Source organism: Coloeus monedula, assembly GCF_965178545.1.
Source record: "Coloeus monedula genome assembly, chromosome: Z".
NCBI lineage: Eukaryota > Metazoa > Chordata > Aves > Passeriformes > Corvidae > Coloeus > Coloeus monedula.
This window is the reverse complement of record NC_138822.1, coordinates 66,297,513-66,441,691: the sequence shown is the minus strand read 5'-3', so window position 1 is coordinate 66,441,691 and position 144,179 is coordinate 66,297,513. Positions and strand designations below refer to the sequence as shown.

Below are 144,179 nucleotides of genomic sequence, written 5' to 3'. Positions count from 1 at the left end.
AAACAAAACCAGGCAGTGCTCTGAAAAATTGTATTAAATGAGTTAGGTTTAAATTCTTTATGACCAAATGAATATAAGAATCTTTTTAGCCTATCTTTTAATTGTCTAAGCCTTTTGGTTTGCTAAAATGATAGATCCTGAAGAGTTCATTATTTTCTATTGTGAGCAAATTCCTTGTCTTAAATTAGAAATTCTTGATCAGTGTAAGTAAAAAAAAAAATAGGATTATCAATATGGATAGAGCTGAACATCTTTACCTTTCAAATTTTTTATGTTTCAGACCACTTCAACATTGTTAATGGATGGTCAAACTGCCTTACAGGGAGTTAAAATCTGCTGTTAATTAAGCTTTTTTAAAGAGACTCTCTTTTCCGAGAAGTAGATGAGATACACTTCAGGTTGAAAAACATGCACTAAGTGTTTTCCTGGTAAGTATATTTTGAGCTAGAATGTGATTTATGTCCTGTCACATAATGGTTGTATTGAACTATTTTGGCTGAGTGTTTCCGAGAAAATGGTGTGCATACTATTTTGCCTGTTCCCCTGTAATTGATTTCCTGGATTTTCTTGCTGTGTGATAAATGATTCAAAAGTTTTACTGTGTTATACACCTTTGGATACTGTGGCTAGTTCAGACACATGCCCGGAAGCCTGAGAGGCTTACAAAGGGCATGAAGGAGGGGCAGAATCAAAGACTCAGATCTGAAGCTCAACCAGGCGGGAATTGAAGTTGTGTCAGGGTCTGTGGTCAGAGGAAAGTCAAGGGAAGAAAGTAATTAGTATGGAGAGCAGAGAACTGTTTGTGTAGAAGGTCAAGTTGCAAGGGCAAGAATCAGTGTTTAAATTAAGAAAATAAATCAAGAGTTGATAAAGAATAAAGATAGCATGGACTAGGCGGGATTGGCATTTTTGAAGTTAATAAATTAATTGTGATGAGGGAATTAAGATGAAAAAAAAGTTTAATAAAAGGTGTACTTACCTTCCCTTAAGGCACAAAAGACACTAGGAAGATTAAGTTTGTCAAAGTGAACAGAACTAAAAAAAACCCTGGTATCAGTGTATGAAGAATGAAAACACTGGATGAATGTGGTCAACCCTGAGAAATGAAAGGATTGACATCAGTCAGTGCAATCTGGATTTAACTAGTGATTTGATTCAGTGCTTTACAAAAACTTAACAGAAAACTTAATTAAAAATTAATTAATTAAAAATACCTCATGAAAGAGCAGTGTTAAATGAAAAGAAATTGTCTTCATGTCTGTAAAGAAATGATGGTGACAGGAGGGGGAGCTGCCTGGATGAGAGCGCATGTCCATACATGGGTGTGTGAAAAATATTCTCTTCCAAAAGACTGTTATGCCAAGTCAAATTTTAGCTCTTTGTTAGTGACTGATCCAGAAGATGGAGTAATCTTTTAGCAAGTATTGTACCGGCAAAACTCCCTGTGCACATTTAACTTCCAGTAAGAAACTAATAAACCCAGAAAACATTTGCTAATACATTTGTGAAAAATCAATCTCCTAACTAAGATTCACTAGAACAGTAATTATTCACAAAGGAGAAATGAGACACCACATCACCTAGAAAAGGAGAAATAGCAGAAAGGTACTTAGGTATTAGGTTGTGTGGATACAAAAATGCTGCTAGCAAGGATTTTCTTGCTATTTTCTAAGCCCATGAGAGACTTTTCTCTCTCACAGAAGAGGTAGCAGAGTTATGTAAACAGCCAAACACACTGCAGCACCGAATGCGGCCACAGAGCAAGGGCCAGCGGCGGCACCAGGTGCTGGCACAGCGGAAGAGACGAGCACGGCGCCGGGCATGGCAGCAGCCCCGGAGACGGCTGCAGCAGCTCCAGTACCATTTCGGTCGGAACCGGCTGAGACAGCATCCCGAAAAGAGGCTGCTGTTCAAACTGCAGCGCAGCCAACTGCAGTCTGTGCTGTCTGTTCTGCCTCTAGCCAACACAGCCAAAGTGCCCCTCTCTGTCCACCTCTGTTCGCTCCCAGCACCTCAGAGTTGCCTTTGTCTGAAGATTCCTCGTCGCGAAGTGAGGCAGATGAGGTTCTGGTGTCGGGGTGTAAAGCTGCCATAGCTGGGTGGCGAAGGAAAGGCTGCTCCGATCCCGCCCCTGGACCTTTCAGGATGCACGGTAACAGTGCATCCGACCCACTACAGCCGCTTCTTAGAGTCAGTTAAAACGAGAGCGTTGGAGGAGGGAGATTGGAAATTATTGGAGACCCTGGGAATGCCAAATAGATTTGAGGATTCTGGGGGTAATCGGGGAACTGTTACACTCCATCCACAGGCTGTGCCAGAAGTTCAGGATGGTAGTGACTCCCCAAAAGGGGAGATCCAAGCTTTCCCAGTGTATAAGGCTCTCCCAAATTCAGGGGAGCATGACAAGCATGAGGTAATTGCTTGGAAGGTTGCCCAGGATTTGCACATGTGGCACAACATGGGCTAGGTTCTGCTGAGGTTATGCAGATTATAAGGGTGATAAATACAGATTTGCTTTCTCCATTTGATATCAGACACTTAGGTCAAATTCTATTTCAAACTATACAATTTACAGTTTTTGAGAAAACCTGGAGAAAGCTGGCCGACAAGACTGCATTAGGGAATATGCAGCGCCCTGTGCTGATCCTAGACAGACAGCGGGAATGGATGCTTTGATGGGGACTGGTCCCTTCTCTGATCCCAGTCTACAGGGTAACTTGCCCTCTAGCATCCTGAAGCAAGCACAACAGGTCGGCATGGCTGCCCTGTTGAAAACCATAGAGCTGTCAGCACCCAGAAAGCGATATACTGAAATAGTTCAAGGCAAATCAGAGTCATTCCTCTGTTTTGTAGAGAAAGGCGCTGCTTCTCTCGAGAAGCAGGTTAAAGATGACGGGTTAAGGCAGATGTTGTTAAGGAAGTTAGTGAGAGATAACGCAAACGACAACTGCAGAAAAATCATAGATGCCTTACCAGGGGATCCTGAGGTAACAGACATGGTCGAAGCCTGTGCTAAGGTGGGATCTGGGAACCAGAAGAGGTCTGCTTTGGCTGCGTTCCTGCAGCCTGTTCACGCATCTTCTGGTCATGAACCAAAGCAACCAAAACAGGCGAAAAAATGGAAGCGGCCAAAGCTGAGCCAAAAAGAGAACACAGCGATCCCCCAGTGCAAGAGGTGTGGCAGGCCAGGGCATTGCTCAGACTATTGTACATCTCTGACTCATGCTGATGGTCAGCCTTTGTCAGGAAACTTCCGCTGGGGTGCAAGGAGGGGGAATTGCTCTCCGATGCAGTCTCTCCCCCAGAGAGTGGCACAGGTACAGGCACAGGCCTACCCAGCCACCCTAGAGACGGCACCCAGGGATCAGACAGCACCCACGGATCAGACAGGTTTGACGTCCACACCGCAGCTGCAGTCGTCTTAGACTCTAGCGGTATTTATAAGGTTCCCTTGGACGCATATGGACCCCTAGCCCAGGGATCCAGTGCGATGCTGGTGGGAAAACCTGACGTTGCCCATCAAGGAATCTTAGTGCACTCAGGAGTTATTGATGCTGACTTTAAAGGTCAGATTTGTGCTATGGTCTCCACACAAAAACCCCCTGTAACTATTCCTGAAAAGACCTGCCTTGCTAAATTAGTGCCTTTTAAGTCTTGCGTCCCCAGGATAGAACAACAAACTCACGAAGATAACGGCAGTGGATCTACGGGACTTCCGCAGGCCTTCTGGACTGCAGACATCTCTGACCAAAGGCCACAGATGACATGTACCCTGATCCTGCCGAACGCCCGTCCACCCCGGACTCAGCTTCGAGGTTTGATTGATATGAGTGCTGATGTAACGATCATCTCCTTCTCTGCATGGCCTCCCTCATGGCCTTTAGCCCCTGTGGGATCAGCCATCGCAGGATTAGGAGGAACCACACAGAGCTATTTAAGCGAACGGCCTGTGGTGGTGAGGGACCCAGAGGGGCCCACAGCTACAATTAGGCCTTATGTTACTACCACTTCCCTTAACCTTTGGGGACGGGACATGTTGGCAGCTTGGGGGGTATGGATTGGGACAAATTTTTAGCAGGGGTCACTGTGCATAAGGGCGCACAGTATCCTACACTGCCTTTGCAGTGGTTCATTAACACACCAATCCGAGTCAGGCTCTGCTCAGTTGAATTAAGGGCTGTTACCATGGCTTTTCAACGATTCTCACAGGAACCTTTGAATTTGGTTATTGAAGCAGACTAGAAAAAGCTTTGTATACAATTAATCACCTTACAGTGCCACAAAATTAAAATAATCCTGTTATTCTGAATCATTTTCTCTCATTGCAGTCTGCAGGCGACAGACAGCTGCCCCAGGCAAAAGTCTGGGTGCGGAATTTACTCACTAACCAGTGGGAAGGCCCGCATGAGCTTATCCTTTGGGGTCATGGGTATGCTTGCGTTTCCACAGATACTGGGGTATGGTGGCTACCTTCAAAATGCGTTTGCCCTGACCTACAGCACCAGAGGCAGAACAGGCAACCTCCAAATGATGAACAGAACACCAACCATCCAAATGGCAACCAGAATGTAGATCATCAGCCTAATGACTCTTCTGATGATGACCAAGATGTCAACCATCAGGCAGATGGTCCTTCTACAAGCAGAGACTGGGACGGTCCTTCCACAAGCAGAGACTGAACTTTAAATTTCTTGTTATGGAGTCAGATAGTTAAAGCCTTAAGGACATATTTAGAATTAATAACTGATGTAAATTTCTATTTAGGATTAATAGTAGAGTTGTTATCTTATCAAACAAAAAGGGGAAATTGTGGATACAAAAATGCTGCTAGCAAGGATTTTCTTGCTATTTTCTAAGTCGGTGAGAGACTTTTCTCTCTCACAGAAGTGGTAGCAGAGTTATGTAAACAACCAAACACCTGCAGCCTTGAAAAGTCTTGTTTATGGTATAGTAGAAAAATATTTTGACAATGGATGTTTTAGGATTTTAGCCAATCACCCCCAAGGTGTAGGAACCCAGAGTGTCAAGAATATTTCTCTGCCTGTTTTTAAGGGTTCTTACCCCCCTGAACAACACTGTTTTAGCCTCAAACCCTGGAAAAAATTATCAACAGTCAGACAAGAACTAGAAAATACAGTCGTGTGAATTCAGTGATAGACTACTATGTAAGATTGTCACAGGGTGAAAAATTTAGAGGTTTGGGGCTTCTCTTTGTAGTAAATAGATGAAAGTAAAAAATATCAAAATGGAGGATTGTTGTTGTTCTCTAAACCTTCTTCTCCTTCTTCTACTACATATTCTGCAGTAAAAGTAGTTTGGAATGATTGGATAGAAAATTCCGCAGTTCCTGTCAGTGTTACTGAATAACTGGTAGGAAAGTGAAAATAATGTACATTTTTAGTAACTATTGGTTAAAATATCTTTAAAAGGCTGTGTAAATCTTGATAAAGAGTCAGAAGAAGCTCTCACTCCTGCTTTTCTGTGCTCTATGCTGTACCTGGGTCACGCAAGTGGCTCTGTTCCTCTGATAAGACTTAATAAACAACTATCTGGAAGCATTAAAACTCAAGGAAAAGTCTCCGTTTATCTTTGAAACTCCTTGTAAGGACTTTCAGCAAATTCTCTCCCATCCGGAGGGACTTGATTTATGGCACAGTACAGTGTCACAATGGGTGGCTGATCCTTTGTCCAATTAGACTATGAAGAAAAAAGTCTATAAAAGAGCTTGTAAAATAATTAAATAAATCAATCTTGCTGCACAATTCCTGCCTGCTGGATCTTCTCTCCTCCTCCCTATGGCTGTGGGACACAGTAATATACCTTAGGGCATTATTTTTTAATAAGGTTGCAGCTAAATTAGACAGTTAAAACATATGATGAAAAGTGGAAACCCAGCCAATTTAGCCTTAGCTGGTATGTTAATGTATTTTCCCAGTTTGGAGTTTAACGCTGTTGATTTTCCATGAATATCAAATCTTTGTGTTGAGATTCCTTTCTTGATCCCATTTTGCTACAGCAACACAGCTATTAGAAGGAGAGCTGAGAAACACTGCCAAATTGGTCACAGGGCATAGACATGCACACAAAGCCAAGAGCTCCTGACTCTTAAAACTCCATGGGATCTGAATTTAATGATCTGTTGAAAAAATATTATGATGTGGAACATCTATGAATAAGAACTTCAGGAGAAATGTTAACATGTCAAAGAGTTCAGAGATGCAAGTGGCACAGATGTCCACTCCCTCTGATTTGCATGGCGTGGGATGAAGAAAGAGTTTCTACTTAGGCCTTTTCATCACCAAACTTGGAAGGAACTGTAGTAGGAAAGTTAAAAAGCTGCCTCAGTGTGTATTTAAAATGTGATGTGGTGTCACAGTACTAATATTAATCTTTTCATAAATTGATAGCAAAGAACTCTGAATAAGAGTATCGGGAAAGGTTCTAAAGTAAATACTGGGGAATATTCTGAAGAAGAGAGTAATGTTAGTATTTGAAAATAACATATGGCAATAGAGGGTGCCAATAGTACTATTGATGATCTTAATTGCCATGAGACCTGAGTACTTTGAGGGTGTATTTTCAAAATAAAAACATTCGCTGTGTAGCTAAAACGCAGTGAACTCTAGGAGATACATTAGAATTGTGTTGGAGATTAGGCTTCGGTTTAGCAAGTGTTTAATTTGAAACAATGTAAACAAGTTAGACATTGAGATTGAGTCAAATATAATGGGAGGCTGTGGGAAGTGTTCATTTTCCTTTCGGTGCATTTGGGGATTTCTGTGCAGAAATTAACTCATATAAAGCCACAGAATGAGTTAGATATGAATCCCTTGTGAAACAGAACTTCGTGGTTTCAAAGGGCAAACAATATGAACAACACGAATTCTGTAAAATTATTCTTCAGTGCTGATTAGAAGTAAAAGAAGATAGGTCCTGAGTCCATTTCAAAAGACGTTGTTCAGCAGCAAAGACAGGCTGACCTCGTGGAAACTAGCAGAAAATTATTGACTTTTAAGGACCTGAAATTAATTCAGCCACCTATCTGAAATAATTATTGAACTAGTTCAAAAGCACAATACCATATGCTTTTTAACTCACCTTGTTAAGGGAATAATCTCTGCATAACAAGCAAACCAAGGGAACTGAGGCATATGAAAAGTCAAGGGACCAATTACATCAAAACATCTTCACAGCCATTGACACTGATGATTAAGACTCTGACAAATTTTGTCCAGAAAGTATTTCTAGGCTGGAAGAGTCTCTGAGCAAAGAAGGATTAAGTAGCAGTGTAAATTATTTTAAATGTCAAAGATAGCTTAGTCTAAAAAGTGGAAAGTCATGGCTTCATTTAAATACACGACACTTGCACAGGAGCTAGATGCACTTATTGACAGAGCTCTAAACTAGCTTGGGAGGGGGAAAGGAACAAAACCAGGCTCGCCAGTGATGAGCAATGGGATGGTGCGCCAAAGCTTGAGGAAATGAGCACTAATGGTAACCCTCAATTTGCTTCACCATGTTTTGGGTACAGAGTACCACATGTGGAAATGTTTCTACACCAATGCATGCAGGAGAGGAACAAAGAAGAGGAGCTTGAGGCTTTGGCCCAGCCCCAAGATTTGACATAAATGAAACCTAGTGGGATGAGTCCTGTGACTGCACTGCCCTGTTGGATGGTTACAGGCTCTTCAGTGTTGGGACCCTGGGTTCAGAGAATTTCAGTCTTTCAGTGCTGACAGACAGTGATCCTCAGAAGCACACTGCATTTGACCAGAGGCCTTGGAAAAGGCTTCCCAGATTATGTAATAGCACTGAGACTGTTGCTGTGTGATTAAAGTTTTATCACTGGGTGGAATATGTAGAGATGTAGAAAATTTAGGTTTACGGGATATAATAATATGCAAGTAACAAAATGGAGGATTTTGGGTGTAGGTTAGTTCTTCTTTCTTCCTACTTCACAAATCTGGGTGTTTTGGTATTGGTTCAAAAAACCCACAGTGCAGAACATGAATGTTTACTTACTGGATTATAAGTAAAAATAAATTAATTGGGATTCCATAATTGGATAGATTGGACTTTAAAAGACCTTGGAAGGTAGCACTCGGGGGCCATTTTCACCTTGTTAACTTAGAGGCACACTCTGTGCAGCTGTGCCATAGATAAGAAATAATAAACATTTGAGTTCAAAGAAAAGCCTGGCATCTCCTGCGTTTTAATCCAAACTCTGAGTAAAAGAACTCACGAAACAGAGACAAAGAAGAAAAGAAACGAAACTGAGAAAATTAATACTTCAGGAGAGATAGGCAGGGCAGAAGAGGCACAGGGGTGGCACTGTATGTGATAGAAGGCTGGAATGTATGGAACTCACAGGTAGCAATGGCACAGTTGAGAGCGTCCAGGTGGGAATCAAGGGGCAAACAAATAATGTGGAGGTTATCCTGGGAGTCTTCTATAGACCTCCTGGCCAGGACAATGGCACTGATGAATTATTCTTTGAGGAAATAAGAGATGCTTCCAACCTAAAGGCCCTTGTCCTTTTGGGGGAATTCAACTTACCAGAAATCAACTGGGAATATCATACAACTGGTACAACCTGAGCCAAAATGTTCCAAAAAAACTGGATGATGACTTCATTAATGGAATAGGTCCTAAGGGATCCAGCTCAGAAGGACACTGTCCTTGATCTGCTGCTTGTCAGCAGGGTGGATCTTGTGAAAAAAGTGGAGATAGGGGCCGTGTTGGCCACAGCAACCACAAAGAGATTGAGTTTAAAATCTCTGTTGACAGGAGGAAAAGTGACAGCAAAACCTCAGTTCTGGACATGAGGAGAGCAGACTTCAGGATGCTCAGGGAACTAATAAGTAAGGTCCTCCTGGGAAGAAGTTTCTCCAGGTGCTGGGGTCTGTCAGTGCTGATCACTTTTTAAATACCACCTCTTTAGGGCACAGGAGCAGGAAATTCCCAAATGCTGGAAGTCAAGCAGGCGAGGCAGAAGGCCAGCTTGGCTGAGCAGGGATCTGCTCTTGGAAATAAAAGCAATAAAGGAAGGTGTCTGCCCAGTGGAAGCAAGGTCAGGTGACATGGGAAGAATACAGAGATGCTGCTCACCACTGCAGGGAGAAAATTCATGCAGCCAAAGCTCAGCTGGAGTTGAATGGCAAAAGGCAGTGTAAAATACTTACAGGATGAGGATGGTCACCTCGCAAACAGGGGCATGAACAAGGCAGAGGTGTTTAACACATTCATTTCCTCTGTCTTCAATATGGATGAAGGAGCAAGGGGGTCTCAGTGCCCTGAACTGGAGGGCAATGACTGTAAGAATGATCAGCTTCCAGTCAACCCTGAAACTGTGCAAGATCTGCTGCTCTGTCTGTGTTGTGTCACTGACACCCTCATTCCATGTGGCTGGATCTTTACAAAGCTATGGGGCCTGATGGGATTCATCCACGAATCCTTGACGACCTAGCTTATGTCATCACTAAACCTCTCTTGATGACTTTTGAGAAGTCTTGGGAATCCTGAGAGTTCCCAACTGACTGGAAGCTGGCAAACACTGTCCTGATTTTCCAGAAGGGCAAGAAGGAGGACCCTGGAAAGTATAGTTCTGTCAGTCTCACTTCAGTGCCCTGTAAAATCATGGAAAAGATTATCCTGGGAGGTATTGAAAAACACTTGAAAGACAAAGCAATCATTGGTCACAGCCAGCACACCTTCATGAGAGTAAAGTCCTGCTTATCAAATCTGATTTCCTTTTCTGACAAGGTAATCCACCCAGGTGATCAAGGGAAGCCAGTTGATGTGACCTTTCTGCATTTCAGTAAAGCTTTCAATACTTTCTCTCACGGTGTCCTGTTCTGGTCTGCACTGGGGTGGCCTCATCTCAAGTGCTTGGGGCAGATTTGGGTGCCATGGTATAAGAAAGACATTAAACTGTTAGAGAACACCCAAAGGAGGCGCAGGCACTGATCTCTTATCTGTGGTGACCAGTGGCAGGACCCAAGGGAATGGCCCGAAGTTGCATCAGGCGAGGTTTGGGTTGGGTATTAGGAAAAGGTTCTTCACCCAGAGGGTGGTTGGTCACTGGAACAGGCTCCCCAGGGCAGTGGTCACAGCACCAAGCCTGACAGAGTTCAAGAAGTGTTTGGACAATGCCCTCAGGCACCTGGTGTGACTCCTGGGGTGTCCTGTGCAGGGCCAGGAGCTGGACTTAATGATCCTTGTGGGTCCCTTCCAAGACAGCTTATTCTGTGATTCTGTGACTCTGTGATTCTATGAGATATCCACCAGCTCTCTGGGCAACCTGTTCCACCATTTCATCGCTAGATAGCCAAGCCAATATAGTTTGGCCTGTCTAAGCTGAGTGTTCACTCAGCTTATACAGGCAAGATTCCTTGGGTGAAAATGTGCAAACAAAGCAAATTGTCAAATTGGGTTTTGAAAATCAGTATCATACAGCACTTGAGTACCGAGTTCAGGATCCTAGAAAGAAGAAACTGGAGAAGGACATCACTGAAGGATAATAAGATTAAAGTTCTCATGGATTTTTTCCTCCAGTTATCTCAGTTTCTGGAGGAGAAATCCTCAGCAGAGGACATTTTGTAGTGGCATAAATTGTATCTGTTAACACAAGCCAAAAGCTTACTTCAACTGCTTAACATTTTCTTGTTCACTGCTCCAACTAATTTCCCTTTGTCAGTTATGAGAGAGTCTGCTAAAGGAGATACAGCATTAGAGGTTGAGTTGAAGCTATCCAAGGCACAGAACAGATAAGTATATTTTCTGGACATAATTACGTATAAGAAGTCAATTCCGATTGCCTGGGGTGAATTATAGGTGGATGTATTAATGACCTTGCTTGCTAATTTGCTGAAAATTAAGGTAATGCATATACAGAAAAATATCTCAGTGTTCAAGAATACTAATATTAAGATGTGTTCTCATTTCCTGCTGGGTGAGAACATTTAAAGAAGCAGCACGCGTGATCCAGCACTGTTCAATTCCTTTTTTTTTTTTTGTACAGGAGATCTACGCTGTTGACACTGTAACCTCAGAGAAAGTCATTGAGAAGGGACTTGAGAGCTTTTCCAGCATCCACCTGAATGTAAACATGAATGTTTTCTGTTAGCAAATGCAGAAAGAGATGGTAGAGGAAAAGGAGTAAGAAGAGTCTGAGAGCAATCTGAAAGAGATGTATCATTATATTAGCCAGCTCAGATGTGACATCAGCCTTCACCAGACTTTTGGGGAAAAGGGGGCGGGAAGGGAATGTGGAAGATAAAGACTGTTTTAAACTATCCTAAAGGAACTAAATTTTCCTGCAGTTGATCCATGAGGCTTAAATAATCTCCAGTCTCTCTGTCTTCAAAACAACTAGGTTTTATGTGAAAAAAATATACTGATACCACTCACATGCTTGTCATAATGTAATGATTTGGCTCTAACCCAAAATTAGCACCCGTTTTCCTTAGTCATCTATTATTACAACCTTAGTCAAAGTAATTCTAAAAGAAAGGAAACATAGACTTTATTTGTGTACCCAGTTGTACTGTCTTTAAGTGAAGTCAGTTTAAATTATACATAGTTAATGGTATTATCTTCATTTCATCAAAAATTTAAAAAAAAAATTGTGTGACACATACATAAATACTTTGAAAGATATTACTGATATTATGCTAACAGTAATCAATATTTTACTAATCTACTGTAAGCATTAATTTATTACCTTAAACCAGACTTCTTTTATGGTTGTTTCTTGTGTGTGCGAGGGAAGATTTTTAATGTTCTCAAAAGTTTAATCTTCTTGTTTTCAAGCAGTTGAGATTGCAATAGATATATAGTATACCTATATTATTATCATATAGGAAAATGAACTAAACAGTTAAATGTTATGAATCACCTTTTCTACTTCTGATTTTAGTGCAGATACTACAACCTACTGCAGCATAAATACAGCACAGCTACTAGTATTGTATAAAATAGAGCTGCCAACTCTGACTTCTGTCAAACTGATAACTGCAATAGTCAGACACGAAATATGAATATAAATTAAAACCTCTACTGTGTCTGTTCAAAACAATGTATGTGTGGTCTATATGCAATTCTGGTTAGCATAGAGAAAAATCTCCCATACTGAATATGCCTTCAGAGCTTCATTCTAACTGTACTCATTGCTTTTACCAAGGAATGACTGAAGGTGATTATCAGGGAGAGATGACCTGGAAGATTCATGACAAAAGCTTAGAGACCATGGCTAGTTTAACACTGTCATAGGTTAGCAAGCATAGTCCCGGAAGGGACGTCCTTGCTAAGGGGTGCTTACAGTTTCCTCTGGGACCTGATAGAACCTATCAGCTGGCCTGTTTGAATATGGACAATTCTCTAAGCCACTTAAAGTTGTGAACACCTCTGTGATCCACATTTAAGAACAGACAAACTCCCCCCCCAAGCTCTCTCTCGTTTCCGGCGCTGGCACAGGTGGCTGCGGGCCCCGTGTGGGGGCCAGCGGGCCCGGCCAGGCCCTGCTTGGGCCAGGCTGGGCCGGGCCACGGCCATCCTGGAGCCATGGACCTGTTCCAGCCATGGAACCCCCCCACTGCCTTGCCGTGGGCAGCCGGAGCGGCTCGGCTCTCCCCCCTCTCCACTGCGATAAGAAAAATTCAACATTCCAGCTGCAAAGCTGCAAGGCCGAGGTGAGATTAACCCTTTTAGTGCTGTGAAGAGCTGAAAACCTGAGGGAAGAGAGAGAGGAGATGCTTAAAGCTGAAATTCTGTTGTGAAGCTATGATATATCAGAGTATCCTGTTGTAATTTCATGAAGATATGGGGGGTGGAGTGTTCAACTCGTAAGCAAAAGCACCTGCACTGAGATAGGCAGATGCTGATGCAGCTGTAATTTCATGAGAAGTTTGGACAGGGAGAGATGAACCAGATGAGGACTTTTGCTCCAAACGGGAAAGGAGAAAACCTCAGTCCCTAGAGATGCTTCCAGAGATAGTCTTAACGATGAAGATGATGAAGACCCTTTGCTCCCAGGGAAGGAGAAGGGCCTCTGTTTTTGTTTCTGAACAGCTCAACCTTAAAATTGTACCCCAAGAAACTTCAAGAGTGGACCCTCGAAAGCAGTTGCGGGAAAAGCTGCAAGTCGGGGGAAAGGACTCACACGCAGGCAGAGAGACTCCTCTTCCTAAATGGACTGAACAATATTTGGAAGTGGGCGGCTGTCTCGTTGTGATAATGTTTTCATAGCATGAGCAAGAAGAGACTTCTCTTTCTAAATGGACTGAACAAGGTTATTATGGCAGTGGTAAACAGACTGAACATCTCAAGGGTTGTTTTTCACATTGTCAGTGGGAGAAGGGAGGAAGGTGGGGGGGAAGGAGGAGAGTTCTGAAGGTGGTATAATTTTTTTCTTCCCTCTTTTAGAGTTGTTAATAAACTTCTTTATATTCTTTCAAGTTTGGTGCCTGCTTTGCATTTCTCCTAATTCTTATCTCACAGCAGATAAACAGTAATGAGTATTTTGGACCAAACCACTACAAACACCCTTGAGGTCAAAGCTGCTGAAGGACAGTAGTCACTCATTCTTCCCTTGCCAACTGTGCTCCAGTACTAAGAATCCTTTATTGCTGAACACACTCAGCCAGATTGCCTACACTGCCTAGGGCCTGAAATGTTCATATAGACTACACGTTAAAACCCTGGAGTGCAGATCCAGGGACTTCAGGAAAGCAGGGTACTTCAGGTAGCTGAAGTAGTCTAAAGTAGCTTTGCAGGAGCAAAGAAAAGCATATGCTGGGTGACTAGATTTGTTCTCTTATAGGAAGGTGTTACGAAGCATAGGACACTAGTGTAAGTATTTGGATTTGAACCTGACATGGTTTTGCTTTTGATGTGTGGCACTTACAAACTATGTTGGTTCCCAGCATCAACTGGTATTTTTTTTTTCCAGAAAGCATTAAAGGTTCTTTTAAGGGGTCATGAAAAGCTTTTAAGAGCTCTTCTCTGTCCTGGCAATATGTGTAAAGTGCTCACCAGTCTCTGGGCAGGAACGTTTCTTTCCTTTTTTGCATTATTCCCCCACCCCTTACCTGCATACACAGAGGCAAACACAATCAACTTCTGCCTAAAGTCATTGCAGAAAAGCAGGTTCCCCTGACTGTCCACTTTTACAAGAATTTCCAGTGCCTCGGTTGCTCATATTGTTGAAGTCTGTGTTTCTCATTCTTGTTGTTATTCAGAGCCTGAGTACTGTACCAGTGTACTTTCCTGAGCTGTGGAGACAGCTCAGGTAGCTTTCTTGAAATTCTTCCCTATGACTGCCCTCTCTTTGGTAAATATTTTTGCTGCAAATCAAATAGACTGTATAGCCACTTTCTACTGAAGAATAGCAGCAGGTGCCAGCTCTGTGATAAATCTTGACTCTAAAGTCAGAAAAGCCAGCTTCTTGAATGCTGTTAGACATGGCTGACTCAAGGGCTACTACATACATGCAGTGTATTGATTGATACACCTGTTTTTCCTCTGTATAATTGAAGCTCCTGTTTGCGCTAATCTTCACTTCCTGATGCATTGCTTTTAGAAAGCAACATCATGTTTGTTCCCTGTGTAAAACCTACTGTTCATGCAGTGAAACTATTCCCATTTGAGAAGCACAAGCTGCAAAACTCATTAAGTACCTGTGATAGAATATACATGGATGTAGGTCTCAGGCAGAATAATAGCCTTCTCATTATTTCCAGTAGAAATGAAATCAAATGTTTAAAAATACATGGAAAGTAAGTTTTTTGCTTAGTTACACTCCAAGCTTTTTGATACTAGACTTTTAAAACAAAATATAAAATAGATGGCTTTTTTGTCATACTTCTTTAGGTAAAAAATAAAGGCCATCTGGGTCTAACAGATGACTTCTTTCTCCAGTTCTGTTCAAAAGACGTCTTTGCACTGTCTGCTTTCAAGCTATTAGAGCTCAGGGGAATGGTGCCAGAAGACCAGTGCAGGAAAGAATGTGTTTGTCCATGAATGCATTTTTCCTGCCTCTTTACCAATGTCTAATACTGCAGCTCTGACCACCCTAAAAATACAGATTTGAACAGTAGAGCTCTTGATATAATGCTTTTATATGTGTCCATAACCAGAGTGTTTGTTGCTATTGTAGGTTGACTGAACTTGTCATATATCTAAGTAGTTGTTGTAGGGCTGGAATGATCTGGTACACTGGATGAATACAAAAAAGTTGACATTACCGCATTCCTTATGTTTTTGCTTTATGAGGTTGACGGGTGAGTAATTATGAAGGTAATCCTAGAGGCAAATTAGATTATCAGGCGCAAATCTGCATTTCATATTCCTGAAACTAGAGCCATATGACCTTGTTTTGTATTTCTAACCAGATGAGAATAATAATGTACTAAAATCTGAGGAAGCAGGTACTGCCTAAAGTAAATCCTTCCTTCTGAGTGTACCTACACAAAGAACATAAAAAGTGGTTCATAAGTTAGAAGAAATTTTAAACAGAAACCATCAGGCCCTGCTGAAAACCTAACCAGAATATCTCAGTAGATAATTTTTGAACTGTGTATGCCATATTTGTTTCTTGTTTTCCTTCTGCTATGCAAAGCAACTAGCAAGACTTGGATAAATATTAAAAAATATAATATTCTCACGAATCTTGAATTTTCTTGAAGTAATATTTTTACTTGTTAACTACAAAATGCAGTTATTTGAACAAGCAAAATGCTGTATGAAAAGCTATACCAGTAAATGCTAGCAAATCCAAAGCAAGATTAAAATTTATTGCCAGCACAGCATTAATTCTCATTCCTCTGCATTTTGTTACAGTTACCAGAAATATAGGAAGAAGATTCTCATGGAATAGAGTTCCAACTGAATAATTAATTTTTCTTCTTCAGCAAATATATAGACATATGCTTCTTTAAGAATAATTGTCTGCTTATTGTTTCTGTACTTATTTGTAAGTATCTCACTTTTGATGGACCATATTATGCACAATTTTCAAAGAACATAATCTAATTAATTTCCTCATTTCTTTTCTTCCAACCTTTGTGTTTTTTTGTTCCTAACACTCCAATCACAGCAGCAACTAGAATGAGATAACAATATTATCTTATTTTACAGAAAAAGAAACAGAGACAAAGGGACTTTCTTAAGCCAACAATGAGTCAGTGGGAAAGGCAGAATCCAAATCTACTTTCAAGCTAATTTCTGACCACACTCAGACTTCCATAACAAGCAGCTTGGCATTTTCATTGCATTTGTGAGAATGTGTGCAGATTAGACTCCAATTAGGCATGTTGAAAATGAGAAACATGGAACCTGGCTGTACTGAGAGTTTCTCTGAATCATGGCAGGTAAGGGATCCTTCCCTGATGACTGTATGTTACTCCTCCTTGCTAGAAAATGCTACTGCAGAGGAACAGCTAATGAAATTACTTGTGACCTATCATTGACTCTGGTCAGAAACTGGCCTGCTCCATGAAATGTCTTAAAATGACACAATGGTTTCTGCAGAGAATATCTAATTGTGCTCTCTATGGCCAGCTGCCAGAATTTTTCTCAGTACCTTATGCAGAAGTCATGATGACAGAACTGGGTTCATTTGCAAAACATCAATCCAACACATCCCGTCTTTAGCTTCCTGCTTTTATGCTCTCATTTGCTGCACAATTTGCAAGTTCCAGAGCACTTGGGACAGACTATGTAAACAGACTGATTAATTCCCTTCCTGATTAATTCCTCTTCACCCTCAGCCCTGCATGCCAAATGAGCATGCCCATAGGATTGCCAGGCACAGTGCGCTAAATCGAGATACTACGGCTGAACTTGCCCTGAGGTTCAGATGTTCACATTCAGTTGTTATTTTGGTGAGGTGTGTAGAATTTTGCTATAAGTAAAAGCAAGAGAAGGAAACAGACATCCGAAATATGAACACACCAAATGGATTAAGAGGCAGTTGCAGATATTAGAGACAGGATATGGTGATTTCTCTGAAACAATGGAAATGCTCCCCTTTAATGGAAATAATGGTGACCTAATGCTAAAGGCTACTGCCAGCTCCCTAGCATGATAATGTACTGCATGTATAACAAGGAAGACAGGGAACTGTGGAAGCATTTAACTTGGAAATAAGGAGCAAAATGCAGATAGACAATATGTCATTAATCATGTATGGAGTCTGCCAACCACTCAACATCTCTACTCGGGTGAAAAAATTATTAGCTGCTTTTAAAGACTCCGAATGATTATGAAGTTGATCTGACATTTAAGGCTGAATTGGAGCTCCTTCCTCGGTTTTGATTTTCAGCCCAAGTTTTCAGATCTGAGAGAAGGTGGATGCCTCTAACTGAAAGCTAATGAGATCTACAGGGGATCAGCACCTCACAGAATTACATCCTCACATTTGACCTCCCGAGGCTTATTCTTCATATCCCTGATGAAATAGGACTGATGTCTGAGTAGGTCTGATGATTGGTGTTTTAAGTACCTATGCAGAATAGAAAATCAAGCAATGATTCTTTTTCTTCCTGAGTCATGCGTAGCTAAGGGACCCAAAAATAGCTATTGGGTTGTTTCCTTCCTCAACAGCCTCTTCTAACACAGCTGCAGAGTATTCATGGAAGTACTTGATAAAATCACCATGATATCATTAGCAGCAACTGTGTTTCTGTCTTGAAATGCTTATCAGAGGAGAAAAAGCAAGAAAGATTAAATTATATTAGAGCTAGATGTGAATATATTTGTTTCCTCATTCATTTTAATATTTCTGGCTGAAAAATACACAAACTGACTACATGCAGTTCTTTCAATTCTGTCTTCTTTTCACCTTTTTTTTTTACTAAAGTCTATAGTTACTATAGCAGAAACTTTCAAAATAAAATCTAGTGAACTGCAGAAGAATTAATGAACTATAGCAGTATCTATAATTTCCACTAATTACTGGAAGCTCTATGCTAACGTCATACAGAGGGAAGACAGACCTAAGTCAAATGCAAAATGAATCAACACAGCATCCACACATCTCACTGATATGTGGGCATATCTGAAAAAACTGGTCAGATTCTTTCTGTAACCAACCAACCTCTCACCAAGAGTAGAAAAAGAATCAAACTGCTTGGTTTGAGAGCCTAAACCCCATTGTTTATGGCTGCTGATTCCCTTGGCCATTCTGCAGAACCTTAAGCATATTAATTAATTACACAGCATTTGCTGCTATGTTGTTTTAACAACCTTTTTGGCAGTGCAGAAATTATTTGACAGGACAAACTGTGAAAATTCCTACCAGAGCAGAACCCCTCCCTCTAGGTCAATCTGATTGATCTGAGTTGTCAGCATTGAGTCATCAGTGTCATCCAGTGACCATCTAGATTTGTGATGTGGTATATCACAGACATGACAGAACAATTTTGTTGGCCATGCTTAAATATTTATCTGTTTTATAGAAATTAATGTATACCCTTTTCTGCCATCAGAGCTTCCTCTTGTCTAGGCCAGATCTTGTGAATAATGGTACAGGAATGCACGCACAATAGCAGAACCATTCTTCTGACATACAGAAAGTTTATGGTAATGACATTTCACCATGAATAGAAGTCCTGTTGCAAAAGCATTACAAAAGTAATACATTTGATATGTAATTTAAATGCATTTTTAAATTTGACTATGCATGCACTGCTAGTAAATATCTCTGCAGGTACATGCACAATTCCAAGCATGGGTTTTAGTTCCATAATCTCTATAATCTTTGATCACCATCTGCCCATCATGATGAATATACATCACTTTGAACTCCTCTTGAATGGTTTGCAGACTCTAAGTGTAAGGCCCTTTTTCAGGAAACAGCTGAGCAGACGTTTTTAAAATTTTTGAAGTTACAGTTGGTACCAAAATCTGTGCCAGGTGACATGTTACTGCCACCTTCAGCTCCAGGTGGCATTTTTGCCCATGCCTGGACAGGTCACTGGACATGCAGATGAATAGGTGGTGATGAGTTAAGAGTTAGACGTTTTTGTTCTTCAGCCCTAGGACACACAGCATAGGGAGATGCCTTCAAAGAGAGGAGTGTGAAATGCCTGTTTGATCTCTACAGACCTGCGTGACCCTTACTGCAGACAAGACCATGGTGCTATGCAATAGAAAGTGAAAATCACAAGTTCTCCCCTTTCTATACACCAATGAAACCATTGCATGTAGACTATGAAGGTGCACGAAATGTGATGGTGTATGTGGTGCTGTGACCCAGTAGCCATGGCAACAACAGTGCAAAGGCAGATTACCCCAGTGTTCATTTACATCAACAGCAAAACTGTAGTGATTTATGCTGGCCCCTTATCCACAAGATGAAAAGCTGCATTTCAGTTCTATGTTACAGTTCTAGTGGTTGCAAAGTTTAACAGTGAATAGACCAACAGTATCTTCTGTTCTGAGAATCAGAAGAAGGAAAAAAAATCCCTGACAGAACTGTTTGCTTGTCTTTCATTGTAATGCAGACCTGTCAAGTCTCATGTGATGAGCATCAGACTTGTTCTTTTACCAACTGCTTTCTCATTCACTACTGTGGCATCTGCAGTTCATGCATCAGCAGCGTGCTGTCATACAGCCTGACGTGTGAGTCTGGTCTGTTGGGATTTTACGGATTTGCAGAATCTGCCAAGGTCACAAACCCAAGCATCTATACAGCAGTGAAGAATCTTCATTTGTTGCAAATACAACATGGTTTACCCCATGACAAGATTCTATGTACTTTATCTGTCTTCTAACCTGACAAGAACTCTCCACAGATTTTTTTTCAATGGGTGTGTATTGGAGATCTGTGCTTGAGACAGATCTTGTCTCAGTGTCACATCCACTATCAATTTGTAGCTTAATTTCAGAACTGTATTTTGTTAATTTATGCCTGCCTTCTTGATGAAATGTTTAAAACTGGAAAGAAACATTCCTGAGATCTCTAATCATAATTTTCTTGCTCTCTGCATTTCCTGTTTACCTAGTCAAAAGATCTCATACTTATTTTTTTTTAAAGAAATATTTAAAGAAGGCACACTTCAACATTTACATTTTACAATCATAAGCCAGATTTGAAAACATGACAGACTGAACCAGGAGGAACAACCTTTATTGCTTAGTGAAAGACTCATGACTCCCTTTTTTTTCTGTTCTCTGCATCCAAAGTCCAGTCCCAGGATAAGTCAAATGGCACACTGGAGTAAAAGCAATACTGTTTTCTGAAAGGTCAGGGGAAAAAAAGAAAGCTATTTGACCTTATGGAAGAGAACATGACAGGAATCATTGTCAAGAGGTACAGATCTTTCAAAATGGCTAGAATTTTGTAGCTAGCAAGAACTTCTATTTTCTTAAATCAAAAATTGAGAGGATTTGTATGTTGATCTAAGGATTACAAGAAAGGAACTATGATCATTATTTAACTGTATTTGCCTTATTATTCTCCATATTAACTCAGATGTCATCTACTTCTGAATCTTACCTATTTGCTAATTTTAACAGCATGGCCTCCACTTTGAAAGTTTTGAAAGCACAGAGAATATTTGCTCCAAATATATGCACTGAACTAGTGAAATTACATTGCATCTGTGTTATCTTTACTTATGTAGACCTCTAGTGCAAAACTGAGAAACAGCTTTCTTAATGTCTCCATCATTCCAGAGTGCATGCATCCAAAATAACTCACTTGGTTACAAACCAGCTGCCTCCCGGTGCCTTTATTATTACAAGTTTTCTTACATTTCATACGCATCTTTGAAAGTTATTGTTTGTCTTCTATGTGCTGTTGAATAGTGTTTTGGGCAAAAACTAAAATGTGTTACAAAGATTAAAAAGTGCCCCAAAGTCACACTGTTCTACATCTACATAAGTCAGTTTGACTGCATGAACTATCTTATAGGCAACATGTTCATTCTAGGCTAGCTTTTGTGATGACTTATGTTATTTGAATACGTTTTTGCCATAACCTAAGGAAAATTAATACTTCTCTTACTTTCTTTAGTTTCAATTAGCAAGTCATGACCAACTTGTTCTGTGAATCCCATAATCTGGCATTTTGTACGGGAAAAGAAAATCATTCCTGTGCGTGTAGGAAAAGCAAATGAAAAGGAGTTAGTATAATCAACACAGCTGAAAATCAGAATTGATAATCATGACTAGTCCTCTGGTGTTTCTACTATGCCTGATTAAAAGAATAAGACATTTTACTTACCTGGGTCCCCTAAATGTTAACACCTGGTAAAAATACTTAATTCATAGAAATTATGTTTAAAAGGGAGCTTCAAGTACACTGTGCTTCAAAAATGTTAATGTACTGTGACCCAGTAATTAGTAATCAACAGAAACTGCTGCCTCATGAACACAGTGCTCCGTGGACAAGAGTATTCAGGAGTATCATCACAGTAGACCACTGGACTACCATGCTTGAGCTACAAAAACTTGTTTGTGTCCAGCACTATACTATTTATTCCATTCTGGTCCATTTCTTTCTGATACCATCTTCAAAAGCCTCTGAAGAAGACAGAAAGAAAAAGATTAAGTTTCTGCCAGACAATAAATAAGAGGCAAAAATGGGGTAACAAATGTATCATCTCTTCAACCAACACACAATGAAAAATAACAAGACCAGGCTGGATGGAGCTCTGAGCAACCTGCTCTAGTGGCTGGAGTCCCTGCTTACAGCAGGGGAGCTGGAACCAGATGAACCCTTCCAACACAAACCACTCTATGATTCTACAAAATCAGTGTTAATTGTGCAATTTTTAGCATTTGAAAATAAAAGAAAGAAACAGAAAAATATTGTTTATGCAGATACGCTGTTTACTTTAACATTTGCATTACAAGAAAATAAATCCCATGCTTTACAGAAGGACATATGACAGTGTAAAAGTCACACAGATTTATGTTCTATTGATAGTTGCCTGTGAAGATTTTAGGTGAGAGACTGCTTCAAGACTTTAATGCTAAGATAAATACAAATATAATTAAAAGATGTGGAGGATCTTTGGCTTGGGATAAATTTGGGAACCTGACATCATTTAAGTCTTGTAATTTCTAATGTATCTGCAGTAAATCTACTTTAAAAGTTTAATATAATAATAAATCCATAGTATCTATTTTCTAAATTCCATAATCAAAAACTTCTCTGAATACTTGAATCTACAGCTTCAAATATCTATTCAGCTAAGATTTAAAGTGACATTTCAGAATGAGAAATGTTTTATGGAAAACCATAGTTTAATACATTCAGGATAATGTGATGTATTTATAATACTTTCTAAAACCAAAACCCCATGAAAAAAAGCTTTCATAGGAGAAAAAAGCTCTCTGTTTGTTTCCTAACTGAAATTGATAACATATAATGTGCCCTGTATTCAGAAGGAAATGGGTTGCTACTCAGGATTTTTGGTAGATAGTCACCTAAAATCAATAGTAAGACTAAATTGCACGCATTAAGAAAACCCAAAAGCGACTCTTAGCTGCTCATGTGTGTATACACTCATACAGATGGGTCTAAAATGCTGAGCAAATTCAAGATATCTACATGCCCACAATGGCAGAAAGAGCAACATGCTGTGTTTCATGCAGGAAAAAAAGGTACGCTCCAAAAAATGTCTTTGAAAAAGATACTTCCTATCTTCTTACTATACTGGGGTAGGTATAAACAGCTGCAAAGTACATTAAAAACTTGCAAAGCTGGAATGAAATTTCTTCTGGCGTACACTTTAATCCATACTCATGTCTCTATGACACAATTTGCTCATGTCACAGCTCCTATGGGTGCTTCACTTCATGCAATGCTGTAACCACTGGACTCTGTCTAGCAGGCTGCTACTGCCTGAAAGCTCAGTGAGGGTTTCCTAGGGCCGTGTGACTAGTGGCATCCCAGAGTCAATTTCAGACAGCCCTGCGATCTGGCTCTGGCAGCTAGCAGTGCTACAATGCAGTGGTGGTAAGGAAGGTAGAGAAGAGTCTCTCATGAGGGTTTGAGATGCTTTATTCACATCTGGTTCCCACGATATTCAGAGGTGGAGAGACCTCGTAGGCTGAGCGCGGGGTGGTTTTGTAAGGGGCCCAAGGGCGGTCCCTGGGCGGGGTTGGGGTAAAGAAGCAAACAGGGAGAAACCGAGGGAGTGGCCAAGGCTAGGGAGGGAACAGGGGGAACATACAGAATCAGGGGGTTAACAGACCACCACAATGCAGTGTATACCACATATGTAAAGCAGATAACCCACTGGTCAAACTGCTGTTTCCATGCTGCCTCAGCCACCACTGCTGCCTTCTCCTGCCCTTTCCTCTGCCTGGGATGTATCCAGCTCTCAAACCTTGGACAGACATCCCCAGAGTGAGTCACCCATATCTCATCTTCACCGTTTCATTAGAGCAGAACATGCCAAATCTTAAATCTGGCTCCAACACCCTTTGTACATTTTCCTACCCTTTGTAGACCTGTCCATTTGGGCCCAAGGTAAGTATGGGGTCCTCATTAGAGGATGGGGTTATGCAAGACCTGCTGAGACAGATATTTAAAACATCTTGGACGATGTTTAAACACCACCTCATAATGACATCAGTACAGACATCAAAAATGGCTGCCCCCAGCCAGAACCGGAGCGGGATAACGGGACGGGAGCGGGAAAACAGGACGGGAGCGGGAGCGGCCCCGCGGCGCGGAGCCTGCCGGCCCGCCCTCCCCCGGCCCGCAGAGGGCGCTGTGCAGCGCCGCGCCCGGGCCTGGGGGAGCCCGCCCCGCTCCCCCGAGCGGCTCCCGCGGCCCCCCGAGCGCCGCCCGCGCTCCCCCGGCCGGCGCTGCTCCTCCTGGCTGCGGGCGGTCGGGCCGGGAGGGGCAGCGCATCCGCCGAGCAGAGGGAGCGCGGGCTCCGCCCGCTCCGTCTCCGCTCTTCGCCGCAGCACGGGTACAGCGCGCCCGCCCCCGCCCCACCAAGGCGCCCGCGCTCCCCGGCCCCGCCGCCTTCTGCGGCCCCGAGCCGGGATCATGGAGCTCCGCGCTCGCCCCGCCGTCGCGCTGCCCGCTCCGCCCCCGCCCCCTCCCGGCCTGGCGCCGAGCACTCCGGGAGCTGTAGTCTCTTCTCCCAGGGCCGAGGGAGAGGAAGCCGGGCAGCGGGACTACGACTCCCGGAGGTACGCGGGAGCGGGGGCGGGGCGGGCCGGGGGCGGAGCGGGGACAGCTCCGGTGCTGATCGCGACGCGGGTTTGCCGGCAGAGCCCGGGCGGGCGGCGGCGGCTGTCGGCGTGCGGGAGCCAGCGGCAGCGGGCGGGCGGCGGGGCCGCGCCCGGCGATGAGGCACGAAGCTCCCATGCAGGTCGGTCCCCGGGCCGCAGCCCAGCGAGGGGTGCGGCGGGCGCGGTGCAGCCGAGAGCCGGGACGGGGCAGGAGCCCCTCCGCCCGGGCCGCCGGGCCGGCTCTGCTGCTGCGGGCAGCGGGTGAGGACACCCCTTGCGTGTGCGGGCCCGGGGCATGTGCGAGGAGTCGTGTCCCCGGGCGAGGGTGCCCGTCGCGGGGCAGCAGGGCCTCGGGTGGGTTTCGAGTCACACTCGGGCACATCGTCCTATCTTTTTCAGATCCTGCCCCTTGAGCGCCGGTCGCAGCTCTCCTGGGAGTGACTGGCTGTCAGGTGTTGGATGATGAGCTGTGCCGAGGTCCTGCCGAGGTGCGCAGGAAGCTGGCACGATGCCTCCACCTGTGTAGTCATGGAGCAGTTGTCCACCTACGCTGGGGAGAGGTGGCTCGTGGCTAGAGCTGGGGGTAGCAAAGAGCGGCCCCTTTTCAGCAGCTTTTATGTATGGGAAGATATAATACCCCTTAGCGCTGGATGAGCAGATGCTATACAAATACAAGTTGCATTATGCAGAGTTTTCAGCAGTTTCTGGGTTTTGTCTCAAAACATTTTTTGCTGGTGAACTGTACTTCAGTTATTAATTTTGGCCTGTTTTGTAGTCCCACACAGGAGCTTTGGAGCCCCCAGACTACACATTTGAACACATGACTCTTTTTTCAGTAGAAAAGTGGATTAGTAACAATCATTTTGCAATCAAGTGTGAAGTCTGTTGTGATTTAAGTTATGAACTGCAGCCCTGTTAGCTAATGTTTTTCATGCTGGATGTCTACTCTGGCGGTAATAAAATTTCTGGCTAAGGGAAGATCTGCATCTTTTTGCCTGCTACACATATATGTCAGAAATGTTTATATGGTGTTTGCCATTTATTCACTTATTTATTTATCTACTGAAGATACATTTAGTATGTATTGGCTTTGGAGAGCATTTCATTAAAGGAAATTTTGCTAGGAGAGGGTGACGGTTGTAGATTGGTCTCAATTGTATTTGACATTTTTGACAGATTGTTAAATTCACCAAAGTTCTTAAGTAGTTGTGGAAACAAAATGGTGGTACAACATTAAAACAGAATCTAAAGAAAGGAGAGTTCAGATATTAGAAAAAAAATATTGCTAGACAATCAGAGAACAACTTCTTGGGTTTTTTCCAGATTGTCAGAACAAATGGAATTATTGTTAAACATAATTGAGTAAAAGTCAGCAGAAATGCAGCCTCAGAATAATGAGAGACGACAGAAATCTACAAACCCCCCTATAAATTCAGTCTTTTCTAGACTGCTGACATGGTCAAACAGTGTCTATTTTTAAGCATATCTCATTCAAAATTATAATCATATACATCTGGATTTTTCCAAAATGTGAAAATGCAGTCTGGCACACACAATTTGATTTTCAGTTGCAGTTTCTGCAGGTTTTTTTTTCTTTCTTCTACTTGCATTATTGCCAGCATACCCATGTATTATTCCTATAAAAGATTCTAGTAAACCAGTTTTCTGTTGTGGATTCTTCTTCTGCAGAATCTTTTGTTTTCCAACATTAGGCTAATATGATTGAACCTTGTTCAAATGGGGTTTAGACTGGCTGAACTACTTGCTAGATTTACTTTTTTTTAGCTATGTGATTTCCTATTACATGAAACAAATGTAGTTGCTTTTTTGCGCAGAACAATTTGTAAGTCTGTTATAAAGCTACCATCTCTGAATTGTAGAGCAAGAAAAAGAGTGATCAAGTGTGTGTCTGTTGATCACATCAAAAACAACTCAGAGCAGAGCGTAAGCATTTTTTTTCCATTTCCATCAAGCAATAATTTAAAAGAAAACTAAAATGTTAAAACATTTTATCAGGATGAAAAAAAGGGCCTGAGCACTGTTGCTGTCTTTCTATGTTTGTGAGTTCTTTGTTTCAATCTCAAGCTCATGCCATTTCTCTGAAGACAGGAAGGGACTGCAATCACCAGAAAAACAGTCCTTCCAGGGAAAAGTTGTCTATTGTAAAAGTTTGCCCCTGTCATCTGCTGCATGTAGGTGAATCTGGATCAGTTTGTGACTATTTTCATTTTTTTAGCCACGTGTTCAAAGAACAGATATAAAACTCAGCAGTGCTTATGGCCATGCAGAGGTTTTTAGTTCAAAAGCAATGAACTCTCTTTTCTGTGAAACACTGAATTCTGTATGGTTTCTGCATATTCTTTTAAAGATTGGTCTGAATTACTTGAGATGTCTATGTATCTCTCTCAATAGTGTCCCCAAGGCTTTCATGGTACTTTCGAAAGTGAAGGTTCAGTGGGAAATTCTCAGTGATTCATACACCAATTCCCTCTCTTCTAGTTTCACTCCTTATCTGATTGTAATCTTACTAATCTCCAGCTCAGAGGCACTCAGGGCTAGTTTATACTATTGTTAACATCCAGCATCTGCTCCAGTATACATCAGTCTAAATACTTCTCATTGCATCATGACCAGATTACTATCTAGAGAAACAAGTGTATGTTTTGTTTAGTGTTTTTTGGTTTGATTGGTTTGGTTTGGTTTGGTTTTTATTTCTGTCGTAAGATAAACTCTTCATTCTTCTGATCTTCCTGTTAACCTTTCTGGGTATTTTGCAGTTTGAACTTGGCTTTCATAAACACACTTGACCAGAACTGTCACTAATGCTGTCTCACTAGTGCCCTAGACAGTGGCATTAGTATTTCATTTAGTCTCTTAGCCTGATGCAGCTTCTCTGGCAAACAAAAAAGGTGCAGAGCCTTTCCTATTCTCATGACTCTGAGTGCTGTACTAAATAGAGGAAATGGCAGAAGGCTTTAGCCATCTTGTTTTCATTTTCATATTCCCTGCTAAATCTAAATTTATTTGTGCTGGAGTAACTGGGCTGACACAGCTTTTATTTTGTCTTTTCATAGCTGCACTTTTTTGGTGGCCTCTTGACATCCTGTGTTAGACTAACCCACTTAGGTCTGTATCTCTGGTTTTGCCACTACTTGGAGAAGGGGATTTTAACATACTACCTAGAGTGGGAATTAGAAATACACTTCCTAAGCTAGCCTTTTCATTGACAAAGTAAATTCAGATTAAAGAAAAGGAAATGAAGGATAATTCACTAGCCCACCACAAGAATCTGGGTGTTAGAGCCTTGCCAATTTTTTATGCCAAGGTTTTTATTCACCTTAAGTTCTACTGTTCTGGGCAGCTCCTGACAGTGTGGCCATATACATGCTAGTTTTGCTGATATGAAGCAAGTAGAGCTTCTCTGAAGTGTTTTGGGCATCTCCGTATCATCTTGATATTCCCCAAATTCGCATTTCAGTGTTCTGCTTAAAAAACCCTTTGAACTTTGAACTACAGGTTTCTAATTGCACTGTGATACATTTACATATATTCATGATTCTGACCTCGTAATACCTTGAAGCAGATAAGCTTGTCCTGATGCTGCCAAGTACATTAGTTTAAAAGCTGTTCTCTGCAGATGGCTGGCAATCAGTAAATTCCAAATAAGTGGCTGGTGCATTGTCTACTGAACTCTGTTAATTCTTACTAATTGGTCAGTTAAAAAATAAATTATAAGGATTTGTGAACTTTGGCTGTGGTCTGCATCTGTGGATATCAATGTATTTGTTGAGATCACACAAAAAATACAAGAGATTAAGCAGCTTGTCCAAGATGTAGAAGAGAAGAAAACAAAAGTCATGGAAGTCATGGGATGCCTCTCAAAGAGTTAAGAATAAAATCCAGTCCCTAGATTAATCTCATATTTCACCTCAAAAGTAATTAATTTCTTCATGACTGGCTTATTTGTCACAGTGTTCTTATACATAAGTATTTTGGTAAAATTTTAACTACTCTGATGATGTCGTTTGATCTACACATGAAAGACAACTAATGTGCAGTAAGTGTCACACACTTGCACACCCTACATAGTTTGATGAGTTACACTTATTGAATTTTTCCATTGTATTCCTTTGTTTCAATATCCATTGATTATGTTTGACTAATTATATTTTATAAAAGACAGAAAGATCACCTCTCCAAAGGCTGCATGGGCAGGAAACTCTGTTTTTACTAAAATATCAACTATATCAAATAAAGTCAGTTTCTGTATGGAAAGAAATAGAAGTGTATATATTTCTACCCTGTATATAGGAAAGAAGAGTTTCTCTTTCCACTGCAACTGTGTATGTCAAAACACTGGTCAGTCAGTGGTGTTTCACCCTAATCCTTCGAAGGGATCTGTTAAAAAGGAGCTCAGTTACCCCACTTTCAGGGGTGGGCTGTAACAACACTGTAGATAGAAAGAGAGTGTTGCACTTTGAAACAACTGTAAATTTGCTAGTCTGTATCAATCCTCACTGCACATAGAAGCAAGACATTTTCTCTGGACTTACGATTTTTTCCTTTAAGACATGCCAGTTACTAGGGTTTTTAAAAGAAAACAACGTCTTTGCTAAGGGCGTGAAGGAATGAATCTCAGTGTTTTCAATCTCAGGTTTTCTTGCCTTTTGCATCATATTTTCCAGGGGCAATTCATCCTGCATTAAGCATGCAGAGTGGGGTGCATATATAAGTGCAAACTGAAGTTGTGTGCAGGTCAGGGAAGTCACAGCATCCTGCTCTGCTGAAGGAAGAAAGCTGTTCAAATTGATTCTGTCAAAGAATGAGGCCTGCCAAGGCATAAAGAGTAACATGGCCAAATGTTTTGTTATGTTCATTAAGGTGGCAGGTAAACACAGTTTTTCTGACATCTGTTCTCCACCCTGCTCTGTTTTCACCACTTCTTTTGAGATCGAGGAAACAGCTAAACAGGAGACTTGGAAAGCACCTGGATCTGAACAGAAAACTTTGCTTGATGATTAAACTTGCCTATGCCCTTAAATAATCCATGTTTAAGGAGTTTAGAGATATGCTGTACACAGTGAAGCATACAAAGCTATCCTTTTTTTGTCTTTGCACCATATTCAAACTGGCAACGTAACTCCCCCTGGCTTTGATAAGGAGCAAGTGTGTGAGATCTCCTGTCTATAGATTTCCTGTTCATTGTCTTGAGCTTAGAATTCTCAGTGGACTCTTCAAGTCTGTCCCAAGCCCTTTAGGAAATTGCTTGAGACTGCTTTTCATGCTAATGAAAATAACCTTGTGCATTTTCTCTTCAATTTTACTAAATAAGAGCAAAATTGTACTGAAGAGAAAACTCAGTGTGTCTTGTTGAAAGTGATGCTCATTTAATATATCCATTTAACCTTTGAGAAAAGAACTTTGTCGAAATAAAAGTATGCACTTTACTATTTTTGAAACAGAATATCATAATATTAGCGAGGTTTATTTGGTTCTTATCCATGTATGTAGTGTTTAATTACAGGTGGGAACACAGCATCCCTAGTGATTGCTTCCAGCATCAGTTCCAAAAGAGGAACATAAGCATCAGCACGAACTTCTTCATATTTCTTTTACAAATGCCTCCAATAGTAGGGGCAAGTACTGTCAGGAGCGAACTGACATAGTAATACCTTGGGAAGTGGATTACAGTGCATTCGATAATTAATTTTTAAGTCAGCAGCTTGCATTTAAGAAAGAGAAGCTCTGCAGGCTTACTCAAAAAGTTCAAGAGGACCAAGCATCTAGATTTCTCTTACAGCCAGCAGAATTATAGATATTTCTTTAGGGTATCATTTAGGTTGTGAGCTTAATGTGGATTGTGCTTGGAAGAATTTGTCTCTTTGCTGACTACAGAAGGAGAGAGTTTGGGAAGTAATGGCAAAGTCTTAGCAACTGCATGGAGTCTGAGGTTTCTTCACATAAGTGCAGGCTTATTTGAGTTTTGGACAGGAGAAAGGATCACTATCAGTAGTCTAGGGAGACTGGCTCTCTAGGCTAAAGTTAGTCTCTCCAAACAGTTTCAATTATTACCTCACTAATCTACTCTTGGAGAAATGAGTCCTTTCCTATGACTGTCCTATGCCTTTTGCATCCTGTAATAAGCAGACATACTCCCGCCCCTGATTCTATGTTCAACATGCCGGTAATTCTGCCTATGATATTACAAATTATGACTTCATAAGTTCATGGCACAGTGAAGGTGTTGGGTTTTATTTTTTTTTTTTAAGAAATGTTAAGGAAACTATTGCATAGGTGATGCATATAACCACATTAATTTAGAGGAGCACTGAAATTTCTGTGGGTAAACTCTATGTTTAAAACTATCCACAGGAAACACATTCTTACTCAGGAAGGCTACACAATATACATGGTTTATCAGGACTATTATTAGAATCCAGATCTCCTGATCTCTCTGCTCGCTGAATCATACTGTTTCTGAAATGTTAGGCATTAAAGTACATGGAGATGAATTGTAAGCTTCATAGGACTCAGGGCAACAAATACATGAAAGCTTAAACCTTTCTTTGTAAATCTTAAACTGGTTGAACAAGCGATGTGAAAGTCTTCCTAGGAGTTAAAATAAGGAAAGAATATGATGTTCCTCCTTGCTATAAGTGGTAACTACTGCTATCAGCTACAGCACAGCAGAGAGGACCTGGAAGGGCAGTGGAACAAGCTGCTGTATCAACACTCTGTAGTGACACACTGGCACCCACAGCCACTGCAGACTTTGCTCTGATAGACTTCATTGACTTGTTGCAAACTCTGCACAATGTCACCATGCCCTGTGTTACGCTGCTTTGCAGCGACTTGTGAGTAGACTCATATAAGCAACGTTTGATTTTCTTTTTCTTGTGCTCTAAGCAAAATATCCCCAAATAGTTATGCCATACAGGACAGTAGTGAAGGTTTCTGTCTTTTCTATAGAAGAAATCAGAAAGCTGAAAGATTAGTAATGAGTATGCCTGCCAATATTCCAGTTTTTATTCTAAAGCTTCTTTGTTGCATACCTGAGGAAGAAATGAATAAATATTAAGGCCAATGCAAGCACTCAGGTTATGAGCATGTGGGTACTCAATACTACATTTAATGAGGAAGGTAATTCTGAAATCAAATTCTGAAACCAAACACTCCCTACTGTACCATTTATGAAATATGTCTGACACTGAATTTTCTATTAAAAGCTTGCTACTTCCAATGTCTTCTTCAGAACTTTTTGTCCCCACTCTTATATGCCTCTTCAGTAGTCCAAAGAAGCTGGCATAATGTTTATGATGATATGAGATAGAAGAATTAGCTTAAAACAATTACGGAGTAACTAAAATTCTGCTGAGAGTATGGGTTAGTGCACATCTCTCACCCTGGTTCAGTTGTCCTTTCTGATTGCCCAAATGCATTCTGAGATTCCTAAATTAGAAAGCTTTTACATGAGCTGATTTTCTGTAAGCCTTTATGTTAGGTTATGGTGTCTGTCTTTCTGTCTCAAATCAGCATGCAAAAGTGTTGTTCTTAGAAAAATCACATTCAAAAACCTCCACAGGCTCTCAAAATACTTTTTTTTTTTTTTTTAAACTTAGATGAAACACTCAAGGTTCTTTATTTTTGCCATCTTTATTTTTGCAACCAGGTAGAACTTTGGTCAGGTTTTCATGTTAATCTCTGAAATGTTCGTGAAAGCCTAAGGTGTACATTTTATAAATGGAATCCATGATCTTTGAAGTCCCTAGAGCAAAGTAGGTTGTTCTTTAACAATATTCACTAATCTCTGCTTATTCAGGTGTTTTATATGGATTAAAAACTGTATTTTAAGGACTCAAATTTCAAAATGTTGATGGCATCCAGCAGGACCTTGACACAGTTAGGAGATGGGCCTCTGCAAACCTCATGAAGTTCAACAAGGCCAAGTGCAAGGTCCTACACCTGGGTCATGGCAATCCCAGACACATGAACAGGCTGGGCAGAGAAGTGATGGAGAGCAGCCCTGTGGGGAAGGACTTGGGTGTGATGGCTGATGAAAAATGCACCACGAGCGGGCAGTGAGTGCTCACAGCCCAGAAAGCCAAGGGAATCCTGGGCTGCATCCAAAGGAGAGTGGCCAGAAGACTGAGGGAGGTTCTATCCCTCTGCTCTGCTCTTGTGAGACTTCACTTGGAGCACTGCATCCAGCTCTGGGGTCCTCAACATAAGAGGGACAAGGAACTGCTGGAGCAAGTCCAGAGGAGGGCCAGGAGGCTGATAAGAGGATTGGAGTACCCTCCCTGAGAGGGTAGGCTGAGAAAGTTGGGGCTGTTCAGCCTTGAGAAGAGAAGGAAGGTTGTGTGGGGACCTCACAGACACCTTCCAGTATCTGAATGGGCCTACAGGAAAGCTGGAGAGGGACTGTCTGACAGGAACTGGAGTGGCAGGGTAAGGAGGAATGGGTACATACTGAAAGAGGGGAAATTTATATTAGACACTAGCAGGAAATTCTTTACTGTGTGGGTGGTGAGACACTGGAACAGGTTGCCCAGGGATGTTGTGGATACCCCAACCCTGGTGCTGTTCAAAGCAAATTAGATAAGGCCCTGAGCAACCTGGTCTAGTGGGAAGTGTCCCTGGCAGTGGGGTTGGGACTAGATGATCTTTAATGTCCCTTCCAAACCTTAACATTCTATTATTCTAACTGCTACTTACGATGATGTTGCATTAATAGTGAAAATTCAAAAAACTACAGAATATACTAGTACTGGGGAAAAATCAAGACTTTATTTCAGAGGTAGATATACTCAGTATATAATGGTATGATAACTAAAAACTGGTAAAGGCAAAATGCTTTGAGTAAGTTTATAGGCATGGCAAAAGATAGCAACATATTTACAATAAAATAAATAGTTCAAGAATTTTATTAGATGTAAAACTTATTAAGTTTCTGTTTGGAAATATACCTACGGTGTCAAAACACAATATTGTTATTGACCTCTTATTTCTTTCTTGTACAAATGAAGTGTCATTGTATTTTCACCATCTATTCATCACATTTTCTGAAAACAAATATTTTTAGTGGTATACTCAGGAATTGTCCGGGATTTTTAGAATTATTATTTTTTGTTTTGGTACCAGTTACCAGTCATGTTTACATCCTCTTTTGCTACCAGAACTACTACTGGATACAAGAATCACAAAAAAAAGAATTAAACCTCTGTGATTTTCTTGAAGTTCACATTGAAGCATACACATTACTAATCTTTCAGGAAGATATTCTTCTTGAGCTTCATTAATACCTGGTATGAAAAAATCCAATAAAATCTGAATGTTTCAATTTTTTATGATAAAAAGAGGCAATGAGATATTTCTTTTTTATTTTGAATTACAGATGGCATCTGTTCAAGATTCCAGATATGGCCAGAAAGATACATCTGACCAGAACTTCGATTACATGTTCAAACTGCTCATTATCGGCAACAGCAGTGTTGGAAAAACCTCCTTTTTGTTCCGATATGCTGATGATTCCTTTACATCTGCATTTGTAAGCACAGTTGGGATCGATTTCAAAGTAAAAACAGTTTTCAAAAATGAAAAAAGAATTAAACTACAGATCTGGGTAAGCTAAAAAATAATTCTGTGAATTAAGCAAAATGTAGTAGTTTTGATAGCATTTACACAACTGCAGGTTTGCGTTGAGTATCATAAGCATTTTATATATAGAGAGAGAGAGCATGGGAATGAAATAGCAGTTAATTATTTCTTGTATAGTTTTTCTGTCTTGAATATTAGAGTGCAAATAGCATTTTTCAGGTATTGAATACAGTTATTTATCATGAACTAAATTCCTTTAGGAAATAATACAGGTTGATACATATTAATATCTGTGCAGTGAGCTATAAACACCTGTGCAATATGTAGACTATTGAAAGTGGTACATGTTATATCAGAGTACCTTGAAATACCAGTTTTAGGATCTTCCCTTAAAAATTTTGAATTCATTTAGGAGCTATGACAGTGGATGCATAACAGAAGGCATAACTTTTTGCTCTGTCATCTGGATCACCTGAAACATCTTCCATCTTCTGCTGAGGAAGAAAACATGTGCAAAGAGACAGTGTTACCCAGGCATCCAAAACCCCTTGCCCATATCCTAGAGACAGTAGAAAGATGCCCAGTGGAAAAAAATAAGATACCAGGGAATAGGTTTCCTTTTCCGCAAACTCTCATCAAAAATAAATAATAGCCAAAACTTATTCCATAGAATCACAGAATATCCTGAGCTGGAAGGGATCCCACTCCTGGCCCTGCACAGGACTAACCCAACTATCACTCCATGGGATAGTCCTGACAGTCCTGTCAAAAGCTTCTTGAATTCTGGCAGACTTGATGCCATGACCACCTCCCTGGGGAGCCTGTTCCAGCACCCAGCTAGCCTCTGGGTAAAAAACTTTTTCCTAATATTCAGCCTAAACCTCCCCTGACACAGTTTCATGCCATTCCCTCAGTCCTGTCACTGGTCTCCACAGGGCAGAGATCAGTGCCTGCCCCTCCACTTCCCTTCAAAAGGAAGTTGTAGCTTCAGTGAGGTCTCCCCTCGGTCTCCTCCAGGCTGAACAGGCCAAGTGTCCTCAGCTGCTCCTCATATGGCTTCCCCTCAAGGCCCTTCACCACCCTTGTGTCCCGTCTTTGGATGCTCTCTAATTTTTTTGTGTCCTTTTTGTATTATGGTGCCCAAAACCACACACAGGACGAGGTGAGGCTAACTAGTGCAGAGCGGAGTGGGACAATCCCTTCCCTTGCCTGGCTGTGCCTGGTGCACTCCAGGACACGATGGGATTTAGGACAGATTCACTGATGCTTACATCTCATCATTCTTGGGTGATAGGGTGATACTAAAAGGTGAAGGAGGAATAGCATGACCTTTAATAATGAGGAGTTTAAGCTTCAGGTCCTCCTGGGGTGCTTGAGGATTTTGAGCAGTGTTTCCTTCGTGAGACATTTGTAACAGCCTCAAACCCCAGATTTCCTGGGTTTTTTTCCATGAATACAAATAATTTCAAGTTCGTTTATTGATGGGCAGCCATTAAGCCTCAGAAAATCTTGGTTCAAATCTGACCAGTTCATCAAATATGATTTAAACAGCAGATAAATTTAGTATTTTAATATGGCACAAAGGATAATTTCCCAGGGTTTTCTAGGCTCTTTCTCATTAGGCTTCAGCCCTTGGTATCTCAATTTATTGTTCTGTGCCCCCTAGAACTGGAACATAGACTTTTTGCCTCTCTACCTTTTTAAGCATAGGTTATTACTATTATCATCAGTATAACAATGGTACATACTAGGTAACTATATATTCCATGAATATAAAATGTGATATATAGATGTAGATATAGATAGATATAGATATAGATATATATAAAACACTTCAATATCATGCTGGTTTCATTGTAGTAGTTTAATGTGGGAGATCGCGTTGACATTGCCTTATTATTTTTTTATAATGGAGCAATAAAATTGTGTTGATATTGTAGTTTTTACACAATTCTAATCACCAAGTATCCATTACAGTAGATTTTATTGTTCATGTCTTTCCTAGCAAAAGCAGCAATGCTAGTTTAAAATGTTGTCATGTGATTAGTTGGACACCAGTCAAACTCTCCATGTCACAAATATGTGTTTGGCTCAAAGCCATCCAGTGATCTAGATGTGTTCAGGTCTATCCCTAGCATGGATGGGATGTAGCAGCTGTATTCTTCCCAATTCTAGAAAAATGTGTTTTGTGTTGTTCTTTGCATGGCATTAACATCAGAGTCGAAACAGGCTCTGACAGTGCTTGCCTGAAAAAACTTGCAACCAAAATGGTTGAAACAAACCCAAGAGCTCTGTGTCCCTTAGGAAAGAGGAAACAGAGGCTCAGAGCATAGAAGAGACCTTCCTGCTTCATGAAGAGTCTTGTGCCAGGATATAGGGTTAGAGACAAGACTTAAATTCACACTTCCATACGAAAGGTTTTTACCAGCCATCGCTTTGTCTTTGTGTCAGTGGTTATTTGGGTTTTTTTCCCCCTAAATTTCTAATGCCAGTTCTTAAAAGGCTTTGTCATTACCAAATTAACTCAAATTGCAACAGCTCACTTATTGTCTCTGCTTTTTAGATGGAGTGTTTTCTGTTGGAGCATTGTGTTCCAGTTAAGCTTGCTGGTAAATCCTTTGATTGTTGCACCTCTGAGACCTTCAATAAATTCAGTAAGGGATCTCAGAAAGCTATTCTAGTGCACAAAATCTGAAATAGAGCACTATTACTCGATTTCCTAAGTTATATGAAGAGCAGAATTGTTCTTAATAGGCATCGTCTATATATATAACTTGTGTCTGTATCATACGATACTTTGTTATTTTTATTGGTTAAGAAAATAACTTTCTAAAATGAATAGTGCTCTTGCAATATCCATTTCCATTTCATTCATTCATTTATGAAAGACAGTTATATTCAATAGAATATAAAATCAAATGAATCATAGTGAGTGTGATTTGATGTTAAATCTCAGTAGAAACATGAGGTTGTAACACTTGTATGAGGTTGTAACACTTCCCTCAAAATCAGCAACAAACTATTTGGTGACATAATGTGATAGCTGATGTTCAGCATATAAGAAATAAAATATTATTGAAAGTCTCACAGTTTTTTAAAGTCAGAAGACTGGAAATGGAACTTTAAAATGTGTTCTGAATGACAAAATCAGAACCAAATCACTTTTGCTATTCACTTAAGAGAAGAAATACATAGAATGATGCTGCTCTGCTATTCTTGCTTGACAGTAAATGCAGAAATATGTAAATAGGAATGCTGTTAGTCTCTAAAATTCCCTAGCTAGGCACACAATTGATCCAATCCAATATGTCCTGTTACAATATTGTACATATTCTTCTAGGTTAAAGTTCCTGTTTAATAGTGCTTTCAACAAGCTACATTGTGTTCAGCTTGAAGCCTGTTGGAGCTTGCAGATTCCGTCAGAATAAGATTCTCATATGCTTACCAGTGAAGGTTACAAGTTTGTTTAAAGTCAGCATGGGCACTCAAGGAAGCAAAGTCATTATTTAATACTAAAATTCACAGTGTGATTATCACAGATGGACTAGGAAGGGTTATCAGATTGAGATAGGTGCTGTCAGGGATGCTGTGCAAGTCTTTTGTTTGTTTGAGTTTTTTTCTTGCTTGGAGGTAATAGCGTCTTATTCTTGAACTGTCTTCTTTCATTTTTCAGTGAGGGAGGTTGGGACTCCATCTAGTCCTTGCTGTAGTATCATTTTCATATAGTCAGAACGAGCCTACTGGGAGCATTTTGCTGGGAGCATTTGCTTCTTTTCCTTCTGAGCCAAACACCTTCTTTCCACAATAGTTACTATTGGAATTGAAAGACGTTCAGAGTTCAAGTGCTATATTGATTAGTGGTAGCACATTACCTTGTCATAGGACCACCATCTGGCCCCAAAATTTTGCTTCACAGCACATTATAACTGTGACATTCTGCTATGGACATCAGGAAGACAGAATACTAACATGCCTCTTACCTTTTAGAGGACAGCAATCCAAAAAAATTGTGCTTTACCTAAAAGGTATTGATTTCTCCATTTAAATTATACAAAAATTTTGTAAAGAAGTTTTGTCTGTATGCAGGACATACAGACAAAAGATAAAAGTCCATTAAATGACTTTAGGATGTTTCACAGTCTAAAATAATAAAAAGTAATATATTTTTTCCTCCATTTGGTTTGAATTAGTAATATTAAAGGGAAGAGCTGGAACTAGAAGGCTATAAGATTTTTTTACTTTCAAACTTACATTGAATTAAAAAAAAGACTTCTCAGTATTAATTTAGACAACAATACATTCTAACTAAAATTATTAAAAGCTCAAAGGTGTGTAAATCAGAAAATAAAAATAAGAACCTTTTAAATCTATCTGTACCTGTGGTGGTATAAAGCCTTGCATTACTTTTGTGAACTGTCAATTGTATAATACAAATAACATTCTGCAAGAGTTTATAGACAAACTATAGGCTTATTTGGACAATAGAATTTGTTAGCTAACATGTCAAAATAAATCATAGAACAGGGAGAAAAAAATAAGGAAAAATAAAGTCCAGATACTGGCTCCTAGAAGAAAGCATAAAATTTGCAAAGACAAGTCAACATATTTAACTGAGAGCTTATCCATACCTCATTTTTGGCTTATTTTTAAAATTTACTTGATCAGAACTCTCACTAACTTCAAACTGATCTCAGTACAAATTTTGTCAGAGAATGAAGTATCAAATTTTCTCTCTGTGATCTGTTTATTGCACAAAAAAGTTAAACTGTATTCATACAGCCATATCCGATTGTAGCACTTTGGTGCAAATATCAAGTAAGAATACTGTGCTGCCTTTTACTTCTTAGATAGCTTTTGCCTGGGACTAGCCATAGACTTCAGGGACTAGGTGCAATAATCACGTAGAAAGATATCAGGAAAGAAGACAGGAAAAGAGCTGCTTGTGTCAGCATATCCTTCATAGAAGTGTTTGTGACAGTTTCATTTGATAGCCAAAATGTTGCTTCCTTTACATCAACAGTTTCTGTAAATCATCAGAGGGCTTAGGAACTAAGTGAAGACTAGGTTTTATAAGCTGACTGAGAAAATGCAATGTCATCATTCAATAATTAAAACTATTGTAGCTGTTTAAAAAAATCTATAAATACTAGGCACCTGATTTTTCCTCTACAAGCTTCCTAACAGTCCTTTAGCAGTGAGAAGAATTCAGATTAAGCAAGAAAGTGTGTGTGTGTTTGTGAGTGTGTGCATGCACGCGCATGTATGTTAGAAGGCTCTGTAGGAGTATCAGTATGCATGAAAATTGCCTTGATATTGAAGTCTTTGGGGGGGTATCCTGCACTGACTTAAAAGTGTAGAGGCAGTGCAATATTTCAGAGATACCTGACTGACTGGGGCTATAAGAATCAGTTCAAGAATCACTAAATACACTGGTTGAGTAGAAAGTGAAATCTGAAGCAGTAAAAGTGGAGATAGGAGTAGCATGTGGAGAAAGAGCATAGCAAATGTAGCAAATGTTTCATCACAGGATTTTCAGGTCCTGACTTTGTCACATCTGTCTCATCTAAGTGTTTCTAATTCCTGTGATAGCCACTGCAAAGTATATTTCATTATTCCTTTTTCAGCTGCTGGTGACAATATGTAGCTGCTGCTTTCAATACACAATCTTTTCAGATGAGGATAGTAAATCTAGTATTGAAAATGAAACTTCGTCATCTCAGCATGAAAATCAAATGTGTCTACTGTTATACATCAGACAAAGTGATTTGAAGAGAGTAATATAGAACCATAGAATGTGCTGAGTTGGAAAGGACCCATCAGGATCATGAAGTCCAACTCCTGGCCCTGCAAAGGACACCCCAAGAGTTACACCATGTGCCTGAGAGCATTGTCCAGATGGTGGTGTGACCACTTCCCTGGGGACCCTGTTCCCATGCTGGAATTTGAGACTTCTCTGGATCCAGCTGTATTAGCAAATGAAACTTTCCAAGACTGTCCTTGGGCTCTGCTATTCAGCTGGAATGGAATAGCTTTTGTCCATGTGTTTAAACTCTTTCAGTCTCTGAAAGAGAATGGACATATCCAGATCTTATATTGGGAAGGTCTCTGTCCTTTGCTAAGTCCTGTACTCTGCCCAGGAACTGTTAGTGCTTGCAAGCCTGGGTCAAAATCATGCGACAAAACATGCTGGCAGTTTCACAGCATAGACAGATTTGATAGCCTTGAAATGCTTCTTGGCACAACTTAATTTGCTGTTACAGACATGGCCTGAAAGGGCAGCAGCTCCAGGCAGGCATGGGTGGGGCTGACCTGCCCACTGTGATAAGCAATGCAATATGTTCACAAATTTTGGACAGTTACAAGGTCCTAAAGGAACCATTCCTTTAGGAATCCCTGAGAAAAGATGGTTAATGAGGAATGAAGTTGTGACAGACAGAATGCAATCTCTTTCTGGACTTTTCCTTTTAGTTGAAACAAGGCAAATTCTGGGAAGCTTTTGTTTTGTTTTAAGCTGCCCTTCAACAGGTGAATGCTATCCAATTATACTTGGATATGGGTTGCCTAAACTATTTCCTTTCTCCTCCTTTGCTTATTTCTACACAATATGAATCTTTGAAGAGCCTGAAAGTTTTGGGGTAGGATCCTGTTTTCATAATGCTATATTATTTCATGTGGTGTCTCTTATATGCTCATTGAGAGTACTTCCACACATGTGCAAGTCATCTTTGGTATATTTTATTTCTCAGAAATATTGGCATTTACTAATCATTATTTTTCCTTAATTTTTTACCCTTAGTTTTTTTACCCTTACTTTTCATAGCGTCTGGAGTTGCCAACAACAGATACTGAAAACTTGTACAGTCAAAGGAAAGCCTGTTATAGTACAGAGAGAAGTATTGTATTCAGATCTGTCAGACAAACACCAGTTTTTAATCTCTGTGTAGCTTTAAGGGAATCTTAGTTAATTTCAGAAGTTGTATATTTTCTGAATTTGGAGATTATTAGTGCTCTCTTTACCTAGCCCTGTTTTTTCTGTATTCTGTTTCCTGTACTTGTTTTTCTGTTTATATTAAAGTTGCACCCATGGATCCAATTCAGCTACAATTTTCCATCATCTTAGGTAAGTAGCCAAGAAAGAAATTGTTGAATAGTTCGCTATCAGCCATTCAAGTGGTAATGAACAAGTAGGAAGTGGAGATAGTGCTTACCTAAAAGGAGAAAAGACAGTTTGTCTTTTCTCTAAACTTGAGTACATACTGGTAATTTATATAATCTATATAATGTATAAAAATATAAATAACTAGTGTAGCCTAAACATTAAAGGCATCAGAGCAGAGGGAAATATAAGCAGAGACTGGAAAGATAATATGTGTGCTCCTGTTCAAAGTTTTACTCCATTGCTCATACAGTGACACAGGATGTGAGACAAAGCACCAAGAATCTGAGTGAAAATGGGACCAAGAGTTTACAAATTAGGGCATCATAACCAGTGTGAAAAATCAGAAGCAGTAACAGATACTACATGTGATGGTTGGTATTATTTCTTTGCATATCACACTACAAAAATGCTAACAGATATGATACTACAGTCCTTTACTGGAAAACCCAGAACTGTACTCATTAAAATTTTTTTGCAAGAAATGCTGTCTTGGGAACTATTCTGTGTATAAAAAGGTAGATGCATCCACTATAAACAATACAGATCTTGTAAAACTAATTGTATTTCTTGTGTGGAACCAGGGTTGAGTCTTCAGTACTGAAGACGACCTTAGCAATGTAAAAGGCATGTTCAGTTCAGACTTCAGTGCAAAGAGCACATGCTGTACATTTTGTGGGACAGGCCATGTTGGCCAGTGATTGTACTTTTAAAATTCATATGCTGTTTATTTAAAATGTAGCACTGGATGTTCAAATATTCATAAGATATTACAATTTTATTGCTATCAAAAAAGTGCCTCTCTTAAGGGTTTTAAACATGGTCTTTAAACCCAACTCAAAAAAAAGATGGTGACTGTAAGTTCAGCACCCTCTCTAGGCAGCCCCGTGTCCTAATCCTGCATGCTTGCTCTAAAATGCACATCAAAGTGGTTGCAAATTCCTGGTCTCAAATAGTTTGGAGAGGAAATGTGAGGTAAATGTCAGTTCTGCAACTGCAACCAGCATTAAGTTCCACTATTTTTCTCAATGTTTCAACAGTTTTTTGGAAGCCTTCTGTAGAGTCTTGGGTCAAAGATTTCACTCTTTTACAAAGTTCTGTGCTTTACAGAACCCTCCAATGCTTACATCACATTGCTGAACTTCAAATATTCTTTGATAGACTCCTGTTATTAGTAAAATGATACATCTGTATTCAGAAGTATATATTAATTGGAAAGAAAAGGTGTCATTTAGCGTAATTGAGATTCCAAATAAGGCTTATCTCACTGTTTAAGTTGAAGCTTATGTGGGAATTCTTTGAGAGAAACTGAGCTAGTGTAAGATCCTTTCTAGAACACTTTTCTGTAGTGTGTCTTAGGCAGTTTTCTTCATTGGAAATGCATCCTTCCATGTTTTAGGCCAACAAATCATCAAGCTGCCAGACTTCAGGTAATTGCATCTCCCCATAACCTGTGACCAGGCAGTCTGGTATAACATTTTTTCAGCTGCCTTTGCCTTCCACATAATGATCTGCAAGTCACCAGTGGAGGAACTGTCATGAATCAGCACTTCCATACATGCAAGCATCATATAAATGTTATGTAGGCTCCCTAAAAGCTGGTAATGAGAAAAGGAAAGAGAAGATAGGAGAGTATTTCATAGATGGGTATCTGAAGATCAAGATTTTGGTGAGTTTTTTTCAAATGAGGAGTCAGGGTGGGAAAGAAGTAGTGAACGGAATGATTTTGCTGTGACAGGGATCTGGATCAAGAACAGTTACACTGGACTAAATCTGAAAAATACACTATTTTAATTGTACAAGCTCAACAGAACTCAGAGAAATCTGACAGTGTACTTTAAACTGTCAATGTAACTTATACTTCCAAGCTATTATTTTAATAAACTAAGACTATTTGTAAAATTAATGTTGACAGCATTCTGTAAAGTGAAATCAGCTGTGCTTTCAGGTCCCGTGAACCACTTTAGCAGCAAATTTATAACATCTATATAGTTATAATGAATCTACAAAGAAAAAAAAAAAAAAGCAGCCCATGCAGACTCTTTGCTGAATTTTAATAAGATTCATGTTGTAGATTAGAGCAAAACGTTGCACTCTTGCTGTGCAGTTGTTGCGTTGAAATCACAGGACCAGAGGCTTGGACAGGAGCCATAATGTAAATACCATGAAAATGGGAGTGTAGAGATATTATTTAAAGCTCACTTTTGCCCTCTCCTGCTGCTCAGTGCAAGCTGTTTCCCAGTGCTATGTTAGAACAGCTTGAAGTCGTTCTGAAATTATGCTGGGTTGAAAGGGGCACAAGTGACTGAGGGAAGACACAGGGGTCGCACAAAAGGAACTCATTTTTATTTAATGCTAGTCAATTTGCATTTTGTTCTGGAAGTAAGTTTAGGTGCATTTTGTAAGAGCTCAGAGACATCAGGGTCTTTGTGTCACATGAGGGTGTTTATAGTAGCTTACATATATTATGGGCAATGCATGCAGATCTTACATGTGAAATTATGATATCAAACAAAACAGCATCTCTGGAGAATTTAGCTCTGTATTTACATTGCTATTTCTTGGTCAGATAAGAAAAAGCAGTTAGTATATCAGTTCCTTTTTCTTCTATTAGAGAAACTGCTTTTTCCACTTTCTTTTCAGTGTATTTGAGGGCTAATCTCCTTCAATCTTTCCTGAATAAACATATTGTTCTTTTGTAATCATCTTGGTATTTTCTGGTTTAACCCAGATTGCTTTATTACTCACTCTTCATAAAGAAATTCTTTCCCCAGTTTTAACCTGTTAGGACTTTATTTATTCATTAATTGCAGTTTGAGAAATACAGAGAATTTTACATCAATTAATTCAGTCAGTAACTCAGATGGAAGTTGTCAATGGTGTAATTTGCTGAGCTGTTTACTCTAAAATTAGTATGGTATCTATCTATATATCTATCTACGATGGTATCTATACATATATATAAAGTTCTTACTTTTTTGCCCATCAGGTTATTATTTATGTGTATTTATAAAAAGAAAAAGAAATTTAGGTCTGCCACAGGAAATGAGTTTTTCTGTTGTGACAGCAAGAATGATACTCAGTGGGCATTGTTGCCCAAGATAGATTAGATGCTATTGACTTTGGTTTATTTTATTTGGAAATAAAGCCCACTCTGCAGAAAAGAATATGAAGTAAACTCTCATAGGGGTTTCTGGTTTTCTTTTATAGATGGTTTGGTTTGTGATGGTGACTAGCAAGGCCTATATTTGTTTGTCTTAATGTAGCGTTCCAAAATGAGCTGAGCTAAATAAAAAACAACACCTGGATATTTAATGTCTCAGAATTCTATATTCAGCTACAATTAGGACATGTACTTTCTGCAGTGTACTGAAATCTTCTGGGACTGCTTATATCTGATCTCTTCTCCAAAAGATATTCAAATTCTAGTCAACTTACAAGACTTCTTAACAGCCATTAGTGCAATTTACTTCAATTGCAATTTCTTTGGAGAATTCTGTGATTAGGATTTCTAGATTTTGGTGGATATGATCACACATGATATAGCATCACATATGCTAACAGTGAAGTAAAAAGGTGAGAGCTGAAGTGTGAGAACATCTCAGCTGGCTGGGTGCAAATGTAAGATTCTTCAACTGTATGAACAAAAGGAATCAAGGTAATTTGCTGGATGACACTGACTATAGTAGTGGAAAGAAGAGTGGGTGAGGACCTAATGACAAGCTGTTTTGACAGGAGAGGACATCAGACAAAATGCATTGTGGAAAGGTTTTAGGACTCAAATAGTTGGTAAACTTAATACATAGTACATATATGCTAATAATGATTGTAAATGATGGCAAGTGGGAACGTGTTAACAGTATAGAAGAGGATCACTGTATTGTACATTAAAAAAAACCCTACTAACTTTCAAATGTCAGGTAATAGAAATGGAATTTTATTTAACAATACCAAATTGGACACTTTGGGAACAAGAATAAGAAATTACTTTTTAAATTATAAGTTCTTTGTTTAACAACCACTAAATAAAGGCACAAAAATGAAAGCATTCCTACTAACCATCCAAGGAAAAACAGTTAATATGCATGTGCCTGGTGAAGTATTTTCAGAGGAAATTTCATTACCTACTGCACTGGAGATAGTTTGTATGGAGAAAGAAATTCAAACTGACAACAGGTGAAGAAAAAACCCTATTGTATTACATAGAGGAACTAAAGGAAATAGAAGGAGACAAATAATGTGTTTTTTGACTCCAGAAAACAAAGGCAAGACTAATACTTTGGTTTTTTGTAAAGTTTATGGTTTGGTTTGGTTTGTTTTTTTTTCCACAAACACATTTAATTTGAGAAACTGTTCAGATGAAAAAAAAAAAAAATAAATGTGTAAGCAGGCCTGTTATTTACATGATGTCAATGTGCCGAAGAAGCCTGTAACAAGTGAACAGGATATGCCCTGATCATCTGTATGATGAAGGGCATTCAGACAGAGGCATTCATGGATTGACGTAGAAAGCTTGTGTGGGTTTGGACTGACGAGTGACACGTGGTCCTTTCTGAATGCTCACAATTGCTACTTCCCCAGTCTTGCATGACATTTTGAATATGGAAGTAGTCTTGTATACAGTGCCTGAAGGATTCAGGTATTTGTCTTGCTTCTTGTCCATGAGCCACCAACCTTTTTTCTGCTCTAATTTAGACCAACTTCCTTTCAGAATGTCCATCTGTCAGATACTAGTAATGCTTTCTTTTCATAGCACTCTGCTTCTGGCAGTTTAATTTATTGAGGGGGTCAAAATAGTGCCAGTAGCTGGCTGCCTCCCATAAGGTAGAGCTGGTGGCATGTAGCAGAATCGTAACACAAGCAAGCCTGTTCAACAGGAAATGAATTTGGTCTTTGGACACGATGTATCTGGTAGACAAAGAAGCTCACTAAACAGCTGCTGAGTGTGAACAACTTTTACCATGTTGCAGGTAGTATGGAACTTACCAAGACAGAAAGACATTAAAAAGATCATATAATGGCAAGGGGGGTTATAGTAGCTTTGACTGGGAAATGGAAAGGCTGGAATAACCAGTATTGTGCTAATTAGAGGGCAAGAGAGAAAACGAAAAGAAAGATGTGATGGAAGCATATATGAGGAGTCCTGTGAAAATGAATGTCAAACCTGAAGCAAAATAGTAGTTAGCAGCCTGAAGGATGAAAAGACCTTACAGAAAAGTCAGATAGTCCAGGACAAATGCCTCTATGCTGAGAAAATAAATACCATTATGATTGTGCAGAAACAGGAACCTTAAGCTAAGTGGAAGAAGCAATGATAGAAGATGGCATTTGTACATGGAAGAAGCAATGATAGAGGACATTTGTACATAACACTCTTAATTGGACATCAGCTCTGGAGATGAAACTTACATATACCTGTAGCTAAAACTTTTTTCTTGCTTTAATTGAAAGGCTAAGGCACTCTAAAGAAATGTCCTGTTTTAGACCAACCATCATAAGAGCTGGTCTGTATGAGAAGAATGAGCCTGTGATTTTAAATGGATAGAAAGAAGAAAACCTGGAATTCTTCATATATTTTGTCAGTCCTATACATATAGATGAGAAATGGAACTTCAAGTTTATGTGAATTAAGAGAAGTCTGGGCAAACTTGTCTTGAGAGATACTCACTGAGAGTATTTATAGAGATAGAAACTACTTCTAGCTCAGGAAATGTCAGAGCTGTTTGTGGTTGGAGGTTGGGGGGATGTTAAAAAGGACTATCATAAATATCCACCTTGTTGCAATTTCTCATAATATTTAATGAGCAGTATTAGAGAGGATACCAACTAGCTATAATGCTTTTCATTTGATCCAGCAAGACTGGCTGTACATACATGTTTATTAGCTGCAAAAGAGAGAAGTTCTTTGCCTTCTCTCAGGAAAAGCTTCCCTGCTTTTTATGAAGCTGTATTTCCTAGCAAGACAAGTGCAAGATAATTCAGTGATGGCCATTTTAGTGCTCAGGCCTCTGTTATATACGAGTCTTAATACTTTGAAAATAACAGGATCCAGGGAAATAGGCAATTTTCCTGCCTGTCCCTTGCCACAAGGATTTTTAAGAGCTGTGTGGTAGTAGCTCACAAGTGATCACAGAAGAGGTTGAAGGTAAGGCAGGGCAGGACTGCAGTCTTCTTGTTCCACTTTGGTGAAGGATGTGGAGTCAGGAACTGGGTGGTTTCCATAAAATCTTCTGGTAATACTCATGCTTTGATTCCCATTTTTAAATATTGCTAAGAGCTAGATTTTGTATTTTGTCGTTTCAGATAGATTACATACTAGCTTTCTTTTGATAATTTTTTTTTTTTCTTCTTTTGTAGTATCAGATATCACAGTCTATTTCTATCTGAATTCCTTTAGAAATTCCTGTCTCCAATGCAGTGGTTCTTAGCCATTGCTTTTTGGGCCAGTGGTGTCCTGCAGGACAAGCAGACATGGTCTGTGGAAGGAACGCAGATATAAAATACATTCTCACACATGGAAGTAAGGAAAGAAAATGAGGGAAAAATAGTAGTTTGTATGATTAGCCCGACTAGTACACAAAAAAACTAATACACTAGCCTAGTGTATTTGGCCAGAAATAAAAACTCATGTGGGGCATCTTGGAAAAATAAGTTGAGTAACCTTGACTTGGAAAGCCCTGTTTTCCTTCTGCAAACATAGGAGCACTACTCTCTCCCACCCAGCTTGCAATGACCATTCTCTCTGGAGCTCTTAGTTTCTTTTATCTTCCTCCTTTGTATAAAGGGGTTCACTCTGACCACAACACAGCCCTTGGGACCTAATTCTGTAATACTTTTCATTTTGTGTTGTCAGTTAGAAAGTGAAATAACATTGCATGACTTTCCTTCTCTCTGTATAAAAGGATAAATGAATATGTACACCTTCTTTAGGAATGGAAGGTATTCAGGCTAGACTGAGTTAGGTGTGGATCAGGAGACTGTTGTCTTTTGAACATATTTTCCAAGATGTTAGGGGCTGTCTCTGTTGACAGTGATGAACATACATTCATCTTAAACAATTTTGTCTCCATTCAATCCCTGTGCAAAGCAATGTTGCCAGCATACAGTATGCTGCCACACCAAGGGTCTCAAACATGAAGTGAAACAGGGGTGCAGCATGACTGTCCTTGCATTTCTGAGTTTGGGGAGTTTTTTATTTGACCTTTTGCTTTTTTACCTGGTTTACTTACATCTAGTGTAGTGACAGCATAAAGAGTACCCAGTAAATTAGGCTTGCCCTAATTTACAGCCCAACTCAGATAAATTGCTGAATGCAAAAGTAAATTTCTTTTTTTTTCCCCCTTGTGCACATAAGTTCTTAGAAAATGAGGTTGTTCTGCATGCCAGGAGAACTCCCTTCCTAACAGATTTTTTCTTCTGATTATGTAGAAGAGTGACTGGGTTAGTGCTGTGCCCAAATATAACTTTCAACAGACCAAAATGAGTGTATGTCTCTAGTGAGAACTCGATTTTCAAAAGAAGCACTCACCTTCTGCTATGGTATTTCTCTTGGAAACATACAGTTAAATCCAGTGATATGGGAATATCTTCTTTAGTAGGGTTATAAACCTAACCTATGGCCTATTTAGAATGGAATTTTAAATGCTGAAAGTTTCTTTTCTTTTACAAATTTTTACCCACATAAAATGCCCGTTAGTATATGTTACATTGTTTTGTGTCATTGAATATAACTACAAACCTAAGTAACAGAGGATTTTTTTTTCTGAATGTCTTAAGGATTTGGTTAGTACAAAGGTTTTCAAAGTGGTTGACTGTTTCATAGTTTTTGATCATACATAGTTTATAACAATAGAACAAATCTTCCTCTATGGCAAATAATTTCCAAGACTGAGAGAACTAATCACTGTGATTCATCCCCTTTGTAAACCAAATTGTATCTCAAGGACTGCCAGACTTTTATCATTTTGGAGATTAATAGGTTCTGTTTTCTGTTTCTGAAAGAGATTTTGTGGTTGGTCTTTGAGTAGGTTAGGGAGGAACAAAATAAATTTAATAGCTTTTAATGTCTTTGAAAGTCTTAATTCAGGTGATTGACTGTACTTCATCTAGAACCAAATCACCTGTAAATCTGATTTAGCCATTACCATCTACGTGCTGTGACTGTTGTGATTGAGTCAACAGCCACACTATATCAACGCTGACTTCTAACTATAACATCAGAAAAATTTTCTCTTACACAACTAAATTTTTTCCTGGACCTATCTGATGCAATTTCCACTCAGATTTCTACATCTGGTAAATTTATGGACAGAACTTCCAAACCTGATGATGTTCACTTCTGAGTAATTCAAACAAAAAAGCCTTCAGAAAATGAATACAGTAGCAACTTCCCACTTTTTCTGTTCTGAAGTTGTAAGTAACTGTTACATGTAGGGACAAGTTTTCGATTGGTGCACAGTTGGTCCTCAGTGTTACCCCAAAGTGAAAAGAGCCAAGTTAACAAACAAGCTTCATTAGATGGAGATACTTAAAAGTAGAAAGTGGCGGAAAGGGAGGTAATGTAGAAGTGGAACCAGAAACTTAAGGTCTTAATAAGCTAAGATTTAGGTATCTGTCCAAAGCTAGTAGTCAACTATGGTTCTATAACTGGTAGCCAGAAATATTTATCTTCAGAAGATCCTTTGTTCTGTACTAAAATGCATGTCTAAAACAAAAGAGAATCTAAAAATTTTTCTGGAAATATATGTTCTGTTGAACACAGAAAGAAGTGTGCATAAGTATAGTAGAATAGATGGCTATTTTTTTTTGATGGCTAAATCACACCTTTATCAGCTGAAAAAACCAGAATAGCCAGTGGGTGAGAGATTAATTTCAGTTTAGTCATGGCTTTTCAGAATTTTAGCAAAAATTGGTATGCTGTAAAGTGATGACCACCAGAACACTTTGGGCAGATTATGAGTAGCACAAATGACATTATGGAGACAGACAAGAACCAATGAATCAGTATTATGAATGCAGAACCCTCCTTTAGCTGGATGCCATTGCTGAGATGATGCCATATTAAGGTATTTTTTATTTATTAGAACCAGGTGCCTTTGTTCACATTCTGAATTTCACTGGCTGGTGAAAAAAAGGATTTTTTTCAGAAGGAATACTAAGATGGATAGTAATTATCAGTCAGGAAGGTTTAGAGTTTAAAGACGTGAATATGCCAGCTTTGTTAATTTTTCAGAAATGGTTTTAGTAAAAGCATATCCATCAAGACAGAAATTTAAAGCAAAACAATAAATCCTAATCCCACTGTGTATGTATAGATTATTGCATCCATTTTAGGAAAAGAGAAAGAGGTATATTGATTATTTGATTTGATGTCTCTATGGAGACCAAATGATTGTCTGAATTTTATTTTAATCATGGATGTATATTGAAAAACCTTTGTGGCAGAATCTAGAATATTCTAGGAAATCCATACTGTTTTGGTCCAGGAAATGGTGCTGATGCTACATTTTTACAAATACACACCAATTTATTTTGGTGTGAGGTTGTATTTTACAGTCCTTTGAAGATAGGTTGTACTACCTGTTTCAGGCTGATAGGTTCTGTTCACCACTAATACAGGTGTTTATAGAATCATGGAATATTTTGGGTTGGGTGTTTGGGAAGAGATCTTAAAGATCATCTAGTTTCAACACTTCTGCCATCGAGAGGGACACCTTCCACAAGGCCAGGTTGCTCAAAGTTCCATCCAGCCTGCTCTTCAACACTTCCAGGGATGGGGATCCACAGCTTTTCTGGGCAACCTGTTCCAGTGCTTCACCATCCTCTTTCCAAAGTAAAGAATTTCTTTCATGTATGTAATCTAAATCTGCCCTTGTTCAGTTTAAAGCCATTCCCCCTTGTCCTATCTACATGCCCTTGTAAAAACTCCCTTTCCAGCCTTTTTACAGACTCCCCTTTAGGTACTTGAAGGTGCTATAAAGTCACCCCAAAGCCGCCTCTTCTCCAGGCTGAACAACCCCAGCTCTCTCAGCCTTTCCTCACAAACAGGTGCTCAACATTCCTGATCATTTTCCCTCATCTGGACTTGCTTCAACAGATTCAAATCCATCTTATGTTGGCGGCCCCAGCTGGGACCTGCTGGCCACACTTTTTTGAGTACAGCCCAGGACACGTTTGGCTCTCTGGGCTCTGAGTGCCCATGGCTGGGTCACGTCCAGCCTCTCACCCACCAGCACCCCCAAGTCCTTCTCATCAAGGCTGCTCTCAATCTGTTCATCCCCAGCGTATATTTGTTGGGATTGCCCTGACCCATGCACAGGACCTTGCACTTAGCCGTATCGAACTTCATGAGATTCCCCTAGGACCTCCTGCCATGCTTGTCCAGGTCCCTCTGGATGGCATCCCATCCTTCAGGTATGTCAATAGCACCACTCAACTTGGTGCCATCTGCAGACTTGCTGAGGGTCCACTTGATCCCAATGCTCTTGCCACCATGTGTTGTTTGTGATTAATCCTTGCTGTGGAGAAAGAGGCTGTACTTCTTTAAATTTGATATTTTATAAGCATTTCTGGCCATGATGTTGCATAAGCAAAAGCTACTTTATAGTCAGCAACACAGTGCCTTATAAGCAACTTGCTGAGGAACTTGTATGATTTTTTAAGTCTCAGAATTTTTGCTTGGTCATTTTTTACAACGCTTTTAAAAGTTGTCTTCTTTTCCCAAAATGTTCTATAAACGTGTATGTTTTCATGTTTGTAAAAGGACAACATAGATCCCAATGGGATATGGGCCAGGCAGCAAAAGGTCTCCTGGGGCAGTACATTAGTTTAGGAAAGAACTTTAGAACAAACTGGCAAGGATTTCTTTGTTTTCTCCTGTTATTTATGGGGGCAGGAATCTGTGCTTCATAACCATAGCTTAGGAAGAAGATATCTAATTAATTTTCTCAGTAGCGAGTTCTGCTCACCAATCCATTTTCTCATTTGTTTATATTTGTCAGAGAACACTGTGTAATGCTTGCTGCCATTCCTCTTAATGTTAATTGTCTGGACTGTAATTTAATTGTTCTTTGTAGTGTTCTGCATTAGAAATCTTAAATAGTCTATTTCCTAAAAGCCAGGCATTTCCCTTGAACACAAGCCAAGATTTTGCAGCATATGACTTAAGTAAATGAGCTTCATGTGATACTAATCATTTTGGTTTTGTCTTTTTCAGTCTCTAAGAGGCTTTGGCACAAATCTGTACTTTTCCATATCTTTTCAAAATTATTTCTAGGGTTCTTCAGAGGGGAGTCATAAGTCATTTTTGTGATTTGGCTTTCATGCCGGTATGCTGCTTATGTGCCTGAAAATAGCATACTTGCCTCTGCCATGCACAAGAATGTGTTCAGAAGAAACTCTGTTCTTTGTCTTTGTACTCCTTCCTGCTGTCAGGAGCTTCCAGAATTGAAATCACTTGCAAGTGAAGATCTTAATTTTCACTTCTAGATCTCAGTTCTGCATCCTCTATGAGAGTGATTCCTGCTCACACAGATTTGACTATTGCAAAATAGTTAACTTGGGCAAATAAAGACTGAAAGACAGGACTATATTATTTACCCCCTAAAGAGGGGTCCACATTTAACATCATTCATTTTCAAATGTTGCCATCCATTTATTTCATTTCATACATGGCTAAATATATCTCTCTCTAGTAGCAACTAAGTCCTGCTTGCAGCTGCCTGTTCTCAAACCACATTTTGTACCCATGTGCCTGTAACACATGCAGCTAATCATGACAAAGGACCTGGAAACTTTATTAGAGTCCAACCACTCAGAAACCCTCATTAATTGTGTGCAGGGCTACCTGCGATTGTGTTCATTGGACACTGAGTATCATCTGTGTACAATTGAGTCTGCACAGAGAAAAAATAATGAGAATTAACATGTAGAAAGAAAGCATCTATTTTTTACTCTGATAAGGAGAATAATGCCTAAGGATCTTCAAAAATAGGAGAAAAACATCATATTGATATTTTGGATTTTGGGAATGTCTGTTTTTGGTGGAATATCTGAAATACTAATATTAGATGAGTGCATATGTTCCTTTCTTCTTGTTATAAAAAATTACCTTGTCAAAAAAAATTACTATTATTTGTGAGGAATGTTAATACTCTTTGAGTTCCCTATTGAGTTTCTGAGGAAGGAAGGAGGAGGAATAACATTAGGTGAAGGGTGCACTTACAGGCTCAAAAAACCTCCTGCTTTTTACAGCTGAATGTCATATCTTCAGGACTTGTTAGTCTTGTTTGTACACACATCACCTATTCTTGTAGTGTAGGCTGGGGTGAGACCTTTTTTTCCAGAAAGAGGTAAAAAAAGTCAGAATAGCATCTAGGTAGGATGACATAAGAGAGAAAAAGTATATTTAGAGTTAGAAGCTTACTATGAAAGTTTTCCCCTCTTAAAATATTCTTAAATATTGAAATGTCTTATCTCTTGTTACTATTTCTTTCTATGAATGTAACTTCATGTTACACTGGATAAGGAGAGATTATCCTTGTAATTGCTGGGAACGTGCTTTTGGCAATAATGTGAATAGTGGTGTCTTCCCCACAACATTGACAAACAACTGAGGCACAGAAGATTGTCCTCAACTTGCATCAGGATTACAGATCAAAGCTGTAATTCTTCAGCTTTCCTCTTGCTTTTTGACGTTGTTTCTTACCAAAAGCTCTCAGAACATCTGTGAAGAAATCAGCATATATGGCCTTCCTATATAGTTGCAAATAAGTTTATTAAATGCTGTGGCACAAAATTACAGTCGTATCTGATTTTTGCCTTACTTTACATTGGGCTTTTAATTGCAATATTTCATAGCTTAATAACTTTGCCATGTTATTCTCTAATTTTATTTAAAAATAGGGAGTTCAGTGGGCAGGGTATACTTAGCTTGACAAAGAAGTTGGATAACTTTTACTTAGAGTACCTATTCTCCCCAGACCTTTGCTGTAGAGAAATGCTAAAGACAATCCTAACAGTAGAACAATGGATTCTGTAGAAGTTAGGTGTAGCAAAATAGTGTGTAGATTTTGTGCTAGCTTGTTGCATGTGGATCAATATCATACTTATATCCTAAAATGACAGCGTGATATCAGAGCATATTTAGGGACTATTTAAATAGCAAAGAGTTTCTAGCAAAATTTCCAAAGATTTCCGATAGACTAGAAGTCACTGAACAGTTTTCATGCTAAAAAAAAGAAAATAGTGTCTGCCAGTGCTTGAGAAAAAGGGCAGCTAGTAAACTGGAAAATCCTGTTCTTTCAGGAAACAGTAATTTTGCATTCATGTGTTTTGCTTTGTTTTCATGTGTTTTTCCCCTTCTGGCTTTCAAGAGTCTGTAGTGTGTGATTCAGTTTAGTTTGGCACTTCATTGTAAGCTAAGCATGATGGTTGTGCCTCTTGTTTTTTCTTCTTTAGGGCCAAACTCCACAGTGGTAGGAATTGACTGGAAATAATAGCACTAATCATCTGCCTTGGAGGAGTATTAGGAGTAGCTGATTTAGTCTCCTCCATTTTCAGTAATTAGCTCATTACGTTCCTCCTCCTATCATTCATTGTTCTGATCATCAGATCTCTGTATTTGCAGTGGCTGGATTTTAAATAAGGAACTTAGCACACATAAAAGGTCACAGCTAGTCATTTAAAATTTATCTCAATTTTTAAGCGCAGCTTTCTTTGCTTTTTCCATAAAGCTTCTCGGTCAGTGGGGTATGGAATGATGGTTTATGTGAACTGTGAATGACTCAGGTACATTTTTGTATTCACTCTCTTCAAGGAGGCGGCAACTGGAACAAACCTGGTGTGCAGATTCTTCAGTGGGACTGGTGCCCCAGGACATTTCATGGCGGTGTTGAGCTTGGGACAGCAATGTGCAGAGATTAGTGCAAGGCTGCTGACAGCTGGGAAACAGTTGTTTTTATCACCTGAAATAGAGAGCAAAATCAAGGGATAGCATTGCTGAGTTTAGTGCCGGATGAGCCTCATTTAGTACGGGTTGCCATTCAGTGGTCAGGAAAGTCCTTTAGGTTCAAGTGGAACTGGATTCCTTAGCTATCTTCAATTTATTATATCTTTTAACAGCTAAAAATAATTTTATCACTTGGTTAACTTAAATTGCTGTATAAAAAGCACATGTATACATGTAAGTGTTGTGTGATCTTTGATAATATACATACTGTATTCACCCTTGGTGCTGCTGGCAAATTTATAGAAGAATTCTGTAGCACTGGGGACTATTAGTAGGAGCACAACCCCCCTCATTAAACTGCACATATGGTACTGTGTTTTCCCTGCCCTCTTCGCCTTCCCCATGGATGACATACTGGAGCAAGTTCAGCAGAGGGGTGCCAAACTGCCCAGGAAGCTGGAGCTCTTGCATTTTAAGGAGAAACTGAGTGATCTGGGCTTGCTGGAGCATGGTAGGTTTCAGAAGGACCTCAGAGCAGCCTTCCCATACCTGTAAGGAGGTATCCGGCTGTATGTAACAGAATCATAGAATTGTTAAGGTTGGAAGAGACCTTTATGATCAGTAAGTCCAGCCATCAACATCACACCACCACCAGGAGGAAATATATCTTTCTGTATAAGGAAAGATTTTTTTCCACAATAGCAACAGTAAAGTGTGAAAGAGGTTGCTCTGAGAGCTTGTGCAATCTTATTTTTGGAGGTTTTTCAATATCCAGTTGAATACAGATCTAAGCAACCTGATCTGTTCTTAGAGATTACCCTGCATGGACCTGAGGGCTGGGTTAGATGATCTTCCAAGGAACCTTCCAATCTGAAATACTTTATGGCCCTACAATTAACCACAGAGGAGAATGGAATAATTGATCAGTGTGAAACTGTGATTTACTGCAAAATAGTTGCTGCACTGAAATTTAAATTCTTGTGGTGCTTAAAATTTTGTGATAAATTTGTGTAAAATTGGAAGGGCAGTTACGGGTAGTATCTTCTTTACACTTGACTAAAGATATAGGAACTACTGGTATAGTTCTGAGGAAGAACTGAGGAAGAAATTAGTTAGGATCATGCTGCTAGGTAATACCAATATCCCAAGAAGTGCCTTTGTCTTGTTGCTAGCTAGGCTATACAGACAGTTTTCCTTTTGGACAAAGTACAGGTATGGCAGCAGATAAGCCTCTTGAATTTTTATCTGCTGTGTCCTGTAAAGCCATGGTATTTTCCTGCTCTGCAAATCAGATCAAAATTGGTATGTGAAGGGGAGAAAGCTCTATTTCTTTTACTGTCTGATGGGTCCAATTAAGTTTGCAGAGACATGATGCACAAAGAGAGATGAAATTCTGCTTTCTGTGACTATACACCTGCATATACTTCTGATATCTTTGGAATAAGTATGGATATTAGCTTTATGAATCCTTCGGGGGTGTTGTAAGTGAGGTGTACCTCTAACCAACTGTTGAAGTAAAATAAAATCAATATTATCAACAGAAGCTTCATCAGTTGATTTTACACTGCAGTAAAATGCTATTTTTTAACAGATTATATAAAAACAACAAAATAAAATTGATAAAATAAAACCAATTTATCAATGTAAGCTCCATCAGTTGATTTACACTGACAAGACATTAGTACCATTTCCTTTTCTTGTCTGCATGACTTAAGTGCCTATTACAAAGGAATACTCAAATTTTCATCTGTCAGGGTTATGTGGACAGGGAGCAGTAAAAACAGTAGTGTGCCTAATCATATGAAAACAAAAGTGTGTTCAGAAAAGTGTGGGTGGAAAGTGTTCAGCAAAACATGCCCTGACTGTAGCAAATTCAGCAGATTAAGAATGGAAATTTGGCCATAACAGTACAGAATTACTAGCTACTCTTTGAACTGTGACTCAGCAGTACTGCAGGAATTCTTCTGTGTACCCACCAATATCTGAGGTTCCTGAATGGTAGATCACAGGTGTGTTGCCAAGCTGCGTGTCCCATATGGATGGTATAGGATCCTAGGAGTCAGCCTACTTAGTTACAGGTTGTCTTCAGAAAGCCTCTGCTGTGTTCTGCAGTACTGAAGAGCTTGACTCTACCAACAGCTCTTGTCTCACTCCTTTCATTTCCTTATTAGATGAAAGGTGGAGCCAGGAAGCACTTGCAGTGTTTGAAGGGGGTGGAATAATAACCTCTGAGTGGGGACCATGTGGCAGTCTGCCAGCAGATAGGATAGAAACAGCTTGTGGTAGGAAAACAGATATAGCAGGAGAGTGGAAAGAGTTGTGGGAACCAAAATTTATTGCCCAAATTTGTAAGATTCAGAGGCATGTTTTATATTATATATGTTTTACAGAGGCACTCAACTCCTCTTAGCAACCGACTTGGTCTTATTTATTTGAAAATTAGATAAATATCTAAGTCCCTTCTCAGATCACCATGTCACTCATGCTGAGACACTTTGATTTCATTATGTTGGTAAGCAATACCAGAATAAAATAATAGACTGTTGGCTGAGACACAAGGATCTGTCAGATAAGGCTCATTAGCTGGCAGGTCAGAAAGCCTGGTTCTGTGTCCAGCTTTGTCACTTTCTTTTGAGAAGCAGCTGTCCACCTGCTTGTTTATCCTGTGTGTAAGAAAGACTTTAGCAATGATCTTCCAACTCTCTGCTTGATGCAGTAGGTAGGTCTTTTAACCAAACCTTTTGAATTGACTTGTCCTTGCAGAGTAGTGAAGACCTCTTTCCGGGACATTTTTTGTTGTATTTTAATTAATTGTGTTTGTATTTGGGGTTTAATACTTGGGAGAATCTAAGTGGAGGAGAGCAAAAATTCATTCTCTAGTCAAAGTGAAATATGGATGATATTTTATTATTCTGTTGGTGCTCTTTTGTACAGGAGCTAATGAACTAAGAAAAATATCAACTGGGTGATATATTGGTCCATTTCATCAAAATTTGAAGTAGAAGTGTTTTTATTTTCACCTGGTTTCTGTCCACAGGTTTCTTTCTAAATTCAACATTTCTGTAATGTGAGCTGAAAAGCTTCCTAACACGTTTGACATAGACCTGCATATTTAATCATGTGCTATTGATAGCATTTATGTTGCACAGAGTGCAGGCAGTGGGAGTTTCACAGAATCTGTGGGACCACTGTGCTCTGCATCCGTCCCCAGGAATTGTCCTGATGTTGCTTCTTCCATCACCTGACATGAACTTGAGAATTGGAATAATTTTTCTCTTCTCATCTTCATTTAAATTAAGAAGCTGTATCTATTTCACACATTTCAAAAACATTTTTGGGAAGGTGCATGTGCAATCATGCCTTTTACTTTAAAACCTAATCCCTCTTTACAGTACTTATGTTGGTTATGTGTTTAAAGAAAACGGGACCTGGTGAGAGGAACAGAAGAATACCCAAATACTTCAGAAGTCAGGCATTCAACGCAAGTGTTGTAAATGTGCAGGCAATAGCAGAGAACAATTAAACCACCTGCCCTGGCTGATAAAGACTTACTTCTCTGCTGAGATTGCATTTACCTTTCTTTTTTGACTTCTTATTTAACATGAATTATCTGTAGACTTATTTCAGGTTTAGGGTATTTTTAAAGGCATTCATGTTGCCTGTTGTACTGGGTTATGTAGATGAAAATGCCATTATTTAATGTTTACAACTAAAAATATTCTTTCATATAAAATATTTTCCAAATGTCTCCCAGTGTGTCAGAAAACTGTTCTGAGGTAGCATGTATAGAGCAAGGAACAATCGGTGCAATCAGTCAAAATTATATTCTAAATCTCTGATTGCATCATTGGCCCAGAAATAAAGCAGATTTTAATTCTTTAAAAAAACAGTCATTCCGATTAAAAGGCCTGTTTTTTCTTCATACTACCTGGATAATTTTTAGTTGATTTGAAAGCAGTTAAAAATGGACTTTTTCTTCCCTTTTTACCATTGTACAAGGGATTCTTTGAATTAAAAGTGTTCAGCTTCCTTACCTCGTTTTTTCTTACTCTAGATGTTTTTCTGTATTATCATTATATCGGTGGAGAACTATTATATTTTCCCTTTTACAAAACTTTTAAAACGTTTCCCCTTTACTGGTACATGCAAAAAGTGCTTTTCATCAAGGCATCATTATTCACTCTGATTCATCTATGCTAGTCAGTTTTGAGTCAGAGGCATTTACTGATGATAATGCTGCAAAAAAAGGTCTTTTGGGGACAAAAGGCAAATCCCCATTTTATTGCATTGCTTCAGATGCCAAACATTCCCAAGAACACTAACAATATAGACCAGTGGTATCTTTCAAAAGCTACACTTTGTATATACTTTTGGTCCAGAAATACATTCTACACAAGCCCTGCTCATAAATAAGCAGAATGCATTCTGGATACTTAATGAAATTGATGTTCCTAATTCACTGTGAGTGGAAATATGCTACAGGCTACATTACATCTCATTCCTTGACTGACGCTATCTGCTTTTCGAACAGTTCAGGTATATTCCTAGTGACCTCCTCTCTCTGTTTGGCAATTATTCCATGAGGCATCGCTGCTGAAAAAAAAATAACTCAAAAATTGATTTGAATTCTTAAATAACTCTCAGTGTAGTTCTGGCCCCTGCTTATAGAATCGCAGACTCATAAAATAATTTAGGTTGGAAAAGATCATTGAGACAACTAATCCAGCACTGCCAAGTCCACCACTAAACCCCCAGGGCCACATCTACATGTCCTTCAAATATCCTCAGGGGTGTTGGTTCAACCTCCTCCACGGGTAGCCTGTTCCAAAACTTGACAACCCTTTCCATGAAGAAATTTTTCCAAATATCCAATCTAAACCTCCCGAGCAGAACTTGAGGCCGTTTCCTCTCCTGTTGCTGGTTACCCGGAAGGAGAGACTGACTCCCACCTGGCTACACTCTTCTTTCAGGCAGTTGTAGAGAGTGATAAGGTCACCCCTGAGCCTCCTTTTCTCCAGGCTAAACACCCCCAGCTCCCTCAGCTGCTCCTCACAGGACTTGTGCTCCAGACCCTTCTCCAGCTCCATTGCCTTTCTCTGGACTCCCTCCAGCACCTCAGTGTCTTTCTTGCAGTGAGGGGCCCAGAACTGGACACAGCACTCGAGGTGTGGCCTCACCAGTGCCCAGTACAGGGGGACAATCCCTGCCCTGGTCCTGCTGGCCACACTATTGCTGATCCAGGCCAGGATGCCATTGGCCTTCTTGGCCACCTGGGCACACCCTGGCTCATGTTCAGCTGCTGTCACCAGCACCCCCAGGTCCTTTCCAGCCCCTCTGTCCCAGCCTGTGGCGCTGCCTGGGGTTGTTGTGACCCAAGGGCAGGGCCCAGCACTCGGCCTTGTTGAACCTCACACCACTGGCCTCAGCCCATGGATCCACCCTGTCCAGATCAGTGCTTGAAATTCGTCATCTTGTGCATCTTCTCTTCCTGAGCTTGTTCTTCTTCTTTTGCTTAGATTTTGGAATTTTCTTTGGTGAGTTTTTTTGGTATTTTTTCTTTGGTTTGGTTTGGTTTGTGTTTTTTTGTGTTTTGGGCTTTTTTAAAATTTATTTTTTGTTGGTTTGTTTGCTTTTTTTGGGGGGAGGGGGGATTCCTTTGTTTTATCTTGGTTTGGTATTGTTGTTTGGGGTTTTTTTGTGGGGATTTTTTCTTTTGCTTTGTTGGCTTTTTTTTGTCTTTTGGTCTTTGTTTTTATTTTGGTGGTTTTGGTTTTGATTTTGTTTTGTGTTTTTGTTGGCTTTGTTTTTGTTTTTCCAGAGGTACTGATAAATTCTACTTTCCTCAAATGGTAATGAGGACATGACTGAACATACAAAGAAAGCAGTGCCGTAGTTCATATGTCTTTCCTCACACATATTCCTATCGTACTGCATCTTTTTCATAGCAATGACATTTCTTTCCCCCAAAAAATGTAGTTCAAGGACACTTGTGGAAGAAGCAGTAAAAGGAGAAAAGGAACAATTGCATTCCAACCAGATTAAATTTAAGTTGTTTATGAGTAACTATTTTCACTATTTTTCCAGATCTGCTCCTCAGTAATTAAAAACTGAGGAAATCCTAATCTTTTAATTAATATATTAATATATTACAGAATTGAATATTAACTCTGCATGTGCAGATGGCCATCTCCACTGTGAACTGTTATCCTTTAGTTTAAATGGAAAAATGGAGAATAACTCTACTAGAATATAAATGTCTCTGTGGATAGTGAGATTACAATAGTTGTCTTTCTGGCATAAAGGAAAATAAAACTAACTAATCATGTCCTTTGAGTGGCTAAGATGAATAGGAAGCAGCAGATCCTGAAAATTCTTCTGATACCTGAGACTGAAAGTCTCAAAGATCAATTGATGTTTTTGTTTGCCTTACATTGCAGACCCACAAAACTAACAAGAGCCCAAGTTTGGTTTTCCTAATTTGGTGTAGAGCCCATCATGTCTCATACAGGTGGGTTTGACTCTGCTGACATAAGTGCCAAGACCTCCTTCCTGGGCAGCAGAGAGAAGGAAGGGTTTTCTCTCACCATTCATGGAAGTCATGGCTTCCTGCAGGATAAAGTAGGAGAAGGATCATATATCTGCTGGGTTATAGCTAGAAGACTAAGAAGGAAAATATTTCAGGGAAAATAACATCCCTACTCTTCTGAGACACCAAATCTGATTCAAACCACAGAGACACTCCTGAGTTTTAATGAATCATAGATTCCTATTGACATATTTGTATCAGAATTTCCATATTCTGTCTGTCGTGTGTTCCCTTGAGTCCTAGAAGGAAAATGCTTTGCCTTATTAAGAGCCCTTCAGTAGATCCTTTCATTCCATTTCTATGTTAAATTTAGATTTCTCTTCTTTAGAGCATATAAATATCCATATAAAGGGATATGACTAAGTTTTAAAAAGCTTGCATTTTAGCAATGCAGTATTTATTAGAATTCTTCACTTCTCACAGTCCTGTAGGACAGGAGTAATGAAAATCTAGAATTATAAAACACTTTTTATCTCTGTAGTTCTATAATTTCAGAATTTTGATGTTCCAACTCCTAAGTGGTACATGAAACAACAAGATCATAAATAAATGAACGTAATTCTCAAAATTAACTGTACTTAATAGCTGATGTTTTAAGGCAAGTAACAGATTTTTTTAGCTGGGAGAAATCACATGAGAGTCATGACAGTTTTTCCTTGCTTTTCTTGATAGTGAACTCTTTAGTAACTTACCTGTTTTATATATTACATACTGAGGTATTGCTTCTCTATGCTACTGCCTGACTGCCACGGCTTTTAACCTACTGTGAACCCATTATGTGCAATACTATCTGGACATTTCCTGTCCACCAATTTTGCAATAACATCATGACATGTGCAACTCTTGCTGTATAGATGAGTTTATCAGCAAAGTGTATGTGCAGAGGAATTCCTTGTGGAATAGGGGCATATGATACCCCTGGACAGTCTGGGCAGTTTGGGCATCCCAGGGCTGTTGCAGAAGTACCCCTGAAGGGGCCTCAGGTTGAAAACAGGCTTGCAAGGCACCTGCTAGCTGGCAGCCTTGAACAGCCTTGGGAAAAGGTATACACCGGTCAGCTCCCCCGCTGCTTAGAGGCTTTCTCATGGGAAAGGGGTGTGAACTTTGGAAAAAAGTATAACTTGGTGTAACTGAATAATAAAACTGGAGCACGATGCTCAAATCGTATCGGTGTTTGTATCATTACTCTGGCTGGATTCCCCTGCTCCCGGGACCCCACCCCCCTGCTAAACATATGCTTAAACTTTAAAGTCAGTGGAAACTTTGCCTGCATTTCTGTGGACAAGATTTCTCTGCGGACTTCCTGCTGCCAGCTGTCCCAACGAACCGAGAGGTTTTTTGCCCTTAATCTTTTGCATATGATAATACAGAGGTCCTTTTAAATGACTAGTTAATATGGGGCATTCTTTTCCCATAAGGAAGCCAGCATATGGGCCTTAAGAGGAAATAGCATAATTCTTTGAAATTAATGTAATAATAGGATATGATGTTCTCTTTATAAAGCATCCTTGTTTTATTACAGTCATAAAAAGAAGCTCTCAGAAGAATAATTCTACAACACTTTGTGGAACATGAAAGCTGTGTTCCGTTTAAAGACTCTCCATCAGGCTTTAACTCAGCTGTCAGCCTTTCAGATAGCTTCAGGTGGCATCCTAAGCCACTGACAGTCTAGCATATCCCTGGCCTGTACACCTGACTTTGTCTCCCTGCTAATGTATAAGGAAATCTCAGTTGTTTTGTATTATTATTCAGTCACTGTCTGGTTGATAGTCTTTCCAGCTTTTATTTTATTGCCCCTGTCTTTGGCTCTGTCCTGATCTGTATATTTGCTTCTGCAGTGTGTTCTCTGACTGACTTCTTAGCCTTTCTTCTGTCATGCCTACTTCAAGCTGTGGACTCTGTGATGTTCTGTGGTTGGCATTCCTCTTGTTTTACCTGCCTTCAAACTGTATCTTACTTTGGAGCATGTGTTTATCTCTCCTTGGGCACCTAGCTGGCCCTTTCATAACTCTTTTGCTTGACTTTCTAGGTTTTCTTTCTGATCTGGCCACACTTTTACTCCTGCTTCTTCTCCCTAGGACCTCTGTTCAAGTTGGAGCACAATGACACTCAAAGTTTCCCATCCCCAAGTGCTAGCTTAATTTTTGTTTTCAGCTAGCCTCCAAGTCCCAACTCAAACAGTAACTGAGGTTGAAAATCAGAGGATGTCAGTGTTTAAGAGGTAAAACAAAAAGTTGATCAAATTTGTGTGGAGAAGGAATTTTTACACACATATATCTATGAATTGACTAGATATTTATGAGATCTTCTTCAGGTGTCTGTATTTTCATAGAAGCAAGCCCAAAAGTGTTCTTAACGTTTCTTACAGCTTTATTTTTCAGGCCCAGCAGGACCTGTACAAGACAGTCTTTTAATATGGATGAGTTCTTAAGCATTTTCTGTCCACTTGAGAGCTTATTTTAGACCAACTTCAAGTGGAACATCTAATTCTGCTGCAGTGGGGAAATGCTTCAGGCATTGTGGACTTCTGAGAAGACAATACTCTGTGTACAGCACTGAGTATTGAATCACAGTTATGACCACACCACTACATATAGAAAGCACTGATCTTGTATAAACTTTCACAGGATCAAATTTGCTTGGTAAATGTTTGAAATCCCATTGCATGCAACAGCTTTGTATCATGTTTATCCAAGTTACTCTAATCTTAAATCAATAATGTCTGTCATTCTGCAAGTTATGTACAATCAGGATGTCAAATTAATTTCTCTAAAGGTACATTCTGGGTAATTCAGTAAAAATCTGCCACAGTGCCTGTTCAGCATCTGGATCAATTTTATACCTCCATGTGTTCTCTTATACTTGTGGAAGCATAAATGTCATTAGAAAATAACTCAAAGGTTCAGCTATAAAATATAGCTGAAAAAGAAAAAATTTCTAGCAGAATCCAGTTCCTCCAATAACTTCATGTATTTTCCTCAAGTCGTGGTTAAGCATACTTTATACATACATCAAGCTATAATACACCAAAAGGCTATCTTTGTAGCATTTAAGTTTATTAAGGAGAGCAGCGGAAATGTATTATTTTGTTATTATCCTTGGGACACTGGCAGATGCAGAGAAGATGGGTATTTTCCACACTGAAGTACAATGCAAATTGCTTATCACATTCAGGGGTTTTGTCTAAAACAAAAACAACAACAAACCCCGCATAAACAAAACAAGCAAACATAAAAGCTCCAAGACCCCCAAAGCAAAACAAAAAGGCTTCACATGTTTATCTTAATATAAACCTCTTAGATAGAGGTTTCATTCATTAAAGGAAATATAGAACTTCGGTATTTCAGTGAAATAGCCATAATATTAAAGCTGACAATTGTGTTGATGTATTTTTCATGAAATTGAAACAGTTTGCAGATTTTTACCTATGAGCTTTTGAGGAAGTGCTGAATTGGAGTAAATGACCCATATTTAAAGGAGACTGTCTAAATAATGCCCTCTCCCTTAGCAGAAAGCTATGGGTAGATACACTGCAGCATGGAGTAATCAGTCCTTTTCTCTGCTCACCCTGATCTCATTTTTGTATGAGTTCAGGATGCAGAGATATTAATTTCTTCTGCAAAGGTGCTTTCTCTTCTTCTTGTAAGATGAATTTATCAAGATATGTAATGTGGGGATATTGGTACAAATAGTTGTAAATTCTCTGATGTTTGGCCTATCATATATGACTAGTTTGATGGACATGAAAGGCTACTTCTTTATATGTCTGATGTTAAGATTATTTCATTAGTGATTTACACAATAGACAGTAAATAAATGATACTAGACAATTAAAAATATGTAGTTGAACCTTGGTAATGCAAATGTTAATGAAAATGTTGTTATGAAGTTTCCCATTTACAGAAGTTCATTAGGAAAGTAAAGAATTAAAATAACTGTTGCTTTTCTGCTGGAATTCACATTAATTTGATCTGTTCTTTGAGGAATTAAAATATCCTAAAAGAAAAAGTTTTGCAAAGGAGTTGGTGTTGCTTCAGTTTGTCATAATTAAAATTATTCTGGAGGTACTGTAAGCCTAATTCTACAGCCCTTACAAAATGATCCATCTGTTGCAGCAGGCTTGAGGAGAATCTTGCTAGAAATCCATATAAATATAAAACCTTGCAATAACTCATGAGAAGAAGGAAATTAAAAATGTAAAGTGGAAAATTTTAAGTAAGAGTCTGCCTGTGCCATGTTTATAAACATAAATAATTAAAATTCCCCCCTCTGAGTGCCTAGGGCCTCCACAAAGAGAAAAATAGTGGACTCTCAACTTAAAGAACAAGGCAATTTTAAAAAATTTTTTTGCCTAGGGCCTCCACAAAGAGAAAAATAGTGGACTCTCAACTTAAAGAACAAGGCAATTTTAAAAAATTTTTTAATCCTCTCAGTCGTAGCAGACTTGGTCAATGCTTCTTAGACATATGTTAGCTGAATGATTTAAATCCCAGAATTTTCACTTTCCACTGTATGGGAAATAAATCTCTTAGTAGCAGTTAGAAGAACTATACAGACAAGAAACAAAATACCCACTTAATGTAATTGATGAAAACCTTCACACTAAGAATACAGAATGTCAGCCTTGAGGGTCATGAACAAAACCAAGGACCAAGCTAATGCTAGCTGCTTCACTCGGGTTAGAAACGTTTACTCATTCTGTGGGTTTGAAGTGCAATTCCTACATAAAGTGTGGAATTAAAACCACATAAATTAAATATGTTACTATATTTACTTTTCACACAGTTCTTTTCCTCAAGGCACAGTGTGGAAAAGTACCTATTTGTAATAGTTTAGAAAGAAAACTGTCAATCAAATGAATCATAATAATTGTCTTATGATATTTTCTTAAATGTGGAAACCTTCTTTTTTAGTTCACGTACTGGACTCTGGAAAGTAGTGACTTCCAGACCTCTTCAGGCTAAACTTGCAAGACAATACTTGATGTGTTAGTAAAGTAAATGTCCACCATAGGTCAGAAAACAATACCAGTCCAACGCAAAATAATAAGAAAAAGGGCAGATTTAAGAGTTTACCTTCCATACAGGTTTTGGGGTTTTTATCCCTAGCGATAAAAATCAAGTAGATATTTTATTAGCTACTCATATTTCTCTAATTTACAAAGAGGTTCAGCTCAGTAGTTAATCTATTTAAAGAATAAATTGTGAATTTCAATGCTTATCCAGAATTTGCAGCTCAAATGTTCTATTAAAAATAGAAGTTCCAGTAACTCATGTCTTTGTAAACAATTAAAATATTGGTCTCCTTTTTTCTTTTTTTTTTTTTTTTTTTGGTAAGCTGTTGGCACTGTCAAATATTCAAGATTTAGTCTGCCTTTTTTTCCTGGTTAAATTAGGGACTTGGTCCTTCTGCTTTTATTCTAAATTTAAATAACCATGGTACAGTAGCACATGTCAGCTGTGGGGAAAACATTGCCTAGAACCCTCGAAAGATCATCTGGTCCAAACTTTCATGGGAAGAAGAGCCTAGATTTGGTAAAAAAAAAATTAAATTGTTAAAAATAAATTGAGGGGTTGGAAATGCAAAGCAATTTTATTATTATTATTATGAATTTTTCCCTGGATTCCCAGAATTCTCTGTAGGATATATAAAATAGTATCACTTTTGGCAACAGGTTTTTTAAAAAGCAGATGTCAGCAAAGCCTAGCTCAGAAGTCCGTTCCTGTACTCAATAAAATGCATTAAAAAAATCCTGGATTTAAGTGGCTTCTATTTTCTTTACCTATATGTTGAATAACTGGCTTATTCCTAATCTGTGGGAGTTGAATTCAGTCCTCACTGCTGCCAGGAATCAGAGCCACTGTTCTCTTCTTCATGCAAAAAGTCTAACCTTGCAGGTTCTGGAGATAAGTCTTGTGTTTATCTGTAGGAGACGTAAGTCACCTTCAATGTCTGTCTGCATTCCTAAGGCCAGAGATGAGAGCGGACATTCACTAGGTGAGGAGAGTCAAGAGACAAGAACACTTTCCTGAAGGTGGTAAGCCCTTGGACTGTCCAGGGCTTTGATTTCTTTTATATCCTGCCTGGATCAGGGTTGTATCTGTGAGGTTACCATATAAAACTGGTGACTGACGCCATAACCACCACAGAACTGAGGTTTTCATGAGTAAAGTGGCAGTAGCTTCAGCGTTTTGTGCTGAACTCAATACTGTCAGCACATGTCAAAAGTTGTTGTTAAGGGAAACTCCTTGGGGTTTTAGTTACCTGGGTTCCTAATTTGCAATTTCCAAATATATTTACAATAACAAGAGGGACACTTGACCTAGACAATAGGGGCAATTTTTGCACAGGTGTAATTACATCATTAAGAAGACTATTAAAAATGATAAGGTGAGCATATATATTGTTAGCCAGGCAAGAACGGTGTGCATTGTATATGTGGCATTTGAATTCTCTGTATCCACACAGGAGTGGAAAAACTGAAGAGATACTTGACAGTCCCTGTGTTTTAGGAGGGAGGTCACAACCGTGTATGTATGTGATGTGTCCACAAAAAAAAAAAAAAGGGTAATAGCGAATACTGAAGTATAAACAACTAAATTACTACAAAACATGTGAAAATGTATTTGAATATCCAAATAGATATTAGCTATACCCACAGCTCTTATTAAATGTGGGATTTTTTTTCAAATAAGGCCATCATTTGTGTGTTCAACTACACATTGACTCTGTAGTTCAAATTACCTTACTTACATTAATGTGATTTATAGATTGCCTTCTGGCAGCATTCAGCAGGGGTTGGAAAGAGCATGCAGCTCACAATTAGATCACTTTCAGAGCACCACTTCATATGACCCATCATGCACACCTTTTCACAGAAAATGTGAATCACAACTATATTATTGAACTCTATTTGCAGTAGTTCCCATACTGTGCTTCCTGTTTTCCAGGGATGTGCCCAGATCTGGCTCTAAGCAGCTCAGTGTGATGCTGGCCAGAGGTGGTAATGGGGCACTTCACAGTAGGTGATTGTGAGAGGTCAGTGGCTTACTGTAAGCAGTATAGCAGAAGGGTATAGCAGAAGACTGAGGTGGGATAGGGCTAAATGCACAGTAGAAGCAGGGACAATGAGGTGAAAATAGCATGGATGAGGGAGTGGATGAAGTGCCATAGCTGGTAAACACGCTCTGGTGATGTGCAGTGCACAGCTCTTCTCTCTCAGTGCACTGATGTGTGGTGAACAGCCAGAGCAGAGCATCCAACTGGCCATACCCAAACTGACAAATGCTGGGTTGTCACATGCAAGCAGTGGCTGCCAGCTAGGATAACAGATACTGAAGAGGAAGATGGGACCTTCCTGCAGGCCTGAAGGCCTAAGATGCTGCACTAGAGCTGAACCACGGAGCCTCAGCAGCAAGATGTTTACAGATTCCCCTTCTGTCAATAGCACTTGAATTCACTCTACAACACATCATCATTACTGTGGCTGGCAATTACCTTCTGAAGATACAGATTTTTGTGATAAGTTTTCAATTTTCACTAACTTGAGTAAATGGTTCTTTTGATTTTCATTGAAACACATGAGAATCCCCCTAAAAATATGCAGCAGTTGTGATCCCTGTCGCTGCTTAAGAAAAACACTATTTGATGTTGTAGTCGTTTGGTCCAAAGTACTCATTACTGTTTACCTTCTGTGAGATAAGAATTAGGAGAAATGCAAAGCGAGCACCAAACTTGAAAGAATATAAAGAAGTTTATTAATAGACCTAAAAGAAGAAAAAAAAAAAAATCATACCATACCTTCAGAACTCTTCTCCTCCCCCCACCTTCCTCCCTTCTCCTACTGACAATGTAAAAAGACAACCCTTGAGATGTTCAGTCTGTTTACCACTTCCATAATAACCTTGTTCAGTCCATTTAGGAAGAGGAGTCTCTCTTGCCCATGCTATATAAACATTATGACAATGAGACAGCTGCCCCGGTTGGTTCTCTGCTCGCATGTGAGTCCCTTCCCACGACTTGCAGCTTTTCCCACAACTGCTTTCGCGGGTCTACTCTTGAAATTACTGGGGTAAAATTTTAAGGTTGAGCCGTTCAGAAACAAAAGTTCTCTTCACCCATCTCTGGGGGCATTTCATCTCTAAGAACAGAGGCCCTTCTCCTTCCCTGGGAGCAAAGGGTCTTCCTCATCTTCATCTCTAGGACTATCTCTGGGAGCATCTCTAGGAACTGAGGTTTTCTCCTTTTCCATTTGGAGCAAAAGTCCTCATCTGGTCCATCTCTCCCTGTCCAAACTTCTCATCAAATTACAGCTGCGTCAGCATCTGCCTATCTCAGTGCAGGTGCTTTTGCTCACAAGTACAAGTTGAACGCTCCACCCCCCATGCCTTCATGAAATTACAACAGGATACCCTGATATATCATAGCTTTGCAACAGAATTTCAGCTTTAAGCATCTCCTCTTTCTCTTCCCTCAGGTTTTCAGCTCTTCACAGCACTAAAAGGGTTCATCTCCCCCAGGCCTTGCAGCTGGAATGGGGCTTATCACAGTGGAGAGGGGGGAGAGCCGCTCCGGCTGCCCACGGCAAGGCAGTGGGGGGGGTTCCATGGCTGGAACAGGTCCATGGCTCCAGGATGGCCGTGGCCTGGCCTGGCCTGGCCCGAGCAGGGCCTGGCCGGGCCCACTGGCCCCCACACGGGGCCCGCAGCCACCTGTGCCAGCACTGAAAACAAGAGAGGCCTGTGGGGGCTTTGTCTGTTCTTAAGTGTGGATCACAGAGGTAGTCACGATTTCAAGTGGCTTAAAGAATTGTCCATATTCAAACTGGCCAGCTGATAGGTTCTATCAGGTCACAGAGGAAGCTGTAAGCACCCCTTTGCAAGAACATCACTTCTGGAACTATGCTTGCTAACCTATGACAAATGTGGTAGGTTTTTAATTGGAAAAGATGTCATGACTGATTTCTGAAAACTTTGAAATATAATCTAATCTAATCTTGATCTAAATTTTTGGTGACGTTATAGATTGAGCATTTAATAGAGAATGCATTTTTATATACTAAATATCAGAGGACATTATCTATCCTGTTGTGTCCTAATGACAGATCTAATTTATAAGTTTATTCTGTATGGTACGTTACATGGAAAACACAGGGGAATACAAAATACTTGTTAGAAAAAGTTATCTGTATTTACAGAAGTAAATACTTTTAACTGTATCTTTCATAAAATTTAGTCCTTAGCCCTATGTCAATTAATTTTTAATAATACTAACAAATTTGTCAGTTAATTTTTAATAATACCAACAAATTTTGTTGTGTACTAATGAAATACCCATTACATATCTCTGAGAATTAATTTAAGTAGAATAATAGTGTGAGGCATCTTTTTTTTTCTGCAGTCAGGCATTGTGTTGCAATTGTTTTCTTTATTAGAGGAAAGATATGGAATAATAGTATACAGCAGATTTTACTGTTTAGGGGCAAATGAATGCTATACTCAGGATTCAGTCACTTCTCAGAAAGAAAGCTGGAAGGGAAGAGAAAACCTAGCACATTTATAAGGGGTCTTGGATTTAATATTCTGTGCCACTATACATGGATAATTCACTCAAGATACTCTGTGTTTCAAACACTCCACCTGGGAGGTATTCAGCTTGCCTATTTCTTTGTTCTGTAGAGATGAACAGGTTATAAATGCACAGAGGAGCTTTAGGAGTCAGGAAGAAGACCGAGGGGAAAACACATCGTGTTTAAAATTCAAAGTATAGGATTTGTATTGAGCAATGAGAAAGAAAAAATTGTAGCCTAAAGAGATTTTTCTAGCTTTAGTCTTCAGCTAAATACTGTTATACTAATTAGGGAATTAAAATATAAACAAACAAACCAACCTCCAAACAATTCTGAACTTTCTAAATTAAGTGAGGTTTTAATAAGAGACCGTGATGGAGTATGAATCATCTTAGGTCATCAGTCAAGACCCAAGTTCATTTATTGTCACTAGTGCATCACGATCTCAGATCCTTGTTCACACCTGCTGCACTTCAGTCAGTTCAGACTTCACTAGCCCTGATCGTGGATCGTGGGGTGATGGTCAGAGAAGAGAGGTATCTGTCTGGATGTCATGGGCTGAAAGTACATCACCCATCTTAGACACTATATTTCTGCTCTGTATCCTTTCTTTGGTAAGATTTAATCTAAATTATCTTGTATAAAAATGGAATTGACATTTTTATGCTTGAATACATATACGTTTGATTTTTTTTAAGGAGGGTTTATATATAATGTATAATTATATGTAATAGTTTTGTTACTAAACACTTTTGTGCTACACATTATTGGAATGGATTTAATGGGTTCTTTTCAGCATCGTTTCCAAAGACTTGTTAATTCACAATATGATCTGATAAAATACAGGGTGACTCTGATGTTCCAGTTATTCTGTTTTAGATAAGCATATGGCAAGACTAATAAAAGATTTGAGGGCAGAGAGTAATTTTTGTGTTTGGTAATTTTGCTCCAAGTTCAGTTAAATTGTTCTGTGAGATTAAGATCCTTCTTGGGTGTATGAAGGGACTAAATTGAGTGTATTTTGTTTGAATTTGTGATTTTAAAATATTAATTAGATATTGATTGAATCTACTGTTTCTGTATATTACATAATAAAGTACATGCTGTCCTTTATTATGAAACATCCATGCTGGAACCACCTGAACCCCTTCAGTCTTCTTGAACACCTAATGGTGACTTACGAAGCTGTCCTCATTCACAGTTTTGAAGACTAGGTACCTAAAGTACTCAGGAATTCCTGTACATTAGAGAAGTTTGGTTTCATGATTTTGGAGAACATATACTTTCTGTAGCATCCAGTAACTTTGATGGTACCTGGCATCAAAGAAAATGTAATATGAAACCAAAAGATTGTAGTATAGCCATCTGAGACAAAATTATGTTTCACATAGATCATGTTTTCATCACATTGAAGATTAAAAGGGAAAAAATGGGAAAAAAATCATGAGCTCCCCATATTCATTTGTTGCTTCTGCTCATCAGTAAACATGTCTGTGAAATCCAGAGCAGTTAGGTTTAGGAAAATTAATAACGTCTGTTTGAGCTGTGTGCTGTGGGCTGATGCACAGACCCCTGGGAGCCTATATGGAGCCCACTAATAAACAACCCTGGCAAATTATCTTCAAAGCAGCAATCTTTGAGCATGCTTACATGTCAAATGAGCAGACTTTTTTTTTCTCATCACAGTATAGTAGAAACTATATATTGGAAAAATAACCCCAACCCTCCTTTCTGGAATCAGTTCTCACTTTGATCTTTATTCAAGTCTCCCCTTTGGCTGTCAGTCTGCCTTCTAAGTCACAGTAGCATTTTGTCAGCTGATGGATCATAATTCAGTTATGTCTGCACAATGAAAGAACATGTCCCACAATTTAATCAAATCAGGGTAGAAAAAATCTCTAGTTTTTATCTAGGATCAAAGAACATGTGGTTTAATGTCTAATAATGCAATTTCCAGTTAATATGCTGGTCAGTGCTATATTCAGTGAACAGATTACTGGGCTTTCTATTCAGGTTGCAGCAAAGGCAGAGTATACATCAAGGAAAAATACAAGTCCACCCAAAAAGATGTCTTTTTGTGTGAAAGAAGCCTGGAGAGGCATTGTTTTGGATTATGTTCTCTGCTGAATACTTAGTAGCTGCTCTATCAAGGGATTTATTGATGTGGCTTTTCAAATTAATTTAGTTTAATCTGTATTTGAAAAAGATTCATTTAATTGGTTATCATTTATATTTAACTTTATGTTTGATTTTCTTTGGTAAATAATATATGAATCCAAAATAATTCCAATGTCTTAGTATGCTTGCAGTTCTGATTCACACTCCTGAATTTAACTCTCCTGTTAGGTAATTCCTCTCTTTGTTTGTAATTAATGAAATGCAAATGTATAAAGGAACAATTATGGATAAGTATATTTCCTTCTCCTCATGCTTTGATGAGATCAGTAAGAATTCTGGGACTCTAGGCAGAAATTTACGATGTGAGAAATTTGCTTTCTTCTTCCCTAACATAAAGCCATAATACATAGGGCAAGTTTATACACCTCTTTATATAATATATTTATATTTATATTTATATTTATATTTATATTTATATTTATATTTATTTATCTTTAATAAGAATATTAGATTATATATGATTTGGTTGTTTTATACATACAGTTCTTACACATGTGGTCATATTATACACATATACACATATGAATTTCTGTATGTACACAGGAACGCACACTTTTGGGACTTTATTTTTAACAAATTAGGGAACCCTACTACTGCTACTACTCTAAAACCACTGTTATGTGAGAGTTAAAAGACTGGGATGGGATGGGATAGAGATGTGGTAAAATATGCTGGCTTTCCGGAAACTGTCTCTTAGTTTTACTGATTTTTTAAATTACAGAACAAATACCACAGTGTGTAAGTTAAAGCAGAATTGTTGTGATCAAACATCCACTACTTCAATGTAGTCAGTGGTGCACTGTAGGCAGCAAAGCCCTTTGAAAGTTATTTACACTCAATTTGTTTTTAGACTGTTCTTTGACTATATATAAGACCAGTGTCTGGTTTTGTAGTAGCTAGTGCTTTAATGTAGCTCTGATTATAATTATACTTGCTACAGATTTCACAGCTGGTCATTTTTCTGCTTCCATTAGACAGTGATTTCCTAATCCTTTATGATGCATTAAGACAGAATAACTCTGATTTCTGAAAGAACACCTGTAGTTCAAGAATCACAGCTGAAGAATAACACTAATTATAGTTCATCATATATGATCTAAATCCTACCTCTAGAAATTATTTATACCAGCACATTTTATTTTATTGAAATATTTGCATTCAAAAATTCAGATGAACTATGGCAGCCATTCTGCCTGATAATAAATATGAGAATTATAGAATATTTAGGAAGGAATTGTGTGTTTCAATAAGGCCTTCTACCCTGACAAATCTAAAGCTGTTCATTCTGTCTTGCTTTGGCATTTGATTTGAGCTCTTGTCTTGACATTGCAGTTTCAGGATGGATAGGATTCTACCCTTTACTTATATCATCATAAATGGTGATATCAGCATAAATGGTTTTGGATCTTTCTAAAAGGTTAATTAATTTACTACTAAGGATTTTTTTTTGTCTTTAAATATATATTTTGTTACCAAAAATAAAATTAAGAATGGATATAACTATGACATCTACAAAAGCAAGGAGACTTTTTTGTCTAATTGTGTTCTGCTTGAAAATTTAATGTTAATTGATCCTGTAATTAACTGTTTCACTTGCTTAAAAAATAAGGCAAAGGAAGATAAAATTAACACTGTAAAAATTAAAACTGTAAGTTCCTCAGAAAACTGAGAAACCTATCTGCTTGCTGTCTAAAACGATCTGTCATTTTTGGGTGACACATTAGAAATGCGTCATCAAAATAATTGCATGAATTCTCAGGTGTAAAGTGACGGGGCATCTCGGGCCTTTGTGGATGTTGTGCTTTATAAGCCTGTGAACACCTAATGGTGACTTAGGGAGCTGTGCTCATTCACAGTTTTGAAGACTAAGTACCTAAAGTACTCAGGAATTCCTGTACATTAGAGAAGTTTGGTTTCATGATTTTGGAGAACATATACTTTCTGTAGCATCCAGTAACTTTGATGGTACCTGTCATCAAAGAAAATGTAATATGAAACCAAAAGTTTATAGTATAGCCATTTTAGACAAAATTATGTTTCACATAGATCATGTTTTCATCACATTGAAGATTAAAAGGGAAAAAATGGGAAAAAAATCATGGGCTAGTCACGTCTTTCATATGCAACAGTGTCTTTCAGGGAATGTTTTTATGTTTCTGCTAGTCCACAGCTCTCTGCAGCCTATGACCTATTACTAGAGGGAGTAATTGTAAGGTTTTGGCTGGTAATTCCTTGATGTACTTTGATCAATTACCTGCTGTAATGAAATTTTTCACACAATCATAAACTTTAGCAAAAGTTGATTTGAGTAGTCCAGTATTTTCCAGTGAAATAACCTTGCATCACAAATCTCAAGTATTATTTCTTCAGTTAATTCAGCAGTAAAATAATGAACCTTTTATATGATCTTTTTTCTTTCCATAAGGTCTTATTATTTACTGTTTGTGAGTCACAGAAAACTGTTAATCATATATAAAAGTTAAAAATGTTCATAACTTCTAAAGGATAAAGAATTAGATGCTTCCCATTTTTTTTCTGAAGTCCTAAATACAAAGTATTGGTTTTACAAATTTTGTTAACCCTCACCTCTGTTTCTTTACCTATGTCTAAAAAATTAGTTTTTCTTAGAAGTTGAAGAAGCAATGTTTGTTCATATAATATTTGATTCCAGAATGTGATTACTGTTCTAGTCATCATCCAGGAAAGCACCTGAAGCTTGAATTCCTTATAAAAATTACTTCTCTTCATCAGGATTTTTGAACATGTCTCTTTCTCAAAGTTCATCAGCCTACCTATGCATTTATGAAGTTTGTGACATACTTTCTTGTTAAGAATCTGTTCTAGATTCTCTTGCCAGGTTCCATGGACACTTCTAAAACTTCAAAGGCTATTCTTTGAAGTGTAGAAGTCTTGCTGATGTTTTGTTTGGCTCATGCTTTCTGAAATATAAATATAGGAGGAAAAATGCCCTGTTAATAACCTTCATCTTTTGATACCTGTTTTTTGCTTCACTTATTATTCTATTTGTTGAAGAAACTCTTGAGTATTTCTTCCTCTCCTAGAGAGGAGGTCCATACCCCCAAACCTGTCAGTGTTTAAGAGGCATTTGGACAATGCCCATAAAAACATGCTGTAGCTTTTGGTTAGCCCCGAAGTGGTCAGACAGTTGGACAGTCTCTTCCAACTGAAATTTTCATGGGACAGTCCCTTCCAAATGAAATTCCCTTTGCCTTTGCCTTTGCCTTTGCCTTTGCCTTTGCCTTTGCCTTTGCCTTTGCCTTTGCCTTTGCCTCTGCCTCTGCCTCTGCCTCTGCCTCTCCTTTTTCTTTTCCCTTTCACTTTCCATTCTTTCCCCTCCTAGGCTTGGCAGTTACACTTTCTGGTAAGACTGTGTTTTTCTCCAAAGTTTGATTTTAAAATTACAAAGTCATTAGAATTGCTAAATATGCTTATACATATGCTAGGCACAGAGCTCTCAAACAGTCTGACCTAAAAGAAAAAGAGAGACCAGGGGCCAAATTAAACAGCAATTTAGATGATATCTGATCTAATTACGCCACTTTATGCCAGAATTTCCCACAAAGAGAATGCAAACATAAGGGCACTGTGCTTGAAATAATGCAAGATTCGTAGATTAATCACACGTGACATATTTAATTTTTTTACAACTCACTCTTTAATAATTTACTGTTTTAAACCATAATCAAATAATGGACACGATTGGTGGGTGTGGATTAAACACTGTCAGCTGCTGATACATTTTCATGGCAAATAAATATTTTCTTGTTTGAATAACCTGTGCTCTCTTCAATTACATGTCTCTTATCAAATACCAGGACATTGGAGAAAATGTTCTAAGCATGACTTTTGATATGCAGCCATAGTTCAGAGGTATTTATTGACAAGCAAGAGAACACAATGGCCTTTAGTTTTGGATGAAAATATTTTCTGTGTCAGTGGAGGGAACAGTCCCAGGAAATGCATGAAGGAACTGTGTTGTTGGTGGAGAGAGAATGGTGCATTCCCTGCCTTTGATACATCACTAGTGAAGTTCTCCAGAAAATACGAAGTGCTTTTTCAGCTGAACCTTAGAATATAAAATACCTGCCTAAGTTATAATAAACAAAGAGCTTCCAGAATTTCTTTAGGTATTTTTGATGCCTGCCTCAAAAAACAATGGCTACTACAGACAGAAAAAGCATACAGAAGTTGCCTATAGGTCCTCCTACAAGGAATCTTCCAGACAGCTCTGAAGCAGCATTATGTTACCAAGGTAGAAAGAAACTATTGTGGCACTGACTACACTTTAGCCCAGTACTTTTATTCAGCAGGCATTCTAAAGCACAAAGCTCTGCCTATTACCAGCCCTCATCTAAGTTCTGGATGGGATTGGACTTTTGCCATACCTGAACCCTTCCACAAATATTGAATTTATAGTTTCTTGATTGAAGTAGGTAAAATGTGTCTGCTTCTGTGTTGCAAGTTGTCTTCTTTCCTTTTATAGGTTTTAAATTAAAAAAAAAAAGATGGGAAAAGTACAAGTTCATAGTCATTTCAGTGAGCCTTTAAACATGTTTTTTAAACTTAATATTCTGACTAGAAATGCATTCGCTTACTCCTGGGGAGGTTTGGAAGGTTATTAGTATTTAATAGGAATGTGTCTGTAATTTGTTCCAAATGAGAGAAACTTCACCGCAGATTTAAACACAGAGGTTTATCGCAAGAAAAAGTAGATGTGGGGAGAGAGTTTCTGGCAAGAGTGCTTGGTTTATAGTTTTAAAATGTCCTTTTTACTATGAGGTTGTTTTTCTCTTAGAGTTGGAGTGTTGTAAGACTGTGCTTCCAAAAAAGACCCAGAACAAAATGTGCTAAGCTTGCTGTTGTCATGAGGAAAGAATTATTTTCATAGCTCTCAATAGCCAAGAGGTACTGTTATCTAATCAGTGGACAAGGATTTGCATAATATTTGAACATGATGACACTATTATGCAAATTTTTTCAGTGAAATGAGCCACTAACATAGAACTATTATCAAAATGGCTGGTCAAACTTTTCCATGGCTATCCATGGATCCCAATTCTAGTCAAGTTATGCTGGACTAGAAAGGGCATTGCTACCCTGCTTTCCTAAATTTTGTGCTTTAGGAAGGCATGATAGCTGAACTGCTGAGAATGGACATTTTATGTGAGTCTTAAAAATAAAGGAGAGAGAAGAAAGAACAGGAAAGGGAAAAAGCAGAAAATTTAAAATTATATTAATTCCAGGCACAATCAGCAACTCCATAGTTGGAATGGTAGAAAGTTAATCTGGAAGTAAAATACTTTTCCAATGCCAGCCTGGACGTTTCTAATCTCTTAGTGCAGGCTCTGCTGTACCTTTGGCCTGCCAGGACAGCCCCCCACAACCCCCTTTTTTTGGCCACGTTTGGAATAATGCCTCTCCCCACTGCTCTGACCCCAGATATTTGCAGTTAGCCCTGCCATGTTCCTGCACCCCTTCTGTATGAGGAATTAACTGTCAGCTCTGATTTTGAGGTGAGCTCTAAGGACTAGCACATAGGGTTAGCTGGTATGTATTGGCAAGCCCAGTAGCTGGCTTTTCATGCTCCAAATGCCCATATATATATATGCGGGTTTTTTTTTTTTTTTTTCCCTACAAACACATGTATGCATTCACAGATACACTCATATATTTATATATGTATAAATAAGTGTATATATGTATATACATATACACATATGAATATAAAAGAATAAAAGACAGACTTCCAGGGAAACTAAAGCCATGAGAAATTTGGAAAGAGCTGCTGGGAGGAAATAGGTACATAAGCAAAGACTGAGTTGGCAGTACACTGTGTTACATCTTTGTGCATACATTAGCTAAAAAAAGTGTCTTGAACTGTATTTTCTTCTCCTTGTTGTAAGTACTCATCTGTCTGTGTTTCTATGTGCCTAACACTTTCTGTTGAAAGTGCTGTTTGTTGAGAAACAGTGCTCCTGGGATAAACAGCTCCTCCTGCTCCAGCAGCTTTTCTCTCTGTCCTCTTTCTCTGTGCCTTGTCCAGATATAAACCCACAGCTGCTCTTCCCTGAGTGGTTAGCAGCAGGCTTCAGGTAGGTTTACTCCTCATCTCAAGAGGACTTTTGCAGAGGTCATCCCTTGCCCGTGCTTGAATAACTCTTTTGGGTTTTCTTGGGTTTTTGTTAGTTCTGACAGGGGTGAATGTTTGGGTTTTGAGGTGTTTTTTGTGGTGGTTGGTTGGTTGGTTGTTTGGTTTGGGGAGGTTATGGTTTTTCATACTTTTATTTTTATCCTTTTTTTTCCTGAGACCCCAGAGATACCTGAAGAGAAATCAGAAAAAACAGAGTAATACAGAGTCTCTTTGATTGAGTATATAAATAACCTTTGGGTAGCAACAACAGGAAAGAAAAACTCATTAAGGAGCTGTGGTTCTTGATTGCTGTGCCAGTTTTGTTTACCTTAACAGAAAAATGTGGCCTGCAAAGTGAGGATTCACCCAACTCACATTTCTAATTCTATCTTTCTATTTGCCTTGCCTTCAAATGTTGTGGATGTGAAGCAGAGGTGTAAACACCATCCAAGAAATCCTCCTCTACTCTTGCCAGGTTTATGGAACATAGCACAAGCAGTATTGCGATATGAGTAAAACTTGTAGTGAGGAAGTGGATCTAAAAAAGATGTTGGCATACAGAACAGAAATGCAGAGACACGGAGTCACTCAAGCATGCTAAAAAATAAATTTGTGTTTTGCAGGCTGAACTCTCTCAATACAGGCTCATTAAAAGTTCTTGCTGCCAAATGCTGTTTGTTTTCACCTTCCGAACTGTCTGTGTTAATAATGAACAACTCCACTTGCAAGTTATTTGCATAAAGTATTGTTCCTGTCAGTGGTGCAGTGCTAGGCGAGGGTGAGAGGGAGGGCACACAGCAAATGAATTCAAGTGCCTGGTTTAACCCATTACAAAAACACTGGTGTAGTCTAGGCTGGTATGACATATTCTTGATGAAGTCCATCTTAGTAGGACTTGACAGTAGGAGGGGTTTACTTCTGTTGAGTTAGATAACTGTATTTTGCAAGTAAGACACTAAATAGTATGTCCAGGATTACTATCAGAACCTTGGTTTGTATATTGAGACTTTCCACCCCTAAACTCTTAACTTCATGTGAAACTCGATTCCTCTTGAGTCAGCTAGCTTCCTATCCTTAAGTGTTTCTACTTTCACAGATGGCTATTACATGATATCTCTCCATTCCTCTGGGAACATTGTTGTCAGCAGCTGGTGCATTCCCCATACACTTAAAGCCTCCAATGATATAGGAGTTCCACAGTAACAATGAGAATCTGTAGGAAATTTTCTGTAACATTATTAAACGGAGGAACACAAGAAAAACGCTGATTCAGGTAGTTACTGTAAAAACAACTAACATATTTTTGCTTTATTGTTTTATTGTATGTCAAATTTCACAGTTATAAATTTAACTCAAATGAAAACCCAAGGTAATCCAGAATTACTTGTCTCTCTACCATTTAATACATATCTGATAAAGGAGAGTTGGCCATTCTTCTTTCCCTGTCTACAGATGTATGTGCCCTATTCAAGATCTTTACTGATTGGAAAACTTTACTGGTCCTTTTAGCTATTGAATTGATCACAAAAAGCAATGAATTTTTCTAGTATGAAATCCTACATATCAGGATCTGAAGCATGAAAATGCTTGCAGATGACTAATTTCTATTTTACATGAAAAAAATCAGTTAAGAAAAGGCCAACAAAGCATACTAGAGGCATCAAAACACAGAAAGGAAATCTGTGCAAGTATCAAGAGTCTTCCAAATACTCAGGGGGGTGGGCTATTAGCCAGTGTGCTGTATGCAATGCTCAGAAAATGAACAATTTCTTTAATACTGTAACCACTATACCTTATAATAATGTGATTTAATAATTAAAATCTGATGCCTGCTAAAAAAGATTCACAAAGATAAGATCAGCTAACCAGAAGCTAATGGAATAGTGTAGCTGTATTAAAAATTGAATTTATGAAAGTGAATGTAATATTTGAAAATATTTCTTGTAGCTGCTGAGATTTTTTTTTTTTTGGTATATGTGTTTTGTCTAAGATTTGTAAAATACCTCTTTTTGTCTTCTGTGTGTGGTAGTTTTCAAAAAGCATTCCCTCACCTTTGCATTTTCACTCTACTTGTTTAATAATCATCTATTCTTACCAGACATTAACTACATGAATGAAGTCCCCAACGTGATCTTTGTGTCTTGTTTTCTGCCCATCAAAGATAAAAATGAACTGCCTTGCTTAAAATGCTAATCAATAACAGGCCAAATTTTATTTTTCCTTGGGCTTATTTTATTTCATTTTCTTATAAATAAACATCAGTTAGTGCAAATACAGATGTTATATATCAGAATTTAAATCTAAGAAGACAGTCATCAGATTAATTCTGTGGTCTTTTAAAATAGACTAAGATAACATAACAGCAGACAGTAGCCCTACCTGAACTGGAAATAGTCTTCTTCAAGTACAAGTATGTAACAGTACTTGAGGATACAATCATAGTGATTTACAACTATAAATATGATAAAATATAGAAATCAGTTTTCTGCTTAGTTCTTCCATAAGAATAAAAGCTAATAAACAAAAAGACCACGTACATAGTTGTATTATCTGTTTCAAATAAATGAAATAATTGTAATAAAATACAATATTTTATTATAGTTGTTGTATTATCTGTTTCAAATAAATGAAATAATTGTAATAAAATACAATATTTAATATTAAAGCTTGTGATTTTTGTAGTGTGCTATCTCTTCTGTCAAATGGTATTTAAGTTCCTTAATGGTCATATGGAAGGAGGTATCCTTAGGGCACTTACAAATATATTCTTGTCTGAATACAAAAAACATGCTTATGAATGTGTGGAACGCAAAGGTTAAGTAACACATTGGTGTTATTTATGAGTAACACATTGGTTACTTATATTTGTGTCCATTTGTTCCATGATAATAAACACTTTACTACATAAATTTTGCATTAGAACTATTAAAATTTTAATTGCTTCCTCATAGCAAGTGCATATAAACTAATACCAACAGGAATGTGATTATCTATATCTGGAACTAATATACTCCACTTTATTAAAGGTCATCTATCTATGTAATATATACCGAAATATCCCTTTAGAAAATCTTCTTTTTTTATCATCCTGTTAACATGGCATTAGCTATGAATTTAGAATTATGAATTAGAATTTGAGAACAACCCCAAATACCTGGTTTCTTCCCAGACTGACACAAATCAAATGCTTGCATCCAGACGAGCATCTTCTGTCCCAAAGTCAGTCAGTGTTTGGATCTTTATCTGCAGCTTCGTGCCCCTTTGGGTAAAATCATTTAACAACTTTGATCTTGATTTGTTGTCCTTTAAACTCGTTTTTTATTCTCATTATTTATTTTTATAATCAAGATTTCCTAAGCCCAGCCTACCTAGCTTTACACTACACAGAAAAGAGTTGGTGTCTTGGATAGAAAGCATCATTGACTAATGGCTTTATTGCTAGGGCTGTTCACTCTTACCTGCAGGCAGGCTTCAGTGGAAACCACCCAGAGCAAAATAAGATTGTCTTCAGTAGCACTGGCCTCCTGCTTGTCATACTATCATACATACTAATCGAACATGTCTATCTAACTAAAAAACAAGCAAATAGACATTGATGAAATTTGTTTGAACATCTCTCTTCTGTACTGAAAGGCTGAATACTTTCTGTAGGCCATATTTTGCTTGTGTCCCTCCCAGATGTTTTGTCTAGTAACAAATCAAATAAATGAAGCCAGCAACAAAAAATTAAAAACAAGCAGACAAAAAACCCTAAAACAGCAACAAAACCCCCCACAAGCCCAAAACCCAAACCAACAAACAAAAAATGTGCAAGTAAAGCTTTTTTCATAAATGAAATATGCACAAGCTTAGGGCACATCTTAATACCTTAATATTCAGGAAATCTGGGAGCAGCTATCCAAGCTCCTGACAACAGCTGGTAGAGGCTCAGCCAGTTCAAAGCATAAGCAGAAAAAGTTTAGGTCTGTCTGGCCTTTCCCACAAAGACATAACCTAACTTCCTGTGAGATCTGCTAAAGTCTTAACTACTGCTTTAGCTTTCCATATTCAATCACTGAAACTCTATCAAAGCAGCAGCTGCTGTAATCCAGAATGAACAGGAATCATATCTTTTACCTCATATTCTTTAGTTTCAGTAATGACCTTGGATATTTTTTAATCCTGAAGTGTTCTCTGTTGCATGTAGAATCTCATTTTCTTATTAGTTTATGACATGAGTGATGTATATACAAAAATGGAGGCCCATTTAATCCATTTTTCTTTTCTTCACAAGGGAATACTTCTAGCCTAGAAACTATTTCAGAAAACATACCAAATATGTTTGTTACTGGTTATTCTTCTTTCTCTGTAGGAAGGTAAATTAAATAGATTTAGTAAAGTAATCTATTTCCTAGCTATTAAAAAAATGGAAATAATTATATTAATTTTAAAAGTTTGTTGAAATTAAATATGCACAGATGATCTATTTGTTACAAGATTGCACTGACATATATCTCATCTAAAGCTATTAATATTAATGTCTTAAAAATATTAAATAGTTATGTTGGAACATGAAATAGTTATGCATTTCCTGTATTTCATTTATTGCTGTTGTGTCTCAAATTTTGTGCAGGCATAGGTGGTTGAATAGTTAGGCTTAGAAGGGGTCTCTGGAGATCGTCCAGTCCAAACCCCTGCCAAGGCAGGGCCACCCAGAGCAGGTGACACAGGAGCACATCCAGGTGGATGTTAAGTGTCTCAAGGGAGGGGGACTCCACAGCCTCCCTGGGCAGCCTTTTCCAGTGCTATGCCACCCTCAACATAAAGAAGGTCTTCCTCATGTGAAGGTGAAACTGTTTCAGTTTTAGTTTATGGCCATTGTTCCTTGTCCTGTCACTGGGCACCACAGAAAAGTCTGGCATCATCCTCTTGGCACCTGCCCTTGAAATATTTATATGTATTGATGAGATCCACTTCCAGTCTTCTTTTCTCTAGACTAAACACTATGCTAGATGTTGCATATAAATGTATTAACACATAGTCCCTACCCTGAAAAGTTTTAAATGGAAATAATCAAAGCAAGAAGTGGAGGTAAGACTTAAATTTCTACATTTCATACTTTAAAGGCAGTTGGTTAAGATGAGTGAGGTAACTGGTTTGAGGTAAGGGACAAAAGGCAAATTTCTTTCTTTTTTTTTTTTTCTTTTCTTTTTTTTTTTTTTCTGGATATCATCCTCATTTTAAGAGCACTGTCATACAATCTTTTCTTTTTTCTTTTTCTTTTCTTTTTCTTTTTTTTTCTTTTTTGTCAGCAAAAAGCTGTAATGGTGCTCACTGACGGGAGAACAAATGCGTTAAAATCACAAGAACAGAACAATTAGACATTGCCTTTTTGGTCAAGATGTTTCCTGGCTTCAGGAACCATCCTGTTCTCGTAATGAAGGTTCTAAGGATGCTGTTTTGTTCAGCATTTTATCCAGATTTTACCTCTGTCACAGTGGGAAGGTACAAGGCAGGAGCACAAGAGAAGGTTCGTACCCAACTCTCAGAATAAAGTAAATCCCTAACAACTCAGGATATATGGACTGACAGGGGGCCATGCCTTTCTGCTCCTCTCCACTCTCCACTCATGACAGAATTGATATGTTCCTCCTATTGTGATCCAATGCAGAGTTCTCCTTTTTCTACTTATTCTCAGGATTGCAGAGATGTACAATAACTCTTGTCAGAGTTTGCTTTCTATAAAAACAAAAAAAACAGAAAAAAAAAGTTTTCAATTTATTTGCAATGTAAAAATTTTTTTTTGTTATTGTTTCAGGACACAGCAGGCCAGGAGAGATACAGAACAATTACCACAGCTTACTACCGGGGTGCAATGGGCTTCATTTTAATGTATGACATCACAAATGAGGACTCTTTCAATGCTGTGCAGGATTGGTAAGTAAAAACTGGAATTAATGTTAAATATCAGAGAATACGTGTGATATCACTTATCTGCTGTGACAGTGCAAATTGTTTTGGAAAACTTATTTCCAAATTCAGTGCTCAAGCATTCCTATACCCAAATATATAGTGGTGGGGTTTTTTTCAGTTGGGAAAGTCAATGAATATTTTAAAATGTTTTGCATATAATTAATTGTAACCATTGTGTTTTCTGTAATTTCAGTTCATGTACCTTATTGATACTACTAAATCCAGCAACATGCTAATGTGGAGACTCACTGCTAAGATATCAGAAACTGTTTCCATACTTTATGGAAAAAAATGAGATACCATGTTTGAGGGTCATTCGTGAATTTAATTTTTCATCATGTTGCTTTTAACCATAGCCCAATATACATTGTTATGTCAGTTCTGTGAATCAAGTGTTAAGATGAGCTAACTTTATTAGAATAGCAGAACCTAGAACGGCTGGAACTTACATTACCTGGAGTTATGTGAATGTCCAGATGTCTCCATAAAAGTGGAGACATCATTTTAATCACACGTGTCAGTCAGCATCCAGACAATTCAAAGCTTTTTTAAATAAAACTAACCTAAAAGGAAAGCCAGAGTTTCCCTAAGTGACTTTCTTTTTACTTTACAAGTTATTTTGATATCCAAGAGCCTTCCAGCAGTTCTCTAAGTGATATGAACAACATTTGTCATGTGTGCTCCACATCCTCTCTTGCATGCAAGTTCCCACGGGACAGGTGTGTTTGAAAGAGAATTTTGTTCAGAGTTTGTGTGATTTGTTCAGTATATTTACTTGGCTTTTTAAAAATTTATTTTATTCTATGCTCTACTGAGTACTTCTTTCAGGACAAACAAGGTCAGAAACATGTTTCACACTTAAAGAGTAGTAATGCTCTGATGCCTGTTTTTAACAGAAATTGTTGCGTAGCATTAAACCATCCAAGAAAAAGAATTTTCTCTCTTTCACACTCTTTGACTTATTATTGTGGTAGAAAGTGTCACAGAACCCATGGAGCACTTTCCCTCTCAACACCTGGAGTTTTTCTTGCTCTGTATTAGCTGAGATTGGTAATTTATCACTCTGAAAATAATAAATGATAACCTTAGCTTGACTCTGCTGAAATGAAATGGGATCTTGGGTTGCCTAACATTTCCCATGTAAGCACCAGGGGAAAGAGCCAGCTCCAGACTGTGTCCCTTCTTTTCTCCATCAAGTTATCTGTATGACTCCACAACAAATTGCTCTTGTGAGCAACTCCCTCCATTTATGAATCAATAAGCTTGCATGACTATTATAGACTGGTAACTATCTTTGGACAATTGAATGTTTCCGAGTGGAGACTGCTTGATACTCCAAGAGGAAGGAACCTTTGCTCCCTATGAGTTGTTATGCCAAAGGGATGTTTTGCCAATATTGTACAAGCTGGAAACATCATGTGAGTAGTTGCTGTTACACATTTGTGAGTACTGCTCTATTCAACTGTGTGAGACAGAATCTCCTACCTAACAGGAGGTAGCTGAAAGTGTTAATTCAGAGATGCTGCTGTGAAAGTTTAACAAAAACAGGGAATCAAGGAATACACCAATCTCCCTGCTGAACCTGCAGATGTGACTGCCAAAAGCACTGCTTCCTGGCCCTGCCAGATGAAGCACTTTCTTGCTTTGCCCTGTTTTTCATTGTCCATGGGCTCATTCTATTCTAGCACTGGGTTAACTGGGTGATAATGTCTTGTCTAGGACCAGCTGTGATCTGAAAATTTCATTGTCCCTTCTCCAGGCAGACCAGATGGCATGCCATGTATTATCTCTCTTCCTCTAACACAAAGACTTCTTTTATAGCAAGTGTAAATATGAGTACTTACTATTAATTTTCCCACCTGTTTGTTTTCCAGTCTCCTAGATCTGTTATGTTTGGCACTCTTTGTCTCCTGGCAAAAAGTAACTAGGCTTCATACTAGTTAAAAAGAAAAAAGTTACTGTAAAATGAAGCAAGAAATATTTAAAAGCTATGGAGTTCTTAAATAGATTCATAATGAAATATGATTCTTCTGTAATTTTTATCTAGAAGTTTTACAAACCATCGACAGCTCTGATAGAAATTTGGTAGAAAGAAGGGGTTGCAGTATTATGTGTCGAGAGCTACTGAGAAGTCATCTGCATGATGAAAGGAATGATAGATAAGCTGAATGTCTCACTTGTCAGTACGAGACATAGATTTTCCTGTTATTTGTATTTTTAATGTCATAAGCCCAGTTGCTGCTCTGCTGTTCCTCCTTTTTTTCATTACTCCCATCTCACAGCTCATAATTAATTTTGATCAGCCCTGGCTTCAATTTTGGTAGTAATTAAAAACCTACAGCTTGCTTCTGAGTGTGAGAAAAGTTAAAGATAACTGGCAATTACCAATGCTGCAAAAAAGCAGGCATGGCTATGTGCAGATATCCATGTCTTTCTGAAAGTTAGGGCAGGAGAGAGCATGAGCTTTTAAGTCCTTTCAAGGCTTAAAGTGCTTTTCTCTGTGATAAATGTGCCTCTCTAAGCAGTAGTGCCATTTCATATATATGCACACAGGTCATATCTGAATTCAAATCACATCACAAGACTTGATCTAGAAACTGCACTGCAGTCAGAACAATGAATCTACAAGTATCTTTTAGATTTGGATAAAGGACTTCCGTTTAAAATGTGTGTTGGGATGATTTTTTATATTAAAAGGTATTTTTTTGGCCTAAAATATGACTGACATTTCTCCTTTTTAACTACAGGTACAGATGAATAATAGTTGTATCTCTAGATGACGTATCTAAGTCAGCATAAATCTATTCAGCTGTGAAAAATTCTATAGCCAATGTGACTATTACCATTTTACATTAAAAAGATCAGTATCCATAATTTTATCTAAATCTATTAGCACCTATGTATAATATGTAGCCAAGAATTCAGAGAGAGTGGATTTGTGCTGAAAGTCGGTCTGCTAGCAAAAACAGCACATCAAACATGCTTTGACTCAGCAGTTCTCCTATGGAACTCTCCCCCAGGGTTTGAAGCTGCTTTTGCTAAGAGGCTTTTTCTTTCAGAAGTGCAGCTAATGCTGCAAGATGTGTGCCTTGAAATAGCTTGATGCGCATTGGTCATGCCACCCTAAAGGATGAAGATTTGGGGAATATTTATTTATTTCCTTTAACTAGGAATCAGTTGTAGGGCATCATTTTCTGCTTGCCTGAGTTCTAAATTAGAAAAAGAGTATAACCAAATAACCAAAACTTTCCATTTAGCTGAATTCTTAAGATAGCATCCACACATGTTTCAAGAAACTGGTCTAGTGGGATCTATTTTCTTTAGAAATTCCTTCTAATTAAATCTGAAGGGGAAATAGGTAAATGTCAAGAGTGGCTCGATGCCACTTCAGTGTGTATTTTTTAGTTTAGCTGTAATGTCACAGTGCTTGCATTAATTCCTGTTTTATCCTACCACCTGTAGCATCTATCTTTGTTAGCATTTTCCTTCTATACATTTCACTAGGACATATTATGCCTTTTCATCTTTGTGTTTCAGTCCACATAAGTTTCAGCCTTTATGGCAGTGGTCCCTTATGGTAGAAAGGAGAGGGTGAAGGCTTTGTACTGTCTTTGCAAGTGGTATCAACTCAATATGCTGAGTTCTATAGAAGTTCCAGGGAAATTAATGCCTCTGAGTTGAAGTTAAACCTGTTTTTATGAATACTTTTCTGGACTTCTAATGAATGAATGGGAACGAATTGAAATATCCTTATATTCAGCATGTTTCTAATGCAGTATCTTCACCTAGGTCAGAAACAGCAGGTATCTAAAACATGATCTAAAAGGCTGAAGTTTTGTGTTCCAGGCTGAAATCCTAGTGTGACACTTCTCTGGGTCTGAAGGCTGAATGGGGATAGAGCACATGGTATACAGCTTTTTACACTCACTTTAAGTTGCTCCTCTGCACCTGAAAACATTGTCTCAACTACAGATGTTTGTCCAGCAATATCTTTATCACTGTCAGGTGACTGCTGAAGACACTGCTGTGGAAGGCTTCCTTGTGCATGAATTAAAAATTTGAGAATTCCACATTGCTGAAGTCTCAGATTTAGGGTTGCTTCATCAGGAAGCACATAAGGTTGAAGGGGTCTAAGGCTTTTAGCTGTTGAAGTGTTCAGATGATCTGTGTTGTGTAAACCTGTCAAAGGCTAAAAAACAGTTCTTCCTGCATTTTTGGCTGAGGTCTACGGGAGCAGGGAGGACAGTATGCTATGAAACACATTGATTACCCTCACCCTTTAAAAAAATATAGCATTTGTGAAAAATTATATGATGGATGGTTTTTAATGTCCCTGTTGGAATGATTATGGTTACACGTCTTCTTAAAGAATTCAGAAGGTCTTCCATGAAAGACACTTCCTTTCCTTTTCTTTTTTGCTTTTTTCTAAGGTGTCATTTTAACTGCCCTCTTCTCCCCCTGCCACAGTCTGCTCAAGATCATCATCTTTGAGAAGAAATCAGCTGTCAGAAGATCCTGTCTATTTCATGAGGTGACAGAGCCTCAGTTCACAGCAGACAATTTGTGATTTTAAGAACTCTATCACACTCTGTTTACTTCTGTATACAGACAAATTATTTGCAGAATTTAGTACCAACCAATATACTCAGAACAGCATGAAAACTATTTTAATTTCAAATTAAAGACTGAATTAAATACTGATTGTACATTCTTCATCTGTGCCTATAACACATGGGAGGTAGTTACTGGGAAGTGGGTTTAGGGAAAGAGAATAGGAATGAAACACCACCCAGCAGATAAGACCAGAGCACATCCTGAGCTGTAACGTAACCGGGGGCTTGTAATCACAATCCCCGGCGTGCCCTCGGGCAGAGGGGACGCAGCGTTGGCCTCCACAGCGTCCTCGCTGCACGGCTCAGTGGAACCGGCGTGGGATGGGTGCGATGGGCGCTGGCTCCTCCTCAGAGGAAGCACGTCGGGCAGCCGATGATCAGGCTGGCGTCTGCCCGGAGGCAAAGAAGGCGGGAGGGGCTCCTGGTGTGAGTTCCAACAGGTTTATTTGCAGGAGGGACCAGGGACCAGCAAAAAGCCCCGAGGAGACGCGGGCTAGCCCCCTTTATGGGGGAGTGGAGCAAGGCAGGGAAAGGGAAAACAACCAATGGGGTACAAGCAGAGGGGAGGATACAATTTTTCAGAACAAATGGGGAAAACAGGGAGGCAGGAGTCATAACAGGGAACCAATTAATAACTACAAAGGGAGAACTTTCTGGAACAGGGGGAGGTAATTTAGGATTGGGAGCCACCCAGGGGGAGGTAACCTAGACCTCAGTGATCTCTTCTGGTGACTGACATTTGATGGTTTCAGCCCGAGAGCAGGCTGAGCCACCCCAACAGAGCTGTGCAATATCACTTTAGACATTACTAAAAATATAGGGAAGAGGTGTTCTTGTGACATACATGTCTTGATTCAATTATTCAGGGTATCATTTTAGATGGTTTTAAAGCAGAACCTTAGAAAGTGTCCATGCTACTATCAATTCAAGATAATACTGAGAATTAAGGCATGAAAAACATTAAATTCTTCAACATGGCATTTGAGTACTGGATTTACTAGATATGTCAGTAGTAGTTGTCATTCTGCAACAACATAGTGGAAAAAATTCTTCCATTTCTTTGAACTTTTTCTGTCCATTCAACACATTAACTGAACTAAAAGTTGGCAGCTACAGCTACAGTGCACTAGAAACTGGGGGGTTTATGTATTCTGTTATGTCTTCTAATGGAAGATACGATGTCATTTTTTAATTGTCATTGAGGGAAAAGAAAAACCCAAACTGGAAATGACATTAGCATGTTATGGGTAAATGTAAGAAGTCCTCAAAGCAACCTAAGCCATTAAGTTAATGTCAGCACTGCTGGACACATTTCTAAAGGGCGTATGTTCATACCTTTCTTTCACATCTAAAATTTCAGTCTAATATTCATGCATAACACAAGTTTGATCTATAGACAGGCTATTTTTCTTTTGTCTCTCAATACTGAACCTAGTTCTATCATTTAAGAAAAATCCATTATTTGCTGTATACCAGGGAACAAATCTGGAAAGTGCCCTTGGGCAAATTTAACCCCCATGTCTCTTTGCCAAGGCACATGACCTGCCATGCAGCGCAGCTGATGGGGTCCTGTGGCACGGAGGACAGACACGTGCTGTGTGTATCAGCACCCACGTGCGTCCTCGGGAGCCCTGTCCCCAGGGACAGAGCCCGGACACAGAGGCACTGTGCCCACTGGTGACCTATGCGCAAGCTGAGTGTCTGCCATGGGGCTGGCAGCAACCTCAGCACAGACACACAGCTGTGAGACAGCTGGAAAAATACTCCAATGGACCAGGCTGGTGTTAAATGCACATATAACTTATGCTGTATTATATTATAAACACGCACACACACATACATATATATAAAATAACTTGTGCTAGATATCAACACATATTTAAGCAGGTTCCCTTGGGTTGCTTTTGACATATTCATAGTTTTCAGCCACTGAGCAGTGAGGAGTTACATGCTGGTGGATAGTCATTCTCCTACTTACAGCAAAAGATACACAATTTATATTCTGTGATAAAAAAGAGTGAAATTTATCACAGTATGATATTATGCTTTCATTTCTTTCTAAGTCTTTCATCTGCACCATGGATAAGGGGAAAGAGAAATAGAGTTATTTATGGACTTAAATATAAGAAAAAAAATGTATTTTGCAATTTGAAGTATTGATAGGATTTGAAATTACATGAAATTTACCATTTTCTCTTTAATGCTTACTATTGGAAATGTACTTTTTGATGCACAAAATAGCTCTGAAATTCTTTTCACTTTTTATCTTCACTCTTTATTACTGTAAGAAGGACAGAAACCAGTGGCAAAATAGGTATTTTTTCTAAAAAAGAAATTTTTTAGTTTAAAAATTTTATGGAAACATTTGTGAAAAATTATTCTTGGTGGAAGAAATATGTTTTAAAACTGTGTATTCCAGGCCAGTTTGCTTAGCCATTTTTCACCCATAGTTTGCTTCATAATTCCTGTTGTAGGAAATTGCACACATGAAACAGTTCTCTGAGATGACGTCTTATCTTTTCCCTCAAAAATCTGTCATCAAACTTCATCTCACAAATGCTAAATTGGTGCTAGCTCAAACTGCCTACATGCTTTCCCGTGTTAAGACCCACTCCAATGTCTTCCACAATGTTTCTCCCAACATATCCAAAAAAAAGGTATCCCCATTTAGCCTCCATGTCTCAAATTTCAAATTGAAGGGCAGGGCATAGACCTGGATATTGGAGGAATAGTATATACTGCAATTGAGTTCTCCTAAAAAAGAAAAGAAACCTGTATGTAGTATGGAAAGGAGAGAAAATGTTGCAAATAGATCATTCAGGTTTTTTACAGGTCTATAATTTTCAGAAGATCACACATGATAGACTAACAAAAAATATTTGGTGTTATCCAAAGTATTTCATAAAGTCATAGAATCATAGAATATGTTGAGTTGGAAGAGACCAGTCGGGATTATCAGATCCAACTCCTGGCCCTGTGCAGGACACCCCAAGAGTAACATCCTGTGCCTGAGAGCATTGTCCAAACACTTACTAAATTCTATCAGGATTGGTGCTGTGACCACTTCCCCTGGGAGTCTGTCCCAGTGCCCAACCACCCTCTGGGTGGCTAACCTTGTCCTGATAAAGTAAACTTCCCCTGAGTAAGTTTCATGATTTTTCCTCGGGTCTTGTCACAGGTGACAGCAGTGAAGTGATCAGTGCCTGCCCCTCCACTTCCCCTCACGAGGATGTTGAAGACCACAGTGAGGTCTCTTCTCAGTCTTCTCTAGGCTGAACAGAACAAGTGATCTCAGCTGCTCCTCATATGGCTTCACTTCCAGACTTTCACCATCCTCTTGTCCGTGCTCTGGATGTTTTCTAATAGCTTGATATCTTTCTTATATTGTGGCCCTGAGGACTCGAGGTGAGGCTGCCCCAGTGCAGAGCAGAGGGGACAATCCCCTCCCTTGCCCGGCTGGTGATGCTGTGCCTGATGCCCCCCAGGACACAGCTGACCCTCCTGGCTGCCTGACTCTAAGTTTTGTACATGCCATAAAATATTACCCTCTCTTATCACTGACGTGGCCAATGCATGGCTTTAGGACAGCTCTTCATGAAAAAAGACAAACATATACCTATTTTTCTAAAGGCTTTTCTTGATAGCATTTAATGTTAGGATTAACCACCACACTAGCCTGAACTACATTGTTTTGATGAAGATACTTACATTATTCTTCCTACTAAACCCTAAAGTTAAATATGCACATTACAAATAGGAATTTAGGCAAATCCTTATCAAAGTGGTTTGTGTCTAGAAAATAGTAGACCTTTGACTTAAAAGTACAAACTCCTGAGAAAATGGTTTTTTGTAGGTTTACTGTCCAAAAAATAATTAATTCATTATACAGTTAATCAGGAAAGACAGATGTTAAGTTTTCATGGCATTTTTCGTTCTTGCCTATCTTTATGTCTTTAAACCATAGAAAGAAACATGTTTGTGGAACAGAAATTTTTTGTATGTGGTTCTTGGTCCTATTATCTCTTACTCACACTTGCTCCTTTCATTCATTTTGTTGGGGGACTAAGGGCTTCTGCAGAAGGTTTTATATCTCTCCTTTGAACTTCCTTCACTGTAGATGTGACATTTTCTTAGATTCTAGGCAGCCACCCAGTATCAAGGTGTCCATTCAGCTGTCCTCAGCTGCATCAAACCTTACTAATGCTGCCAGTGGGAAGTCTAATAAGAAAAAGAAATAAATACTGACAGAGTTCCCTCAGGGTGCTTTGTGTCTTTCTTTTCCCTCTAATCTGAGCTTGGGCAGTACAGTCAGTAAGTCGCTGACAGGAATCATGCACCCAGGTCCTACTCAGTCACCAACTGGTAAGTGCAGCTCCTCAGTGGAGGTAGTCTCAGTAACACGATTCAGGATTAAGTCACTTTCAACTTGCACTGGACCTAATTGGCTAAAATAACCTTTTATTTATCTGTATCTGTATGTATCAGCTGACATGCTATTTGATTAGGACAGCTGTTGGCCATTACTAGACATGAGCTATTACCACCACATTGCAGCCTCCTTGTTAGCACCAGCTGCAGACTGGCAGCTACATCATGAGTGTGGCTGCACCTTCTCTACAGCTGCCACCCCTGCAGATAAGGGCTGCAGTTCTGGGGATCAATCTCTTCTTGTTATTTCTGGTCTGTGGTAAGGAAGGTTGAATCCCTCCTTTCCTAAGACCTTTTTCCTCAGTCATAAACATGTGTCAGTATGTCTGATATGAAATGACGAGAATCTTTTATCTGGGAAAACATGACAAACTAGCAAATTATGTGTCACTCCTACCTACATCTGGCAAGAGCAGAGCCCTGGCTTAACTATCCCCATAAACTTGTTTTGTTGGACTGGAAATTTCACAGTGGAGATTGATTATGCAGCTGATGAAGCAGGGTAAATACTCGGCCATTCAGAGAACTGGTGTTCAATAAAGGAGGTGTCTTCCAATCTGTACGACATTCTGCTCTTCTTCAGATATTGTCACTGAGGGTTACACTGAGGTAGATAGAAGAAAACAAGATGATCAGATAAGTGTCTAAATGCTTCTGTGCTGAACATCTATCCATTAATTAGATTATGCTAAGTTACTCTTAATGAGATTTTCAGTTTTGTCTGTTTTTTACTATGATAATGCTTTTATTTTTCAAAGGGTTAAAGTGGAAAATACCTCTGACAGGCTAGTGGTGTGCTGCTGGAGTTAATCAGAAAGATAAACAAACTTAGGGATGGTAAAATATAACAGTATGCTAAAGAAGGTATATGAAATACTGAGTCTAATATTTAGCAAGTCTGTCCATTTTATAGTTGCACATAGTCAATAGTAAAAAAACCAAACCCTAGTATGTTATAATCAACTCACAATGTTTATTTTTGTTAGTAATAAAAGTCATACAATCTTGTGGCAATAATAGTTTTTATTGGCTGAGGATACACTCTTCTTATCTCCCTGTAACTGTGTTGACAGAGTTACACTGTCACTCAGCATTCCCAAATGAAAACTCTGCTGCCAGCCAACAACACGAGTCCAATCAGTGACTTATTAATATCCCTGAACAGTTTCCACTCTCAGCTGAACCTGCAGATTATTTACGTTTCTCAGGGCCCTAATATTCTGATTCTGTTACTCTTAACTGCGGAGGAATACTGTGATCCCTGTACCAGAGTCGAAGCTTGAGATTTGCTGATGGAGCTGTTCCTTTGGGGTTTCAATTTTGCAGAGATCTTTTGTTGATTGGGATACCTCAGTAGCATTAAAACTGCAGTTTTTTTCATGCAGCCCGGATGATTTTTGTTCAAAATGTCAAAAAAAACCAGACTATATGAGTTAGTAGCAAAGCAGTGTACAACTTTGTGGGCAATATGAAGTTTGAGTTCCCCTCCCTCATGAATGTTCTCACTTCTTCTCCCCTCTCCCCTCCTTTCCTCTGCACATGATTTCAAGATGTCCTGTTTCAAGTGTTAAGCCTTGGCTGTTGTGCCAGTATGTTATCTATGTGAGGTACAGGCTGTACATGGGCGAGTACAACAAGTTTTATTGAAATTCATCCCTCTGATCAAAAAGTGCCATTAATGTTCTTGAAACATAAACTGCAACGTGACACAGCAATATAACCTGCTGGTAGTGGTTATTTTCAGAGCATACTCAGATGCAAGTTAGGTCTGACCTGCAAGTAAAGCAACCTTTAGGTTGTCTTTCATCAGAACGTTGCAAGACCTTGACCATTAAACTAAGGCATTTGTAGTGAATGCTTAATAATGAAGGTTTCCAACCTTTAAGTCAATTTTTTTTCCCTATCCCATTTGTTGTACTGTGCTAACTAACTGTAGAATTCTGTTAAGAAAATAAAGCTTTAATTGTAACTACAGTTTAGTACCATGATCATTGTGCCAAGGATCCCTAAAAGAACCTGTGTTTCCTCTTAGTGTCAGGCAACAGCATGTTAAAGACAAAGAAACATTTCTGATTTGGTAGATTTATGAATATAAAGTCATTATAAAATACAAAGAAGTGAAAAGATCTTTTTAATCCTAATTAGAGTTTCTGCTTCTACCTGCTGCTTGCTCATGTTTCCCACAATACAAGAGGCATTACAGTCTCCTTAAGTAGGACAGAAACACCTGCCTGTTATTTGGGCCACAATTTTGGATGGCTATTAAATATGCTTTAGCAGAAAACATACTTAACAGCACTGAATTTCTCCAGACATTGTGAGATACACTTGCAGAACTGACAATAAAAACTGCACTTTGAAGGTCACAGACTGGTGATAAAACTCCCCAGAGGGCCCAGAGGAGGGACTGTCTTTCAGCTTTAATCCTTCTCTGTGCTGACCACCAAGCAACTGAGGACCGCCTCAGTGGCTGAATATGTTGCAGTTGCCTTTGGCAAATAATGCAGCAGCTCGGAAACATGCGAGCAAGCTGAGATGTCCCAGGGAGAGTCTGGGATAACAGTATTTCCAGTACGTAAATTAAATTTGCTTTACCCACTTGGATACCACTCTGCAGTGCTCAGTTCTGCATACAAATTATTCCTGCAGAGTTATGCAGTTGTCCCTGAGATTGGATGCAGGATACATTGTGTCAGCAGTTTAGGAATGACCATCGCAAGGGGTCAGGCAGTGACAGCTCAGTGGTTACATGTGTCAAGTCTTTAATTGCTTCCTCTTTGCTTCAGCTGGAGGTAGAAAGAGCTGTGGTTCTATTTAACTTGGGGAGAGGGAAGTAGAAGGTGTTGGTCTGTGTGCAACTCTGGGAAATAGCAAGGAAAGTGTAGGAAAACAGATGCTGCTGAGTAGCAGGTTAGTTTTTACTCTACCAAGGGCAGTAGTGACTTTATCCTTTCTTCTTTCTTGATACCATTGGGATTTTTAAAAAATCGAACTAGAAGTTGATCCCCACATGAAAACATGAGAGAAGTTGTAGCTGTCCAATGTTCACAGCAGGGAAGACTTTCCTAAGCTCTTCACTTCCCTCTGCTTGTAGCAAACGTGCTCTGCCATAGGTTCACATCATGAGTAACTCCAAGGGGAAGAATAAATCAATGTGTTTGATCTTCAATTGCCTTCTCCCACTCATACAATACAACTCTATTTACACTGCTTTGTTCACAGCAAGTGCAAAGAAAGTGTTATATCAATTAAAAGGCAATTTATAGGGAATGGCTCCCTTGAAAAACCGTAATACTGACAAAATTTATTTCAGGCCCAGTTTGCAGACTAATCTGTATGACATCTTCAGTTTTTCCATATCTGCATGACATCACTAGTCTTGTTTTTTAAAATGGGCCTTTTAGAGGTACACTAAGCAAGAAAACTAGCATCTGTCACATGAGGTGCTTGTTTTTTCCTATTGTTCCTGGAAGGAAAAACTCTGTAGCAAATCCATATTAACTGAACACATAAAGTTCTTACTTAGATATGTGTGTACAGTAGCACAGGCAAAGTGTACTAAAGAAAGTAAAAGCAGAGAAAAAACAACAAGTAAATTCTGTTTCAAAACAATTCTGAAGAAAGAACAAGACTCCAGCAGTTTCTTTTACTGGTCAGTGAGAGGAGCCTGTGTATTACAGCTCACTTGCTACAAGCAAGGAAGTAACCGAACTGACTGTTACACCCTGTGGGAGAAAGGGAGAGAACAAAATATGAGCCAGGCAGAATGGACGGGAATGCAAACCCTCCTTTGATGTAATATTTAGCATTAGTCCTTTCAGTATAACAGAGCTGAGTGTTACAGCCTCTGGGAGAAAGGGAGAGAACAAAATATGAGCCAGCCAGAATGGACGCAGTGCAAACCTTCCTTTGATGTAATATTTAGTATCAGTCCTTTTGGTTTTGCTTGCTTGGAGAGATCAGCAAATACACCATTAAGACTCAATGATAAGAAACCTGGATCTGCAAAAAAAAAAAAAAAAAAGAAAAGAAAAAGAAAAAGAAAAAGAAATTCGTAGATTAAAATTGTATATTTAAGCTGTGGTAAAGTTGAGAGAAATAACAAGTATCACTTCTGTGTTATATTTTTAGACTCACAAATTGAAGTTAGCCATTTTAGCCTCTCTCCGTATTTAGTACAGCCTTTTTAATCTACATTTTTCTGAGCTTTCAAACTACAAATGCTCAATTCTTTGCATAGATGTTAAAGTCATAATTCTAAGCAGATTTAAAGACATTTTCTTCATACATCAAGGAAAATCAACATTGGTAGTTCAGCTAAAATACAAATGCTTATCCAGTTTTTATAATCTCAGAGTTGTGTTGTCTATGCATATTTGAGTGAGTAGATTACGAAATATAGAGAAGTAACTAAGAATGATTAGGAAATGTTGCCTCTAGCAACTGATACAATATCTGTTAAGAGAGATTTATATTCTGAAAGTCATGGGTGTTTAAAATGACTTTCCAGTCTCCATGGAAACTCTTTACTGGGTTAGTTACTGCAGTCACAGCTTAGATATAGAAACAAAAGCAAGGGTACAATGGCTAGAGGGAAAGTCTGGGTTTATCTGAGGTTGTTAAAGGGCTTTTCATAGTGTCTACCATAGTAAACCAGTCTTCCAATCTGGTTGGCTATCAAAAAACCAAAAACTAATCTTTTTCTCACATTTAAGTTAAGGTTTTAAAGTTTAAATAGTTAATTAGGTGTCTTCAATTTTGCTTTCCCATAAGAGAGAACTCTCAGGGCTCATATTTTCAAAAAAGTTTGGGATACATTACAAGATGTTTTATGAGACTATCTAAAGTGTAAGCTTTGAGCTAAAGCCGAATTTGTTTTATCTTTCCTGATAAAGTCATACAAGGAAAATCTATTCAGAGCTTACAGCTGTCAGCTTTATTTGAAATGTCTGAGGAAGAAGAAGGGAACTGTGGAAGAAAGGGACAGAACTGTGGTTCTTGTTAAGATTACAAAAAGCGATGCTGATCTACTCAGCAAAGAGGGAGTGCAGACAGAGAAAGTCAATGGTCTGAGGCCCTGTTTCTTTTTTGGAGAAGACGGCAAAATCCCAAATGAACAGAAAGGAAGTTTTTAAAGAAGGGGTCTGAAAAAAGAAATCGGTTCTCTAAGTCAGCCAAGGAGAAGCAAAGTTGTCTGTCCGGAGCGGTAGCTATGTTGAAGAGTAGATACATTTTTTGGCAGAGAAGAACTGGAATGCAATCAGACATCCTTCAGAGTTTTCCTCAAGCTATCTTCTGCAGCAGCTACATCCTTCAGAGTTTTCCTCAAGCTATCTTCTGCAGCAGCTGAAGGGCAGAAACTCTTGCCAAGGACCACAGCACTGGCAGTGGAGTGGGGAGCATAGATCTGTGGGAGATATTGCAGGGACCTGTGGGAAGCAGAATATGCCATTAATCAGAGGGGGTTGAGTGAGAGCTGTGGAATCAGGCAGTTTGAGCACCCACTGTGACTGGGATGAAGCAGGAAATCTCACATACTAAAATCACTGGGGAATGGTTGCTGGAAGCTTGTCTTTGTTTATTATTTCTGTTATTGATCTTTATTTAACTCCCCTCATGCTGATTTCCCTCGTAAGTCTCTACTGCATCACCTTAAAAATAATTTTTCACTGCTTTCTTAGTTCTTAGTTTTTCTCCTGAGTCTGGAACACCAGCATCTTCTTGAGATTCAACTTCCAAAAATGGGAATCAACTTCATAAAGTAGAAGTATGTTTGTAAAATATATTTAAACAAATCTTGAAATTGTTCTGTTTTCACTTAGGGTCTGCCAGAGTCCACTCATGAAGACATATATTGCTGGAAAGTTTCTGACACAGATTTTTTTCATTTCAATCTTATTTTTTATAATAAATTGCTGAAGTTCACTTTTCTGACTGCAAAGGTTATCTGGAAAACAATGCAACAAAAGACCAAACTCGGATGTTTCAGTATTGATCTGGTGTATTCACACCACAAAGCAGAAGCTGATAATACAGTCGTTTCTCCACAAAATCTTTTCTTGAGCACTAACAGCTAGTAGGCACTTTCAAAGTGCACTCAGCTCCAAAAAGCAGAGAACTGTGTTATCCCAGAAGTGCAGGGATGGCTTGGAAAAGCGCAGCTATCTCCACTTGTATAGGCAGCTCCAGGCTGTAAGAACATTTTCAGCTCTTCTCCCTGGGCAATAATAACCCACACTGCTCTAAAGGAAGAGTTTCAAGTACTACTGTTCATCCTATGAGTTACTGAAAGGTGATGAACACACAGGCTTGTGTTAAATAGTGTGTAGTTTAGTGTCGTTTATATTTCCATGAGGTGAGCAAAGTAAGGACATCTGGACTCTGTCTTCTCTGGCCCATTGTCCTATACAGAGGAAGTGTTTTAAGTTTGCTTTTATGGCTTCCAGACTAAAGCTTCCTTATCTGGAACTACCTTATTCCCCAGCCACAGACAGACTTCTAGATAGCTTTTGTCAGCCAGGAAGAAATGAGGTGGTGTTTTGAAGTGTAAAGTTGCACTATAGGTACATGTTGGGCGAAGATGTTATTGTAGCACCCCACAGATTGCATGGGTCCCTGTCACAGCTTTATTTCCTGCAGGTGATTTTTGCTTTTGTAAAGGCAAAAGTCTTCTGGTGCACAGAATTCTCACCAATATACAATATGTTGAAAGCAGTTCATAGATTTCTTTAGTAAAGATGTTGGAGAAAATGAATGAAAATTAAGCTTTACAAGCTGCAAGACCTGTCAAGGCAAATTAAAATGTAGACTCATTCTTGTTTAGTAAAGTACTCAAATGATTACCTTATTCCATGATTTATACACATGTATAGTCTGTTTCTATGTTTACTATGTTTATTCACCTTTTTATTAGTCTAGCAAAGTCAACACTGGTCTCTTCTAGACTTGAACTGATTTGGAATAAAATCTTGATTTCAATTTTGCAAAAAGAGAATAATTTTCCAGCAGTAAAAGCCATAAGGAGGATTGGCATGAAAAAGTAACTATTTTGATATTTGAATATATCTAAGGTTTTTTATTAGCGATTACTGATATTACTATTAACTAAAAACTCCCAAAAAATTGGCACTGCTTTCTTATGTGGTAATATTTCAACAGAAGAACAAACTCAGAACATTCTGCATGAGAATCCTGGGAAAGGAAGTGCTTAATAACAAAAGTGTTTGGATTCACTTTTCAGCATTATTAAGCCAATCATTCAACACAGATTTCATAACCTTCATTTTTTATTGTATTGTTTTTTGGAGTTTTTTGTTTACGCTGAAGGCATCATTGCACTTTACTAGGTTGACTTAATTGAAAACTATTGATTCATTACTCTGGTTGCTCTTCTTTTTATATTTTTTTCTTTTTCACAGTCGTGGCCAGTTCCACACGTGTAAAAACCTGGTGTAGAGAGAGTTGAAGTCCTCCACACTGTTAAAAATCAGGTCTTAAATATGTTCTGCTTTTTCTTTTTCAGTTGTGTCTAAGGCCATCAAGGGTGGAATCAGCCAATCCTTCTTAATTGAGTGCCTGAAAAATATTAAATGCTTGGAGTGTTACTTATTTAATAATTACCATTTAATCAGCATTTTTAGGATTTCCTTTGATTACCATTTCATGATTTATTATTTTTAATTGAATTTTGCATTCATTAATAAATCTCAGGAAACTAAGGAAATGAGAGAACTTCTGTGGATGCTGAAAAGCTTGATGGAGAGAAGTTTTCCAGCTTTCTGCCAGCATTGTGTGAAAGTCTTGCTCTCACACACATGCTAGCTGAAAACAGTTTGAGGTTTTTGTAAACCAGTTCTTTATCTTGCAGGTGCAAGATAGTTATGCAGTATTGTTACGATACTGACCGGAGAAATATTTTGAAATGCGTGTTGTAGGGTTTAACCAATCATTCTAAGAGGTGGATGATCAAAGGACTAATAACCTTATGCCATTCAAGCGAACCAGGTTATATAAATGAGTTTGGAAATTAATAAGTAATTCCATTCCTTCCTGGACTGAGGTCTATGTTGCTTTTTCTCGCTGTCCCCGGTACAACAGCAACAAACTTCTGTAAAGAATGTGTAGATACCTTACCATGAAGTATGACATTTTCTTCTGAACCTTAGCAATGAAGTCTGCTGGGAATGTCTTCTGGTTTTGCCTAGGATTTAAAGCAGGGGGGAAATGGAGGTGGGGTGAGGGGAAGCAAAAGACATGAAAAAAATGAGATGGAATGTTTGCTGTTATACCAGGTGACTATTTTGTTCTGGTTTTTTCTGATTAATTTCTGTTCACATAAAGGTGTAAATCAGGATATTTGGTGGATATAGATTGTCTGGTTGGGCTTTGGCTTTTAGTAAGATGACTATATAATAAAGAAAAAAAAAGCATGACTGCAAAATAAGAATTAAATGTCTAAAGAATGAGGGTGGGGGGTGGCATGTGAATTAAGAGTGTGAATAGTCAGAACTATACTTAAGAAGGATAGGAAAAAATTGTAAGAATCACTCTTTTGGAGAAAGAGAATTAAGAAATAAATTTGTTCTAGTGGGCTTTCATCAGGGCACCAGCACTGCCTGTTCTCATTCCAGCCACTTCCCATTTTGTGAAACTCCCATGTCCCCATGGATGGCTGACAAGCAGTTCACATTTTGTGCATTTATGCACGTCTTGCTCACCATGATGCCAAAGGGCAGCTCAGCCTGCAGGCCAGGGGCAATTTAAATCCAAGACAAGATGTTGTATTTAAAAGCCGCAAGAATTTTTCTGCTCAACCAGGACTGGCCAAGCTTCCTGGACCAGTGGCATCCTTGATGCCACCACCAGAATTTTAGACCTCCGTGGGATGAGGCTCAAGAATACATCAAGGTTTAGACAAATTCCAGAAAATTTATAAAGAAAAATGTAATATTCAGAGGAAAAAAAAAGGCAAAATATATGCCTCCCAGCATATCAAACTGTGGAGATTAAAAAGAAAAATAAAATACAGTGGAGCTGAGCTTTTTTCTTTCTCCAGACCTTTATTCCTTTGCTCCATGTATTAATTCATTGCAGCAGCAGTGAATATTTATTTAACCACAATGTGTAATCATGTATCTGTAATTTAGTGAACAGCTAGCAAATGTATTATAAGCTAGCAACATGACAAACACTGGAGAGTGTGTTGAGCAAAGCACATACCAACATTTGGTGTCTTACACACATTAAAGAGAGCGACACTGAGTTTTAAAACATCTAGAAAACTACAGCCAGCATGTTACTTCTCATGGTGATCAAAAGGATGTGGCCACATTCTTTCCACAGGCTTAAGACTTAGGTCATTTGTAGATCAGCATTATTACTGTTTAATTTTTTTGGCTATCCTCACTGTTGCAAATGAGTGTGATGCGAATGGTGCAAGGAAGGCATCCAGAGTGCTTTATTGTTATTGTCAATTACGTATGACTGTTAAAGCACTACTTGGAAGATTAGAAGTGGAACACCATTTTTCATTATCTAGAATTGAAGAAATATGTGAGTTTCATCTCTTCAGCTTAAACAACACTGCTTTTGATGTGCAGTCTGTCCAGTATCATTTTTCCCTCATACATTTCAACATGATTTTTGATGTTGCTGATATATACTGAGCTATGAGGAAAAAAAAAAAAGAACGAAAGAAAAATCATCTAGGGCAGAATGGGTTTGGAAGCATGAAAAAAATTCTGTTTTACGTAAAATGCATACACCAGTGACGGATGTCCTAGGAAAGAAGGTGTTATCTTCAGTGAGACAGATTTAATTAGAGTAATAGAAGGATATGAGAATGAGGGCTCTAAAATATTGTACTTATGCTTGTATGTCAATATATAATAGGAAAAGCAGACAATTGAACTTCGGGACATGATGAACTGCAAAGAGAATATGATAAAGTTGACACTTTATCTATATGAATGATTTTTATGATGGATTTTTAAACTCTTTTGTAAGAGTGTCAATAATCATCTGGTCTGAACCACACTGAAGAAGAAGAAATAAATGCTCTGATAATAACTTTAAGCTGTGCCCTGCCCGATACGTGCCCAGTGTTTTAAAGGCAGGCAGGTTCCTGTACACAGGGAGCACATCCAATCCGACCAGCAGCTGGATATATAATTGGGCTGGGCAAGTTCTAATTCTGTGGCCAAAGTGAAAAAAAAAAAAAAAAAAATTTAGTCTTTCTGAGAATCTTTATACCTCCAAAAGAATATTATTACCTAAGTCAGATCTGAAGGGGGCAAGGGGGAGGGGCTGGTGTGAAATATCAGAGTGAAGTAAATATTTTTTTTCTCTCTTAAAACTGGAAGAACTTTGGTGAAAGGGATTGTGTGGCTTGCAAAGGGCTCCATTTTGTTTTGTTTCCATAGGCTGAGGTTCAGACATACCTTTTTTTTTGCATTTTAAATGTTTCCAGACCTTTACCTTGATGGTGAAAAATATTCTTTTTTTTTAAAAAAATGCATGTATTGTTGCAATCTCAAGAGCAAGTATTTAGAAGGAAATGCAGAGGTTTATGATAATTTTAAAGAGAATGCGCAAACACATAACTTTTAATATATTTCCTAGCAAGAAACATACCCTAGCACAAAAAAACCCCAAACATCTGTTCTCCCTGGACATTACTAAAAAATGTATGGCTTCAGAAAATACAATGACCTTAAGAATGGCTCTTAAGATTACATTATCATTAGATATGATGATATGAAATAACTTTATGCAGTTTGCAATTATTTCCCATTATCAAGAGGTGCAAGTGAATTTCATTTGGTGAGTTCTTTTGCTTTGCTTTCTTTCTGCTCCTTCCCTTTCTTGGAAAGCTTGGGCTTTCCTTGGTGCCAAGGAATAGAGAATAAATGTACCCAAAATAGGTTGGACCAGGTGAATTGGTATACACACCAGGCAGGCAATCTGACTGCTTCTGGGATTTGATGTCATGTCCCTGTGTGATGCTGCTTTGCATTGTATTATTTAGACACCCAGACTATCTAGGAGGTTCCCAAAATTAGTAACACATGATGCTGTATACATGCTCTCCGTTTTTATTTGTGTGTTTATCAACCCTACATTAATGATCCTTTCTTTTTTCATTTTCCTGTATCCTGAAGTTTAATAGATTATGATGAGAAAGGTAGATTGATTTAGTTACAGTTATCCTTCTGCTGTTAATGCACTGCATTCAAGGTCTTCACAGATCTGACTGCCAGTTGTGTTAGGCTTTATGAAAAAATGCCATGTAAAATGTAAGTTCTCATGAAAATAAAACAAACCTTTGGAGCTGAGATGGTGAAAGACAAAATAATGCTAAACATCTTCACTTATCTCAGGAACTCTATCTGTAGTTTAAAGTTTTGTAATGGGATAGGGAGTGGCTGTTTCCATAAACAATTTTTTACCTATATTAATTAAGTAGTTATTTTAAAGAAGATAATATATTGACTAAAATGTTTTTAAGTGTCCACAAGTGCTTCATACACATTGGAAACAAATTCTTGTTGAGGAGATGATGACATCCTTCTTCACTTTTGCTTTTCTGTTCTTAACTATTTGTCTCACTTCAAAGGCTTAGAAGTATAGAGGAAACAAAGTAATGCATTTAAGCAGTAAATAAATATTCAGTGTTGATAGGAAGACCTTTTTCTATAAACTTTCCATATATAGTTCCACCTTAAATCCATACAGCAGCTGGAAATAGGTCAACACTGAGCATCTTGTTGTTTGATGAAAGAATTCAAACCTGTTTCCAAGGTAACCAATCCCATCCTCTATAAATCTCTGCCGTGCTTTTACCTGTTTTGTGAAGCTGAATGCTTTTTTCATTTCCTGAGGTATAGTTTGAACTTTAACACACACATGTACGCACAGACCACATGCTGCTTTGTTTCCACTGTGATAAAGGAGACAACAAAAGTAAATAGGAGTTGGTTAATATTTAAACTGTTAATGCAGGTGTCTCAGTAGCACATTCATAGAGCTTTTGTACATGTACCAAGCAGCCCTTGAACAAACAGCTTTTACAGGAACAGCAGATTAATTTTGGATGAATTTCTGGATATCTGGGCATCAGGTCATTATCGTCTCCTTTGTTCTCTGCTCTCTACACAGACTAGGTGGGATACTCTGTTCTATGAAGAGTAATGAGGATATGTCAATAGAGGCAAATGATATTCAGTAATACCATTTAGTGCATAAACTGCCATGTCTCTATTGCATTAGCTAGTTGCTCCACACATCTGCATGTAAAAACAGAACACTTATTTTAGCAAGTTTTCTTTGAACATTCCAAATGCATCTGCACACATGAAAATATTTTCTACAAATGTTCAGAAAGATCATCCTTTTTGTCTTAAAGTTATGTTTCTTCTGAGACAGTAAATCTTTGGGAGGGTTGGAACACAAAATACATGCCAGTAGAACATAGAAGAGTACAGAGTAAAGAAGATGTGGCAGGCACTAAAAAACCTATTGAAAAAATATCTTCTTTTATCTGGAAAAAACTGTGAGCATGATACCTCATTGAGGACATTCTGAATGTTCCCACTATTTTACAGAAAACATATTCAACTATATTTTTCTTTTGCCTTATTTGTTTACATATTGACCACACAGGCAATTTAGAGTTTCCTAAATGGATGACAGAGTAAAGTAAAACAAAGTAATTGCTGCAAGATGAAAACTGCTACTGCTCTGATCAATAGGAGATGTATCAAGTCTACAGCTGATTTTTAATGGAGGACTTGATATAAAACACTGTTGGTCTACTAATCTATTAATCATATCATATACTAGTATTAATCAAAGAATGTCTATCTCTCTTCAGTTACTGCTAATACACTTCCCTGAAATGTGATACACACTTTTGGTTTAGCTTTTGGAAATTTAATTTGTCATCTGAAATGTGACCAATTGTATCACCTAGATAAATCAGCTTACACTCCCCGTGACAGAGAGTGTCTCAAATGAAGGAAGAAGGCAATTCACTAAATTCAATTCTACAGCTATATGTGTGAATACACTGTTCTTCCATGCCTTGCGTTTAATTTGTAACACCAAGGATGATCTTAAGCTTCAGTTTGAGAGTGTCCTGGTTCCAGCCATGACAAGGGTAATTTTTTTTGCAGTAGCCAGGAGGGGCATGGCTGAGACATGGGGTTTATTCTGTATGAGCTCAGGTCATTGCTGGGGAGTCTCTCTCTTCTGGGGAGACAGGACTCCCCCTGGTTAAGAAAACACAGTGGAGGAAGACAACCAGCATTGTTTACTATCAGGGTTTTTATTCCATGGATTTGTTTCTTTTTTTATACCCTCTGTCATTAGCATTTTTGTTACTATTCATTTTCTCATCTCTTTTCTGTTTCCAGTGAATTGCTCTTACCTCACCCTGTAAATTTTGCCTTTTGTATCTCCAGTTCCCAACTCCATCCCACTGCAGCAGGAAGCAGGAGGTGAAGGGGAAGTAAGAGAAAGTGGTGTGTGGTTTTGGAGAGTCTCAGTGAGGACACTGAACCTAAACCACAACAGAGAGGAAGTTGTGATTAGTTTTCTATTGACAGAATTAGGAGCAGAAAGCCACTGCCATAAGTAAACATCAAGGCTTGATATTGCTCTGGGTAACTCTAATGAAGGTGACTTTCAGAAGCATTTACATCTGTAATGGAAGGTTTGCAGAGTTTCAGTGCAAGGTGCACAGTTCAAGGAAAAGCAGTGAAGTGAATTCATGTTCCTTTTATGCAAATCACATTTTTCTGCCTTTTCTGTAAAATATCTTTTACCAATTGGCATAAAACACATCCGCCTATATCATCAGGAATGCAAAATCCAACCTTTTACAAAGGCATGTTTATTTTAAAATTATTTACTTTGAAATTTTATTTAATTAAAGCTGTTGATATACCCATATCCTCTTTAGGTCTTGGATAATAGCCTTACACATTTTGGCCACAGGACACATTAATTGTGTTATTTTAAAAACTGTTTATTATCCTGGTCATACAGAAAAATGCACTTTATGTTCAGTAAATTCCTCCTGTAGAGAAGTTTTGCTGCTTACCAGTAACTATTTCTGTTGGTAAGTACTCTGGTCACTAATGGATTTTTTTTTTTTCACTTTTGATCTCTATTTATATTTCTAGTCCAAAGTTAATTTTTTCTCTGCTCATGTCTAGCATCCTTGAACTCTTAAAGGCCTATTTGCTTTCTGAATGTGTTGCATATTAATCAACATTCATTTGTCTTTGACCCTTCATATCTGTGTAAATTTAGATGATTAAGAATATAATACGCTGGTTTTTTATAATAGAATCAATTTCTCTTAACTTTGAATCTCTCTTAACTTCGGTTTTTGTCCAAGCCTGTCACCAAGTCTCTATTTATAATCAAATAAGAGAAATAAGAATTTGGGAGGATTTATAGTGATTATACAGTGGATTTAAATGCTGTCTTTGCTTTGATTGAGGATTGAACTGTGCATTTGCTTCAACTGAGGTAGGATTCAAAGCATCTGGATTAGACTGGATGCCTAGGCTTTCAGTTGCTGAAGTTAAAAGTGTTGAATTCTAGCCTTGCTGTATTTTTTTTTTTTGATTTAAGATTGCTCACAATTCCATGTAAAACACTGTAGACATCCAGGATGAAAATATCCATCTGAGGCTACTTAATTTTCTTTGTATCTGATTGGGGTTTTTTAAATGTCTTAGAGTATTCTCTACTGTTGCTTCTACCATCATTTCTATATTCAGATTATAATCTAAGATTATAATCCATTATTTTTTCCCAAGGTTGTAATCCTTTGTTCTATCTTGTTTCTGTCCTCTATTATCTCCTAATTTGTCTCAAAAACAGTGGAATGAAAATGTAGCAAATGCTGAGTAGAATGAATAATCCTTGTTCTTTATAATACCTCTTAACTCTGTCAGGCATCAGATTTGTTTTTTCACTTTGTAACCTGCACTCAGTTTTTGATCACCAGTTTTGAGCCCCAGTCTCCTTTTCTTTAGAAACATCATCTGGTCAGTTATCTCAAAGCTCATATTTATGCATTTTCCCTCTTCTTCCGGAAGGTAGCACCTTGGACTCACCTGTATTAAATTCCATTTCATTGATTCCAGATTAATCCATCAGTCTAACAAACCCACGTAGAAATCTGATCCTGTTCACTAAAATTCTTGCAGATACTTCCCTCCAGCATGGCATCTACAGAATTAATCAGTGTATTTCCTATTTTGTCATCCAGATCATTAATACAGCAACAAATGGAATTGATACCCAATGTTCAGAGTGCCTTTCTAGCTTCAGTGAATCATTCCTAGCTAACCTCAGAGCAAGTTTTAAATTTTAAATTTAATTTAAATTTTTTAAATTTTAAATTTTTTTTCAGAATCTTCTCTGCATGTTTACTCTGCTGCTATATAGAAAATTCCTTTTACATGTTGATCTTTACTAAAATCAAGAGGAATCACAGTCATTTTCTCCCCTGTGCCTGCCAGGTTTTTTAGCTATCAATGAAGGCAATGAAATTGGCCTGGACAGTCTTTGTTTTTGATGTAGCAATGTCAGTAGCACTCTTCAGTTGTTATATATTTCTAGGCATTAAGTGGAATTGTTTGCCTGTAATTCCTCAGCTTCTGCTTATTTTTTTTTTTTTTTTTTAATGTATTCTACGCATTCCTGTGCTTAAGTTCTTGGGTGCATACTCTGTGAGTGCTCAAAGGTAATCGCTAATAATTTAGAGATTACTTTAATAAGTTCCTTAATGCCTTAAAAAGAATCAGGCTCTGCTGACTTAAGTATATCTGTAAATTTCCTGGACATTCATTAACATTTTTGCTATTTTGACATGCATTTCTCTCCTGTCATTACTCTTGTATTATGCGAAATTATGTGAAAACTAGTCTTTATTTTAAAGAATAAATAAAGTATCAAGTAGAATATATTGAACACTTGGACTTTGTCAGGCCATCAGTACAGATGAGTTTCAGCTAATTTCTAATACATATATAGAATTTTTATTTTGTGTTGTTTTTTTTTTTTACTCCCCACCTTCCCACCCAAAGCTACTCATAGCTTTCTCCCATGGAAAACACCTTTCTACTTATCACCCCTCACTTGAGGGTAGTTATTGTGTAAATATATCCTACTTTTTGGCTCTTCTGGAAGACAAACTGGGGAGCTAAGCACTTTCATTAAGGTACACCAGAATCTCCTTGATGCACTACCTAAATTAGCGACAAATTTGTGTCCTTAGAGACACAAATGACAACTCTGTGCTGTACCTAATTTCCCATCTAACAACTGTTTGCCTGAGTGACTGAGAATTGCCTCATCTGCTACTTTGTGAAAAAATATGCAGTTTTTACTGTAAAAAGATCCTATATACTAAATCTTAGACTCGTAGGATGGTTTGAGTTGGAAGGAACCTTCAAGGTCATCTAGTTCACACACTCCTCAGTGGACAGGAACACCTTCCATTAGATCAGGTTACTTAGAGCCCCATCCAGCTCAGAACCTCATCCAGCCTGGCCATCCATTTCCACACATGCAGCATCCACGACTTCTCTGGGTGCCTCACCACCCTCACAGTAAAGAATTTCTTCCTAATATCTGATTTATCTGACTTTCTTTCAGTTTGAAGCCGTTCCCCTGTGTCCTGTCACTACATGCTTTTGTAAAAAGGCCCTCTCCATCTTCCTTGTAAGCTCCTTTCAGGTGTTGGAAGGCCAGAATTAGGACATCCTGAAGCCTTTTCTTTTCCAGTCTGTACAAACTGATCTCTCTCAGTCCTTCCTAGTAGGAGAGGTGCTCCATCCCTCTAAATCAATTTGGTGGCCTCCCCTGGATTTACTCCAGCATTTCCATGTCATTTCCACAGAGCTGATGCAGTGCTCCGGGTGGGGTCTCAGCAGAGCAGAGCAGAGGGGCAGAATCCCCTCCCTCCCCTGCTGCCCACACTGCTCTGGATGCAGCCCAGGACACGTTTGGCTCTCTGGGCTGTGAGTGCCCATGGCTGGGTCACGTCCAGCCTCTCACCCACCAGCACCCCCAAATCCTTCTCAGCAGGGCTGCTGTTGATCTGTTCATCTCCAGCCTGTGTTGATACCAGGGTTTGCCCTGACCCTGGTGCAGTACTTTGTGCTTGGTCTAGTTAAAATACATGGGCCCAGTTTCTCCAGCTTGTCCAGGCCTCTCTGGATGACATCCCCTGTTAGCGCAGTAAATATTACCATATCCCGCAGCTGTAGGGAGGAGGAGAGAAATCCAGCAGGCAGGAATTGTGCAGCAATATTTATTTAATTAATTAACTCTTTTATAGACTTTTTTCTTCATAGTCTAACTGGACAAAGGATCAGCCTCCCCTTGGGGGTGATTGGCTAAAATCCTAAAACATCTATTGTCAAAATATTTTCCTACTGTACTATAAACAAGGCTCAGCAAGGTCACAGGTGTTCGTGGTTTATAAACTCTGTGAATATCTTCTGTGAGAGAGAAAAGTATCCCACGGTTTAGAAAGAAGAAGGAAAATTCCTTGCTAACAGCATTTTTGTATCCACAATCCCTTCCTTCAGTTGTGTCAACAGCACCACTCAGCTTGGGGTCACCTGCAGATTTGCTGAGGGTGCACTTGATCCCTTTGTCTGTGTCACTGATGAAGACATTACATCACACTGGTCCCAGTACAGACCCCTGAGAGCACCACTTGTCACTGGTGTCCACTGGGACACTGAGTCTTTGACCACGACCCTCTGGATGTGACCATCCAACCAATTTCTTATCCATCTGACAGTCCACTCCTCAAATCCATCCAATTTACAGAGACATATTTTTTATTAGCAGGTATTCTTCACAGAAAGATACAAATGGGTTAAATGCATTGATCAAAATGAATTTTGACTGAGACTAGACAAAAAGATCATACTTTGTACCTAAATTCTTGGCACCATGTTAAACCTTTGAGATGACTGACTTCAAAGGCTCTTGCCAAGGGATATCATAAAGCAATGATGTGGGATGGGTGTGGGCAGGATAACAATGCCTGGACTAGTGTGTATTGCTCACATTTCTAAGTAATACTCTGTAGGTCTACATAACTTTATGATTTAACAAAGATAATTCAGCCAAAATGCTGGACAACTTTTACATAGCAATTATGACAGACTTGACAGTGGTGCTACATCTCTCATCATCCTACTACCAGTTTTGCCTCCACAAGTTCCTCTGTGTAGCAATGCTATAACCTAAAAAAAGAATTTTAGAAAAAGTCTACATATGTTATATCAAAATATGTAGGTTGTGGATGTCCCATACCTGAAAGCGTTCAATAAGGTTTTGAGCAACCTGATGTAGGGAAGGATGTCCCTGCCTATGGCAGAGTGGTTGGAAATAGAAGATTGGGTCCCTTCCAACCCAAACCATTCTATGATTCCATGATTCCTTGCATAATTAGTAGAATCATTTGTGTTATCCAAACTGAAATACATGGAGATCTTACCAAATCCTTCACTTTTATATGAAAATCAAATGCCAAAATTTCCAGCATGCACAGGGGATGGTACAAATGGTATTGTAACTGTGATGATCTAAAGACATAAGTAGAGAGACATCAATATGCAAAGATGTTAATTTTATTGGGTCACTCAGTGTATTTAAAAATACAGAGAAGACTTTGGATGACTGAGCATCTTGTTCCAAGCAAGCTTCGGCAAAAAAGTTTATGTATTGGAATAACTGGGCTTTTACATGGTAAATATCTCAGTTTAGGTAAGATGGAGCCTATTCTATGTATTTAAAGACTGAAGACACAGAAACAAGCAAAACAAACACCCCCCCTGCCTCCAAATATGAAGTGTGCTCCTCCAAGAAAATGCAGAGTTCTTTATGTAAGGATTTCTTTTGGGAATAGGTTGGGTTTATGACATTTGGGAACTGTGAGAAAAATTAATGTAGCCTATTTAATTTATGTTGTGACCTCAGCTTTGAGCACATTTTTTGTATGTAAAGAAACTGCATCAAAAATACATGAGGTGCTCTCCTACAAAAATGAAAAAATAAATAAACCAACAGAAACACCCAAAAGAACCCTGCCCACAAACCCATGAAATTGGCTAATGACCTTGAGCAAGAGGATTTTTTTAGTATTCTCAACTGTGTTATGCATGTACACAGCATCTTGCTTGGTTATTTAACTGTTGCAGCATATTGAACACTGGTTTTTGTTAAGCACCTTGCAATGACACTTGTGGTTTTTCCTGAGTGATTGTAGTTCATTTAGACTTCATTAGAGGAGATGATTAGTACAGATTGTCCCTTCTAATGTGGATGTTTTAAATTTATAAACACTAAATTTTAGTAACCATTACTCTGTCCATTCATTTTGATTCCTTTACTCATGCAGAAATGTTTCAGTCATTTTCCATCCTGACTATTTAACAGGGATATTTCATGTGTTCTCAACTTAAGTTGTTTTTTACAATGTTATTTTTACTGTTTCACAGTAAAAATGGAGACATTGCTGCTCTTTTTTCACCAAATTAAATGTTCCTTTTCTTTTCCTCTTTGTCTTGTGTTTCCTATTGAGCTCTTAATCAATAATGACATTTTAGGGCCTGTACTTTACTGATCTACTTGGGTTTACTACACAAACATCTGCAGTAGCCTGAGATGTTACTTCCCTGCATCATCTACCTTTAGCTGCTCTTCTTTTATATTGTTGCTATACAGAATTCATCAGGACTACACAGCAGCTCAACCAGCTCGTAACCCAGATCCATAGTTCATCCTCAGTTAAGCTTATATATTGCTGTGGATGTAAATACCTGAGAGACATTATGTTTAGTCTCTTACACTAAACCTCCAGCAGAAAAAGTAGCTAGGTGAGTGGGATTTCATGTGTCCAGATCCTTGAACTTCTTTTAAAAGTTTCAAAATTTTAACAGTCCAAATAAACTGTGTCAACCAAGTGGCTCACATCTAGTAGGAAAGCAATTACTGAACTTTATATATTTCTTTAGAGTATTTCAGCTGAATATAAAATTTCCTTCATTTTCATGCAAAATAAATCTTCTTCTATTTGTAGAACAGGACATAGCATCCTTGAAAGTACAATAAACATCAAGAGTTTACATGCTGCTTTTATTTTATTACCAACACTTCAGATTGCTATTAATTGGATGTGTATGTGTATTTTATGATGCCCATAGCTTATATTCAGCCTTTAGCACAGCTGTGTCTCTGCGACGCAGAGCTTTGTTCCCTATTCGGGTGGAATAACTATTTCATTTACAAATACTCATGAAGTGTCCTGTTTCTCTGAACACAATAGAAGCAAACAAGAGCCAGAGTTCTTCATGTGTGTTAGTACATTAAATTCCCCCATCTTCCTCCTGCATCTTTCTTCCATTTGTTTTCTTTTGTACTTAAAGATTGAGCCAGATCACGTGAAGATCACTTCAAGGTCAAATATGTGGGTGTTTGATGTCCACATATCACACACTATGTTGAAGACCCTCAGGAAGCTCAGAAAATGAGAGGCTTGCAGTTCTTCTCATGGCTTGTGGGCACGATTAAAAAGAGGGATGATTTAGTGTTTGAATCCATTTAATGTATGTGTGAGACGTCAAGCAGAGCATAGCTCTAACCATTATATGATATTTGAATTGACAGTCCAAAGATAGACTCGTAAATCCATATAGTGGCACTTGAAGAACCAAGGTAGTTTAGCACAACTCAACACCTGAATTCACAGCTCAGGACAGCATGACTCCAAATTCTAGATGTCCATTTTCTGAAAATATCATCATCTTCGAAATATTGCAGCACAATATACATTGAAACCAAGCCAAACCAAACCAAACCCTGGTAGGACACTACAGTTAACATCTGTCAGTGGTTTATCTAGTAAAACTTTGGATTACAAATAAAAATACTTCTGTTACTCTTGTCCTGAGAATGAAGAGTTATGATGTGTTTGCTTTTTCTTTGACACCTCTGATCAAAGGTGTTGGACCTCCTGCTCCTGACAATGAGACCTAGGGACTATTTGTGCCACCTTACTCCCTGCTGTGAATTTGCAGGAAGCAGTAAGACTCTGTTGCAAATAGGATTAGAGCCCAGCTGTCCTGACGCTTGCAGACTTACACTTAACAGGACAAGCAACACTGAGTGTTTTACCATTAATCCTTTAACTAAAGATCTGCACACAAGGAATGAGTATGCAGCATGCCTGGGTTTAATTTGGGGGAAAAGGTGTACCATCTTTCAGGGCTGGGATAGAGGGCATTGTCCTCAGTTTCCTTTTGCACTGGTGTAGTGGAGGGTTTCTCTTCTCTCAGCCTTTAAGCCTTTATACCTGCATTAAAAATATTACATATTCTTTTAAAAACCCTGAACAAAGGTAAGGGCTAGAGGCCTGTGGGGATCAATTTTGCATTACCTATTGTTTCTCTGCATGAGGGTTTAATAACATAAGTCATTTATTTGATTGCTAGGTATGCTTAAAGTGGTTGGCTAGAAAGCTTTGAACTTCAGTGAAGTAAAAGAAGCAAGCTGTTCATTTAATCAGCACATTTAATTCATCCTGCTTTGCATGCTGTGCCACACTGTCTTCTTTCCATATAAGGATTCTGTGGTATCTTCCTGCAGCACCCCTGCCTCTCTTCTGCAAGCAGCCAAAGATGGCTTTGTGCATATTGCTTATATATATGCTATAGGCCCAACTCCTTTTTGGTGTGCAATGTAGCAGATACCTCCTTCTTGTATATCTCTTCTTTTCAGGTGAGTTGTTTATATTCAAGGTTCCTTCATTTTTTTTTTCCACACTGACTGAGAGCATGTTCTTAATTTATCTTGCTTTTAAATATTTATCTTTGCACTGTGTGACTAAGTGGGAAGTGAATCAGCAAACGGAGTTTTGGTTATGTTAAGATTTTTTATCATTTTTAGGTGTCTTCTGCCTTTAGATATTTCATTTTGTTTATTACCGGTAATTCATCAGATTTCTCTTTAAGCAGCCATTGTTTAGAATGCAATGAGGATTTTCTGAAGCTATGCAAAAATTTTAGAAAAACCTTCAAAGAAAAATTGATGGAAGGGGAGGAAAGATTTTCTAATTTAGCAATCATATTCTATTAAGAAATAAATGTAGCACATTTATTCCATGATTTAGTAAGATTAAGGCTATTTATTTTTTCTCTCAGACTCACTCACGCATGATACATAAATATGTAACATATAATTTTCAAAAAATTAATAGGACCTTTTCTGTCACTTTCAATAGTCTCTATTTTTTTTTAACCTGGTTTACCTTCATATTCTAAATTGTTTAAGTACAGTGAGGCGCTTCAGAGCCTTCAGAGATTATCTACCACAAATGTTAGAACAGGTACTTGATTATCACTTAGCATCTCTTCATGCACACCCCTTTTTACTCAACTGGATGGCTTTCAGATAACTCATAATTTGCTTCAGTCACATCCTCTATTCCATTCTAAGTCCTTCCCCTGCCAGATGTCCAGAGAAAGAAGTTGAAATTTGTTTATGGAATGATAGATCTTTTCAGCACTGCTGTGACAAATGGGAAAGGAAGATTTAGATTTAAATCTTGTTATTCAAATTATCTTCTCTTTTTCCAAGTGGAAGACTGAAGCTATCAATGCTCACGTGGAGGTTAGGGGGCTGCCATGTGAAGCACTAGGTCCGTGAGACGAGCCCTATTTCTCTGAATGTACTCTGCATGTCATGGCTCTCCAGAAAAGAGAGTAGTTCAACTGCATCGCAATTGGAATAGTAGTTCAGTTGCATTCTGCTTCCCCTCCCAAACCTCCCACATCTGTGCTTCAGGTTGGTGTTGGATTGCATTAATTCATTCATATGGACTGTCTGTCTGAGAGACATAGTCATCATTTTTGTCATTGAACACAAGCCTTGATGAGACTGTATGCTTGAAATTTCTTCTCTTTTTTGATTCGGTGTTTGTGTTAAAAGAGCACCATTTATCTTCTTTTCACCCCTCGATGTGTCCCACTGGCATTTCCCCAGTCTGTAAATCCACAATCCATCATACAAAAGCCTACTCACAGAGGGCACCTTGTGTCTGTGAGCAGAGTTATTCAATAAAGTCCTTGTTTTAGAGGACAATCTGAAGATGACCTTTTAGCTGTCTTGGTTAAATCTTGAAATCTACCGTCATACTGCAGTAAAATTTGGCAGAGCCAGGAACTAACCAGTTCAACTTCAGTCAGTGTCTGTGATCTGCAGCCCCCATGCTTACAGGGTTAAATGAGTTCAGAGCAGCTCACATTGCTAGGGAGATGAGGGCTAGCTAAAGTTTCTGAGGTGTAAAGGTTTTATACTCAATGATTTCTTACTCTAATCCCAAGAGATGCTGTTTATACATACAAAGGCACATACAAATGAAGCCAGGTCTGCTCCCATTCATCTGTGAACAACAGGCTCCTCACTTTCAAATGTTGCTATACAGATTTTAGCTTCACTGAAATCCAGGAATTTTTCTAGATTAAATCAGCCAAAGCCTCTCTTTGTTGTGGGACCTGGTGGTTAATACCATCAGGCCTTTCAGATTTGTTGCTCTTCCCTTTTAATCTTTCTGTCTCTTCCGGTCATTGTAGGAAAATACAGGGTTATCCCCCCTAGACACACTCACTGAAATTGAGGCACCATTTCAGGCAAAGGGATCAGGTGATGAAAGGAGGCTGGATGGCAGGAGGCAGTAACCCTTCCACAGTTCTGCCATGCACACAGAGGTGTGCTCAGCTGAGTCTGCCACAAACCAAGCCCTGCATTTTTCCTTCTTCCTCTACACCATGCCTAATAAAGACCTGGTGACCAACTCATTCATTCACAATTACCTGTTTGAAATTAGACTTTCATTTCTGGCCATGCATAGGAAATGTTTCATTCTTTAGATCTTTCAGTACATTACTTCACAATCTTTATTATTTTGATCTTTCAGTACTCTACTCCACAATATAGAGCAATTCTACTGATGAACTTCTGATTTTATGATGCTTGTCCTTATAATCTTTCCATGCAAAGATTACTGTCTACCCAAGCACCTGTTTAACAAATGTGGTTTTGTCCTCTGAGAGAGGTGCTTACCCACTGAAGTCAGTGACTAAGTCCCAATAAAACAATGTTAAACTGTTCTTTCTTCTTTTTTAGCCAGAAAGAAGCTGTAACCTTAGAAATATGTTAGTGAACGTGGTTAAAACAGTATGCTTTAAAGACCTCACAGGCTGAGTGAGATAAACTGTAACTTTTGAAAGTTCAATATGAGCCCTAGGAGAGGGCTCTAGCTTATTGAAACACCACTGTGTTCAGTTTTCAAAAGCAGTAAAAAGTTTTACATCTAATCTCCAAATGTTTCACTAGAATGTTGTATTCATGGCTGTGTGTGTTGCAGTCAACTTCTGCAATACTCAGGATTTCCTTTTAAATCTGGCTTTTGGGGTCAGGGGAAAACACTGTACTTTTGTTTGTGGAACTGTGATGGAGAACAAAATTCAAATATATACTAGCTAGGGCTTGGGAGGCAAAGAGATACATATGTATGTACCCGTATGTATCTATAAACCCAGTCTTTTGATTTGTGAATCATGTAGCAGCACTACTGGCATTCTGAATGGATACACAACCCCTTTTTTGCCCTTAAAAAAAAAAAAATCTGACTTCATTTTTAATCCTAGAAATAAAATCTGAAGTCTAATGGCTCCCTCCGTCTTCTGTGAGTCAGCAGGAATAAACCTGCAGTTTACTTGCTTGCAGTGTGAGTCAGCAAGACAATCCTGCCACCCTGTGCCAGACAGGATGTAGACAGGGAAATGGTTTTTACTCTTGTCTTTGTCCACTGGCAGCCCTCAGAGAATGGATTTTGATTAGCAGTACCCCAAAAGCAGTGTGATCAGACTAATTAAAAACTTACCCTCATGACCTCAAAAGAAAGAAAAAGCAACCAACCCCCTTCACAAAACCCCAGTATAATTATGTAGCTCATACTTGACCAGTTACCCAGCATCAGTTAACTGTGAGATTAAGATAGCCGCTATTTTGCCAATCCAGTTCCAGATACATGTGAAAAAAGGCAGAAGTTCACATGTTCAACTGAAAACTAGGCCACATGTATTACAACTCAAAATTTCAGACCTCAAATCTCTTCTTGCTTGCAAGTGTATAGCCACACAGGGAAATTACTTCCAAAGAGGTGTGGGTGCAAGGACACAGTGGGAGAATCAAAATGTAGTGCCTGGAGTTCCAGTATAGCTCTGAATGTTTCCATTGCTCTGCTTCCAGAGGATAACAGGCTAAACGACTTTGAAGACAAAATGCTGCTTGATTCATATCAATTTTGGTGTAAAACAAAATTAACAGAAGAAACATATCATTCATGGTTTAGTAAAACAATGTCTGTCTTACCAAGAAGGAGTAAAATAATTCACAATTACCCTGATACTTGCATGCTGCTTGAATCCTTAACAAGGATAGGTCATGATAATTTATGACAGGTGGCTTCAATGACCTGGGAAGCTTTTTCAGTGACTAAAATTAGGCATGGTTTGTTTCAACTCCATCTCTAATACTTATACACAGATGGGCATTTCAGGACTCAATTTACATGCATATAAGACTGAGTTGTTTATGAGGTAGTTCATGCAAAATACCAAATGAGAAAAATAATTCAAAATTATCTAAGACAACTGGACGTAAGAGAAGTAAAAGCAGAGTTCATTTAAACTTGAAAAAAGTGAAAGCTAAAACAATAAAAGAAATGAAATCCAAAGCAGTGAATTTTATAAGTGAGAGAAACTTGGAAGTAATTCCTCGTGAAACAGGTAGAAAGGGATTAAGAGTGACAAATGTGAAATTATTTTCATAATGAGATTTGACAGTAAAAAGTCAGGATCAGCTCGGAGTTCCTGAGAATTTTTTAATCAGAAGTTCCTTAAAGTAGGATGACCTGTTGGCAGATACTTGACATACATATTGTAAATATGAATCTGGATTTGGTATTTAAAAGAAAAGACAAAAAAATAAATAACCCTGTGTGATCCAGGTCAAATGATTGCTATAGAACTCTCAGTATTGTTACAAACCAAAAAAACTTGACTGTGCCTTTAAAAACTTTGCTACTCCCAAAATGCCACTGTTGGGAAGGTGCTCTTTGGGGCTGGAGATGAGAGGCCACTCAGCAATCCCAGGTGCAAGAGCCTCTTTGGTAGGCAGTGCAGGGGTTAGGGGACTGTTGCAGGTGCAGTGAAGAGGAAAGTATTAGATATGAAAATCTAGGACCAAATGAACTTGTTCAGCATCAGTATTGCTTGCTTAACTCTTTTTTCTTTTTTTAATTATCAAAAGGCCATCATTGTAAGAAAGAAAAAACAGAAAATGAGGACACATACATATTTGTCTGTATCTGTTTCTTTATAAACATATATTCTTATATATAAGAATACAAAATGGCAAGCAAAAAAAAAATTTAACTGACAGGAAATTGCTTATTTACTTGAAAGTGTAGTATACTCAAGCAGATGCTGTAGTTGTTTTAGTAAATTTCTCCATAACTCCCTTGGTTTATATCTCTGTTTTTCAAATACCAGAGTTAGGATCAGCTGGATTGATTAGGGTCATTACTCGGAATTCCAGCAACAGTCTGGGCAATCAGCATAAACTGGTGATAAACAGAATCATTTATTTGGAAGCATCTGGAACATGTAAACAAGGGGATAATCAAAAGATGTGCAAGCGCAGTCTGTATTTTGCCTTTATTGTTTCCATGAATATTATTTTCCTATAAATACTTTTTCCCATCTCCTTTCAACCCCTATTTTTTTTTGGATTGTTTTCACTGTGCATGTGTGGTAGCAGCTTTGAAGGATGATAATTTAATGGTGGGTTTCTCAGGGGGGAGAAAATTAAAATGTACAGCCTTTTGTCTGTGTGGTGAGTTGTTAAATCACTTCCCACAGTATGACACAGCTTGTGGCATTATACATGACATAAAAACTCTTCATTAACATGTGTCCTACTGTGAAAAATGTGCTATATTAGTTGGTCTGCCCGTAAGTAAACCTTGTTGTGAGAGAGGATTTTGTACTCCTGTGAATAAGAATTAAATATTGAGATTTATTTTATATTGTTTTATCTTGACAAAAATACAAGGAAGTTGCTTGGAAGATCTCTTTGCCTTTAGTGTCTAACACACTATTTATTATGTCTTATTTACTGTTTTTGTAAATATCCATTCAACTTTTCTAAACAAAGAGCCTGGAAAACCAGTATATACAACACACCAGAAAAGGAAGAAATGTAGTTGACTGACAAGCAATTTACTCTCTTTTATGAATTCTTCATACCTTCAGCCAAAGCCCACCCTGCCTAGGATGAAAGATGAAATGCAACTCAATAAAGTACTCAGCAGAGAACTCTGGATGGGAAGGCAATTCAATGTGCAGAGTAGGAACAGCTAGAAATTGTTGACTAGATAGACAATTCTGATTGATGAACATCTATAATGCCTCACCTCTCATCTTAATTACCAAACAGAATTGTGTAATTATTAATGCTATGCCAGTTCTTATTGCATTGTACTAAATGCAGACCCAGAGTGGACATCACTGAGCAAGTATATATTTCCTCATTACCATTATAGTAATGGACTATCACCAAGAAAAAGAAGAAGCACATGAGCACACAGAGAACATCAGCTCTTACATCTTCAGCTGTTATCTCTGCTTTCTATCTTCTTCTTTGTTTTTAGGTAACAATGCGAAATGTCGTATTTTCTTGCATAAGGTTATAAAAATGCACATATTAAAGATCAGCTCAGTTTTATCTCCTAAAGAATGGGATTAATTTTGAATATCTTTACAGCCCGTCATAACTGAAATGTAACACGTGGTTTTCTAAAATGAAGTTATGGCCTCAGAATCTTGTAGTGGAAGGTTTTTTTTCATTAAAGTAGGTTAAATTCCTACCAGAAGAGTGAAAACCTGTGATATTCTGGGTAATGTGGATTTTGACTAGCTTTCTGGCTGATAATGACCCAGAAATTTGTTATTGTCACACCTGTCATGCTGCTTCTGGATCATCAGTATATCTTCCTCCAAGGAAAGGTTAAATGTGTAGCCTTTCATTGCATGGTATGCGCTCTTTGCTTCTGCACAAGGAAGATAAGGCCTGTCAGAGGAAGTGGTGAATCATTGGTATTCTTCTGTTTTCTTCAATATCAGTGTTTTTTTCACAAACATAAGACATTTTTCTTCATTTTCCCTTCAATCCAGACAGAAAACACAGTATTGTATAAACAACAACTGACACAGCAAATACAGTCATATTCATATATCCTGCTCTGTTGCAAGCATGGAGGGCTTGCTATTTCCCATTTTTGCTAATACATGTGTATAGGAAACTTTCCTGTCTGACCATCCAGGAGCAACACCTGTATCACCTGGGCTGGGACCAAAGCTTTTTCACAGCGGATGGCTCCAATGACCCCACAGGTGCCCTGTTTGACTCCCTACACACCCCACACTCACACAGTCAGACCAGATTTCCTCATTGGCTCTCCTGCCTTTCCCATAGCAGAGTCTCAGATGTCTGGATCCTTAAAATCATTTAATCATGGTGCAGTAACAAATCAACAGCTCAAGCTGGTGCCTTTGAGGAGGATCTCCTAGTAAAGATGTTCTAGGCTTTTGTACCCTCAAAGTGTAAGCTCTCAAAAGTCTGGGGTCATCGGTTCCTGCTGTGTCTGAGTGTCCAGTTGCTGGGCTGACACTACAGATTCCCAGGCTCATTGTTATGAAAGGGGTAGCTCAGGTTTACTTTTCCTGGAGCTCCTACCACCCAGAGTTCAATCTGCCGCTTGCAGTGCCCTGCTCACCAAGCTACCCACACTGAACGTATCCTTAGCACACCCACTTCTCCCCAGACCCTTTTCCCATTGCTGTTTTGTGATACTAAGGACAGAGTAAATTTATTTTTCTCATTTTTGTCCCCCTTCTCCATCAATTTTCAGTACTTCTGTGTTGCTGGGACATCTTTGTCTATTCTCTGTCATATGTTAGTAAGGCCTTGCAGTCAGTAGGTGCCAGTACCATCAGTGAAAATAAGCATCACAAATTCAATACACATCATGCATTCTGCATACAAGTGAAGATGCTGGAATGTCCACTAGATTTTAAACCCTCCTTGAGAATGATTGAGGTGCAATTTCCCCATTCTGCTCACGTGTTCATCTACATCAGCTATTTATTTTGATAATTATTTCCTTTATCCATTGCTTTTCATGGTTTTCACTAATGGCTTCAATAATTATTTAGAGGTTTGTAAATGCAAGGGATAGAACAATTATTGTGGTATTAACCACAATCATTGAGCTTTTATGGCCTGCACCTGGAGAACACAAGAAGGATGAAACAAGTAGAAAAATTTCAAAAGTTGCAAATATGCAGATTTTCCTTATCAGTAGAGGAGGGAAGATCCTGAGCTGTTTCTTAAAGAAAGTTCTATTTCTGTGTATGGCTCCAACTATTCACCAGTTCAATTAAAATCTGGCAAATGTTAACATCTTCTTTTTATTATTACTGACATTATTACTAATTATTTCCATTATGTTCCTGCTGTGTCAATAATTGTGGCCACAAAAAATTTAGTATTCAAGTACACCAGGACCCTTTGTCTTGTTTTTGCTAAGACTGCTTCAAATTTTTAACCTTAGTACTCTCTTCAAAGTCCCAATTAGAGAGCTGATTTGGGGTTTTAGTTGGTAGGTTTATGTTTTTAATGGTTTGTCTCCCACTAATGCTAGATTATTTACTGGAAAACAGATGAAAAGCCTGAGGTCACCTCTCTCCCTGCCCTGCCTGCAGCAAGGTCTAAGCACCCAGTGCAGAGCAGCTGGTACGGAGCCAGATTCCAAATGGCCATCAAGACTGAGCATTGCAGTCATTTAACATGCCATAGAGAATAATCCTACATATGCCCTATTTTCATCATATCCAAAAGGTAAGCATGAGAGAGAAAGAGAGGAGATGGGTAAACTGTAAGATGCTGGAGCATTCTTAAAGCACATACCAAGTAAGCATTGCTGGGAATAATAAAGAGTTTAGGAGACATAAAGGAGGGCATGGGAAAAAGAATGGAGCCTATGGTGTACAGTGAAGTGTAGAAAACACTTGGTTGTATGAGGGAGATTTCAGACTCACTCTGTGGAAAAGCTGGCTTGAATGGTAAGTGTGTCAGAGCTCCTCACAGACAAGCAGGGTGGGAAAGGACTCATGGCATGATCCCATCTCCTGAAAAGATGGGAATGACAGAGCTTACCATCCTTACATCCTTACACCCTTACCATCCCTGTCTCTATAAGGGGTTGGAGAGGGCAGTGGTGTGTCTTCCCACTTTAAGGGATGGATACTGTGGGAAAGGGGAAAGAGACCCTTCATTGCTCCAATTACAGAAGGAAAATTATGTCCCCTGAAAAAACTGGAGAGCAACCCTTCCTGCTCAGAGGGGAATGGACACTTGGCACACTCATTAGAAAATAAAAGCAGGAAGTTCAGTTGGAAACACTGGACACTTTGGAAACACCTCCAAACTCAGAGTGGCTTCTCTTATACTCCCTCTCACTAAATAAAGAAATTGAGAAATAATAGATAACTTGGACTCTGCCCCAGATCCCACCACTATGTGACCTCTAATAATTCAGCTAATGGGCTTAGCAGTCTCCATGCTGTAGATGAAAATAGGAGAATTTTAAGGATTAATCAGTGAACTCAAGAAACCAGTAACTTTAAAAAAACCCCCAGTTTTGGTAGAGGTTTTTTTAATTTTCTTTTGGGTTGGTTGAAGTTTTTTGCTAAGGTTTGGGGGTTTTTTATTTCTTTTTCCTGGAAAGATGATGCACCCCAGTTTGTTGAGTACTCCTTTCAGAAATCAAAACATCAGAAGTACAACCTGTTTCCTGAATTTGCTGGAATAAACACTATACACAGCCCCCTTTGGAGCATTTTCTTTAGGGTGTTTCTCTTGTTGTCTGTGCACGTGACTTACTACATAATAAATCTAAAAAGCCTGTAGAAACCAGTCTCTCTGGGGTAGGCAAGAATCCTTGGAGGACTTGATCCAAAGAGTGATGAATAGATTAAGGCTGTCTCTAAAAGTTCATATTCCTGGTATATTTACTCAATGGACATGTCTTTATATTTGCTTGCCTCCCGTGCAATCTGTGGGTAAAAATATACTAGAGACTATTCCAGGTTATATGAATATTTGTCCTGGACATAGATGAATTATTAAAAAGTGATTGTCTGAAGAGATACTCAACGTCAACCCAAGGTATGTCAGCACTGAGTGCAACCTGAAATATATTGAGTGCAGCAAACAGCAGGTTTGCCTTCTGTAGCAGCTTCTCCAAGAAGCAATGCAGTGTTACCCAGGCACAGCCATGTTAAGTCTGAACTCGGGGGAAAATATACCCTGCTGGATCTGACTAAGAGAGGAGCTGCTCCTGCAGCTCCATATCCCAGGTCCAACTAGTAGTGACGCTGAAGACCTATTCCCAGCAGGCCACGTGCACACAACTCACAAAGGGTACAACACATGTATGTGCATATGCACATGACCATATACACACACACACTGGAGACAAAAACACCCAGGAGTGCTCCCACAAACACCAAGAGCATCATCATCCTCACACTGCTCCCCTCCACAACAGCACAGCATTGAGGTCCACTCATGAGAATATATATCTGTGGAGGCATACACATTGTGGCTCCCTCCATCAGCTGGGCTCATAAACTCAGTGTGCCCAGTACCTGCCCCTGAACCCCTGTCTCCTCAGTTTCTGGCACCTGGACATTAGCCTCCAGTGTTGACTCGCAGTGATGGGTTTCACTTTGGACAGTGGGACTGGAACTTTCCTGGAACAACCCTGGAAGGGACCTGGATGTGGTGTCCTGAGGGAGGTATCTTTTCAGCTTTTTACCGGCTAGCGCTTGTAGTTCAATGCCTTAGAAAGCCTCGAGCAACCCAGAGAGGTAGCACAGGCGATCTGGCACTTTAGTAGCTCTAAAATCGGTACCTGAATCAGCTGCAAAGCAAATACCATCAGCAGAAGCAAAGAGGGAGAAATACAGCTCCCTGCTCGCTCAATTTCCTCCAGTTAGAAGCTTTCAAATGAGACAGACGACAAGATGTTCGCAGAAAGGGTAGCAGAGCCGGGAGACGGCGGGGCCTCCCTCGATCGTCTCTTGTATCCGGAGAAGGGGAAAGGGGAGGACTGGGGGCGGACCCGGGGTGAGCGGCCAGTGAGACACTGCTAAAGAGTCTGAGTTACATTTGGGTTTGCCCATGCTTGGAACAAAGGGGTCCAGAGCACATGGCAGAGGCAAGTGTCTTTGGGAGGGGGAGGGGAAGCTCAGAACAGGCCGCAAGTGTCCAGGTCTTTTTCTGAGTCTTAGTTTGGTAACCTGCCTTAGTGCACGCCTGCTCCTCCAGGTTAGTGGACATAGGCTTTGGATAATCTGATGTTTCTTGCAATAGGCCTGAGAGCAGCCAGGGCCAGGATATTATTGGGGCTCTCCCCTGCGCCATAATCTCTCCGTGCTTCTTTTGGATGTACAGATAAGCTTTTATCACCTAATCTAATGTGAACAGTCTGATTTCCACAGCAGTAATATCAGAGCAGCTCTCCCACATTGCTCTGTGCTATCTACCTTGGCTTCCAGCTTCTCAGTTGCCTCAGCCAGCTGGGGCTGGGTGTTCCTGAATCCCACTCTGTCACACTGTGCAGCATTCCTTGTAAGCTGCCCAAGAGCACACACACAGGCACCCTGCCGTTGATGCCTGGGCAGTTATTTGATCTCACCGTTTTAAGATAAGCCAATAGCATTGCTTTTATTTGCATTCAGCAAGTGCTCTTTTCTGACAAGGGATGTGGTAGAATTGCAGTACAGGGAGAACATGCCTGGTGCTGATCATGGAAAGTAATGGATCATTGCACTCCTCCGTTAATCTGCCCCTCTGGAGTCTATACGTTATAAAAATTCAAGCATGATGCATATTCCCTGCCTACCATACAACTAGAAAGGGAAAGATTTACAAGGTAAATTACTATTGACATACACCAGGTCACTGAGAGTGAACAAGAACTGTCATTTCAGCTTACTGCAAACATCATCTTTGCCTTTTCATGTATTCAATCTTCCTGAGGCTGAAGTTCTTTACAAGGACAACTGTTTATGCTTTGGATTAATCAGGAGCCTCAGTCATTTGAAAGGTCATGTCTGCAAGGAACAGCCTTTTTTTTTTTTTTTTTCAAGTGTCCTATATGCTGACTTGGTGGGGAGTTGTGGGAATCAAAACCTATAGAAGCCAATAGTGGAAATGTATGTCTAAAAGAAAACATAACAATGATAAGCCTACTATATCCTTTGAATTAAGCTTCTTCTGATGTGGTGTTGGGTGTGGATACATTTGACTGATTTTCAGTCAGTTATATTTTTGCACTACAGTGTCTTTTACAAAATGTAAGCCTTTGGATTTTTTTGCAAGGACAAGACCTCTTCTTGTTACTTAAAAAAAAATTACCTAGAAGATGAGACATAAGCAAGACAGATTAAATAACGTCTATGAATAAAATAAGTTGCTTTAGTAATAAGCATTTGAGTGCACAGATTCACAGTTGTAGAATAAAAAAATCACATCTGGCTGCAGTAAAATGAAGGGAGCTTACATTCTTAATGAAAGAAACTCATGTAAAGCTCTGGAGCCAAAGTCTGCAAAACATGGCTGAATGAATGTTCTTTACACTTGTGTGGTGATATTTCTTCAGTATTTCTTCATATTCTAAATTTTTTTAATGTCTTCAGTATTTCTTCATCAATTTATTTCAACTTTGCAGATTATGTAAGTAATTCCTTCTGTAAAGCTTAATATCTTTACTGTATATTTTGCTTTTGAAACATATTTGATTTCCTGCTGACATAAAGGGAATAAATTGGCTCCCAACTAATAATTGTTCAGAGCTAAGCTCTTTTAGAGTCCTTAATGGACTAACACACTGACATTTGAGGTACTACTATTTGCAAAGTTGCTGTGGTGACAAATGTAGTTCTGGATATAAACACAATAATAATTCTGCTTTGCTTAACCACTCAGCATGATTCCAAAAGGACGTTTCTGCCAAACTGAATGCATGTTGTCCTTTTTTCTGAGAAATGGTATCTTTAATAAAATATAAGTGTACAGGGAAGTCTGACTTCTCTTTGATCACAGTACTTTTTGAACACCTACTCAAATTGCCATTAAAACAGATTTGAAAGTAGCACAGTGTCACTTCTTGAAGAAAAGATCAGGTCAGGCCCAAGGGAACAATCTGTAGCACAAAATGTCTAGAATTTGCCTCAGCTTCTTTTTGGTCATTGTGAAAAAGTGAAACATTCCTAAAGGCAGTGTGATCCTTCCTCTTAAATTTCTCTGCCTGGCACTGCAAACCCATCAGACATGGCCTAGAGGTTCTTTGACTCATGCAGGGAACCTGTAGGCGATGTCATTTGACCCAGGGTCACAAAGATAGCTATAGCAGCTTTTGCCCATGGCCATCCCTCTGGTTTTGCAGTAAGCAAAGCCAGCTGGGGAGATTTGATCCACTTGCTGTCTTTCACTAAAATCAGTTTTCAGACTACATCATGATCTTTTTCCTGAATTTTACAGTTTGTAGACAGGGGTCTGAATATGTAGAGATGATGGCTGTTTTATGAGAAGGGGTCACTAGTGAATGTAGTACCCACGCAGACCAGCTTCCAAGACATTTAGGTGACAGATTTTTGAAGCTATTTCATCTTTTCTCAAAGAAACTGAGAAAACAGGTCCCTGATATGCCACAGGATCCCTTTCCAGGGTGTCCTCTCTTAAGTGTGTAGTTAGAGGTTAGTTTCTATTCTACTGAAGTTTTCCTAAGCACCCTGTAATGTCTAAGGAGGGAGGGAGGGGTGGAGAAAGTAGTGTGAGACCGGCTGGGGGAAAGAGAAATGTTCTCTGTCTTTTTCTCTCTCCATTGATCATATGGAGACAGAAGAGATATTAATGTCCCACCAAACACTTAGAACCTAAAGCCAGACAGTCACAAGCCAGATAGTCACAAGTCCAAGACAAAGGGTAAGTGCTTGGAGTAAGTTTCCTGCATCCTGCATTACCTTGAAGGACAGGTACTGGTGCCAGTCAGAACGTGGTAACCAGCAGCATCACTCTGGCCTGGAGCCAGCTGTGAAGCTTTCCTTCCTACAGAGCAGGTCTGGGTGGCAGCAGAAAGGTGGCAGGCAGCAACTGAGAGGTACCATGAGTATGCCCCTAATTAATCCATTATTTGTGTCACGTTCAAAGAGAGCATTGTAAGCAGTTTCACCACCAGTATTCATGGTGTTTCAAGGCCTCAGATACTCCCATTCAGCTGCAGTCATGGTTAAGGCTTGTATAATTTAAATGGAAGATAAATCAGTGTTCAGACTCAGCCCCTGCCCATGGCTTGATGCACAATGTAAATGTTGCTGCCCTTCTGGTAGATCAAAGACATGTAGAGGAATGTGCTGGAGACAAAGAACAGAACGAAGACAGACTGGCTCTGAAATTTTGAGGTTTTGCTGCTGAAGTTACATCCCGATCTTAAAAGATAAGAAATGAATAAGTTGTTGGTTTTCTTTCAGAGCTCTGTTTTTAGATTATAAGGTTTGCATTAAAATGTGAAAATGGAGAAAGTGTCACCACTTCTTTCTAAAATATAGGAAGAATGTTGATGGCAGGAGAAAATACTATTTTTAGCAAGGAAAAGTAAAACCTGTGTTGATACTCTGCCCATAATATCCTAACAGATAATCCTTAGTTTATTTGAAATTTGTAACTAAACAGAATCATGCTACCCTAGTTGTCAAAATCAGTATTGTTTTTTTATTCTTGTTGCAACTCTGCTTGAAATTGACTTAAGGGGAATTTGCTTTGCTTTGACTCCTCTCTCTCTTTCTCTTTTAAGGTCAACTCAAATCAAAACATACTCTTGGGATAATGCCCAGGTTATTTTGGTTGGGAACAAATGTGACATGGAGGATGAACGGGTAATCTTCACTGAGAGGGGAAAACATTTAGCAGAGCAACTTGGTAAGAAAAGAAACAACTAAAGCTTTATGATTGCTTGTGAGAATGCACAAACTAATCTCATTAATTGCTACAGTACTTGTAAATACATGTTCATGACACATTCATTGTAAAGGAATAGTCACACATTGCCTCTCTTTTATTTCTACAGCCTTTTTGATACAGAGCAAGATTAGCATGTGTCTGTATATATACAATATCTTTAGATCATTAGTGCTACAGGCAGATAAATCCTAGAAAAGAAACAAGTAAATCAAAAAAACCCAAGCACCATCCACTCAAAAAAAAAAAAAAAAAAAAAAAAAAAAAAAAAAAAAACACAAGGAAAAGGAAAAGAAAGTGAAAAAAAGAGAGAGGAAAGGAGAAATTGCAGAAACAGCTTGCTAGACCTTTTTGCAAGTTAAATGGGTTTGGGTTATGATTACCAATACCAATAACCCAAAACAGAAAGATGCTGCTGTCCAACTCCCACTGCTGACACTTCATCCACTGATCTACTCTATATTTGCAGAGGTGTAGATATGAACTTGTTTCATAAAGTCTCTCTCTGGGAAGCAAATTTTGTACACACAGAAAGTTGCCAAGCTGTGAACACCTTTGTTGTTTCTGTTTCTACACAACAGTGTTATCCTTTCATACTATGAAATGTTTTTAAAGTGACACTGGCCAAACTTTAATGGAAAATCTCCAGAGCATCACTGTAATACTACTACCCAGCCCCTTTTTTCCTTCAAGTTTCCCTGTCTCTGGAGAGTAAGCTCAGCAGGTGTGCAAATCAAACTCTGGCATTGTTAGAGGTCAGTTTATGTGCAGGGAATCATAAATTATGAGCATGGATTTGTTGTTGTTTTTAAAACTGAGTGTGGTGAAAGCTCAGTGTGGTCAAAATACATGTAACCAAGATCTCCTTGTCACTATTCCTATATAGGTAGTTTGATGAAAGGATGTTTTAAGAAGGGATCTAATCTCATGGTGGTGGTTCTTAAGTTGTGTATATGCATAGGTCAATGACCTTATTTTTTAAAAAATAATTTTTTCTAGTTGTACAATTGCTTTTCCTGGTGAACAATTTCATCAGAATAACATACCTTCCTATTGCACCTGTCTTAATAAATGTTGCATACATGTAAAAGAACTCCTTGAAAGTACACATTAAAGATTACTATAAATTAGTCCTTGAAAGGTGACGGGAAATATTTAACAGAAGATTATATCCAGAAAAGTTTCCAATATTTGTGAAGAACTGAGTTTCTCAAACTGCTTGCAAAAAAACTGTGATAGTTACCCTTGCACTTGCTTTAACAGAGGATATTTATCTTTGAAGAAATACCTGTCGTATTTTTATATTTTTTTTTATCTGTTCTTCCCATTTCTAATATTTATTCATTGTAGTAGGAGATAAGAAAGTGTATTCATTGGACAAATAGATCTCAAAAATCTAACAGTCTATTTTACCACAGATTTTAATGAGGTGCTAAAATGTTTTGCAACAATCATAAATTTTCACTATAGAGTTTGAAGATTTTTTAAAGTCACAACAAATCCAAATTTCTATTCCTTGAACCATATTCCTATTTAAAAAAAAAATGCAGTGAATTGACAAGGAATTCCAAAGGTCATGAATTTATCAAGACAAAAAGGAACTTTGCATGTTGTACAGTCAGGAATCCTCAGATGTAATAACTAATGTTTGAAAAAAAGAAAAAAAGAGTAATGAGATAGATATCAAAACTCATGTTTCAGGCTTTAAAGCAAATTCTAGCTCCTGGGATTTAAAATTCAATCTTTATGGAAGAAGATTATTCTCTATTTCCATATTTATCTACTCAGGGGTGTTCTCTTCTCAGATATATATCCTGTGGCTATCTCAAGGGCAGATTATTGTATTAGATAACTTGTGTCTCTGATCCAGTCATTTACTGTAGTCAGACTGCACACACAAATGTTTACATGTTTCCTGTACAGCTGCAATAATTTCTTAAATCTGCCCAGAGACTGTGTGAGGTGGTGTGGGGAACAGCAGAAGAAAGACTTTCTGTTAACTGCACTAAGTGCACTGGCCTTGCTGGCTGGTTTGGAGGACACCTATTGTGTTATACTCATGTGACTCTCTTTTGTTTCTCTGGCAGTAAGTTGATAACATTTCTTACAGACAAGTTTTAAAAATAACATTATAGATTTTTCTGCCCAGCCAGGCATTTTAAAACTGTGGGCCCTTTGAACGCAATGTTGATCGCAGACACAATTGCAAGCAAATACTATTCATGAGTGCTGTACAAATGCTACACTGCGACATCCTGTTCTCAAGTGTGGTTTTATTTTCAGCCCTTGTTTTTTTGAAGTCACTGAGAAAATGAATACATGCACCTTCTGGGGTGAATTTTCAGAAGGTCAAAAAGAGCACTGGGCATTTAAGCCTCTAGGAAACGTGGTGTTCTGTTGAGAACAGTGTTACTGGAAAATGGGGCCTCCTTGTGGCTCCTGACCTCTCTGAAAAGTGTGGCCCAAAAGTTTATTAAGGAGGTGTAATCATTCATTTCTGTAAATCTCTGTGCTGGCTTATTTTTCAAGTGTAACCCAAACAAGTGGTTTAAATCAACCAGCAATAGGTCTCATTACTGTTGGAGGAGATGTGGCTGAACTAGTCAAGTATCCTGTGGTACCTCTGAGTACCTTTCTCATGGTACAAATCAAAGTTCACAGAAGAAAGAAGGAAGTTAGGAATGCAGACCTGACCATGAAGGAAAATTACAGAATGTTTATAAGGTCAGAATATGTCTTGTTTGCTTTGAAGATGTGTATTTAAATTTATTGTTAATGACATGACATGGGCAATACCATGTCATTGATCATATGGATCATAGCTACAAGCAGTCTAGTAGGTGTTTTGTAAAAAGTGTGAACTGGCAAACATGCAGTGATACTTTCTCTGATCATAGCAAATTATATTTGTGGGTCTTATGAACCAAATGCAATTCATTTATATTCAATAGGCCTTTTGCAAATTTTCCATGGATTTGTACAGTGATGTTTTTAAGGCCATATAGAATCATGCCACTCACAATGTCCTTTAAATATGCACAGTTTCTCTGTTGTCTACTTCTCCTTTGAATTGGCCCCTTGATAGTTTTATTTTATGTTTCTTCACTGTTATATTCTTACAGTGTACAATTGTTACCTGGTCTGTACCTCTCTGGGTTTCAGAGAACTCTGTCACACTCCTTTTTCTCCATACAGTAATTCCCAGAATATTTAATTGTTCCAGGCATAAAAACACAAAGACACACATTAGTCATTCCTTATCAGCCTATTCAGTATTTTTAAGTGCTTTTTTCAGAAATCAGTTCATAGTCATTTAACACAATAGCATCATTAAAAGACTAAGGTTAGAATGAGATGAAAAGGGATCAAATTAAGTCATGTAACTTTTTCTCATATAAGTATCATTCCAAGAAAGTGTAGAAATGTGACAAACCAGCCAATAGAGATCAGTACTTAACACAATGTTAATATTGATATGGTAATCACAGCAAACACATTTAAAGAAGTTTATTCTCTAATCATTACCAAAAAAGGGAATGGAATATAATTCTTATGATATTTTGTATCTTCATGAATGTTTGCTCTAACCAGTACATGGATTGGCTATAGAGTGAAACCCCAATATAGTCAGCACTTACATGCGTTAAAGCATTTTAGTTAAACGGGGTTGGAACTTCATGCAAGTGAAATGCATGCACACTTGCCAGCTGAATTACTCACACAGTTTTCTGAGATATTACTCTCATGCCTTTCAGCAAAATTCATACATTCATAAAAGTTTGGTGTCAGTTGTCAAAAGAGAAATAAAAGGAGTGACTCACAGGTGGCTTGATGTCTTGGTTCTTCTATTCCCGGTCCATATGATATACTGATATTGTTATCTACATTCCAGCTAAGGATTAGCAGGCAGAGGTGTGCACGGACCTTTGAATAGAGTCTGAATAACTGCACAGGCAATTGGATAGTTGCATATGCAGTTTGACATACAGTTTCTCCATTTATTTGGGACATTCTGCCGTGCATGCTAATTAGACACATCATTTTTTATGTGTTCTTTAGTTTCTCAGGTTCTTCTTATGCTTTGCCATCCAGGATCATCCATGGCTGGGGGCATTCCTCATGTCCAAGCATGCCCTAGGTTGCACTCGCCTGTTTTCTAAATTTATCTGGCATGCTGTCTCTCCTAGAGGCCAACAACCAATGTCAGTAAACAAAATTAAACAGGCCCTTTCTGGGGGAGCTCTCACATTCTCTTCTGCAAGGGGCAGCAGAAACCAGCCCTCACACTGGATTCAGGGCACCTGCAAAGGCCTCTGAATATTATGTGCCCCATGGCCAGCAGTGCATGTGACTTCATTGCACCTCCACAGCTTGCCACTCAGAGAGATAGTCATTTGACCCCTCAGATGTAACTATGTACCTTATCGCCATCTTTTTTCTTCTCATTTGGGCTGTTTCTTCCTTTAAGTTTTTATTTCCACTTCCCTCCTTCCCTCCCTTCCTTCCCTCCCTCCCTTCTTTCCCTCCCTCCCTTCCTTCCCTCCCTCCCTCCCTTCCTTCCCTCCCTCTCTTCCTTCCTTCCTTCTTTCCTTCCTTCCTTCCTTCCTTCCTTCCTTCCTTCCTTCCTTCCTTCCGAATTCCGAATTCCGAATTCCTTCCGAATTCCTTCCTTCCTCTCTTTTTCTTCTTTTTCTTTTTTCTTCTTTTTCTTCTTTTTCTCTCTCCTTCTCTTGATTCCCAGTGCTTTGAAAATAAATTCCACCAAAAACAAGAAAAAAAAAAAATCTTAACTTCAAAAAGAATCATTCTTCCCTGCCTATTTTGTTTTCATTTTTGTCTTGGCTCATATATTTATGTAGGTGATGGTTGTGCCAGGGAGATGACAGAGACACAATTGAGCTGTGATTACATTTCCTCAAATTAAACCATTTAGCATGCCAGTAAGTGTGAAAGTGGGGCATTTGTCAGTGTTGTGGGCTTACACAGGGTGCAACTGTTTGTGGTCTAACCCAGCCTGCAAGAGCAGACCTGCTGCTGCGGTGGCACAGGAACATGACTGGTTTCTGAATCCTTCCTGGGCTGGGGCACAAGGCAGCAGCTCCCCAGCATCAGGATTGGAGTGCACCTTCCCTTGCCTTGGGGTATGAGCCTGGGGGGTAACGCTTACAGTAGGCATCTGTGGGCACACTGGGGCTACCAGGCAGCTGTGTTTAGGCACTGAACTGAAGAGGCATTTTTAGTGCTGTAATTTTGGCATGTAAATCAGGAACCAAGAGGGAGCTGACACCTCAGCACACAGTTTGCTATAACAGCAAGTTCTGTTTTGCCTCTGTGGCTGACTGGAGGCTGTGGTGCCCTAGGCAGGGTCACCCGCAGCTTAGAGAGCATGGACATATGGCTGCATCTAACTTTGCATTAAAAATGAAAATAATTGGGTAGTGCAGCAATATGCCTGTTCAAACTTCCATCCTTCACCGTTTTTTAGGTCTTTTTAATGGGCAAATGTTTGTTCCAGGGAAAAGAGACAGACTGACAGTGCTGAAAAATACCAGTCTTTTGTTTAGTTGCAACACAGAGAGGGTATTGGCAGAGCAATTAAAGGTTCCTGTCTCCAGGATGTTCTTTTACTGGGGAAAATGCCAGCCTGCCACTGCTTTCACATACTGGGAGTTGCATTACAGCAAAGTTATTTAATAACAATGAGAAGCAAGTGTTTTCTCAACCAATGTCTCCTGTAAACACACAAAAAATATATTTGCCAGAAATCTAATTTATTGCCCAAATGCACTCATTTAAAAAGTATCTGGAAACCACAGTCAAATTCAATACAACTTTTTTTTCAATTTTATATGAAACCTTCTGTTCTGAAAGACTGGAAGATGAGGTGTTAGCTAGAGCACGACCAATAACTGCCTCTTGAGTCTGTCCATTCTGCCACAGCTGACAGTCCCTCTTTAGCTTTTTTTTTGTTAATAAATTTGGCCATCCTAAAGATTGAATGAATACCTTAGCATTTCGGTTAATAATCTTTATCTCCCTTTTAATTCTCTACCTTGAATGGTGATAAAGCACTGCTCTTCACTGAGATAATATTAGCAGAGTCCTGTTCTGAGGCTTAATGTTGTTTTAATACTTTTCTTAACATAGTTCAGCACTTGGGCTTGTTAGGACAGCAGGGATCCCATCCTACTGACCTAGAGAGCAAAGCACAGCATAATCAGATCTGCTGCCAGGACCAGATAGTTGCTGATGTAGGAGATACTTTGAAGAACAGCAGTGGTCTGTAGCTACTTTTGGCCCACTTTCCTAGGAGAGATGACCTTTGCAGTCATAGCATACCTGTCTTGTCTCTCTTTGACTAGAACATATTGACAGTTCTAAGGAAGTGGACATCTGAGCAGAGGAGAAAGGTCTTGCAGTTGCCTTGACTGATAGGCAACTTGTGCCTTGAATGAAAAACTTATTAGATACTATTCATAGCAGGCAAAAAGGTAAGTGGCTGCCAGTGCCCCCTCAGAACTGCCCAGGATGCATTTCCAAGAAAATAAGGCCTTATTAACTCCTCTCCTTTACATACAATGACATTGTTAAATTATTCATCCCCATGACTTCCTAGATTTTGCCTTTTACATACCACTCTTACAAAGGGAGCAGCTTCCTGCAGCCATTTCTTGCTCTGATGTTACAGTCTCCTACTACTCCTCACAATACTGGATTGAACAAGTCACTGAGAAAAGCGGCACTAAGGACCACAGTTCAAGCTTGTCTTCATGAAAGCTTAGAAGGATAGTTATTGAGGGAACACACCCTTGTGGTCATCTGCAAAACATAACATCAGGGGTGATAAATAAAATTGTCTTGGTTGTAGACAAACACTCTGAAACCAAAATGCCTTCCTGATCAACTGGTGAAACATTAGCATAGGTCTTGTGTGTATTGTCTGTGGAACTGTGCTTAAAATTTGTGCTCTTGATGTCACATTTTCTCAGGAAGATGAGAGGGTGCAGAATGTTCTTTTTGCATATGACACTGCTTTCTTGGCTTTTTTCTTCTACATGGTTTGAAAGCAGACATAAACAAGTGTTAATGAGCAGTCATGAAGGCGCCTCTACAGAGCCAGCACATATGTGAGGCAGAGAGGGTACAAAGTCAGTAATTCTGGCTGTGTATGATTCAGGAAAGCTATCTAACTGCTCTGTGTGCATTTTAGATCAGCAGGTGAGCAACAGCACCACGTCAGTGCCCTGTCTAGCCCTGCTGCTGTAGACTGACAGCCTGTAATGTGAATGAAAAACTTATTAGATACTATTCATAGCAGGCAAAAAGGTAAGTGGCTGCCAGTTCCCCCTCAGAACTGCCCAGGATTCATTTCCAAGAAAATAAGGCCTTATTAACTCCTCTCCTTTATATACAATGACCCTTGCCTGCTGCCAAGAGCTTGCCAGCTTTCTTTGAGTCATTAGCAGGGAAAGAGGTAGATAAGGGAAAGAATCAGCAAGGGAAAACTTAACTAAACACAAAACAGGCACTTAAATTAAAATACCCTGTTGCATGTTCCACACACTTTGTACAAATGTTCAGGCAACACTTTGACATTCGGGATTTTCTGAGTTTCAGCTCTGTTCTGCCTTACCTACCCACTTGCCTCTTGGGCTTGTCATGTCTTTGCAATAATCTCCTCTGCCCGGCCTCATCCACATCAGCAGTACAGATCATCACAGGTGGTGGGAACAGGGTGTTCTTTGAGCTCTGCTTCCCTGAGCATCACTAGATAGCTGCCTCACTTCACACTTATACCCCCATAGAAAATCTTTTCTCTCCATTAATAATGAGCAGTGGAAAAAAATCCTGAAGAAAGTATTAAAAGTCATAGAACTGAGGCTGTCATGCACAGGGATTTTAGAAGCTTAGGGTGTCCAAGAGCCATTAGTAAAATAATTGCAAGATGAGTCAGGAGAGAAGGAGGTGTCATGGGGAAAAAGATCTGCAAAATACTCCATAACAGAATGAAAACAACAAGAATTCAAGTGCTGATTCCAGGCACACTCTGCTAGGAAAAATGCTGTATATCTCTTTGAAACTGTTCCACAGGAAAGGTTTTGATTAAACAAACAAACAAGCCAAAAGAACCAATCTAATTTATTGGGATCTCTTGCATAAGGTAACATTCACATGAGAAATTGAATCCCTTCCCCAGGACAGCCAGTTGCTGTCCAGGTGGTTACAGGAGCCTCTCTTGCAAGGCTCTTTGTAAGGGTGCCTTTGGCTGCATCAGATGAGATTCTGAACTCCTGTTCTGCTGAATTCTTGTAATCCAGATGGTTCTACTTGCTCAGTACATACCATGATGCTGTGACGGTGATTACCAGAAACTGCACAAAGCTTTTAACTGTCTTAACTGGCTTCAAAAAGCTCTTCTGTGTGACCATTTCTGCACCTGCAAGAACAGTTTCCATGGACCATCTACAAGTGTCTTACCTTTGCTGAATCTCTTTTACAGCAGGAACTGCCTGGGAGGAGCTCACAAGTATGCCCCATCCTCTTCTTGGGATGTTTATTTACACATTCAAGCATATAAATAGTACCTATCATAGGCCTATACACAGCAGGAGCTGTTTGGGATAATTTCCAAGACTGTCCAAAATTCCCACCTGTACAGTTTTGGTAAAGAATAAAGCATTAGTTTTGTTGTGGAGGCTGTTGGGTGCTCAGCCACTTTCTCACAGGTCTGTCCATTGTGTCATCTATGCAGCAAAGCCTAGCCTAGAAGGTCCAGGCAATTAATGTCCAGGGTGATAGAATACCATCACAGTCTGATACCCAACTACACCACTATGACTGCAATTATTGTCTTATATCAAAATCATATCTGAAATTCCTTAGAAATCACCACAGCTGTATTTTATTTGAATCAATTATTTTGTGCTTGACACTTTGTAACCCTCCACTTGACCTGGAGAATGGGTGCCTTTAAGTTTTTCATTATGTTCTTATGCAAAACATCCTCACCGTGATAGTGGGCCTGTTTTCTTGATCTTATCCCTGTTATAGTATTTCTTGACATGGGTCTCCTCTCTTCTTTGTGACTGTTTTCCTTTCACTTTCTGCTTTTGTCTGTCCAGATGTCTTACCTAGATATCATATCTGCTATTTCATGATCATCTGATGTGTTCATTGTTGCATCTTTATAACTGTAAAATCTGTTCCACTCCTAAATGTCCTTAAGATTCATTGTTCTTCCTATCATCTCCAAAGCTTTGGTGTACCATTCCCTCATTGTCACTCAACCCTTCTGCCCTGTGGTTCTGCTTGTTCCTCTATGGAACAGCTCCTCCTCCTCCTTCCTGTGGAGAAGACACTAACAGTTGTGGAAGATTCTTGACTGTGTTTCTGGGCTAGAGTTGCAGCTGCGTTTCAACACAGCATACTGAAATTGTGGAGGATCTTCCTTCCCCCAGGCATCTCCCAAGTAGTCTAAACCGCTTTCTCCTCCTTTCAGCTCTGCAGAAGGGCCAAAGCCACCAGCAAGCGATGCTACACTGACTTTCCTCATTTTCCATCTAGTTTAGGACAAAGGACATGTGTGAGCAAAGCTAAACTAAAGCAATACCATGTAGATTCAAACTATATCCCAGTATATAACTTTTGTAGATGGTCTTTTATTGACAGTTTTCCTGCTTTCTAGAGAAATGTGGAATGGAAAAGTTTCTGTGGCAATGTGTTCTCATACTGGTGAGCTTACCCTTACACCTTCCTGATACCAACAGAAGTCATATGGCCAACCAAATCCCTGTAGAATATTTATAGCTCTTGTTTTCTAAACTCCCTGTAAACACTAGCTTTGGCTGGTGGTTAGTTCCTATACATTTAAACATTTTAGTACTTTGTGATACTTCAGTCCAAAGCACCTTATGTAAATTAAAAATACGAAAAAAAAATCAGAGCAGAGTTGAGTTTCTATATTTCTTATTGCTTCTTGCTGGGTATCATGCCAAGCTAAATATAATTATCTGCAGTAATTCCAGGATAGAATTCAAATATGAAAAAGCTGCATGGAAAACAGTTGTAGGACTGAATGTGCACATTACATTCTGTTTAGATGGCATACTGAATACATAATACTAATGTGACCAAAGTAGTTGCATTTAAATTTCTTTCAAAACAGAATAAAACAAACCATTAAAAAAACGCAAACCAAACCACCAGACCCACAAAGATCTGTTTTCTGTCCTTCTGCCAGGAGTTTCAAGTGACTGAAATTTTCTGACCAGGATTTTTCTCATAATTAAAGACAGTGGTAATTGCACATTAATTTTCAGATTTAATCAGAAAGAATCAAAATAGTTATGCAAAGGCTAAGCCAGACTATGCAAAGGCTTCTGTAAAAACTACCAGTGAATCAGATGTTTTGTAAACTGTTTCAATGTTGCATCCATAGGTAGTGGAAAGATAGGAGTGGAAGAAAGTTTTGAATTATCAGGCAACAGGTGAGCAATGTTGTAATTTACAGGGGAAGAAGGTAGAGCATGTGGGAAAAGTCCTTGCAAACAATGAATTAAAGACAAATGCTTTGCAAAGGACACAAGGACAGGGAAGACCCAGAACTGGCAGAAGCCTTCTAGGTACAGTCTGACCACCACGCTGCAAACTGGGCCTAGATGAGTGAGACACATGGGAGGTGAGACGTGCTACAAGTGGGGGCAGAGGAGAGAACTTAGGCAGACTGTCTCCAGAGAGCTTAGAACAGCTGTCTCTGCTCCATAAAAACTTTCAGTGTCCCTTGTGGGCTAAGGATAGTTCTGGTTTTTGCCTTTGGCGTAATCACTGGGAATGAACACATAAAAAATCCTTCTGTATAAATTAATTGTTTTCTTCCTTATGTGCATTTCTGTATCTTTTTATTAGTTTGGTGTGTGGAGCTGGGAATCCCTTTGGTCCCGTGGATCCACATTTAACTTTAGTAAATATCAAATTGCAAAAATCTCTACTTGTTTTCCTTGGTTTTTTACCTGTATTTCCTGAGCATTATTTTGTATTTTGGCACCACCTTAATAACACAATGGAAATGGCAGTTTCCAAATGAATAATGCTCAGAGGAATGTAATACTTAGAGATGGAGCAGCAGATTACTCATTCCCAATGGCTATATATATAGGGCATTTCTAAAATAATACAGACAGGTATCAATTTTTAGATTAAACTGTTTTAAAGTAGACTTTTTCTAAGGGAATACATTTGGAGCAGTCCTGACTTCATCTGTCTTTGTATAAAGCCAGTAGCACTAGTGTACTTACTCTGATTGTATTGTAATTTTAACTGCTCTTCTTTCATTTGTGTGCTCTCACATGTTTCGTTTCTGAGTGTCTCTTGGTCAAGAGAAGTTTGTATATTTATTGGAGATGCCGAAATACACATAGAGCATAAACATGTTTTTTATTTTCTTAGGATTTGAATTTTTTGAAACAAGTGCCAAGGAAAACATTAATGTCAAGCAGACGTTTGAGCGACTTGTGGATATCATCTGTGACAAAATGTCAGAAAGTCTGGAGACGAATCCCACCATTGCTGCCAGCAACCAGAACACACAGCTAAAGGACACCCCTCCTCCACAGCAGCCCAACTGCAGCTGCTAATGCAGCTATCAGCAAAGGCAGCTCCAGTGTGTTCTGTTGCCAACAGAGTATTTATGAATGGTCTATATGCCTTTATTTATACTGTCTTATTAATTTATTTGGGAGAACAGTCTTGTTTGACATCATCAGATGTTGGAATATGCATATGGGGATAGAGCAGTTTTCAGTCTGAAAGGATGATGCATATTTCAGAGTCTGGCTTTTGCATGCAGGCTGTATATTAATTTCTCTTTTCTTTTTACTGTTCTACATCACACTTCAGCTGGTGCCATGTCCTCAAACCACATTGGCCTAGAATTGTCTCTCACTACATCAGTTAAAAGTTAGGTAGTTCAATCTTCAGGGTGATGGTCAGGGTGTTTTGAGTAAGCTTACTGATGCTACTTGCACATTTTCCTGACTGAAAATGAATTTAGAAGTATTCCTGTAGTGAACCAATCCCTTATTCTGTCCAGATCACTTGTACAAGGGACACCTCCTGGAGCACATTGCCTTGGCAAATCTACACTCATTATGTTACACATCCTGGCTGACTGAAATCTGCAGAAATTAGAAAGAAGTTAGATCCTGGGCCCAAAACCACCAAAATTCCCTGTGAATTTCCAGCTGAATATCCAGGATGTGGATATTCAGTCCAGACTCTCAGAGATATTAGGTACTTCATCCTGTTTGGATAGCTAGTGTATTTACTTTTACATAGGAGCTGCATGTCTATCTAATAATTTTCTGAAACTGGACTTAATTTCTCATTCCATCATTATGGAGATCCCAGTCTTACCTACCCCTGTAGTAGAAGGCTGATTAGCTCTTTCCATTTCTGCCTGCATGAGACATTAACCACACAGTTTTATATTATGTCTGACAGAGCCAAATCCATTGTGCTTGGTTGTTCATGGCCAAAAACTGCCTTGTCACATTGCTGTCAAACCTGCACGCTTCAGTTTTCAGGAATTTCATCTCCCATTCAGTCACTGAGAAAGCTACCACCACACTGGCTACAAATGTCTGTATTTTACTCAGACCTATTGCAGAAGTGCTGATGGTGTCAGTGAACTGAAGTTTGATCTCATTTTTTTCCATTTATTTTGGCAAGAGAATTGGGATTTTTAAATCTTTAAGAGTAATAAAAAATTGTCAGCCTTTCTAATAATAGGCTGAATACATTAAAAAGATCTGCAAAAGGCTGTGAATTTAGCAGAATAAAGTACACAAGTTCTTTTATGATAAAGTGTTAAAATAGTTTTATTTCACAGTTTTTACTCCTCTAGTAATTGGTGGAAATTTCTTAAATCTCTGCCCTGAAGTACTTAGTACAACTGCTTTACTTGCATCACAGTGACATTTTTAACTAAACAGCATAATTGAACAAGCAATGATTATTTTATTTTTCCAATTAGACAGAATTTAAGACAAGGCTGACATTTTTTTAAACTGTCAGCAGTGGTAAAATTATCTGAAAAATGAAAAAAAGGAAGTAACACATAGTACCCCAAATTACTCAAAATGTCCAAGAAATCCTTCTGTACAGTTTATGTTTTTTGATATAACTCCTGATACACACTAAGAGAAAATGGCCACTTTTAAAACTGATTAAATAATCTACATACACTTTGACACAGTAGAAATTACTTCCAAGCAAGGCATATAGACACATGTAAAATGGATATGCCAGGAGGGTTCTACCTGGGTTGCCTAACTTAAATGAGTAAGTGTTCTTTCTTCAGTCTGGGTTTTTAAACCATGTCTGTCCTGTTAGCTAGCTTATTTAAGCACTTCTTTCCCTAGTTGGCATGGAGACTGATTTGCCTCCATAAAGAGAAAGCACCCTCCTGTTTAGAGCAGATGAGCAGCCGGGTGGAAGAGGTACATGCTGTCCAAACCATGATCCTGTCTCTCCCCAGGGTACTGCTTTCCCCTCCCCA

At 38.8% G+C, this 144,179-nt stretch overlaps 1 protein-coding gene across 1 annotated transcript; it reads left to right on the top strand.

Annotated features, from left to right (window-relative positions):
- Positions 1 to 24,314: 24,314 nt before the first annotated feature.
- RAB3C (RAB3C, member RAS oncogene family) lies at positions 24,315 to 142,257 on the top strand (the record flags this gene model as incomplete). Its single annotated transcript, XM_082301197.1, has 5 exons — positions 24,315 to 24,338; positions 33,593 to 33,820; positions 85,180 to 85,298; positions 130,461 to 130,585; positions 142,070 to 142,257. 5 exons carry the CDS (start codon positions 24,315 to 24,317, stop codon positions 142,255 to 142,257), a joined length of 684 nt encoding a protein of 227 aa, XP_082157323.1.
- Between the last annotated feature and the right edge of the window lie 1,922 nt (positions 142,258 to 144,179).